The sequence below is a fragment of the Pseudophryne corroboree genome, chromosome 5 (assembly GCF_028390025.1).
Source record: "Pseudophryne corroboree isolate aPseCor3 chromosome 5, aPseCor3.hap2, whole genome shotgun sequence".
Taxonomy (NCBI): Eukaryota; Metazoa; Chordata; class Amphibia; order Anura; family Myobatrachidae; genus Pseudophryne; species Pseudophryne corroboree.
In genome coordinates this window covers 751,828,571-751,972,749 of record NC_086448.1, presented here as the reverse complement: position 1 = coordinate 751,972,749, position 144,179 = coordinate 751,828,571, and the positions used below count along the sequence as shown (strand labels likewise).

At 47.9% G+C, this 144,179-nt stretch overlaps 1 protein-coding gene and 1 long non-coding RNA gene across 4 annotated transcripts; one reads left to right on the top strand and one right to left on the bottom strand.

Annotated features, from left to right (window-relative positions):
- Positions 1-62,086: 62,086 nt before the first annotated feature.
- LOC134929412 (uncharacterized) lies at positions 62,087-64,314 on the bottom strand. Its single transcript, XR_010178548.1, has 3 exons — positions 64,077-64,314; positions 62,364-62,513; positions 62,087-62,254 (listed from the first exon to the last, which is right to left on the bottom strand). It is a non-coding gene; the product is annotated as an uncharacterized LOC134929412 (long non-coding RNA).
- A 14,836-nt stretch (positions 64,315-79,150) lies between these two features.
- On the top strand, positions 79,151-139,578 carry MTDH (metadherin). Of its 3 annotated transcripts, XM_063924154.1 has the most exons (13): positions 79,152-79,718; positions 84,304-84,408; positions 86,883-86,964; positions 87,080-87,238; positions 87,501-87,719; positions 88,067-88,156; positions 89,183-89,281; positions 89,396-89,452; positions 103,469-103,593; positions 115,673-115,792; positions 116,266-116,376; positions 117,781-117,928; positions 137,728-139,578. In XM_063924154.1, the coding sequence occupies exons 1-13, from the start codon at positions 79,362-79,364 to the stop codon at positions 137,796-137,798; spliced, it is 1,743 nt and encodes a 580-aa protein (XP_063780224.1). In that variant the 5' UTR covers positions 79,152-79,361; the 3' UTR covers positions 137,799-139,578. The 3 variants fall into 3 exon arrangements, with proteins under 3 accessions (XP_063780227.1, XP_063780224.1, XP_063780225.1); XM_063924157.1 differs by lacking the exon at positions 116,266-116,376 and having other exon boundaries at positions 79,151-79,718; XM_063924155.1 differs by lacking the exon at positions 89,396-89,452 and having other exon boundaries at positions 79,154-79,718.
- Positions 139,579-144,179: the final 4,601 nt, after the last annotated feature.

Below are 144,179 nucleotides of genomic sequence, written 5' to 3'. Positions count from 1 at the left end.
AATAATATTGTGAGGTGTTCAGAATAGACTGAAAATGAGTGGAAATTATGGTTATTGAGGTTAATAATACTATGGGATCAAAATGACCCCCAAATTCTATGATTTAAGCTGTTTTTTGAAAAAAACACCCGAATCCAAAACACACCCGAATCCGACAAAAAATTTCCGGTGAGGTTTTGCCAAAACGCGTCCGAACCCAAAACACGGCCACGGAACCGAACCCAAAACCAAAACACAAAACCCGAAAAATTTCCGGTGCACATCACTAGTTATTACAGGTTGAGCTAGTGTGAGACAGTGCACCTGCATCTATTTCCCTCTGTACTGCTGTATAAATCCAGTGATACTGCCGTATAAGTCCAGTGGTACTGCCGTATAAGTCCAGTGGTGCTGTCCTGTGCTGTATATTATTTACTCCAAATAAAGGGGTTATTAATATTTAATCCAAATATTTTTTACAGGGTTTGCCCTGTGTGGTGTAGAGGTACTGTCTCCTTTGCTGCATTTTGTTATATAACTCCAGAAAAATAATGGAGAACAAAAATTTGGAGGATAAAATAGGGAAAGATCAAGAACCACTACCTCCTACTACTGCTGCTGCTGCCGCTGCTGTTGTTTCTGCTGGGAGTCGATCATCATCCCAGAGGGGAAGTCGGAAGACCACTTGTACTACTTCAACTAAGCAAATGACTGTCCAACAGTCCTTTGCGAGGAAGATGAAATATGACAGCAGTCATCCTATTGCAAAGCGGATAACTGAGGCTTTGACAGCTATATTGGTGTTAGACGTGCGTCCGGTATCTGTCATTAGTGCAGTGGGACTGTAGTGCCACTCCTAGATGGGCCAGGTGTTTGTGTCGCTTAGCTTAGTCATACAGCTACCTCATTGAACCTCTTTTACTTCTTTGCATGATGTGCTGTTTGGGGACTATTTTTTTTTAAGTGCCATCCTGTCTGCCATTGCAGTGCCACTCCTAGATGGGCCAGATGTTTGTGCCACAAACTTGTGTCGCTTAGCTTAGTCATACAGCTACCTCATTGCACCTCTTTTACTTCTTTGCATGTTGTGCTGTTTGGGGACTATTTTTTTTAAGTGCCATCCTGTCTGCCATTGCAGTGCCACTCCTAGATGGACCAGGTGTTTGTGCCGCACACTTGTGTCGCTTAGCTTAGTCATACAGCTACCTTATTGGACCTCTTTTACTTCTTTGCATGATGTGCTGTTTGGGGATTATTATTTTTTTTTAAGTGCCATCCTGTCTGACACTGCAGTGCCCCTCCTAGATGGGCCAGATGTTTGTGCGGCATCTGGCCCACACTTGTGTCGCTTAACTTAGTCATGCAGCTACCTCATTGCACCTTTTTTACTTCTTTGCATGATGTGCTGTTTGGGGACTATTTTTTTTTTTAAGTGCCATCCTGTCAGATAGCTTAGTCATACAACGACCTCGGTGCAACTTTTAGGCCTAAAAAGAATATTGTGAACTGTTCAGAATAGACTGGAAATTATTGGAAATAAATGTTATTGAGGTTAATAATACCGTAGGATCAAAATTACCCCCAAATTCTGTGATTTTAGCTATTTTTATGTTTTTTTCAAAAATTATCCAGATCCAAAACCAACACCAAAACTCGAAAGGGTGGTGTTGGCAAAACCTATCCAGATCCAAAACAAGAGCGGGGATCCAGATCCAAAACCAAAACACGAAAAAAGTGTCCGCCGCACATCTCTAGAATAAACATATTTCCTAACATGAAAACATGATATGGGGTTAGATTTTCCTGCAGTAAAATCTCTGATGGGATGCAGTTAAGTTCTCGAACGATGGGATCCCGGCAGTCGATATACCAGCGTCGGAATCCCAAAGGACGTCCCAAGCCCGGCATCGAAATACCGCCGGCGCTTGGGATATCGGTATCAAAATACCGACAGCCGGAACCCTGATCGCCCTGCTGCGGGGGGGCTTTGTTAGGTATAGACATGAGAAGGAGGGTTAGGGTGCAGGGCCGGGAAGGTTAGGGTTGGGTAACGGGGGGGGGGGGGGGGGGTTAGGTTTAGACACTTAGAAGTTAGGGTTAGGTTAGGGTGCAGGGACAGGAAAGGTATGGTTAGGTATTGAGGAGGGAGGGTTAGGGACTTCATCGGGATATCATACTGAACCCTCTCTGATAGATGCTACACCACCATTGGCGTTTCTATAATGGGTTCAGTGTGTGCTGTGCACACGGGCCCCTGAGTCCAGGGGGGGCCCACACTGCACCCATATCTCCTATACTTACCTTTCTGGAGTCCATTGCTGACCGTGTGTGAGCCCCCTTTTCTCCCGTAGTCGTCGCGCCGCTGTTACCGCTCTGACCACTAGAGACTCTGGCACAGTGCCAGAGTCTAAAGCGCATGCGCAGGACTCCAAAAAAATGGCGCGGCGGACATTTTTCGGAGTCCTGCGCATGCTCTGTAGGCTCTGGCACTGTGCCAGAGTTTACAGCGCTGAGAGTACTAGCAGCGGTGTGACGGCTACGGGAGATGAGGGAACCCACACACGGTGGCTGCACGCGGGTCCCCTCCTCTCTAGAGACGCCCCTGTACACCACACTTGTAACACACACCTCGTGATAGTGCAGACCCACACACTTTTCATACTTTAGGAAAAAACAATGTATTTGGCTTCTTGTTCATTTGTTTTTTTCTCAGCCCCTCTATTTTAACAGTGACTGAAGACTTTTACATACAGCTGCTGCACCGCGGTATTACCACAGCCCAGTCCATGAAATACAGTACTTGGCACTTTACCAGCTTATCACTTTCAATACTTTTAAAATATTACCATACCTCTCAACTGTCATGATTTTGGCGGGACAGTCCCGCTTTTCACAGTCTGTCCCGCTTTCCAACCCGTGGGTCGCAGTGTCCCGTGGGTGGGGGGTAGTTGGGAGATCCCCCCCCCCCCCCCCCCGTCACTTGCTGCTCTGAGCAGAGCAGTGGTGAATAGATGCTGTGCGCATGCGCACAGCATCTATTCGAGGCAGAGAGGGACAGGGGGCATGACCAGCAGCTCTTTTAGCGCTGTAATGATAAAAACAGGGACGGGGCCTGCGATCGAGGCACTTGCCGTGAGGCCACGCCCCCCTAATTTCGATGGCGCGCGATGGTGTCCCTCCCTGGTCCACACCACAGTTGGGAAGTATGTTTTACTGTAGATTTCGCTGTAGCAAAACAGAGAACATTTTACTGCAGCTGAATAGTTTATTCTGTTGAGTCTCAGGTGACAAAATGTCAGCTAGGTTTAACTTTGTATTAAGGACATAATAAGAGAGGGGGCCTGTGTGCAGTCTCTGCCCGGAGCCCCCTCCTCTCCTGCAGGCAGCGACATTCAGCTACAGTGCTGTATATTAGGAGGTCCACAGGTCTTCGGGAAAATGGCTGCCACACAGTTACTTTTCCTACTGCGCATGCATAAAATGCTGGGTAAATTTCTGCCATGCCATTTTACTGGTGATTTGTGCAGTGCTGCTGCCACCAACACGGGACTCTGGAGAGGTAAGTAAAATGGGTGCAGGGTGTGCGGTTTGGGACCCCATGGACCCAGGGGCCCATGTGCACTGCTCACACTGGGGGTAATTCAGAGTTGATCGCGCAGCAAATTTGTTAGCTAATGGGCAAAACCATGTGCACTGCAGGGGAGGCAGATATAACATGTGCAGCAGGGCCGGATTAACAATGGGGCTGATGGAGCTGCAGCTCCAAGCCCACCCTGAAAAATAGGCCCACGAAATCTGCAAATGTCTTTGCTGCTGTAAACAGGAATTTTTTCTTCCTGCTACGGCAGCCTGCAGCGCACCCTAGGGCCCGCCCCCTCCGGCATCACCAACACCGGACCCCCCTCACCCCCCAGCCGCAGCGTCGAGCAGTGGCACATGATAAATCAAGGTTTTTTTCATGTTCGCCTCCCACGGCCGTAGCTCCGCCCCCTCGCGGCATTAGGCCACGCCCCCTCGCGGCATTATGCCCGCGATCTGCTAGCCTGTTGGTAAGTGAGTCCCGCTGCTGACAGGTATTCCAATGTCAGGAAGGGAGATGAAGACATTTTTTTTTATCCCTAACTGAAGGAGCTTCATCACCAGGCTTCCCGGCAAAAGCCCTGGAGCCAGAACAGGAAATCTATTGATCAGCATTGCAAATGAATTGTGGCTCTGTACTTGCATCCTCCTTCTCCCAAGGAGAGAACCGGTGGGCTGATTGGTGTGTGTGGCCGCCTGTCATCTGTGGCCCCGCCTACCCCACCCACGCGTCACTAACTTAATGTACGTTGCCTTGTGCGCTGCGGCCGCCGGCCGCTAACAGGTGAAGAGGTCCCGCCCCCACACCACCCGGCTGTCAGGAAGAGGTCTGCACGCCGAACTCCGCTGATGTAATCGCGCGTACCTCGGAGGAAGAGACGGTGCGGCTGCAGTGGATCCAGCAGGATTGGTGAGTATGAGTCTTCTCTAATCTCTCTGACCTCTGCCTACAAACAAAGTGCTCTTGTGATAGAGCAGTACTATCACTCCCCTCCCCCCCTTACTCCCCCCTCCCCCCGCACACCCCACTTACGTCACCCCCCACCCGCGGTGTACTGTGAGTAACAGATGTTGCTGGGCGATGTAATATGAGTATCGGCTAACACTGGGCTTTGTAATGTAAGTAATACACGTCGCTGTGCGGTGTAATGTGAGTAATGGACACCTCTGTGCGGTACAATGTGAGGAATGGATGCCTCTGTGCGGTATAATGTGAGGAATGGACGCCTCTGTGCGGTACAATGTGAGTAATGGACGCCTCTGTGCGGTGTAATGTGAGTAATGGACGCCTCTGTGCGGTACAATGTGAGTAATGGACGCCTCTGTGCGGTGTAATGTGAGGAATGGATGCCTCTGCGCGGTGTAATGTGAGTAACGGATGTTGAAGGGCGCTGTAATGTGACGCTACTGTGCTCTGTAATGTGAATAACGGATGCCTCTGTGCGGTGTAATGTGAGCTAGGGACGCCGCTGGGCGTTGTATTGTGAGTAACGGATGCCGCTGGGCAGTGTAATGTGAATAACAGATGCCACTGTGCGTTGTATTGTGAGTAACGGACGTCGCTGGGCGGTGTAATGTGAGTAACGAATGCTGCTGGGTGACATAATGTGCATAAAGGATGCCGCAGTGCACTGTAATGTGAACAATGGATGCCGCAGTGCAGTGTAATGGGAATAAAGGATGCCGCTGTGGGGTGTAATGTGATGCCGCTGTACACTGTAATGTAAATAATGTGATGCTGCTGTGCGGTGTAATGTGAGTAACGGACGCTGTCGTGCGCATAATGTGTACAATGGGTGCCTCTGTGCAGTGTAATGGGAATAACGGATGCCTCTGTGGGGTGTAATGTGACGCCGCTGTACGCTGTATTGTGAATAATGGACGCTGCTGTGCAGTGTAATATGTATAATGGACAGTGCCGGGTGGTGTAATGTGAATAACAGATGCCACTGTGCGTTGTAATGTGACTAACGGACATCGCTGGGCGGTGTAACGTGAGTAACAAATGCTGCTGGGTGACGTAATGTGCATAAAGGATGCCACAGTGCGTTGTAATGTGACAGTGCTGTGCGGTGTAATGTGAACAACGGATTCCGCTGTGCGGTTTAATGTAAGTAACGATCGTCGCTGGGAGCTGTCATAAATAAATCTATCTACACACAGAGATGGGAGAGATGTACTAAGCCTTGAAAAGTGATAAATTTCACGGTGATAAAGTACAAGCCAATCAGCTTCTGGGTGGTATTCAGTATACCGGTTGTTGGGATCCCGGCGCACAGTATACCGGCGACGGAATCCCAACACCCGGCATACCGACACCTTTTCTCCCTCTTGGAGGTCCACGACACCCCCGGAGGGGCTCATTTGCGCTCACCCCACTGTCGGCAAGCCAGCAGTCGGGATCCCGGCGCCGGTATGCTGGCCGCCGGGGACTCGGCCGCCGGCAACTCATACTACACCCCAGCTCCTAACTGCCATGTTACAGGCTGGGATTGAGAAATGACAGTTAGGAGCTGGTTGCTTGGTACTTTATCACCGTGAAATTTATCACTTTTCAAGGCTTAGTACATCTGGCCCAAATAATTATCCAGTAAAGGAGCGCAGCACACCACACTCATTTCTTTTACTTAAAACCACTCAGGGTTAAATAAAAGCCGCTGAGGTTACCATACCACAAACAGTCTGAGACCTCCCGCAATCAGCGCCAGGTGAACTGGAGCTATTGGTTACAAGGGGCTACATAATCTGAATGTGACCACACAGACTGATCCTTCCTAGCAGACCTTGGTCAAGCGGTTACACTCTGATTAGAACAGCCCTATTATGTATATGCTTCATTTAAGCAAAGAGGTGAAGGAGATTGAAGTGGATAAAGGAAGGTGGGTAGCTATGCCCTCCTTGGTGCTAGTTGCACCTCACGGCACAGACCACACCCCCATATTAGTAGTCACACCCCCTGCGGCAGCCCACAATAGGCCCTTTATAAATTTCAGTTCCAGGCCCAACAGGACCTTAATCTGGCACTGATGTGCAGAGAGAGTTAGATTTGGGTGGGTTATATTGTTTCTGTGCAGGGTAAATACTGGCTGCTTTATTTTTACACTGCAATTTAGATTTCAGTTTGAACACACCCCACCCAAATCTAACTCTCTCTGCACATGTTATATCTGCCTCCCCTGCAGTGCGCATGGGGGGTCATTCCGACCTAATCGCACGCTAGGATTTTTTGCTGCACTGTGATCAGGTCACAACTGCACATGCGTATGCACCGCAATGCGCAGGCATGTCGTACGAGTACCAAGTGGATTTAACGAAGAATCCATTCGCACAGCCGATCACAAGGAGATTGACAGTCCGTTTGGACTTTGTGGGTGTCAACTGATTGTTTTCTGGGAGTGTTTGGAAAAATGCAGGCATGTCCAATTGTTTGCAGGGCGGGTGTCTGACGTCAATTACGGGCCAGAACAGGCTGAAGTGATCGCAGCGGCTGAGTAAGTTCAGAGCTACTCAGAAACTGCCCAAAACTTTTTTGTACTGCTCGGCTGCACATGCGTTCGCACACTTGTAAAGCAAACATACACTCCCCTAGAGGCCGCGACTATCTGATCGCAGCGCTGCAAAAAATAGCTAGCGAGCGATGAACTCGGAACTCAGACCTGGGGGTATATTTACTAAAATTTCGTGTTTGTCCGATTTGTGTTTTTTTTCCTAAGTCCCAACACGGGAATTTACCAAGCACAAATCTCGGCAGTGTTGGTGCAATTTGTAATGGTTTTCACGGCTAAGTTCAGAAATACGAATGAATAGACCATCGGCCAAACGCAGCTGTTTGTTCATACAACACGGTAATTTACTATTAATTCGTATTTGGGTGTTAGTCTCTGAATGCTCAAGTGCGGGTGTATTTTTTTGCGATTCGTTAAAAAAAGCAGCAAAAAAATAGACCTGCTTTTTCCAGGCGAGTTTGGATAATCATGCACGGATCAGTGAGATCTGTGCATGGTTATCTATGGGAAAGGGTCTGTTTAGTGTAAAAACTGAAAAAAAAATTGCGTGGGGTCCCCCCTCCTAAGCATAACCAGCCTCGGGCTCTTTGAGCCGGTCCTGGTTGTAAAAATACAGGGGGAAAATTGACAGCGGATCCCCCATATTTTAACAACCAGCACCGGGCTCTGAGCCTGGTCCTGGTGTAAAAAATACGGGGGACAAAAGACGTAGGGGTCCCCCGTATTTTTCACACCAGCACCGGGCTCCACTAGTCAGAGAGATAATGCCACAGCCGGGGGACACTTTTATATTGGTCCCTGCGGCCCTGGCATTAAATCACCAACTAGTCACCCCTGGCCGGGGTACCCTGGAAGAGTAGGGACCCCTTAAATCAAGGGGTCCTCCCTCCATCCACCCAAGGGCCAGGGGTGAAGCCCGAGGCTGTCCCCCCCCCCATCCAAGGGCAGCGGATGGGGGGCTGATAGCCATAGTGTAAAAAAAAGAATATTGTTTTTTGTAGCAGAACTACAAGTCCCAGCAAGTCTCCCCCGCAAGCTGGTACTACAAAAAAAAATACCCAAATAAAAACAAAACACACACACCGTGATAGTACAATTTTATTACATACATGCACACTTACATTCATACATACTTACCTATGTTGACACGAAGAGTCGGTCCTCTTCTCCAGTAGAATCCAGGGGTACCTGTAAATAAAAATTATACTCACAAAAAATCCTGTGTAGATCGGTTCTCTTCTGTTTGTAATCCACGTACTTGGCAAAATAAGAAAATGGGTTACCTGGACCACGCACTGAAAGGGGATCCATGTTTACACATGGATCCCCTTTCCCCGACTGGCGGGACCCCCCGTGACTGCTGTCAAAAAGGGTCACTTCAGCCAATCAGGGAACGCCAAGTCATGGCACTCTTTTGATTGGGTGCGCGCCTGAACTGTCAGTCAGGCTGCGCACTGAAGATACAATGTAGCGCATAGGCGCTCCATTGTATCCAATGGTGGGAACTTTGCGGTCTGCGGTAGAACGCAAGGTTAAGTGGGGCCAACCACAAGAGTGACCCCACTTAACCTCGCGGTCAGTTATGCCCCCCTGTAGCTGTGCCTACAGTAGTATTGCCCCCAGTACTGTGCCCCCTGTAGAGCTGTGCCCCCAGTAGTATTGCCCCCAGTACTGTGCCCCCTGTAGAGTTGTGCCCCCTAGTTGCGCCGTTTACAAAAAATAAATAAAAATAAATTAATACTCACAATCCCCGCTCCTGCTTCCCGACCGCTGCTGCCCTCCATCTCCAGCCACCGGCGCCACTCCTCTGATCTATGGGAGAGACGTCATGACGTCTCTTCCATAGCACCGCATAGACACTAGAGGTCAATTATGACCTATAGCGTCTATGTGCCGCTCCCACAATGCAGTACGGTGCGCGATGACTTCATCGTGCACCGCACAGCACCGTGCATCTAAACAGCACCGGGCGGCACAAGTAGCGGATCTTGCCATGGCAGCGGTGCCCTCCGGAAGACGGCGCCCCGGGCAAAAATCCTGCTTGCCCGTAGCAAGATCCGCTACTGTCAGAGTTGGACACAAGAGGGATGGGTGCTGTATCTTCGACTACAGATCTAAGAACATATGCTAACACCAAAGGAGCCGCCTTCTGTAAAAATATGCCCACTGCCGGCTTCTCAGATCCTCTGCCTCTGTCCAAAGACGCACCATCGGATCAACCTTGAGAACACTGCACGGACCATCGGACATGAGAGCAAGCCTATCTCCGCCACAACTAAGCTGCTGAGGCCAGGAAATATGCGTCGGAAAATGAAGTCACTGGCTTTGGCACACCCCAAAGAGGAGACAACACATCTCCTTTTTATCTAACACTCTCCGTCCTTGTCCGAAATGCAGGCAGCCTGTCAATCAGGCTGCATTTAGAGCTGCACTGCAACCACCATAGCAAGACAATCATGGCACTGGCACAGTGTCATCTGCGACCGAATCAGTATAGCGTCTACCTCTAAATCAGGCCGCTTCTCTGCAGACTACTATACATCACCTCTCTTGGCTGTCATAAAAGCACTTTCCTCAGGGCTCCCTCCACACTTCCTGGTTCCTGCAGATCACATACTGCCTTCATACTAGACTAGGGATGGCCATTGGATAGCGGTGGTGATGTCACCGTTGCAACATGCATTGCAAAAGCTTGTAGCCATTGCAAGATAACCATCAATGGTTTAACCTTTGATGTATGTGCTGCATCTGCACAGTTGATGGTGGAAACTCGCACATGCACAAAGGTGCTCTCCTATGCACACAGCTTCCAGGTGGCCACAGCTGAATGAAACTAATGCAGCCATCGGAAAGAGGAATGCGATGGTTTGCACAATCTCGAGCCTGGCATCGAACTGAAAAATCATTTCAGTCAAGCTGGGAACAACAATGGTTGAGAACCATCACCTTCCGACATCCATCCATCTAGACTAGACCTTCTTCTCAGGCAGATTCCAGTACATTGGGACAGATCTCTGACCTGTCTCCAACTGGTACTCTGACTTGTTTGACCATGTGCCAATCTGTACTGGGCTTGTGTGGTCACACTCCCTTTCACTCTTATGAGTGCAACATCCTAGACGCCAAGGCAATTTGATGGAAAATTGCAGTTCTTGCAAATTCGGAAGCTATTACATTTCACCCAAGGGGCCTGATTTTCAGTTGTGAGTGTGTGAAAGAAAATAGCCTAAATTGAGTCAAGAAACCAACGTAAACTCAAAACTAACATTAAACAAAATGAGCTTAGATGTTCAGACCTACATATAGGGGGGTCATTCCGAGTTGTTCGCTCGATGCCGATTTTCGCAACGGAGCGATGAAGGCAAAAATGCGCATGCGCATGGTTCGCAGTGCGCATGCTGTAAGTATTTTAGCACAAAACTTAGTAAATTTACTCACGTCCGAACGAAGAAATTTCATCGTTGAAGTGATCGGAGTGTGATTGACAGGAAGTGGGTGTTTCTGGGCGGAAACTGGACGTTTTCTGGGAGTGTGAGGAAAAACGCAGGCGTGTCATGGAAAAACGCAGGCGTGTCAGGGAAAAACGCGGGAGTGTCTGGAGAAACGGGGGAGTGGCTGGCCGAACGCTGGGCGTGTGTGTGTGACGTCAAACCAGGAACGAAACGCCTGAGCTGATCGCAATCTGTGAGTAGGTCTGGAGCTACTCAGAAACTGCTAAGAATTTTCTATTCGCAATTCTGCTAATCTTTCATTCGCTATTCTGCTAAGCTAAGATACACTCCCAGAGGGCGGCGGCCTAGCATGTGCAATGCTGCTAAAATCTGCTAGCGAGCGAACAACTCGGAATGACCCCCATAGTCTAATCAAGTTTTAAATATATTTGATCAACAAATAGAAATACAGGTACATGACAATGCTGGCAAGGGCACAACGAATAGTGGCAGACCTCCAAGAGATGAATCCAGTAAGAATAATAACCCAAAGTCATCCAGAGTTTATTGTTCTCCAGACTTTGTGTGTAACCAGGCTTTACATGTACATGCTTTCTAATAAATCCTAGAGCTGGGATGTTTGGTCAAACCGTTTTTCATGTGGTTTGATAAGCATCTTGCAAACTGCAATTTATTAACGTCATAACCGCATATCTAACTGCATTATTTCAAACCACTAGATGCAAACTACAATGCTGATTATGAGACCTAGGGCTAAATTTACTGAGAATAGTTTTTGACTTCTAAACCAAATTGCTGAAAACCAACAGCAGTTTACAGAGTCTAAATACAGATTTTAATAACCCATCGTATCCTGAGTGTTCATTCCAAAGCACTGGCGATAAACATTGTATGTTTTCTATGTAAAACTCTGTTAGCTTGCCCCCTTTACAATAGACACCGCTGTGAATTCACCGTCAATCTGAAGCGGATTCAAAGCACTGAACGGATCATACTGATTTGTGCAGACTTTGTTGAGTATAACAAAGCTCTGGACCTCCCAGCCAGCCTGGCCAGGTATGGGAAAATAGGGAGGGGGGAGACAGCATGGGTTTCCCTCTAGTTTGTAATAACCAGCACTGGGCTGAATCAGCCGGGGTCTGACGCTACAGCAGGGGGACACACAGCATGGGGTCCCCCTGCCATAAAGGCATCCAGCCCCAAACTCGTCAGTCCAGGGCTGTTATTCCAAAAATAAAACAGGTTCTCCCCTTCCGAGGAACCACCAGCCCTACTGTCCCCACACACCTGGTGGAAATGGGTGCAGGGTTAATGGTTAAAAAACTAGCCCACTGGCACAACTGTACATGGAAAAAGAACGTTAATATTTTATTTTAAAAAATAAAATAAAAATTCATACTTACAGATGTAGCCATGCAATACCGCTTGCTGCATGGTGTGCCAGGCTGCAACTATTCGCAGCCGGCACTCGCTCCATGAATGCAACATGCCACATCGCAGTAAGATGAGCATGGCTACATCTGTACCATAGATATGCTACTCTTCAGTCCAAATATGTATCCAGTCTTGGTAAAAATCATGACTGGGACATAGCTATTCCAGGATATACTTTATTTAGGAAGGACAGAATGGGAAGGAGGAGGGGTAGCAATGTATGTAATAATAAGCATAAATACTACCTTAATAGAAAGAATTGAATAAAAAACTGAGGCCCTTTGGGTGACCATAGAAACAGGAGAGAAGTCTATTCTTCGTATTGGGGTGATATACAGGCCACCAGGTCAGGAAGAGGAACTGGACAAGAACCTATTGCAAGACATAACTTAAATGGCAATAAAAGGAGTTGTAATAATCATGGGAGACTTTAATCTTCTTGATGTAAACTTGGAGGTGTCTGTTGCTAGTTCCACTAGAAGAACATTTTGAATTCCTTGCAGGGAGCATCATTCCGCCAATTATTGAGGGAGTCCACTCGGAAAGACGCAATATTAGACTTACTACTTACAAATGGAGACAGAATATCTGATGTAAAAGTGGGTGAAAACCTGGGATCCAGTGATCATCAAGCAGTATGGTTCAGCATAAAGACAGAGACTAACTTATCCCTTACAAAAACAAAGGTGTTCGATTTTAGGAAGGCTGAATGGAGGAACTTGGAAGGAGTGCAGAAGAGGTGGGACACATGAAAAAGTGCAATATTAAAGGCAACAGACCTTTGTATCAAAAGTGTTAGGAAAAATACAAGGAAAAGGAACCCAGAGCGGTTTGCGAAAGAAGTAGCAAGTATTTTGAAAGCAAAAAAGATGGCTTTTAGGAAATATAAGCAGACACAAAATAATCAGAAAGAAAAGAAAAAAAGATCTGCGCTTATGTATGTTTTTCAGGCAGCTCAATAGTAAATGGCATTGATTAGGTATATAGGGGATCATTCCGAGTTGATCGCTAGCTGCATTCGTTCGCTGTGCAGCGATGAGGCAAAAAATCGGGACTTCTGCGCATGAGTATGCGGCGCAATGCACACGCGCATCGTACAATTGCAATGAACTATGTAGTTTCAAACATGGTCTAGCGAAGCTTTTCAGTCGCACTGCTGGCCGCAGAGTGATTGACAGGAAGAGGGCGTTTCTGGGTGTCAACTGACCGTTTTCAGGGAGTGTTCGTAAAAACGCAGGCGTGCCAGGAAAAATGCAGTCGTGGGTGGGTGAACACAGGGCGTGTTCGTGACGTCAAAATAGGAACTGAATAGTCTGAAGTGATCGCAAGTGCTGAGTAGGTATTGAGCTACTCTAAAACTGCACAAAAAAAGTTTGCCGCTGCTCTGTGATCCTTTCGTTCGCACTTCTGCTAAGCTAAAATACACTCCCAGTGAGAGGCGGCATAGCGTTTGCACGGCTGCTAAAAACTGCTAGCGAGAAAACAACTCGGAATGACCACCATAATGAGCACTAGTTGTGACATATATAAAAATTAAATAAAAAATAAGAATAAAATTAGATGTAGAACAATATAAAATGTGGCACCTGTTGAAAAAGATTTTTTGGTTAGTTAGTAAAAAGTTTACAGCTCCTATGAGGAAAATGTAGTGGATAGTGAATGAAGTTCTTATTGTGCAAAGTTCGTTTGCCCTTACTTTTCCTATCTCTACTCTTTACTGAAAAGACTGAAATTGGATCAAACCGAGGAATTAAACCTTTTTAGCACATGGTTACCACCTGTTTTAACATTTCCGTCCAGGACTTCCGGTTTGAACAATAACGGGTTTTTTTTTAGCATAAACATGCACCATCTTCAGTGACCTAGTCATCCCTGACAAAGTACGCTAGTTGCATGAAACGCATTGGAAACTACACAAGTGGAAGCGTTATCATCTGACAACGCCATTGCACCCGTTATTGCCGCTTGCCGCCCGCCGAAGTGACGTCATCAGCTGGAGACCACTGCTGCTTGACGCAGCGGCAGCACCACATGCAGCGCGAGCATGACATGCCAGTCAGACCCGGACTGCACACCGGACTCATCTACGGATCCTCACTTTGCAAAGAGTAGAGGCAGGAAAAGCAAGGGCAAACGAACTGCACAATAATAAGAATTTACTTACCGATAATTCTATTTCTCGTAGTCCGTAGTGGATGCTGGGGACTCCGTAAGGACCATGGGGAATAGCGGCTCCGCAGGAGACTGGGCACATCTAAAGAAAGCTTTAGGACTATCTGGTGTGCACTGGCTCCTCCCCCTATGACCCTCCTCCAAGCCTCAGTTAGGATACTGTGCCCGGACGAGCGTACACAATAAGGAAGGATTCATGAATCCCGGGTAAGACTCATACCAGCCACACCAATCACACTGTACAACTTGTGATCTGAACCCAGTTAACAGCATGATAACAGAGGAGCCTCTAGAAAAGATGGCTCACTACAGCAATAACCCGATTTTTTGGTAACAATAACTATGTCTCAGTATTGCAGACAATCCGCACTTGGGATGGGCGCCCAGCATCCACTACGGACTACGAGAAATAGAATTATCGGTAAGTAAATTCTTATTTTCTCTAACGTCCTAAGTGGATGCTGGGGACTCCGTAAGGACCATGGGGATTATACCAAAGCTCCCAAACGGGCAGGAGAGTGCGGATGACTCTGCAGCACCAAATGAGAGAACTCCAGGTCCTCCTCAGCCAGGGTATCAATTTTGTAGAATTTTACAAACGTATTTGCTCCTGACCAAGTAGCTGCTCGGCAAAGTTGTAAAGCCGAGACCCCTCGGGCAGCCGCCCAAGATGAGCCCACCTTCCTTGTGGAGTGGGTATTTACAGATTTTTGGCTGTGGCAGGCCTGCCACAGAATGTGCAAGCTGAATTGTACTACAAATCCAACGAGCAATAGTCTGCTTAGAAGCAGGAGCACCCAGCTTGTTGGGTGCATACAGGATAAACAGCGAGTCAGTTTTCCTGACTCCAGCCGTCCTGGAAACATATATTTTCAGGGCCCTGACAACGTCTAGCAACTTGGAGTCCTCCAAGTCCCTAGTAGCCACAGGCACCACAATAGGTTGGTTCAGGTGAAACGCTGAAACCACCTTAGGGAGAAACTGAGGACGAGTCCTCAATTCCGCCCTGTCCGAATGGAAAATCAGATAAGGGCTTTTACAGGATAAAGCCGCCAATTCTGACACGCGCCTGGCCCAGGCCAGGGCCAACAGCATGACCACTTTCCATGTGAGATATTTTAACTCCACAGATTTAAGTGGTTCAAACCAATGTGACTTTTGGAACCCAAAAACTACATTGAGATCCCAAAGTGCCACTGAAGGCACAAAAGGAGGCTGTATATGCAGTAACCCTTTTACAAACGTCTGAACTTCAGGGACTGAAGCTAGTTCTTTTTGGAAGAAAATTGACAGGGCCGAAATTTTATCCTTAATGGACCCCAATTTCAGGCCCATAGACACTCCTGTTTGCAGGAAATGTAGGAATCGACCCAGTTGAATTTCCTCCGTCGGGCCTTACTGGCCTCGCACCACGCAACATATTTTCGCCAAATGCGGTGATAATGTTTTGCGGTTAAATCCTTCCTGGCTTTGATCATGATAGGGATGACTTCATCCGGAATGCCTTTTTTCCTTCAGGATCCGGCGTTCAACCGCCATGCCGTCAAACGCAGCCGCGGTAAGTCTTGGAACAGACAGGGTCCTTGCTGGAGCAGGTCCCTTCTTAGAGGTAGAGGCCACTGATCCTCCGTGAGCATCTCTTGAAGTTCCGGTTACCAAGTCCTTCTTGGCCAATCCGGAGCCACAAATATAGTGCTTAGTCCTCTCCATCTTATCAATCTCAGTACCTTGGGTATGAGAGGCAGAGGAGGGAACACATACACTGACTGGTACACCCACGGTGTTACCAGAGCGTCTACAGTTATTGCCTGAGGGTCCCTTGACCTGGCGCAATACCTGTCGAGTTTTTCCCAACGGTTTATAATCATGTGGAAGACTTCTGGGTGAAGTCTCCACTCTCCCGGGTGGAGGTCGTGCTGAGGAAGTCTGCTTCCCAGTTGTCCACTCCCGGAATGAATACTGCTGACAGTGCTATCACATGATTTTCCGCCCAGCGAAGAATCCTTGCAGCTTCTGCCATTGCCCTCCTGCTTCTTGTGCCACCCTGTCTGTTTACGTGGGTGACTGCCGTGATGTTGTCCAACTGGATCAACACCGGCTGACCTTGAAGCAGAGGTCTTGCTAAGCTTAGAGCATTGTAAATGGCCCTTAGCTTCAGGATATTTATGTGAAGTGATGTCTCCAGGCTTGACCATAAGCCCTGGATATTCCTTCCCTGTGTGACTGCTCCCCAGCCTCGCAGGCTGGCATCCGTGGTCATCAGGACCCAGTCCTGAATGCCGAATCTGCGGCCCTCTAGAAGATGAGCACTCTGCAACCACCACAGGAGGGACACCCTTGTCCTTGGTGACAGGGTTATCCGCTGATGCATCTGAAGATGCGACCCGGACCATTTGTCCAGCAGGTCCCACTGGAAAGTTCTTGCGTGGAATCTGCCGAATGGGATTGCTTCGTAGGAAGCCACCATTTTACCCAGAACCCTTGTGTACTGAGACTTGGCTCGGTTTTAGGAGGTTCCTGACTAGCTCGGATAACTCCCTGGCTTTCTCCTCCGGGAGAAACACCTTTTTCTGGACTGTGTCCAGGATCATCCCTAGGAACAGAAGACAAGTCGTCGGAACCAGCTGCGATTTTGGAATATTGAGAATCCAATCGTGCTGCCGCAACACTACCTGAGATAGTGCTACACCGACCTCCAACTGTTCCCTGGATCTTACCCTTATCAGGGAATCGTCCAAGTAAGGGATAACTAAAATTTCCTTCCTTCGAAGGAATATCATCATTTCGGCCATTACCTTGGTAAAGACCCGGGGTGCCGTGGACCATCCATACGGCAGCGTCTGAACTGATAGTGACAGTTCTGTACCATAAACCTGAGGTACCCTTGGTGAGAAGGGTAAATTTTGACATGAAGGTAAGCATCCTTGATGTCCCGAGACATCATGTAGTCCCCTTCTTCCAGGTTCGCAATCACTGCTCTGAGTGACTCAATCTTGAATTTGAACCTCTGTATGTAAGTGTTCAAAGATTTTAGATTTAGAATCGGTCTCACCGAGCCGTCCGGCTTCGGTACCACAACAGTGTGGAATAATACCCCGTACCCTGTTGCAGGAGGGGTACCTTGATTATCACCTGCTGGGAATACAGCTTGTGAATGGCTTCCAAAACTGTCTCCCTGTCAGAAGGAGACATCGGTAAAGCCGACTTTAGGAAACGGCGAGGGGGAGACGTCTCGAATTCTAATTTGTACCCCTGAGATATCACCTGAAGGATCCAGGGGTCTACTTGCGAGTGAGCCCACTGCGCGCTGAAATTCATTGAGACGGGCCCCCCACCGTGCCTGATTCTGCTTGTAAAGCCCCAGCGTCATACTGAGGGCTTGGCAGAGGCGGGAGAGGGTTTCTGTTCCTGGGAACTGGCTGATTTCTGCAGCCTTTTTCCTCTCCCTCTGTCACGGGGCAGAAATGAGGAACCTTTTGCCCGCTTGTCCACGAAAAGACTGCGCCTGATAATACGGCGTCTTCTCATGTTGAGAGGCGACCTGGGGTACAAACGTGGATTTCCCAGCTGTTGCCGTGGCCACCAGGACTGAAAGACCGACCCCAAATAACTCCTCCCCTTAATAAGGCAATACTTCCAAATGCCGTTTGGAATACGCATCACCTGACCACTGACGTGTCCATAACCCTCTACTGGTAGAAATGGACAACGCACTTAAACTTGATGCCAGTCGGCAAATATTCCGCTGTGCATCACGCATATATAGAAATGCATCTTTTAAATGCTCTATAGGCAAAAATATACTGTCCCTATCTAGGGTATCAATATTTTCAGTCAGGGAATCCGACCACGCCAAGCCAGCACTGCACATCCAGGCTGAGGCGATTGCTGGTCGCAGTATAACACCAGTATGTGTGTAAATACATTTTAGGATACCCTCCTGCTTTCTATCAGCAGGATCCTTCTATATCTGCCATCTGAGGTAACGGGCGCTTTAGAGCCCCTGACGGCCGATGAGACGTCTGGACAGGCACAAGCTGAGTAGCCGGCTGTCTCATGTCAACCACTGTCTTTTATACAGAGCTGACACTGTCACGTATTCCTTCCAACAGTTCATCCACTCAGGTGTCGACCCCCTAGGGGGTGACATCACTATTACAGGCAATCTGCTCCGTCTCCACATCATTTTTCTCCTCATACATGTCGACACAAACGTACCGACCTACAGCACACACACAGGGAATGCTCTGATAGAGGACAGGACCCCACTAGCCCTTTGGGGAGACAGAGGGAGAGTTTGCCAGCACACACCAGAGCGCTATATATATACAGGGATAACCTTATATAAGTGTTTTTCCCTTTATAGCTGCTGTATGTTTAATACTGCGCGTAATTTAGTGCCCCCCCTCTCTTTTTTAACCCTTTCTGTAGTGTAGTGACTGCAGGGGAGAGACAGGGAGCTTCCCTCCAACGGAGCTGTGAGGGAAAATGGCGCCAGTGTGCTGAGGAGATAGGCTCCGCCCCCTTGTCGGCGGCCTTATCTCCCGTTTTTCTATGTATTCTGGCAGGGGTTAAATGCATCCATATAGCCCAGGAGCTATATGTGATGCATTTTTTTGCCATCCAAGGTGTTTTTTATTGCGTCTCAGGGCGCCCCCCCCAGCGCCCTGCACCCTCAGTGACCGGAGTGTGAAGTGTGCTGAGAGCAATGGCGCACAGCTGCAGTGCTGTGCGCTACCTTGTTGAAGACAGGACGTCTTCTGCCGCCGATTTTCCGGACCTCTTCTGCCTTCTGGCTCTGTAAGGGGGCCGGCGGCGCGGCTCCGGGACCCATCCAGGCTGGGCCTGTGATCGTCCCTCTGGAGCTAATGTCCAGTAGCCTAAGAAGTAGAGATGAGCGGATTCGGTTTTACTCGGTTTTACTCGGTTCTCAAAACCGAATCTTATTGGCTCACGGATGTCACGTGTTTTGGATAGCCAATAAGATTCGGTTTTGAGAACCGAGTAAAACCGAGTAAAACCGAATCCGCTCATCTCTACAAGTAAGAAGCCCAATCCACTCTGCACGCAGGTGAGTTCGCTTCTTCTCCCCTTAGTCCCTCGATGCAGTGAGCCTGTTGCCAGCAGGTCTCACTGAAATTAAAAAACCTAAACTAAAACTTTCACTAAGAAGCTCAGGAGAGCCCCTAGTGTGCACCCTTCTCGTTCGGGCACAGAGATCTAACTGAGGCTTGGAGGAGGGTCATAGGGGGAGGAGCCAGTGCACACCAGATAGTCCTAAAGCTTTCTTTAGATGTGCCCAGTCTCCTGCGGAGCCGCTATTCCCCATGGTCCTTACGGAGTCCCCAGCATCCACTTAGGACGTTAGAGAAAAGAACTTCATTAACTATCCACTACTTTCTCCTCAAAGGAGCTGCAAACTTTTTACTAACCAAAAATCTTTTTCAACAGGTGCCACGTTTTATATTGTTCTACATCTAATTTTATTCTTATTTATATATATATATATATATATATATATATATATGCAACAACTAGCGCTCATTATATACTTAATCAGACACAAAATAATGAAGACAAGGAGATATATCTTGTTAGAAGGAGACTAAGAAGGTAATGATGTGCAAAGGCACAAGCTGAGGAGAAAATGGCCCAGTCAGTGGGTAAAGGAGGCAAAACTTTTCTTAGGTATGTAAGCAAAAGGAGAAAAACAAAAGGTAGAATAATAAGACTAAAGACAGAGACTGGGAGTCTTGTTGAGGGAGACAATATAATAGCGGATCATCTTTATTTTTGCTCAGTATTCACTACTGAAAGAGAGGGGAAGGGGCCACAGTTAAGTTGCAGGGATATTCAGAAAAATGAAACCAGTACATTTACAGAAGAGAAGGTCCTAACAGAACTCTCCAAAAAAAAAAGAAAGTGGATAAATCAATGGGGCCAGATGAGATACATCCAAGGATACTAAAAGAGCTTAAAAAGGTGCTAGTCGCACCATTAACAGAATTATTCAACCAGTCACTAGCTACAGGAGTAATTTCAGAGGACTAGAAAAGAGCAAACGTAGTCCCACTGCACAAAAGTGGAAGCAAGGAAGAGACAAGCAACTACCGACCAGCTAGTCTTACATCAGTAGTAGGGAAATTGATGGAACCACACTTAAAAGAAAGAGTTGCAGATTATCTCAAATCCAGCAATTTACATGAGCCCAAACAGCATGGATTCATGGGGGGAGATCATGTCAAACAAACCTTATTGACTTTTTTGACTGTGTGACTAAAGTAATAGATAAAGGTGGAGCCATAGATATAGCTTATCTAGACTTTAGTACGGCTTTTGACACTGTCCCACATCGCAGACTGCTAAATAAACTCGAAAGCTTGGGATTGGATACTAAGATGGTTGAATGGATAAGATATTGTGTTACAAGCCACTAGCGGCGTGTTTGTGTTACTACACTGCAGCAGCTAGATTCCTGCATGCATCCCTGTGTTCAGCCTCAGCTGCTGTATAATTAGCAGTTTTCCTCTGTGTATCTAGCTGTCCAAGTGCATTGTATCTCCTCATCAGGAGGCTTGGTTTCTCTGGCTGTTCTGATTGGGAGTGTGTCTCCTTTTATTGCCCAGCTTGCCCTTTACCCGACGCTGGTTATAGGTTCAAGTTCCTGTTTGTACCTGGTCCTCGTCCTGTGGTTGTGATGTGAATTGAGTCTTGAATTGAGTCTGTGCAGTTAGTGCTGTCTGCTCCAGTTGCCAAGATTGCTATCGCTGTACATAGTGAAATCCTGCTCTGAAGCCGGTCTCAGTCTCAGTGTCTCTGGATCTCTGCTCCCGTTCAGAGGGTTCTGTTCCAGTTCCATTTCCAGGCTTCTTCTGAATCCACATCAGAAAGTTTAAGCTAGGTCCTGGGATTTTGCATTAGCTATTTTCAGAGTCTGAGTTACCGCTTGTATTTGATTATTTATATCATCCTGTGTATTGTTGCATTTATTATCCATTGCTATTTAGTTGCTTATATCATCCTGTGCATTGTTGCATTTATAATTAATTGATATTCAGTAGCTTATATCATCCTGTGCTCTGTTGCATTCATATACAGTTTATAATAAGATTTTACTCACCGGTAAATCTATTTCTCGTAGTCCGTAGTGGATGCTGGGGACTCCGTAAGGACCATGGGGATTAGTGGCTCCGCAGGAGACTGGGCACAACTAAAGAAAGCTTTAGGACTACCTGGTGTGCACTGGCTCCTCCCACTAAGACCCTCCTCCAGACCTCAGTTAGGATACTGTGCACGGAAGAGCTGACACAATAAGGAAGGATTTTGAATCCCGGGTAAGACTCATACCAGCCACACCAATCACACCATATAACTCGTGATACTATACCCAGTTAACAGTATGATAACAACTGAGCCTCTCAACAGATGGCTCAACAATAACCCTTTAGTTAGGCAATAACTATATACAAGTATTGCAGACAATCCGCACTTGGGATGGGCGCCCAGCATCCACTACGGACTACGAGAAATAGATTTACCGGTGAGTAAAATCTTATTTTCTCTAACGTCCTAAGTGGATGCTGGGGACTCCGTAAGGACCATGGGGATTATACCAAAGCTCCCAAACGGGCGGGAGAGTGCAGATGACTCTGCAGCACCGAATGAGCAAACTCTAGGTCCTCCCCAGCCATGGTATCAAACTTGTAGACTCTTGCAAGAGTGTTTGAAACCGACCAAGTAACAGCTCGGCAAATTTGTAAAGCCGAGACCCCTCGGGCAGCCGCCCAAGAAGAGCCCACTTTCTTCGTGGAATGGGCTTTCACAGATTTAGGGTGCGGCAGTCCAGCCGCAGAATGTGCAAGTTGAATCGTGCTACAGATCCAGCGAGCAATAGTCTGCTTAGAAGCAGGAGCACCCCGCTTGTTGGGTGCATACAGGATAAATAGCGAGTCAGTTTTCCTGACTCCAGCCGTCCTGGAAACATATACTTTTCAGGGCCCTGACTACGTCCAGAAACTTGGAATCCTCCAAGTCCCAAGTAGCCGCAGGCACCACAATAGGCTGGTTCACATGAAAAACTGCTACCACCTTAGGAAGGAATTGGGAACGAGTCCTCAATTCCGCCTTATCCATATAAAATACAGATAAGGGCTTTTGCATGACAAAGCCGCCAATTCTGATACACGCCTGGCCGACGCCAAGGCCCACAGCATGACCACTTTCCACGTGAGGTATTGTAGCTCCACGGATTTAAGTGGCTCAACTCAATGCGACTTCAGGAAATCCAACACTACGTTGAGATCCCACGGTGCCACTGGAGGCACAAACGGGGGCTGACTATGCAGCACTCCCTTAACAAAAGTCTGAACTTCAGGCAGTGAAGCCAGTTCTATTTTGGAAGAAAATCGATAGAGCCGAAATCTGGACCTTAATGGAACCCAATTTTAGGCCCATAGTCACCTCTGACTTGTAGGAAGTGCAGAAATCGACCTAGCTGAAATTCCTCCTTTGGGGCCTTACTGGCCTCACAGCACGCAACATATTTCCGCCATATGCGGTGATAATGGTTTGCATTCACTTCTTTCCTTTAAATAGCGTAGGGATAACTTCATCCGGAATGCCCTTTTCCTTCAGGATCCGGCGTTCAACCGCCATGCCGTCAAACGCAGCCACGGTACGTCTTGGAACAGACAGGCCCCCTGCTGCAGCAGGTCCTGTCTAAGCGGCAGAGGCCATGGGTCCTCTGAGATCATTTTTTGGAGTTCTGGGTACCAAGCTCTTCTTGGCCACCCGGAACAATGAGTATAGTTCTTACTCCTCTCCTTCTTATTATTCTCATTACCCTGGGTATGAGAGGCAGAGAAGGGAACACATACACCGACTGGTACACCCACGGTGTTACCAGAGCGTCCACAGCTATCGCCTGAGGGTCCCTTGACCTGGCGCAATATCTTTGTAGCTTTTTGTTGAGGCCGGACGCCATCCTGTCCACCTGTGGCCTTTCCCAACGGTGTACAATCATTTGGAAGACTTCTGGATGAAGTCCCCACTCTCCCGGGTGGAGGTCGTGTCTGCTGAGAAAGTCTGCTTCTCAGTTGTCCATTCCGGGAATGAACACTGCTGACAGTGCTAACACATGATTTTCCGCCCATCGGAGAATCCTTGTGGCTTCTGCCATCGCCATCCTGCTTCTTGTGCCGCCCTGTCGGTTTACATGAGCGACCGCCGTGATGTTGTCTGACTGGATCAGCACCGGCCGGTGTTGAAGCAGGGTCTAGCCTGACTTAGGGCATTGTAAATGGCCCATAGTTCCAGAACATTTATGTGTAGGGAAGTTTCCTGACTTTTCCATATGCCTTGGAAGTTTCTTCCCTGTGTGACTGCCCCCCAGCCTTGAAGGCTGGCATCCGTGGTCACCAGGACCCAGTCCTGTATGCCGAATCTGCGGCCCCCTAGAAGATGAGCACTCTGCAGTCACCACCACAGCGACACCCTGGCCCTTGGAGACAGGGTTATCCGCCGATGCATCTGAGGATGCGACCCGGACCACTTGTCCAACAGATCCCACTGGAAGATCCTTGCATGGGACCTGGCGAATGGAATTTCTTCGTAAGAAGCTACCATCTTTCCCAAGGCTCGCGTGCATTGATGCACCAACACCTGTATTTGTATTAGGAGGTCTCCGTCTAGAGACGCCAACTCCTTGGACTTCTCCTCCGGGAGAAACCCTTTTTATCCTGTTCTGTGTCCAGAAACATACCCAGAAACAGTAGACGCGTCGTAGGAACCAGCTGCGACTTTGGAATATTCAGAATCCAGCCGTGCTGTTGTAGCACTTCCCGAGATAGTGCTATTCCGACGAACAACTGCTCCCTGGACCTCGCCTTTATAAGGAGATCGTCCAAGTACGGGATAAGTACTTCGGCCATTACCTTGGTAAATACCCTCGGTGCCGGGGACAGACCAACGGCAACGTCTGGAATTGGTAATGACAATCCTGTACCACAATTTTGAGGTACACCTGGTGAAGAGGGTAAATAGGGACATGCAGGTAAGCATCCTTGATGTCCAGTGATATCCTGAAATTTTCCAGGCTTGCAATAATCGCCCTGAGCGATTCCATTTTGAACTTGAACCTTCGTATATAAGTGTTCAAGGATTTCAATTTTAGAATGGGTCTCACCGAACTGTCTGGTTTCGGTACCACAACATTTTGGAATAGTAACCCCGGCCTTGTTGAAGGAGGGGTACCTTGATTTCACCTGCTGGAAGTACAGCTTGTGAATTGCCGCCAGTACTACCTTTCTCCGAGGGCAGCAGGCAAGGCTGATGTGAGACAACGGCGAGGGGGAGTCACCTCGAACCCCAGTCTGTATCCCTGTGATACTACTTGCAGAACCTAGGGATCCACCTGTGGGCAAGCCCACTGGTCCCTGCAGTTCCCGAGACGCGCCCCCACCGCACCTATCTCCACCTGTGGAGCCCCAGCGTCATGCGGTGGACTCAGAGGAAGCGAGGGAAGATATTTGATCCTGGGAACTGGCTGACTGGTGCAGCTTTTTCCTTCTTCCCTTGTCTCTGTGCAGAAAGGAAGCGCCTTTGACCCGCTTGCTTTTCTGAAGCCGAAAGGACTGTACCTGAAAATACGGTGCTTTCTTAGGCTTTTGTGAGGAAACCTGAGGTAAAAATTTTTCTTCCCAGCTGTTGCTGTGGATACGAGGTCCCAGAGACCATCCCCAAACAATTCCTCACCCTTATAAGGCAGAATCTCCATGTGCCTTTTAAAGGCAGCATCACCTGTCCACTGCCGGGTTTCTAATACCCTCCTGGCAGAATGGACATTGCATTAATTCTGGATGCCAGCCGGCAAATATCCCTCTGTGCATCCTTTATATATAAGACAACGTCTTAAATATGCTCAATGTTAGCAAAATATTATCCCTGTCTTAGCGTATTAATATTATCTGACAGGGTATCAGACCACGCTGCAGCAGCACTATTTATGCTGAGGCAACTGCAGGTTTCAGTATATAACCTGAGTGTGTAAATACAGACTTCAGGATCGCCTCCTGCTTTTTATCAGCAGGTTCCTTCAAGGTGGCCGTATCCTAAGACGGCAGTGCCACCTTTTGACAAACGTGTGAGCGCCTTATCCACCCTAAAGGATATCTCCCAACGTGACCTATCCGGGAAAGGGTACGCCATCAGTAACTTTTTAGAAATTACCAGGTTCTTATCGGGGGAAACCACGCTTCTTTACACACTTCATTCAATCATCTGATGGGGGAACAAAACACTGGCTGCTTTTTCTCCCCAAAAATAAAACCCCTTTTATGTGGTACTTGGGTTCATGTCAGAAAATGCGTAACACATTTTTCATTGCCGAGATCATGTAACGGATGTTCCTAGTGGATTGTGTATATGTCTCAACCTCGTCGACACTGGAGTCAGACTCCGTGTCGACATCTGTGTTTGCCATCTGAGGTAACGGGCGTTTTTTGAGCCCCTGATGGCCTTTGAGACGCCTGGGCAGGCGCGGGCTGAGAAGCCGGCTGTCCCACAGCTGTTACGTCATCCAGCCTTTTATGTAAGGAGTTGACACTGTCGGTTAATACCTTCCACCTATCCATCCACTCTGGTGTCGGCCCCACAGGGGGCGACATCCCATTTATCGGCCTCTGCTCCGCCTCCACGTAACCTTCCTCATCCAACATGTCGACACAGCCGTACCGACACACCGCACATACACAGGGAATGCTCTGACTGAGGACAGGACCCCACAAAGTCCTTTGGGGAGACCGAGAGAGAGAGTATGCCAGCACACACCAGAGCGCTATATAATGCAGGGTTTAACACTTGACTATAACTGAGTGATTTTTCCCCAAATAGCTGCTTGTATACATATATTGCGCCTAAATTTAGTGCCACCCCCCCTCTCTTTTTAACCCTTTGAGCCTGAAAACTACAGGGGAGAGCCTGGGGAGCTGTCTTCCAGCTGCACTGTGAAGAGAAAATGGCGCCAGTGTGCTGAGGGAGAAGCCCCGCCCCTTTTTCGGCGGACTTTCTCCCGCTTTTTCTGGAATACTGGCAGGGGTAATTTTACATCTATATAGCCTCTAGGACTATATATGATGTAGATTTGCCAGCCAAGGTGTCATATATTGCCCTCAGGGTGCCCCCCCCCCAGCGCCCTGCACCCATCAGTGACCGGAGTGTGAGGTGTACATGAGGAGCAATGGCGCACAGCTGCAGTGCTGTGCGCTACCTTGGTGAAGACCAAAGTCTTCTGCCGCCGATTTTCCGGACTCTTCATGCTTCTGGCTCTGTAAGGGGGACGGCGGCGCGGCTCCGGGAACGAACACCAAGGTCGGGTCCTGCGGTCGATCCCTCCTGGAGCTAATGGTGTCCAGTAGCCTAAGAAGCCCAAACTACCACCTATTAGGTAGGTTCGTTTCTTCTCCCCTTAGTCCCTCGCTGCAGTGAGTCTGTTGCCAGCAGATCTCACTGTAAAATAAAAAACCTAAATATACTTTCTTTCTAGGAGCTCAGGAGAGCCCCTAGTGTGCATCCAGCTCAGCCGGGCACAAGAATCTAACTGAGGTCTGGAGGAGGGTCTTAGTGGGAGGAGCCAGTGCACACCAGGTAGTCCTAAAGCTTTCTTTAGTTGTGCCCAGTCTCCTGCGGAGCCGCTAATCCCCATGGTCCTTACTGAGTCCCCAGCATCCACTTAGGACGTTAGAGAAATTTAGTTGCTTATACCACCTTGTGCATTGTTGCATTCGCAAACATTCAATTGCTTATTTCAGTTTGTACTTGGTGCAGCTTGATCCAGTATTATCTGTTCTACTTCTCATCCAGTGAGCTTCTCTCTAGTTTCTATTTTTGCCCTTGCTCAGCCTCCTATAGTCGCCTTATCCTTCTATAAGACCTGGGGGCATCTGAGTACTGGGTGGACCTAATTCACCCAGGAAAAGTGGCTGCTATAGGTGAAGTCTAGTATTGCAGGAGGCTAGAACACTGCTGGGTAAGCGTAACATCTTGGTTGCAGGATAAAAAAGAGAGTTGTAGTAAATTGGGTGCATTCACAGGAGGGGAATGTTACCAGTGGAGTACCCCAGGGATCTGTACTTGTACCAGTGCTTTTTAATATCTTTATTGGTGACAATGTAAATGGCATTAAAGGGAAAGTATGCCTTTTTGCAGATGACACAAAGGAATGCAACAGGGTAGACACACACGGAGGGGTAAAACAAATGATTGAGGATCTAGGTAGAGTAGAGGAATGGTCAAGAGTGTGGTAATTACAGTTTAGTGCCAAAAAATGCAAAATCATGCGCTTGGGTCTCAAAAAGCTAAAGGCTAAATATAGTATTAATGCCACTATACTGGAAACTACTGAGGAGGAAAGGAATCTAGGAATCACTATTTCAGGTGACTTAAAGGCACGTAAACAATGTAACAAAGCGAAGAGGAAGGCTAGTCAGATGCTTGGTTGCTAGTGATGAGCACCGGAAATTTTTCGGGTTTTGTGTTTTGGTTTTGGGTTCGGTTCCGCGGCCGTGTTTTGGGTTCGAACGCGTTTTGGCAAAACCTCACCGAATTTTTTTTGTCGGATTCAGGTGTGTTTTGGATTCGGGTGTTTTTTTCAAAAAAACCCTAAAAAACAGCTTAAATCATAGAATTTGGGGTTCATTTTGATCCCAAAGTATTATTAACCTCAATAACCATAATTTCCACTCATTTTCAGTCTATTCTGAACACCTCACACCTCACAATATTATTTTTAGTCCTAAAATTTGCACCGAGGTCGCTGGATGGCTAAGCTAAGCGACCCAAGTGGCCGACACAAACACCTGGCCCATCTAGGAGTGGCACTGCAGTGTCACGCAGGATGGCCCTTCCAAAAAACACTCCCCAAACAGCACATGACGCAAAGAAAAAAAGAGGCGCAATGAGGTAGCTGTGTGAGTAAGCTAAGCGACCCTAGTGGCCGACACAAACACCTGGCCCATCTAGGAGTGGCACTGCAGTGTCACGCAGGATGGCCCTTCCAAAAAACACTCCCCAAACAGCACATGACGCAAAGAAAAAAAGAGGCGCAATGAGGTAGCTGTGTGAGTAAGCTAAGCGACCCTAGTGGCCGACACAAACACCTGGCCCATCTAGGAGTGGCACTGCAGTGTCACGCAGGATGGCCCTTCCAAAAAACACTCCCCAAACAGCACATGACGCAAAGAAAAAAAGAGGCGCAATGAGGTAGCTGTGTGAGTAAGCTAAGCGACCCTAGTGGCCGACACAAACACCTGGCCCATCTAGGAGTGGCACTGCAGTGTCACGCAGGATGGCCCTTCCAAAAAACACCCCCCAAACAGCACATGACGCAAAGAAAAATGAAAGAAAAAAGAGGTGCAAGATGGAATTGTCCTTGGGCCCTCCCACCCACCCTTATGTTGTATAAACAGGACATGCACACTTTAACCAACCCATCATTTCAGTGACAGGGTCTGCCACACGACTGTGACTGAAATGACGGGTTGGTTTGGACCCCCACCAAAAAAGAAGCAATTAATCTCTCCTTGCACAAACTGGCTCTACAGAGGCAAGATGTCCACCTCATCATCATCCTCCGATATATCACCGTGTACATCCCCCTCCTCACAGATTATCAATTCGTCCCCACTGGAATCCACCATCTCAGCTCCCTGTGTACTTTGTGGAGGCAATTGCTGCTGGTCAATGTCTCCACGGAGGAATTGATTATAATTCATTTTAATGAACATCATCTTCTCCACATTTTCTGGATGTAACCTCGTACGCCGATTGCTGACAAGGTGAGCGGCGGCACTAAACACTCTTTCGGAGTACACACTTGTGGGAGGGCAACTTAGGTAGAATAAAGCCAGTTTGTGCAAGGGCCTCCAAATTGCCTCTTTTTCCTGCCAGTATAAGTACGGACTGTCTGACGTGCCTACTTGGATGCGGTCACTCATATAATCCTCCACCATTCTTTCAATGGGGAGAGAATCATATGCAGTGACAGTAGACGACATGTCCGTAATCATTGGCAGGTCCTTCAGTCCGGACCAGATGTCAGCATCAGCAGTCGCTCCAGACTGCCCTGCATCACCGCCAGCGGGTGGGCTCGGAATTCTGAGCCTTTTCCTCGCACCCCCAGTTGCGGGAGAATGTGAAGGAGGAGATGTTGACAGGTCGCGTTCCGCTTGACTTGACAATTTTGTCACCAGCAGTTCTTTGAACCCCAGCAGACTTGTGTCTGCCGGAAAGAGAGATCCAAGGTAGGTTTTAAATCTAGGATCGAGCACGGTGGCCAAAATGTAGTGCTCTGATTTCAACAGATTGACCACCCGTGAATCCTTGTTAAGCGAATTAAGGGCTCCATCCACAAGTCCCACATGCCTAGCGGAATCGCTCTGTGTTAGCTCCTCCTTCAATGTCTCCAGCTTCTTCTGCAAAAGCCTGATGAGGGGAATGACCTGACACAGGCTGGCAGTGTCTGAACTGACTTCACGTGTGGCAAGTTCAAAAGGTTGCAGAACCTTGCACAACGTTGAAATCATTCTCCACTGCGCTTGAGACAGGTGCATTCCACCTCCTATATCGTGCTCAGTTGTATAGGCTTGAATGGCCTTTTGCTGCTCCTCCAACCTCTGAAGCATATAGAGGGTTGAATTCCACCTCGTTACCACTTCTTGCTTCAGATGATGGCAGGGCAGGTTCAGGCGTTTTTAGTGGTGCTCCAGTCTTCTGTACGTGGTGCCTGTACGCCGAAAGTGTCCCGCAATTCTTCTGGCCACCGACAGCATCTCTTGCACGCCCCTCTCGTTTTTTAAATAATTCTGCACCACCAAATTCAAGGTATGTGCAAAACATGGGACGTGCTGGAATTTGCCCAGATTTAATGCACACACAATATTGCTGGCGTTGTCCGATGCCACAAATCCACAGGAGAGTCCAATTGGGGTAAGCCATTCTGCGATGATCTTCCTCAGTTGCCGTAAGAGGTTTTTAGCTGTGTGCGTATTCTGGAAAGCGGTGATACAAAGCGTAGCCTGCCTAGGAAAGAGTTGGCGTTTGCGAGATGCTGCTACTGGTGCCGCCGCTGCTGTTCTTGCGGCGGGAGTCCATACATCTACCCAGTGGGCTGTCACAGTCATATAGTCCTGAGTCTGCCCTGCTCCACTTGTCCACATGTCCGTGGTTAAGTGGACATTGGGTACAACTGCATTTTTTAGGACACTGGTGAGTCTTTTTCTGAGGTCTGTGTACATTTTCGGTATCGCCTGCCTAGAGAAATGGAACCTAGATGGTATTTGGTACCGGTGACACAGTACCTCCAACAAGTCTCTAGTTGCCTCTGCAGTAATGATGGATACCGGAACCACGTTTCTCACCGCCCAGGATGCCAAGGCCTCAGTTATCCGCTTTGCAGCAGGATGACTGCTGTGATATTTCATCTTCCTCGCAAAGGACTGTTGGACAGTCAATTGCTTGGTGGAAGTAGTAAAAGTGGTCTTACGAGTACGACTTCCCCTCTGGGATGACCATCGACTCCCAGCAGCAACAACAGCAGCGCCAGCAGCAGTAGGCGTTACACGCAAGGATGCATCGGAGGAATCCCAGGCAGGAGAGGACTCGTCAGAATTGCCAGTGACATGGCCTGCAGGACTATTGGCATTCCTGGGGAAGGAGGAAATTGACACTGAGGGAGTTGGTGGGGTGGTTTGCGTGAGCTTGGTTACAAGAGGAAGGGATTTACTGGTCAGTGGACTGCTTCCGCTGTCGCCCAAAGTTTTTGAACTTGTCACTGACTTATGATGAATGCGCTGCAGGTGACGTATAAGGGAGGATGTTCCGAGGTGGTTAACGTCCTTACCCCTACTTATTACAGGTTGACAAAGGCAACACACGGCTTGACAAATGTTGTCCGCATTTCTGTTGAAATACTTCCACACCAAAGAGCTGATTTTTTTTGTTATTTTCACCAGGCATGTCAATGGCCCTATTCCTCCCACGGACAACAGGTGTCTCCTCGGGTGCCTGACTTAAACAAACCACCTCACCATCAGAATCCTCCTGGTCAATTTCCTCCCCAGCACCAGCAACACCCATATCCTCCTCATCCTGGTGTACTTCAACACTGACATCTTCAATCTGACTATCAGGAACTGGACTGCGCGTGCTCCTTCCAGCACTTGCAGGGGGCATGCAAATGGTGGAAGGCGCATGCTCTTCACGTCCAGTGTTGGGAAGGTCAGGCATCGCAAACGACACAATTGGACTCTCCTTGTGGATTTGTGATTTCGAAGAACGCACAGTTCTTTGCTGTGCTTTTGCCAGCTTGAGTCTTTTAATTTTTCTAGCGAGAGGCTGAGTGCTTCCATCCTCATGTGAAGCTGAACCACTAGCCATGAACATAGGCCAGGGCCTCAGCCGTTCCTTGCCACTCCGTGTGGTAAATGGCATATTGGCAAGTTTACGCTTCTCCTCCGACAATTTTATTTTAGATTTTTGAGTCCTTTTTTTACTGATATTTGTTGTTTTGGATTTTACATGCTCTGTACTATGACATTGGGCATCGGCCTTGGCAGACGACGTTGCTGGCATTTCATCGTCTCGGCCATGACTAGTGGCAGCAGCTTCAGCACGAGGTGGAAGTCGATCTTGATCTTTCCCTATTTTTGGAACCTCAACATTTTTGTTCTCCATATTTTAATAGGCACAACTAAAAGGCACCTCAGGTAAACAATGGAGATGGATGGATACTAGTATACTTATGGATTGACGAGCGACTGCCGACACAGAGGTAGCTACAGCCGTGGACTACCGTACTGCGTCTGCTGCTAATATAGACTGGATGATAATGATATAAAAAATATATATATATATCACTACTGCAGCCGGACAGGTATATATTATATAATGACGGACCTGCTGGACACTGTCAGCTCAGCACTGCAGACTCCTAAAGTAAGCTACTAGTAGTATCAAGAAGATAGAAAAAAAAAAAAAACACCACAGGTAGGTGGTATACAATTATGGATGGACTAGCGACTGCCGACACAGAGGTAGCTACAGCCGTGGACTACCGTACTGCGTCTGCTGCTAATATAGACTGGATGATAATGAGATATAAAATATATATATATCACTACTGCAGCCGGACAGGTATATATTATATAATGACGGACCTGCTGGACACTGTCAGCTCAGCACTGCAGACTCCTAAAGTAAGCTACTAGTATCAAGAAGATAGAAAAAAAAAAAAAACACCACGGGTAGGTGGTATACAATTATGGATGGACGAGCGACTGCCGACACAGAGGTAGCTACAGCCGTGGACTACCGTACTGCGTCTGCTGCTAATATAGACTGGATGATAATGATATAAAATATATATATATATATCACTACTGCAGCCGGACAGGTATATATTATATAATGACGGACCTGCTGGACACTGTCAGCTCAGCACTGCAGACTCCTAAAGTAAGCTTCTAGTAGTATCAAGAAGATAGAAAAAAAAAAACACCACAGGTAGGTGGTATACAATTATGGATGGACTAGCGACTGCCGACACAGAGGTAGCTACAGCCGTGGACTACCGTACTGCGTCTGCTGCTAATATAGACTGGATGATAATGATATAAAAAATATATATATATATCACTACTGCAGCCGGACAGGTATATATTATATAATGACGGACCTGCTGGACACTGTCAGCTCAGCACTGCAGACTCCTAAAGTAAGCTACTAGTAGTATCAAGAAGATAGAAAAAAAAAAACACCACAGGTAGGTGGTATACAATTATGGATGGACTAGCGACTGCCGACACAGAGGTAGCTACAGCCGTGGACTACCGTACTGCGTCTGCTGCTAATATAGACTGGATGATAATGAGATATAAAATATATATATATCACTACTGCAGCCGGACAGGTATATATTATATAATGACGGACCTGCTGGACACTGTCAGCTCAGCACTGCAGACTCCTAAAGTAAGCTACTAGTATCAAGAAGATAGAAAAAAAAAAAAACACCACGGGTAGGTGGTATACAATTATGGATGGACGAGCGACTGCCGACACAGAGGTAGCTACAGCCGTGGACTACCGTACTGCGTCTGCTGCTAATATAGACTGGATGATAATGATATAAAAAATATATATATATCACTACTGCAGCCGGACAGGTATATATTATATAATGACGGACCTGCTGGACACTGTCAGCTCAGCACTGCAGACTCCTAAAGTAAGCTTCTAGTAGTATCAAGAAGATAGAAAAAAAAAAACACCACAGGTAGGTGGTATACAATTATGGATGGACTAGCGACTGCCGACACAGAGGTAGCTACAGCCGTGGACTACCGTACTGCGTCTGCTGCTAATATAGACTGGATGATAATGATATAAAAAATATATATATATATCACTACTGCAGCCGGACAGGTATATATTATATAATGACGGACCTGCTGGACACTGTCAGCTCAGCACTGCAGACTCCTAAAGTAAGCTACTAGTAGTATCAAGAAGATAGAAAAAAAAAAAACACCACAGGTAGGTGGTATACAATTATGGATGGACTAGCGACTGCCGACACAGAGGTAGCTACAGCCGTGGACTACCGTACTGCGTCTGCTGCTAATATAGACTGGATGATAATGAGATATAAAATATATATATATCACTACTGCAGCCGGACAGGTATATATTATATAATGACGGACCTGCTGGACACTGTCAGCTCAGCACTGCAGACTCCTAAAGTAAGCTACTAGTATCAAGAAGATAAAAAAAAAAAACACCACGGGTAGGTGGTATACAATTATGGATGGACGAGCGACTGCCGACACAGAGGTAGCTACAGCCGTGGACTACCGTACTGCGTCTGCTGCAGTGCTAATATAGACTGGATGATAATGATATAAAAAATATATATATATATCACTACTGCAGCCGGACAGGTATATATTATATAATGACGGACCTGCTGGACACTGTCAGCAGAATGCGTTTATAGAATAAAAACACCACACGACGAGTGTTTAACTTTTTCAGGCAGACAATCACAATATACTGGTGGTCAGTGGTCACTGGTCAGTCACACTGGCACTGGCAGTGGCACTCTGGCAGCAAAAGTGTGCACTGTTAAAATATGTACTCCTGCTATAACTGCTCCCCAGTCTCCCCCACAATTAAGCTGTGTGAGCAGTGAGCACTCAGCACAGTCAGATATACAGTATTACATAGATGATGCAGCACACTGAGGGCACACTGAGGCTGAGCACAGATATGGTATGTGACTGTGTCACACTGTGTATCGTTTTTTTTCAGGCAGAGAACGGATTAATTAAACTGGTGGTCACTGGTCACACTATCAGCAAGTAGTACTCCGTCCTAATATGCTCCCCAAAATTAGTAAATCAAGTGTCTCTACTCTCTACTACTACTCTCTAGTCTACTCTAAACGGAGAGGACGCCAGCCACGTCCTCTCCCTATCAATCTCAATGCACGTGTGAAAATGGCGGCGACGCGCGGCTCCTTATATAGAATCCGAGTCTCGCGATAGAATACGAGCCTCGCGAGAATCCGACAGCGGGATGATGACGTTCGGGCGCGCTCGGGTTAGCCGAGCAAGGCGGGAAGATCCGAGTCTGCCTCGGACCCGTGTAAAAAGCGTGAAGTTCGGGGGGGTTCGGTTTCCGAGAAACCGAACCCGCTCATCACTATTGGTTGCATGGGAAGAGGACTCAGCAGCAGAAAGAAAGAAGTAATAATGCCACTGTATAGATCATTGGTACGGCCTTGGATAGAATACTGCATTCAATTCCGGAGGTCATATCTTCAGAGGGATATTAATACATTAGAGACTGTACAAAGAAGGGCAACTAAAATGGTGCATGGCCTACATCACAAAACATACCCAGAAAGACTAAAAAATCTCAATATGTATAGTTTGGAGCTGGAGCAGAGGGACATGATAGAAACTTTCAAATATATCAAGGGTTTTAACAAAGTCTAGGAGGGAAACATTCTTCAAATGAAGAGAAGAATTAGAACACGAGGACATGCACTGAAAGTGGAGGGAGGGAGGTTCAGGGGAAATTTGAGGAAAAATTACTTCACAGAAAGAGTAGTGAACAAGTGGAATAGCCTCCCATCAGAGGTGGTAGAAGCTAAGACAGTAGAGCAATTTAAACATGCATGGGATACACATAAGGATATCCTTACAAAGAAATAAGGATCAAATAAGGTTTGAGGTAAAAATACGGTAAAAAAAAAAGGGGCAGACTAGATGGGCCAGATTTTTCTTATCTGCCTTTCACATTCAAAAACAATGTTTTTATGTGTCTATGTAAAATTAAAAAAATGAGTGGATAACACCAGACAGGCACTGCACACTGTGTGCAGTGTCAACGCAAAATGATATGTCACTCGTGGACACTGCCATAGGAATGAATAGGGAAGCGCTGATTGGCTGCAAGCATGGGAACGGTTACTATGGCACTATGCTTTGGGGTTATGGAGGCCAATCCACCGGCGGTATCCTGGCCTAAAAATTGCCGAAATTCAATCTCGGGATTAGCCAGCGTCCTTTTTTTTTTTTTAATACCAGGCAGCGTTGGGCCTCTTCTGCAGGCTCAGATGCTGCCCAGCTCCCTCTGCCCCCGGCTGTGCACACTGCGCAGCGCGACATGATGTCAGAGTTCACGCTGCGCAGCCTGCCAGCCGCCTGGACCTCACTGCCCACAGCAAGTGAACCCTCCCCCCGCCCGTCCAGAGGATAAATGATCTGGGGTGGGGGATAAATTGAAAAAATTTAATCTAAACACAACAAACCAATCCCGGGTATCCTGGGAAGCCTGTGATTTATCATTTTTCAATCCCGATTCCTGGGATTGAAAAAAGGCCCTGGATTGGCTTCCCTATTTGGGAGCTATAGGTTGCCAATATGTTGATTTGAGGTCACCTCACAAAAGCAAGAATGCTAAGGCTGAGTCCCACTCAGCCTCAGCTCTGCAGGGATTCAGGTGAAGAAAAATACACTGACTGCCACTATATGCCAGAGAGGGTCGGGGTAAGAGGTAGCAGAACTGTGATGCATTGCGTTAGTGGAGATATGGAACTGAGGTTCACAGTATATCTCCCCAAGCCTCCAATTTTTGTTGGAGAAATTATGGAGCAATAGGCACATTTGTATACATAAGGTGGAACTGATCATTCATCTCTATTTTGAAGTAACACATTAGGCCAGTGCTTCCCAAACTCTGCCATTACAGTCCGGATTTTAAGGATATTGGGGGCAATTCACAGTTGATCGCAGCAACAAGTGTTTTAGCAGTTGGCCATAACCATGTGCACTGCAGAGGGGGGGGGGGGGGGGGCAGGTATAACATGTGCATAGAGAGTTAGATTTGGGTGTGGTGTGTTCAAGCTGAATTCTAAATTGCAGTGTAAAAATAAAGCAGTCAATATTTACCCTGCACAGAAACAAAGTAACCCACCCAAACCTAACTCTCTCTGCACATGTTATATCTGCCCCCCCTGCTGTGCACATGGTTTTGCCCAACTGCTAAGAAATTTGCTGCTGCGGACAACTCTGAATTACCTCCATTGATATTTTATTCCAGATGGTTAAATCAAATTGACTGAGGAACTATTTAATTCACCTGTGCACAAGTATGGATATAAACATACATGTAATATTGTACTGTATGCAATATATGTAATGGCTTACCTGGGGATCAGCAGTGCCGCTGTGTTTCGCTGAGTCTCCGCTGCAGCTAACCCCACCCCCTACCCAATGCAATGTATGCTCTGCCCAAGGCCCTCATTCCGAGTTGTTCGCTCTGTAATTTTCTTCGCATCGCAGCGATTTTCCGCTAATTGCGCATGCGCAATGTTCGCACTGCGACTGCGCTAAGTAAATTTGCTAAGAAGTTTGGTATTTTACTCACGGCATTACAAGGTTTTTTCTTCGTTCTGGTGATCGTAATGTGATTGACAGGAAGTGGGTGTTTCTTGGCGGAAACTTGCCGTTTTATGGGAGTGTGTGAAAAAACACTGCCGTTTCTGGGAAAAACGCGGGAGTGGCTGCAGAAACGGGGGAGTGCCTGGGCGAACGCTGGGTGTGTTTGTGACGTCAAACCAGGAACGAAGCTGACTGAACTGATCGCAGTGGCAGAGTAAGTGTCGAGCTACTCAGAAACTGCTTAGAAATTTCTAATCGCAATTTTGAGAACTTTCGTTCGCAATTTTGCTAAACTAAGATACACTCCCAGTAGGCGGCGGCTTAGCGTGTGCAATGCTGCTAAAAGCAGCTTGCGAGCGAACTCGGAATGAGGGCCCATGGGTAGCAGCCGCCACTGCTCATATTGCTGTAATAAATAATGAAAGTTTCTCTTACGTCCTAGAGGATGCTGGGGTCCATATTAGTACCATGGGGTATAGACGGGTCCACCAGGAGCCATTGGCACTTTAAGAGTTTAATAGTTTGGGCTGGATCCTCCCTCTATGCCCCTCTCACCAGACTCAGTTTAGAAACTGTGCCCGGAGGAGCCGGTCACAGCTAGGGGAGCTCTACAGAGTTCTCTTAGAAAAAGTTTTTTTCTTTGTTTTTCAGAGTTTGAAATTTTACAGGGAGGCTGCTGGCGACAGCCTCCCTGCAGCGAGGGACTGAGGGGGGAAAGCAGTGTCCGCCCTGCGGGGTCTTGAGCCACTGCACCCGCTGACTGGACATTGAGCTCCAGAGGGGAACGCTCACCCCGGGAGCCAGCCGCCACCCCCTCAGGGAGCTGAAGTGTGGCGAGTGAGTCACTGTTCCCCCTTGCAAGCGGGGGGCCAGTGTGAAGAGGGCGGCTAGAGGGTAGGAGCACGGTCTTAACCGCGCTCCTGGAAGGCTCAGCGGTACTGAGGTGCGGCACTGGGAGGGGCGCCCTGGGCCAGCTCCGGATCCTATACTGACCAAAACAAGCCTGTTGGGGTCTGTGGATCCAGGCCAGCACAAAATCCTCCGGCCAGTATAATCTTCAAAGAGCGGGAAGCCAGCGCCATTGAGGGGGCGGAGCTTCTCCTCAGATGGACCCAGCAGCATTCAGCGCCATTTTCCTGCCTGCAGCTCACTGCCAGTGGATGCACAGGTCCCTCCAGAACGACTCCAGCTATCTGTATGGTACCAGGGGGTTGTAGAAGGGAGGGGAGGCTGTGTAAAGGCTGTGTCACCTATTAAGGGACACAGTCAGCGCGGGTTTAGGGTCTACCTATACTCTAATAGCGCTGTGTGTGGGTTGGCTCCAACCTCTGTGTCTCTCTGCCATTCTTGGGGGGGGGGGGGGGGAACTCTGTCTGCCCAGTACCCTGTGTGTTTGTGGGGTGTTTGGGGTGTGTGTGACAACATGTCTAGGGACAATGGGGGTCATTCCGAGTTGTTCGCTCGCAAGCTGCTTTTAGCAGCTTTGCACACGCTAAGCCGCCGCCTACTGGGAGTGAATCTTAGCTTATCAAAATTGCGAACGAAAGATTCGCAATATTGCGATAAGACATCTCTGTGCAGTTTCTGAGTAACTCGAGACTTACTCGGCATCTGCGATCAGTTCAATGCTTGTCGTTCCTGGTTTGACGTCACAAACACACCCAGCGTTCGCCCAGACACTCCTCCGTTTCTCCAGCCACTCCCGCGTTTTTCCCAGAAACTGTAACGTTTTTTCACACACACCCATAAAACGGCCAGTTTCCGCCCAGAAACACCCACTTCCTGTCAATCACATTACGATCACCAGAACGAAGAAAAAACCGTGAGTAAAATTCCTAACTGCATAGCAAATTTACTTGACGCAGTCGCAGTGCGGACATTGCGCATGCGCACTAAGCGGAAAATCGCTGCGATGCGAAGAAATTTACCGAGCGAACAACTCGAAATGACCCCCAATGTTTCATATGCTGCAGAGGATTTGTCTTCCCAGGAAGACTCCATACCATGTAATCAGGATTGCACTGTTTTAGCATAGATCCCAGCTAGAGAGCCAGAATGGTTAGCCTCTCTTAGGGGGACTATCTCTTAGATTTCTGATAGAGTTGCTAGGACGTAGCATGCCACTCAGGTCCTCCAGTCCTCTATGGTTGTATGGTCTGATACTGCCTCCTCAGGGTCCCTTGTGGTACATTCTCAAAAACGTGCGCTTGCTTTGCTGATGCAGGATGACACGGACACCGACTCTGACACTGTAGACGGTGACGGGGATGTGTCGAGGGGGACAGCATCACTTGCTAAGGGGGTGCAGTTGATGATTGAAGCTGGTAGGGATATTTTACATATTTCTGACACAGCTCCTAAGCAGGTGGAGGAGGCCTTTTTTACAGATAATAAGAAGCCCACCCCTCACCTTCCCGGCATCCAAAGAATTCCTGCCTAAGGTTGTATCGGCTTTCCATATCAACCAACCTATTGTGGTGCCAGTGGCTACTGACTCCTCAATTGCTTCAAAGGCCTTGGATGTAGTGAGGACTTTGAAGATTTACGTGCAGAGGACAGCTCGTCATAGGAAAAGTGACTCTCTGTTTGTCCTCTATGATCCCAAGAAAATTGGGTGTCCTGCTTCTAAGCAGTCGATTTCACGATGGATCAGGTTCACTATCCAACATGCTTATTCCACGGCTGGATTGCCGTGTCCAAAATCTGTACAGGCCCACTCTACTCGTAAAGTGGGATCTTCCTGGGCTGCTGCCCAGGGTGTCTCGGCTGTACAACTCTGCCGAGCAGCTACTTGGTCTGGGTCAAACACGTTTGCCAAGTTTTACAAGTTCGATACTTTGGCCTCTGATGACCTCAAGTTTGGTCAAGCAGTGTTGCAGGAGCCTCCGCGCTCTCCCTCCCGTACTGGGAGCTTTGGTACATCCCCATGGTACTAATATGGACCCCAGCATCCTCTATGATGCAAGAGAAAATAAGAATTTACTTACCGATAATTCTATTTCTCGTAGTCCGTAGTGGATGCTGGGGACTCCGTCAGGACCATGGGGAATAGCGGCTCCGCAGGAGACAGGGCACAAAATTAAAAGTTTGACCACTAGGTGGTGTGCACTGGCTCCTCCCCCTATGACCCTCCTCCAAGCCTCAGTTAGGATACTGTGCCCGGACGAGCGTACACAATAAGGAAGGATTTTGAATCCCGGGTAAGACTCATACCAGCCACACCAATCACACTGTACAACTTGAGATCTGAACCCAGTTAACAGCATGATAACAGAGGAGCCTCTGAAAAGATGGCTTCCAACAATAATAACCCGATTTTTGTAACAATAACTATGTACAAGTATTGCAGACAATCCGCACTTGGGATGGGCGCCCAGCATCCACTACGGACTACGAGAAATAGAATTATCGGTAAGTAAATTCTTATTTTCTCTGACGTCCTAAGTGGATGCTGGGGACTCCGTCAGGACCATGGGGATTATACCAAAGCTCCCAAACGGGCGGGAGAGTGCGGATGACTCTGCAGCACCGAATGAGAGAACTCCAGGTCCTCCTTAGCCAGGGTATCAAATTTGTAGAATTTTACAAACGTGTTCTCCCCTGACCACTTAGCTGCTCGGCAGCGTTGTAATGCCGAGACCCCTCGGGCAGCCGCCCAAGGTGAGCCCACCTTCCTTGTGGAGTGGGCATTTACAGATTTTGGCTGTGGCAGGCCTGCCACAGAATGCGCAAGTTGAATTGTGCTACAAATCCAACGAGCAATCGTCTGCTTAGACGCAGGAACACCCAGCTTGTTGGGTGCATACAGTATAAACAGCGAGTCAGCCTTTCTGACTCCAGCCGTCCTTTAAATATATATATATATTTTTAAGGCTCTGACAACGTCGAACAACTTGGAGTCCTCCAAGTCGCTAGAAGCCGCAGGCACCACAATAGGTGTCACAACTGAGGGCCTGAGCTGACGGGAGGCAGCCTCAGTTGTAGGGGCTGAGATGTACCGGAACCTGGGAGGTTGTATCAGACCCCTGGACATGTAAGTAACATGAATAATAACTGCCCGAAGGCGTGACCACGACAACTTAGATAAAAGTCAATGATGTTTATTATGACAACTCCGCATCACAGCAGCAATAAAAGAAAACGTAAAAGTCAGCAAAGAATAAATACAGTTCCTGAGTACTACAGCATGGCAGGAGCCACAGGGCACTGGTAGTGTGAGATAGTTCTTATGATCTTCTAGATGGAAAGTCCTTACCAGGCCCGGCTGTAGCAATGGAGATAACCCAGGATTGTACCAGCTGGTGTTCCAGGAAGAGCTGGGTTGCTGAAGGTAAAACAGCTGCTGTGGATACTGGCTGGAACCAGACTGTTGTTAGCACGGAGTGGATACTGGCTGGAACCAGTTAAATAATAAATGAACTTTGGGAGCGATGAAATGTGAACTGAAATGTAGAACTTGAGAGCGGAGAAATAATAATTCCGGTGGAGAGTGGTAAAGTGTAGAAAGGACACCGGCCCTTTAAGGGAAGCTGTACTCTGCTGGAAGCTGAGGCTGGAAGCAGGTAGTGTTGTAGCTGGAAACAGATGAATCCACAATGGATTGGAGAGTCAGGCTACACCGCAGGTGGAATGCTGGTGCGGGTCTCTATGGTGGAAGTCTTGAGACAGGAGCTGGAACCTGGAAGACAATCATAGAAGAGAGACAAACAGGAACTAGGTTTGACAACCAAAGCACTGACGTCTTCCTTGCTCAGGTACAGCTTACTTATACCTGCAGCAAGGAAGGGGTTGGCTAGGCAACCACGCAAATCAACAACACAGACAGCAGACTGGTGGAAACGATCAGACGACAGAATCCAAGATGGCTGCGCCCATGCAGACACCCGGAGGGAAGCTTGGTTTGTAATCCATGTGGTCTGGGAAACAGCAATGGCGGCGCCGGCCACCGGAGACAGGAGACGCCAGGATGACAGATGCACACTCAACCACGCGGGCACAGCGGAGGCCGCGGCTGATGAAAAGACCACTCTGCATGTGGAAACTCAGGAACAGCGGAATCCGGTCCCGGAACGCCGAGCCCGCCCCAGGAGGCATCTGAAGGGTAAGTAATGGCGTCCAGATACCCGGATCGTGACAGCACCCCCCCCTTTAGGAGTGGCCCCAGGACACTTCTTAGGCTTTAAAGGAAACTTTGCGTGGAAATTTCGGACCAAGGCAGGAGCATGGACGTCAGAGGCATTGGTCCAAGAGCGTTCTTCAGGACCATAGCCCTTCCAGTCAATGAGATACTGAAGTTGACCGTAACGGTGACGTGAGTCCAGGATCTTGGCCACTTCATACTCAACGCCTCGTTGAGTTTGGACTTTCGGAGTTGGTGGAAGTGAGGAATGAAACCGATTCAAGATTAGCGGTTTCAACAGGGAAACATGGAATGTCCTGGGTATTTTTAAGAAGGGAGGTAACTGGAGTCTGTAAGCAACAGGATTGATGACTTGATCAATTTTAAAAGGACCGATGTAGCGAGGTGCAAACTTCATACTGGGAACTCTTAACCTCAAATTCTTCGTGGATAACCATACCCGATCACCCACCTTGAGAGCAGGAACTGCTCGACGCTTCTTATCCGCAAACTTCTTGTACCTGAACGATGCCTTGAGCAGAGCTGATCGTACGCTCTTCCAGATATTGGCAAACTGATGCAAGGTGATATCCACTGCGGGAACAGAAGTTGCTGGAAGCGGTTGGAACTCAGGGACTTTAGGGTGGAATCCAAAGTTGGTGAAGAATGGTGTTGAGGAAGATGAAGAATGATACTGGTTGTTATGACAGAACTCGGCCCAGGGAAGTAATTGAACCCAGTCATCTTGAGAGGAGGACACATAGATGCGGAGGAAGGCCTCCAAGTCCTGATTCACCCTCTCAGTTTGACCATTGGTCTGAGGATGGTAAGCCGTGGAAAACTTTAACTTGACTTGGAGGACTTGACATAAACTTCGCCAGAATTTGGCTGTGAATTGAACTCCTCGATCTGAGATAATTTCTTCTGGAAGACCGTGGAGTCGGAAGATCTCTTGTATGAATACTTGAGCCAACTTGGAAGCTGACGGAAGACCGGTGAGAGGAATGAAGTGTGCCATCTTGGTGAACCGGTCAACTACCACCCAGATGGTATTGAACTTGTTGCACATGGGCAAATCTGTAATAAAATCCATCGACAAATGGGTCCATGGTCGACGGGGAACAGATAGTGGAACCAGTTGCCCCGCAGGCGACTGGCGGGATACTTTATGTTGAGCACACTTTGGGCAAGATGCAATAGACTCCAAAACGTCCTTTTTCAGAGTTGGCCACCAATAGGACCTAGAGATAAACTCCAGGGTTTTTTGGATACCTGTATGTCCGGCAAAACGGGAAGCATGGGCCCAATGCATGAGCTTCTTCCTTAGTGTCGGCTTCACAAAACTTTTCCCTGATGGGGGCGTAGAGTCCATCCCTACCGTGGAGAATGCCAACGGATTTATAATAGGATGCTTGTCTGAAGACTCTGACTCATTTTCTTGCTCCCATGAGCGGGAAAGGGCATCGGCCTTGCGATTCTGAGAGCCCGGACAGAACTGGAGTTTAAAGTCGAACCTGGAAAAGAAAAGTGCCCATCTGGCCTGACGAGGGTTGAGACATTGTGCGCCTTTTAGATATAGAAGGTTCTTGTGGTCTGTAAGGATGGTGATTGAATGAGAAGCTCCCTCCAACAGATATCTCCACTCCTCTAGAGCGAGCTTGATGGCTAGCAACTCCTGGTCGCCAATGGCATAGTTGCGCTCCGCTGGGGAGAACTTCCGTGAGAAGAAACTGCAAGGATGTAAATGACCATCTTTAGCCCTCTGAGATAACACCGCTCCTACTCCAACGGAGGAGGCATCCACCTCTAAGATGAAAGGAGAGTCGATGTCAGGCTGTTTCAGGACAGGTGCAGAGATGAACCTCTGTTTTAAAAGATGAAAAGCTTGCATGGCTTCTTCAGACCACTTGGACGGGTTAGCACCCTTCTTGGTGAAAGCAGTAATAGGCGCCACAATGGTGGAAAAGTCTCGTATAAACTTTCGGTAATAATTGGCGAACCCTAAGAACCTCTGGACCCCTTTGAGGGTTAAGGGTACCGGCCAATTCTGGATTGCTTGTAGTTTCTCAGGATCCATCTCTAGTCCGGAACCGGACACAATGTACCCTAGAAACGGAATGGACTTGACTTCAAAGACGCATTTCTCTAATTTGCAGTAGAGATGATTGACACGGAGACGGGACAGAACCTCCTTTACCCAGAAACGATGTTCCTCTAAATCGTTGGCAAAAATGAGGATATCATCTAGATAGACCACGACATGACGGTATAGAATGTCTCTGAAGATCTCATTGACGAAATGCTGGAAGACAGCTGGAGCATTGCTCAATCCGAAGGGCATGACGAGGTACTCATAATGTCCGTCACGGGTGTTAAATGCGGTCTTCCACTCGTCACCCTCACGGATCCGGATGAGATTGTATGCACCTCTCAGGTCCAGCTTTGTAAAGATGGTAGCTCCGCTAACTCTGTCAAAGAGCTCAGTAATCAGGGGTAAAGGATAGCGGTTCTTGATGGTAATGTCGTTCAAACCTCTGTAGTCGATGCACGGCCGCAGACCACCATCTTTCTTCTTTACAAAAAAGAAGCCTGCGCCGGCTGGAGAAGAAGAAGGTCGAATGAACCCCTTTGCTAGGTTCTCTTTAATGTATTCCTCCATAGAATGTGTCTCGGGGAGAGACAACGGATAAGTTCGGCCTCGAGGTGGAACCTTCCCTGGAACGAGATCAATCGGGCAGTCCCATTCTCTATGAAGAGGAAGGATATCAGCAGAAGCTTTACTGAACACATCCGTGAAATCTTGATATGGAGGAGGTGGAACATCAGACGACCTGGGGGAGGAAGAACAGACAGGCAACACTTTAAACAAACATGTCTTAGTACAGGAGGAACCCCATGCCAGGATTTGCGTAGTCGTCCAATCAATTGTAGGATTGTGAAGACGGAGCCATGGAAGGCCCAGGACCACAGGATGTGTGGCTCTTGGAATCACTAAAAATGAAATAAGTTCGGAATGAAGAACTCCCACTCTCAGACGAACTGGTAGAGTCCTTAGAGAAATAACTGTATCAAAAATTTTACTGCCATCCACAGCAGTTAAGGAAAAGGACGAAGGAAGTCTCTCGGTGGGTAGGGACCACCGTTTAACATAGGCTTCAGTAATAAAGTTCCCAGCTGCTCCGGAATCCAGGAGGGCAATGACGTTCTGATAACGTTGAGCAACTTGAAGCGAGACTGGGAGGTTACAATCTTGAGGAGATGGAGAGGAGATCATTACTCCTAGCCGGCCCTCTCCTTGGCGAGCTAGGATTTGGAGTTTCCCGGACGTTTGGGACAGGCATTAATGGTGTGAGACGGAGCTGCACAATACAGACAGAGAAACTCGGAGAGACGTCTTCGGCGCTCAGCAGGAGTTAAACGGGAACGGCCAATTTGCATGGGTTCATCTGTAGTTGGTGACAGTTGGCGAGGAGGAGGAGTAGAAGATTTTGGAGCAGATGATCTTCCACGCTCAGTTGCTCTCTCTCTGAAACGTAAGTCAACTTTCGTACAAAGTGAGATTAGCTCATCTAACTTGGAGGGTAAGTCTCTGGTAGCTAACTCATCTTTAATACGCTCGGATAAACCATGCCAGAATGCAGCATACAGGGCCTCGTCGTTCCATGCCAGTTCGGATGCCAGGATCTGGAACTGTATAAGATATTGTCCTACAGTACGTGATTCCTGGCGTAAACGGAGAATCTCAGACGAAGCTGAAGTTACCCTGCCTGGCTCATCGAAGATGCGCCTGAATGTTGACACAAATGCAGTGTAAGAAGATAGCAGGGTGTCGGACCTCTCCCATAACGGTGATGCCCAATCAAGGGCTGAGCCACTGAGAAGAGAAATAATGTAGGCAATTTTTGTACGGTCACTGGGAAAATTGCCAGGTTGTAGCTCAAACTGAATCTCACACTGGTTGAGAAATCCCCTGCAGAATCTTGGAGATCCGTCAAATTTTGCTGGCGTTGGAAGATGAAGACGTGGAGCAGAAATGGGTAAGGTGGGTGGGGTTATAGCTGGAGTCACTGTGGTTGACGCACCAGACGCGCCTGATCCACGGAGAGTTGTCTGAATCCCATCCAGCCGAGTAGAGAGATCCTGGAGACAGCGGATGATGTGGCCCTGTGCAGCCTCCTGATGTTCTAGTCGGGCTGCCAGTTCTTGCATCGGCCTGGCCGCTTGATCCTGGTCTCCGGCTGGATTCATTAGGTCAGTGCTTACTGTCACAACTGAGGGCCTGAGCTGACGGGAGGCAGCCTCAGTTGTAGGGGCTGAGATGTACCGGAACCTGGGAGGTTGTATCAGACCCCTGGACATGTAAGTAACATGAATAATAACTGCCCGAAGGCGTGACCACGACAACTTAGATAAAAGTCAATGATGTTTATTATGACAACTCCGCATCACAGCAGCAATAAAAGAAAACGTAAAAGTCAGCAAAGAATAAATACAGTTCCTGAGTACTACAGCATGGCAGGAGCCACAGGGCACTGGTAGTGTGAGATAGTTCTTATGATCTTCTAGATGGAAAGTCCTTACCAGGCCCGGCTGTAGCAATGGAGATAACCCAGGATTGTACCAGCTGGTGTTCCAGGAAGAGCTGGGTTGCTGAAGGTAAAACAGCTGCTGTGGATACTGGCTGGAACCAGACTGTTGTTAGCACGGAGTGGATACTGGCTGGAACCAGTTAAATAATAAATGAACTTTGGGAGCGATGAAATGTGAACTGAAATGTAGAACTTGAGAGCGGAGAAATAATAATTCCGGTGGAGAGTGGTAAAGTGTAGAAAGGACACCGGCCCTTTAAGGGAAGCTGTACTCTGCTGGAAGCTGAGGCTGGAAGCAGGTAGTGTTGTAGCTGGAAACAGATGAATCCACAATGGATTGGAGAGTCAGGCTACACCGCAGGTGGAATGCTGGTGCGGGTCTCTATGGTGGAAGTCTTGAGACAGGAGCTGGAACCTGGAAGACAATCATAGAAGAGAGACAAACAGGAACTAGGTTTGACAACCAAAGCACTGACGTCTTCCTTGCTCAGGTACAGCTTACTTATACCTGCAGCAAGGAAGGGGTTGGCTAGGCAACCACGCAAATCAACAACACAGACAGCAGACTGGTGGAAACGATCAGACGACAGAATCCAAGATGGCTGCGCCCATGCAGACACCCGGAGGGAAGCTTGGTTTGTAATCCATGTGGTCTGGGAAACAGCAATGGCGGCGCCGGCCACCGGAGACAGGAGACGCCAGGCTGACAGATGCACACTCAACCACGCGGGCACAGCGGAGGCCGCGGCTGATGAAAAGACCACTCTGCATGTGGAAACTCAGGAACAGCGGAATCCGGTCCCGGAACGCCGAGCCCGCCCCAGGAGGCATCTGAAGGGTAAGTAATGGCGTCCAGATACCCGGATCGTGACAATAGGTTGGTTAAGGTGAAACGCTGATACCACCTTAGGGAGAAACTGAGGACGCGTCCGCAGTTCTGCCCTGTCCCAATGGAAAATCAGATATGGGCTTTTGTACGATAAAGCCGCCAATTCTTACACTCTCCTGGCCGAAGCCAGGGCCAGTAGCATGGTCACTTTCCATGTAAGATATTTCAAATCCACCGATTTGAGTGGCTCAAACCAATGGGATTTGAGAAATCCCAAAACTACATTGAGATCCCACGGTGCCACTGGAGGCACAACCGGGCTGTATATGTAGTACTCCTTTGACAAAAGCTTGGACTTCAGGAACTGAAGCCAATTCTTTCTGGAAGAAAATCGACAGGGCCGAAATTTGAACCTTAATGGACCCCAGTTTGAGGCCCATAGACAATCCTGTTTGCAGGAAATGTAGGAATCGACCCAGTTGAAATTCCTCCGTCGGAGCCCTCTCCTTCAGGATCCGGCGTTCAACCGCCATGCCGTCAAACGCAGCCGCGGTAAGTCTAGAGGTAGAGTGCACGGATCCTCCGTGCGCATCTCTTGAAGTTCCGGGTACCAAGTCCTTCTTGGCCAATCCGGAGCCACGAGTATCGTTCTTACTCCCCTTCGCCTTATAATTCTCAGTACCTTGGGTATGAGAGGCAGAGGGGGGAACACATACATTGACTGGTACACCCATGGTGTTACCAATGCGTCCCCAGCTATTGCCTGAGGGTCTCTTGACCCGGCGCAATACCTGTCCAGTTTTTTGTTGAGGCGGGCCGCCATCATGTCCACCTTTGGTTTTTCCCAACGGTTCACAATCATGTGGGAGACTTCTGGGTGAAGTCCCCACTCTCCCGGGTGGTGATCGTGTCTGCTGAGGAAGTCTGCTTCCCAGTTGTCCACTCCCGGAATGAACACTGCTGACAGTGCTATCACATGATTTTCTGCCCAGTGAAAAATCCTTGCAGCTTCTGCCATTGCCCTCCTGCTTCTTGTGTCGCCCTGTCTGTTTACGTGGGCGACTGCGGTGGTGTTGTCCTACTGGATCAACACCGGCTGACCCTGAAGCAGAGGTCTTGCCAGGCTTAGAGCATTGTAAATTGCCCTTAGCTCTAGTATATTTATGTGAAGTGAAGTCTCCAGGCTTGACCACACTCCCTGGAAATTTCTTCCCTGTGTGACTGCTCCCCAGCCTCTCAGGCTGGCATTCGTGGTCACCAGGACCCAGTCCTGAATGCCGAATCTGCGGCCCTCCAAAAAGGTGAGCACTCTGCAACCACCACAGAAGAGACCCCCTTGTCCTTGGAGACGGGCTATCCGCTGATGCATCTGAAGATGCGATCCGGACCATTTGTCCAGCAGATCCCACTGAAAGGTTCTTGCGTGGAATCTGCCGAATGGAATCGCTTCGTAAGAAGCCATCATTTACCCAGGACTCTTGTGCATTGATGCACTGACACTTTTCTTGGTTTTAGGAGGTTCCTGACTAGCTCGGATAACTCCCTGGCTTTCTCCTCCGGGAGAAAAACCTTTTTCTGAACTGTGTCCAGAATCATCCCTAGGAACAGCAGACGTGTTGTCGGGATCAGCTGGGATTTTGGAATATTTAGAATCCACCCGTGCTGTTGTAGCACTACTTGGTATAGTGCTACTGCGACCTCTAACTGTTCTCTGGATCTTGCCCTTATCAGGAGAACGTTCAAGTAAGGGATAATTAATACGCCTTTTCTTTGAAGTAGAATCATCATTTCAGCCTTTACCTTGGTAAAGACCCGGGGTGCCGTGGACAATCCAAACGGCAACGTCTGAAACTGATAGTGACAGTTTTGTACCACGAACCTGAGGTACCCTTGGTGTGAAGGGCAAATTGGGACATGGAGGTAAGCATCCTTGATGTCCCAGGACACCATAAAGTCCCCTTCTTCCAGATTCGCTATCACTGCTCTGAGTGATTTCATCTTGAACTTGAACCTTTGTATGTAAGTGTTCAAAAGATTTCAGACTTAGAATAGGTCTCACCGAGCCGTCCGGCTTCGGTACCACAAACAGCGTGGAATAATACCCCTTTCCTTGTTGTAGTAGGGGTACCTTGACTATTACTTGCTGGGAATACAGCTTGTGAATAGCTTACAACACCGTCTCCCTGTCGGAGGGAGATGTTGGTAAAGCAGACTTCAGGAATCTGCGAGGAAGAGACGTCTCGAATTCCAATCTGTACCCCTGTGATACTACCTGCAGGATCCAGGGGTCGACTTGCGAGTGAGCCCACTGCGCGCTGAAATTCTTGAGACGACCCCCCCACCGGACCTGAGTCCGCTTGTAGGGCCCCAGCGACATGCTGAGGACTTTTCAGAAGCGGGGGAAGGCTTCTGCTCCTGGGAAGGAGCTGCTTGCTGCAGTCTCTTACCCTTTCCTTTGCCTCGGGCAGATATGAATGGCCTTTTGCCCGCTTGTTCTTATGAGAACGAAAGGACTGAGGCTGAAAAGACGGTGACCTGAGGTAGGAGGTGACCTGAGGTAAAAAAGGTGGATTTTCCGGCTGTTGCCGTGGCCACCAAGTCCGATAGACCGACCCCAAATAATTCCTCCCCTTTATACGGCAATCTTCCATATGCCGCTTGGAATCCGCATCACCTGACCACTGTCGCGTCCATAAACTTCTTCTGGCAGAAATGGACAGCGCACTTACCCTTGATGCCAGAGTGCCACTATCCCTCTGTGCATCTCGCATATAAAGAAAATGCATCCTTTAAATGCTCTATAGTCAATAAAATATTGTCGCTATTCAGGGTATCAATATTTCCAGTCAGAGATTCCGACCAAACCCCCCCAGCACTGCACATCCATGCTGGGGCGATTGCTGGTCGCAGTATAACATCAGTATGTGTGTATATACTTTTTAGAGTATTTTCCAGCCTCCTATCAGCTGGATCTTTGAGGGCGGCCGTATCAGGAGACGGTAACGCCACTTGTTTTGATAAGCGTGTGAGCGCCTTATCTACCCTAGGGGGTGTTTCCCAGCGCGCCCTAACCTCTGGCGGGAAAGGGTATAATGCCAATAACTTCTTTGAAATTAGCAACTTCCTATCGGGGGTAACCCACGCTTCATCACACACTTCAATCAATTTATCTGATTCAGGAAAAACTACAGGTAGTTTTTTTTTTCACACCCCACATAATACCCATTTTTGTGGTACTTGTAGTATCAGAAATATGTAACGCCTCCTTCATTGCCGTGATTATGTAACGTGTGGCCCTACTGGAAAATACGTTTGTTTCTTCACCGTCGACACTGGAGTCAGTGTCCGTGTCTGTGTCTATGTCGACCGACTGAGGTAATGGGCGTTTTAAAGCCCCTGACGGTGTTTGAGACGCCTGGACAGGTACTAATTGGTTTGCCGGCCGTCTCATATCGTCAACCGACCTTGTAGCGTGTTGACACTATCACGTAATTCCATAAATAAAGCCATCCATTCCGGTGTCGACTCCCTAGGGGGTGACATCCCATTACAGGCAATTGCTCCGCCTCCACTAACATCGTCCTCATACCTGTCGACACACACGTACCGACACACAGCACACACACAGGGAATGCTCTGATAGAGGACAGGACCCCACTAGCCCTTTGGGGAGACAGAGGGAGAGTTTGCCAGCACACACCAAGGCGCTATAATTATACAGGGACAACCTTATAGTAAGTGTTTTCCCTTATAGCAGCTTAATATATATTAATATCGCCAAAATATGCCCCCCCTCTCTGTTTTAACCCTGTTTCTGTAGTGCAGTGCAGGGGAGAGCCTGGGAGCCTTCCCACCAGCGGATCTGTGTGGGAAAAATGGCGCTGTGTGCTGAGGAGATAGGCCCCGCCCCCTTCACGGCGGGCTCTTCTCCCGTTTTTTTCTGTAATCCTGGCAGGGGTTAAATACATCCATATAGCCCAGGGGCTATATGTGATGTATTTTTAGCCAGTAAAGGTAATTACATTGCTGCCCAGGGCGCCCCCCCCCCCAGCGCCCTGCACCCTCAGTGACCGCGGTGTGAAGTGTGCTGAGAGCAATGGCGCACAGCTGCAGTGCTGTGCGCTACCTTAAGAAGACTGGGACGTCTTCAGCCGCCGATTTCTGGACCTCTTCTCTCTTCAGCATCTGTAAGGGGGCCGGCGGCGCGGCTCCGGTGACCCATCCAGGCTGTACCTGTGATCGTCCCTCTGGAGCTAGTGTCCAGTAGCCTAAGAAGCCAATCCATCCTGCACGCAGGTGAGTTCGCTTCTTCTCCCCTTAGTCCCGCGTTGCAGTGAGCCTGTTGCCAGCAGGACTCACTGAAAATAAAAAACCTAACAAACTTTTATTCTAAGCAGCTCTTTAGGAGAGCCACCTAGATTGCACCCTTCTCGGCCGGGCACAAAAACCTAACTGAGGCTTGGAGGAGGGTCATAGGGGGAGGAGCCAGTGCACACCACCTAGTGGTCAAACTTTTAATTTTGTGCCCTGTCTCCTGCGGAGCCGCTATTCCCCATGGTCCTGACGGAGTCCCCAGCATCCACTTAGGACGTCAGAGAAAATAGGATTTTAATTACCTACCGGTAAATCCTTTTCTCGTAGTCCGTAGAGGATGCTGGGCGCCCGCCCAGCACTGCGTCTTCCTGCATTGGTTTCTAGTTCAGTTCTGCCTGGTTCCTAGGTAAGTTCTGTGTTATTTACTGTTTCAGCTGTTGCTGAGTTGTTCCGGCATGTTAGCTGGATTTGCCTGTTGTGTGAGCTGGTATGAATCTCGCCACTATCTGTGTTATTCCTTCTCTCGAAGTATGTTGTCTCCTCGGGCACAGTTTCTAGACTGAGTCTGGTAGGAGGGGCATAAAGGGAGGAGCTAGCCCAGGGCGCCCCTCCCAGTGCCGCACCGCAGTACCGCTGAGCCTTCCAGGAGCGCGGTAAAGACCGTGCTCCTACCCTCTAGCCGCCCTCTTCACACTGGCCCTCCGCTTGCAAGGGGGAACAGTGACTCATTCGCCACACTTCAGCTCCCTGAGGGGGTGGCGGCTGGCTCCCGGGGTGAGCATTCCCCTTGTGGCGGGGTGTTATCGGACCCCTCTGGAGCTCAATGTCCAGTCAGCGGGTGCAGTGGCTCAAGACCCCGCAGGGCGGACACTGCTCCCCCCCCTCAGTCCCTCGCTGCAGGGAGGCTGTCGCCAGCAGCCTCCCTGTAAAACTTCAAACTCTGAAAAACAAAGAAAAAAACTTTTTCTAAGAGATCTCTGTAGAGCTCCCCTAGCTGTGACCGGCTGCTCCGGGCACATTTTATAAACTGAGTCTGGTGAGAGGGGCATAGAGGGAGGAGCCAGCCCACACTATTAAACTCTTAAAGTGCCAATGGCTCCTGGTGGACCCATCTATACCCCATGGTACTAATGTGGACCCCAGCATCCTCTACGGACTACGAGAAAAGGATTTACCGGTAGGTAATTAAAATCCTATTTTTATTACAATTTGCTTTAAATATGCTCTTTAATCGTCCTGCTGCAGTTCCAATTTTGCAATGCACTAACCAACTGTGGGTTCTCTCAAAGACAGGTGTATTTATTTAGAAATTAATTGAAACACTTTAATTGTACACAGGGCCGGTTCTGGGGCTTTGCGCGCCCCGGGCGGCAATGGGGGGCGTGGCTTCGTACAGGGGGCGTGGTCATTTACGCCCCCTGTACAGACTACTGTAGCGCTCTGAAATGTGCCCCCCGCTGCCGCTGGCCGCCCTTTGTGGAGAGGTCCTTTAATGTGCGGTGCGCGATGACGTCATCGTGCACCGCACAGCAAAGGTCCTCTCCACGAAGGGAAACTAGACGCGTAGCTGACACAGCTCCTAAGCAGGTGGAGGAGGCCTTTTTTACAGATAATAAGAAGCCCACCCCTCACCTTCCCGGCATCCAAAGAATTCCTGCCTAAGGTTGTATCGGCTTTCCATATCAACCAACCTATTGTGGTGCCAGTGGCTACTGACTCCTCAATTGCTTCAAAGGCCTTGGATGTACAGCTTACTGCATATGGAGCTGCATAGCCGCAGAGTGGTCAGAGTGCCCATACTGGCCTCAGTCCACTGCTGTAAGTGCCTACAATGGGCCTCAGAACTGGACAATGGAGCAATGGGAAGAAGGTGTCTGGTCTGATGAATCACATTTTCCTTCATATCATGTGGATGGCCAGGTGCTTTGTTTACATGGAAAAAAGATGACTCCACCTCGCAACTTTCAGGACTTAAAGGATCTGCTGCTAACGTCTTGGTGTCAGATACCACAAGATACCTTCAGAAATCTTTTGGAGTCCATGCCTCGATGGGTCAGAGCTGTTTCTTATGGATGATTGATGTGTATTCTTTGTTGCCAATGGAAGTGTTCTTGTTATTGGGTATGCTTCTTATCTACTGTAACAATAACGTAATTGCAATATGTGAAACAAGTTGGGACCAAGTGACACACAGTGGCCAAAGGTCAGCATTTTTATTTTATTTTAACAGATCAGCAGCTTGGCCAAACTTTCTTGTCCTGTTACCATCAGCATCCAACCCTCTACTCTGTTCCAAGAAAAACAACATGTTGGCATGTTATTGAGGGGGAGACTTATTAAACTTCTAAAGAGGATAAATGGAGGAAATGCCAATAGCAACCAAACAGATTCTGGTTATTATTTTATAGAATGCACTAGACAAATGATAGCTGGAATGTGATTGGTTACTACAAGCAACACCTCCACTTGTTCACTCTAGAAGTTTTCATTAATATCTTCCATACTCCATATACCTACCCATGCATAAGACATATGAAAGCTCATGAGCAATTTAGTTTTAGGATGGGTTATTAGCTAACAGAGGTATGTGAAGGCAATATTTTGGTTATATATGGACAGAGGTGTAGCGTGTAGCCACGGTGCCCAGATCACGTGCGTGCTATGGTGCCCCCCCCCCCCCACACACACACAAAAGTGTGCATGTGGGGTTAAATGAAAGGGGTGTCTCCCCATAGCTTCCCCCCGTCCCCTGTATCTCCCCCAAGGATGCCTCCCCCCCTGTGTCTCCCCATGGCTGCCTCCCCCCTGTGCATTTCTATGGCTCCCTACCCACCTGTATCTCCCCAAGGCTGCCTCTCCACCTGTATCTCTCCATGGCTACCTCCCCCTCTGTGTCTCTCCAGCAGCTACACTTACCTCTCCTGCCCTGAGCTCCTTTATTGTGTTGCAGGCGCCGGGGAGAGCATCCATCCCTATGCCTCCTGCAGCGGAGCCGCCGAGCATGGTGACATGCTAATGGCGGTGCAGTCTGTAGCCACTGGAGGGACTGCAGCACCCTTGCCAGAGGCAGGCGTCTGGAGCATGAGCTCCACCGGCGCCGCCCTAGCTACGCCTCTGTATACGGACACATGAGGATATACCGTATAATGGTAGCGGTACACTGGATACATTGCGGCCTGGGGGCTTTCTAGAGGCATGAAAAAGGACATGTGGGTCAGCGGTACATAGTATTTTTTTCATCACACATGCACTTCAAAGGGCTATTACAGAGTTGGTATATGGACATAATTTATGATCCAAAGAATTTGCATGCAAAAACATCCTGATATTCTAGGGTGCCGTGATTCAAAAAAAGTTTGGGAACCACTGGTCTAGGCTGATTGTGGTGAAATCTGCTACAAGCTGTAGGCTGTGCCTGTGACACTACAATAGGCCACTGTAGTGGGCAAAAAAAATACAGCTGGGCTCACCCTCTCATAATGTCAACCAGCCCTACACTGTGCAGCATGGGGCTGTGTTAAGTATTGGAAGAAAATATGGAGCTCTCACCTTAAGCCTGTGATGAAATGTAGATATTAAGGTGGAAGAATTAATACACATATCAGCTGTGTGTATAAACACTTTGGGGCTGATTCTGAGTCAGGGATATCTGCGGCAGCCTACTTACTAAGCTAATGTGAGCATGCCCCTGTCTATACCAAGTATCTGTGCGTCTGCATACAGTTAATAGCATCAGCACTGACACCCACCCACACTGAGTGCAAATGTCCCATCTGACATAGGTGTCCCATCTGCGCCCATGCATTATAAAATCTCTGTACGGGTACAAATGCATGGTTCAGCGTTGGCACCGTCACCGGTCACTTTCACAAGGTATCCGTTCAGATGGTCGACAATGTTAAGGTCAACAATCATTAGGTCGACCACTATTGGTCGACACTGACATGGTCGACGAGGACAAATGGACGACACATGAAAAGGTCGACATGGCTTTTTTAACCATACTTTACCATCCACGTAGACTACGATTGGGAATAGTAACCTGTTCGCTCGCCATGCAAGGGGACGCGGTACACTAATTGGGGTTCCTGGTCATGATACAGAAAAAATGACACCAAAAACAGTTCAAAAATACATGTTAACCTTTTCATGTGTCGACCTTTCATATGTCGACCATTTGCCCATATCGACCATGTCAATGTCGACCAATAGTGGTCGACCTAATGACTGTCGACCTTAACATTGTCGACCATTTATACCGGAACCCTTTCACAACACATGCGCAACTTGAAGATATCTGTGAGATCTGGCTGCACATCCACTTGCATCAGAATCAGGCACTTTCTTTGCACCAGGTACGTTCATCTCAGCGGATCCCTGTATGTACGGATTTGCTACTGTTAATGGGTCAGACCACAGGTTCTCAAACTCGGTCCTCAGGACCCCACACAGTGCACGTTTTGCAGGTAACCCAGCAGGCGCACAGGTGTATTAATTACTCACTGACACATTTTAAGAGGTCCACAGGTAGAGCTAATTATTTCACTTGTGATTCTGTGAGGAGACCTGCAAAACATGCACTGTGTGGGGTCCTGAGGACCGAGTTTGAGAACCTATGGGTCAGACTCACAGCAGCAGCAGCAGCAGCTCTCATGTAATACTTTGTGTTACCTTGTTGAACTATTACAGATACAAAGCAACTGTGTAACCAGGGCCGAAACTAGGATTTTCGGCATGCCCTAAGCATCTGTCATATGGCACACAGCAGCGTGTTCCCCACATGTCCAGTGTGTGCCCCAGATGTGCTTAACTTCTGTCAAATGGCCTCCCCAACAGCATCTTCCACTATGTGCCCCGTTTGTCCCCATACATTGCACAACGTCGCTGCACTGCATCATTACACTACATTCCCCTGTACGCTGCACTACATCACTAAACATCCGCCTATACGCCACACTGCGCTACATCACTACACTACATACCCCTATACACTGCACATTACTACACTATAACCCCCTATACGCTGCACTACATTACTACACTATAACCCCCTATACGCTGCACTACATTACTACACTATAACCCCCTATACGCTGCACTACATTACTACACTATAACCCCCCTATACGCTGCACTACATGACTACACTATAACCCCCTATACGCTGCACTACACGTTCCTCTGCACTGCACTACATACCCTATATACTACACTACATAACTACACTACAGCCCCCATTCCCCACAATAACATCAGAACATCTTACTGACTCCACATAAGCTTACCTTGAGTAAGATGTGTCTTTAATTCTTAGCTCCTCTGTGCTACTAAGGAGCTCCAGATAGAGTTAAATTAGGGCAGCATGGAGTGGGCTCGGTGGATGAAGGGGGGCGGGCCACCTGGTTCACAGCAGCAGCACAAGGGTGGCTGGTCCTGGAGCAGGGACCAGCCACCATATACAAAAGGTCATTTGCAGAGGAGGTAGGGCGCAGCAGAGATTGCATGCACACACTGACACTCTGCTGGCCACCTCCTCTCCTCTGACCGGACCGCCTGCTAGTGACGTGAGCAGGCTGCTGAGAGCTGGGATATCGCCGCGTGCCTGAGCCTTGCTAAGACCGGTGGTGAGTGACATCCGCAGCTGTGAGAAGCAGGCTCGGGAGGCGCGGCTTCACTAGTGCTCCAAGGAGAAGCCGGCGTCTGTGTCACAGCTCCACCCCGGGTCCGCCTCTCACAGCCGCGAGCTCCAAGTTATGTATACCGCTGCTGCTGCCAGGTCTGCCACCTGTTCTCTTGGTCTCTCTGCGCCCCCCAGAATCCTGCGCCCAGGTAACGTGCCCCCCTAGCCCCCCCCCCCTAGTTACGGCCATGGTGTAACTGTTAAACATCTACAACTGGACTTACACTCGGGGATTCAGAATTACAGACCAGTGATCATGTGCGGAATCTTGGCGTTGTCCTGGATGATGGCTTGACACTTAAACATCAGATATCAGCCACAATCAAATCCTCATTCTTTCACCTGAGGAACATAGCCAGAATCAAGCACCTAATTCCCTCAGATGATATGCCAAAAGTCATACATGCATTTGTATCATCTCGATTAGACTACTGTAATGCCCTCTACCTTGGTCTACCAGCAAAAGAATTGCAACGCTTACAGCTGGTGCAAAACACAGCTGCCAGGCTGTTAACCAACCAGCCCCGTTCCAGCCACATAACACCCATCCTCTACTCCCTTCACTGGCTGCCTGTAAGATGGCGAATCCTCTTCAAGATTGGCTTACTGAGTTTCAAAGCATTACATGACCAAGGCCCAAGGTACCTGAAACAGCTTCTGATCCCATACTGCCCCACTCGATTACTGCGATCTGTAGATGAAGGACTTTTAGCAGTACCTAGAATCTACCGTAATTCATCTGGGGGTCGAGCTTTTAGTCATGCGGCTCCGACTCTATGGAACTCACTTCCCAGCACAGTGCGAGAGGCCCCAACTATAGAATCCTTCAAAAGTAGACTCAAGACTTTCCTGTTTACTCAAGCATTTCCATAGTGTCTCTTTTAGTATCTTCATGCTTCTGTATTTTATGAAAAATGTACTTCATTATTTTTCTGTACTATATTATGCTGTGTATCTGTTAAGCGCCTTGAGTCCTATTGGAGAAAGAGCGCTATATAAATAAAATTATTATTATTATTATTATTATTACAATATCTTGTTCATATGGAATTGCACAGCATCAAGGAAGTTTCCTTCTAATTAAAACTCGAATGCAGCTGGAGGCGTCTGTAGGATAGACGCTTCCTGTTTGCATTAGCAAGATCCAAGTGCTGTATCTGAGGATGCAGCCTCAGATCACCATCGCAACCATCGGTCACGATTCCCGAAGGTTACAGGCACTGGCCAGCTTACACTGGCTGGACGTAGGATAAATACACCGGGGCCCAGGAAGTCTGTTTCCGATGACGCAGGCCCAGGACCCATCGCGCCGTCAAAATGGGGGTGACATGTTTGCGGGTGCCGCCCCCAAACGCCAAGGCCAAAAGAGATGACAAGCTCACCTAAATAGGATGTATAGAGAGAGAATAGGAGAGGTCCCAGAACAGAACCTTGGAGGACACCTACTGTCTGGGAAGTGGGGGGGTGGGATGTTAAGAATAGAAGCTTGTTTCTCCACACCATGTATAATAATTACCATCTGTTACAGTGAAACTTCTGTCGAGTTATATGGCCCTTTATCATCAAGTTTTTTTCTGACCTCTTAACCTATTTTACAATATGGATGATACTGACACTGTGCCTGTGTGGAGTTACGGTCAATTCTTCCAATTTTAAGCCATTGGATGACCCACAATCTCTGTTGCTTCCTGAGTCTAACCTGTATGCTCTCAGGACCGGTCTGTGGTTATTACTAACATTACTGTCCTTCACACAGGAGAAAAGGGCTTACTGTACCTCTCAGGTCAAGGACAACTTGTGCCTTAACTTACAGTTCCTTCTCTGCATTATTTTTTTAATAGATGTCTTTCCCTGACATGCTAAGCTTAATTACTGTCACATGAACAGCTGGGCGCATACCTCCCAGCTGTCCAGATTCCAGTGGGACAGTCCAGATATTCAGACACTGTCCTGCCCACGGGCCACAATATCCCGCGGGTGGGGTGGGGGGGAGTTGGGAGAGTCTGTGATCACCGCTGCTCTGCTTTGCAACTAAATATAGGCCGTGTGCATGTGCACTGCATCTAACAGTGCGGGGAGTAAGCCGCGGGCTGCCCAGCTGCTCAGCGAGCGCTGGACATGCCCCCAAAGTGAGAATAACGGGGGTAGGGAAGCACCCCCTTTATCTGAGGCCCTACACCAAGCAGCTATCACTGCTGCTTACATATAGGCAGAAGCGATAACACTAATATAGTGATGCAGCAGGGGGCGTCACACCTCCTACTTGCATTACTGATCTGCGTCCTAGGATGCACTAACAGATCATCTCTGACACCATCGGCCGGCTGCGTAACCCATGGGATCGTGCAAGCCGGCTGCCATATTTGCTACACAGATGCCAGGAAATCTCTGTCCTCTAACAGAGATCCTGCCTCTTCCCTCCCCACAACACCGGCGACGCGCCTCCGTATTAAGAAACTGACAGTCCTCCGTCGTAGACCTGTACTGCACATGTACAGTACAAACATCAGTACTTTGTGGCATGCACTGTAAAGGGATGCGGTCATGTGACCAGCGCTCAGGATCCCGGCGGTCACCATGCCGACGCCAGAATCCTGAACGATCACAATGCTGCACCACGGAATGCCGACACACAGGGGTAAATTTACTAACATTCGTAATTCTCCCGATTTGGTGGGAGAATAATCACGAATGACATCGAAAGTGTAAAACTGCAACTTTTTGAATTTGTTACGACGGATTTACTAAGCTGTCGTATTTGTATTTTTGGTTTTGTCCGATGTCGATGTCATTCGTGGTTTTCTGGTGTAGAATGCGGCCGATTTGGTTGTTTTGCGGCCGTGTTTTTAGTGTATTTTACGACTGCGTCACATGTCTGTTACGGCAGTGATTTTTATTTCGCGGCCGCGTTTTTAGTCCTAAGTTTCGTTTTTGTCACGCGTCCGTGATTGGTTGTATTCGTGATGGCGGAGTGTCTGTGCACATTACTATAAAACCGCCCCAAACACACCGCACCTCGTGGGTTTAGCTAGTGGAGAGGAGAGAGGAAGGTGTATTTGTAGTTGGTGAGTTTGGTGGAGTTTTTGGTGGATTTGGTGAGGAGTTTTGTGATTGTTGATTGCTGTACTGTGTGTGTAAGTAGTCTTGTCATATTTGTAGTATTGTTTTTTCACAGTTTGTAAACTTTTTTGTCCTTGTTTTTTTTATATAGTCTTTTGTCATTGTTTGTGAGTGAGTGAGTGAGCGTGTGTGTTGGCTGTGTGGTGTGTAGTAGTAGTAGTGGAGGAGTGTGTTTTCTGTATTTATTTTTCTGTGTTTTGTGTCGTTTGTCCTCATGTCTGACTCAGAGGTCAGTGTGGTGGAGGAGGTTAGTGAGAGGGAGGCGGTTATTGAGGTGGAGGCTGTTAGTGAGGTGGAGGAGGTGAGTGAGGTGGAGGGGGTTAGTGAGAGGGAGGAGGTTAGTGAGGAGGAGGAGGAGGGGGTGCCTGTTGCTGCATTCTCCAGTGAGAGTGATGGTGCTGTGGCTCCGCAGCCACGCACCACTATCAAGACTGGCAGGAATATTAAGTTCAGCTATGATGAAAACATGGCGTTGGTGCGTGAGCTCATGAAGCACCATCGGCAATTGTTTGGGCAGGATGCTGCCAAGGTGTCCTCCCGCAGGAAGTCTGTCCTGTGGGGGAAAGTAATAGTTGCCGTAAATAGTGAGGGTGTGGTGAGGCGGACTGAGGACACGTGTCGCAAGAGGTTCTATGACATAAAGCGCCGTATCAAGGCCAAGATGGCCAAAGAGGCTAAATCAGCCCGCAAAACCGGGGGTGGACCCCCTTTCCGGGCAACCTATCGGGAGTGGGAGGAGCCTGTGCGGGCACTGATTCCAGCAGAAGTGGTGTCTGCAACTCATGTCCGGGATTCGGACCGACCCACGCAGGATGGTGAGTTTGATAATTAGAAATTATATTTTAAAGTGTGCAAAATGATAATGCTGGAAAAATTAATTTTTAAAAGTATGCATACATTGTTGGTCATGTATTGCAGGCCTATGCACCCTTAAGCTGTTTTTGTGTTTTGAAACTGCATTTCCCATCTTGCCTTGGCTGTAGTTTTTTAAATTTATAATGCAAAATCAGGTGCAGTGCATGCTGGTATGTGTAGTTCCAATAATTAATATGAGATATTGCTTGGACATAGCTGTTGTATCTAATAGCAGCTTGTTCTGATGTTTTTTTTTTTGAATCGATTTGTAAACAAACTTTTAATTTACATTTTGGTTCAAGTTGCAAGTAATCAATCTATGCAATATCTGACACATAATTCATCAATGTTACAGTTTTTTTTTGTGCAACACCATGTACATTTTTATATACATAACAAATTAAGGAATCACGAAGATCTTAAGCAGAAATTAGTTTAATTTACAATACGTACAAGATGGTTACAGTACACTAATGCTTTGCAGTTAGCATTTTTTTACAAAGTATGGTCATAATGTTTTTTCAACTTTTTCAACAGTCCGACAGACCAGCCGGCCAGACAGGCCACAGACAACTCAGGATGATGCTGGGATTGCAGGTAAGAATTCACTGTAGTCACATATTCTGCAAACACATAGAAGTACAAAATATTAATGTTTATATATTCTCATAGGTTCAGCTTCTGTAAGCCGCCCTCCTCTAAGGCGCCCATCACAGGGCTCGGGTCACTTACCCAGGAGGCCAAGTAAGACACGGCGTCTTGTCTCTGAATCTGCGGATCCATCTTCCCCACCCAGGCGGCGCATTTCTGCAGTCTCACCCCAGCCACCACAGGCACTATTGGCGAGTCCACAGAGTGATGAGCCCAGATCACCTCAGTTATCTGGTGAGTCAAAACATAAACTAAACACATAGCAAATAATCTACACAGTACAGTTACTATGATGTGAGTTGTAGTTGAGATTACATGTTTGCCATAACAACCAATGTGATGTTACGTCTTAAATTTTTTAAGGTGCAAATGCAGAATTTTTCAATGTCTTAGTGGTTGCTCTCGCCAACATCAAATTTAAAAATGAACAGACATTTGTAAAAATTTAGGCCACACACGTGCACATAAAAATAACACCACATTACTGACTGAAATAAATCCACCACCACCCCCTCCACACCATTATAGTGTTCACACACCTCCCCTGTCCTGTATGTAGACTGCTTACTTGCTCCGCTCCTCTGGACTATCCAGGTATGCAGTCTATATCCTGGACAGGGGAGGTGACAGAACACTGTAATGCTGTGGAGGGGAGGTAGTTAGGTGAGGATTCCGCAAGTCAGTCTATGTGCACGCCTGTGATGGTATATATGTGTTTGGAAACCAAATAAATTTTAAGTTTAAAAACACAACTCAAAATACAAAAATAATGGAGTATTAGGAATGTAGAAATGTTTAGAACTAGCAAATATATTATTTGTAAAGTAAACAGTGCATGTTGGCCACCCCATACAGAGCCAAGCTTGATGCCCGACGTGGACCAGCAGGGACAAGACCAACAGGCAACATTCACACTGCAACTAACACCTGTTGACCCGAGCCAGCCAATACAGCCGCAGGATATCCCCCAAGCCTCCATGAGTCCACAACTGGTCCAAGCTCCACCCCAGCCACAAATTCCAGATGACTTTTGGTCCAGTTGGACAAGCCAACAGACCCAAAGCAATGCCAGCCTGACCGCACATACCCAACACCTTGCCAGTCTGCCCCATCATCTACCGCGCATTAGTCGCAACTCGGGCAGACTGATTGTCCAAGTAGGCCGAATCGCAACATCTATGGAGCAAATACGGGCAGACAACAACCAAATGCTGGCTCATTTAACGCGCATCATTGATGAGCAACAGCGCCAGCACCAAACACTCATACAACTAATACAGCACAACCAGGTTGTGAATGAATCATTATCCCGGATTGTAGCCAGCCACACTGCAACCAACACACAACTGAATGCCAGCATAAATAATTTAAGCAACAACATATCATTGATGGCAGCACAACAAGTGACCTCCAGCTCTGGAACCACGACCCCTAGCCAAACGCCAGTAACATCCCCTGTTCGGCGATCCTCCCGAGCACGTGCCAGTGAGCCAGCACAAAGCACAGCACCCAGCACACACAAGCGCAAAAAATAATAAAAAAAAAACATTTGTGTAACGCAATAAATAAAAATTTTAGGCAAACACACAACTTCCTGTGTCCGTCTCAAACATTGTAGAAGCTGCTATGTATGTATGTATGTTTTTCTGGGGTAATGAATGACAATGTATTGATAACATAAACTAACTACAATGTACACACCACTATAAACAACAAACAGTAAGTAACAAAACACACAATTGTTTGTATTGCAAAGTGTTTAGTCAAGGATAATTACATCCAACAAAAACTTACCCGAAAAATACCGCTGAATCACTTCTTGCCGTACCTGCCTCCCTACATATGTACTCACACTGTCACCAGATGTTTCTAACTCCTCTGCTTGCTGACTGCTTTCTCCCTCATCATGTGCCAGATGTTGACTTAAACACAGATTATGGAGAAAACAGCAGCAGAACACAATCCTAGTCACCTTTGAGGGACTATACAACAAAAGGCCTGCAGATTTATCCAGACACCGAAACCGTGATTTCAGCACACCAAAACATCTTTCTATCACATTCCGCGTAGCCTTATGTGCATGATTGTAACTGTGTTCAGCAGGACAATCAGGTTGGGACAATGGAGTAAGGAGCCAAGAGTAGCAGCCGTAACCACCATCACCTGAAAAACAGATATAGTCAACATTAGTACATTTGTAAGATTATTCATTACCCAAGTCAAAAATGGAGTTTGTTGTTAAAAGACATACACACAACACATTTTAAACATACCCAGCAGCCAGCCATCAGGCATTTGTCCGTCCTCAAATTTATCGAAGAGCGATGACTGACTGAGGATGAAGGAGTCATGGCAGCCACCAGGGTAACCTGCAACAACACTCATAATTTTTAATTTTGCATCACAGACCACCTGGACATTAGTGGATTGGGCCATATGTCTATTAGTATATATATATTGACGGCCCCTAGGTGATCTCAGCTGAACGTGTGTGCAATCTATGGCCCCCAGCACATTGGGCATGCGAGCAAGCTCATAGAAAGCTTCCCTGACAGCACGCCACTCCGACTCCAGGGTAGGGAAGCAGATTGAGGCCTTAATATGTGGATCCAAGACATCCAAAACCTGAGTGGACATTAAACAATCTAAGGTGAGTGTCATGTTAGGTATTCTATACAATACTGTGTTGTAAGTGCTTACAGAAGCAACACTTAGACATAACCGGCTATGTATTTTTTGACTCACCTGATTCAAATATTTTGAAAAGGTTGGCTGTGAGATACCAATAACGTCGCCTGCCACAGCCTGGAAGCTCCCAGTAGCCATAAAGTGTAACACAGCCAGGAGTTTGTGCAAGCCTGAGACAGAGCGAGAGCGTGCTGTCTCAGGGTCTAGTCCCAGTTTGACAAGGTCATACAGGCGGAAAATGTTGGTTCTATTTAGGCGGAACATCTGTATGACCCTATCATCGGACAATGCGTTTAAGTTTAAACGACCCCTAAAAAAACGTGGCTGGCGCAGCCTCCGCGGTACCTGGACAACCTGCTGACCATGTTCACTTACCTGGCCCTGATTTCTGGAAGCCTCATGGAGCAGTCTAAGGTATCCCACAGCAAACAGAAAGTCATTGGCACACACCACAGCCGCCATTTCAGAGTGAGAGAATTTCAAAATGTGCCTGGAACACTTTTATAGGGCCAAACATTCAGGTGTGAGTAATGGATAATTGAGTACACATGTAAACACGCTTTTCAAAAGCAGGTGCGTTTTTTTTAGGACTTTTTTACGATTTGTATTTTTTCACGGCCGCAAATGCATTTTCACGGCAGACATTACAATTACGAATGGTTAGTAAATGACCGAGATTCATATCTAAACAGGCGTATTTTGACCGATGGTGTATTCATTCGTAATTTTTTACAACTACTTCCAAAAAAATACGAATGCCCTCATCTCTGCCGTGATTTGAGTTTAGTAAATTACCGAGATGACACTTTGATGAAAAAACGGCATCTCGGTCAAAATTGGGAGATTAGTAAATATACCCCACAGGGTCTATTCCCACTACGATACCTACGGAGTGCAAATAGAACCTATGGCGACCCCGCTGCGTGACACGAGCCCGCAAAAGGCTCCCACCCGGCATTCTGCTGCCGCGATCCCGCGGTTGGTATGTTGACCGTCGGGATACCGGGCACCGGCATACCATTACCAGACCACCGTAAATACTTTGGGATCTGAATGAGGCCCATGGTCAGATTCTCTAAATTGCCCACACACTACACACTATTGGGAACTTTTGGCTAGACTGACCAATCATATAATCAAAGGATTGTTTGTGGCACGCTTACCTACTGACAGCTCTGGGGACAGCGATAGTCACTTACTGTACTTCATTGAGCCCACCCTCATTATGACAAAATGCTGAATTTCCGTGGGGAGGGGACGGGGCTAGAATGATCCAATTTGCATAATATTAGCCCCGCCTCATCCCCACGGCCACTGTTCTCTTCCCATCCTGCCCACTTCACTAGGAGAACGGCCTGTAGCTGTGATTTTCCGTTTCATTGATGAAACGATCATGCCTACACACTATGCCACAAGTTCTCCAACTCTTTCCTCAGGACCCCACGCAGTTCATGTTTTCCAGGTCACCTGTGGAATTTTAAAATTATACATTTGGTGATACACAGTGCACCTGCAGACCTCCCAACATGACCCTCTCCAGGAGGGACACAATGCTCTGCTTCTGGACTTCCCTCTTAAGTTATAATTGTCCTCGCTTGTGCTGAAACGCCTTTCTTCTCCATTAGCCTGTTCAACACAGGTGCCGGCAATCATAAATTAAGAGAAAATCCAGGAGCAGAGCATTTTGTCCCTCCTGGAGAGAGTCATGTTGGGAGGTATGCACCTGCTAGGTGACCTGGAAAACATAAATGGTGTGGTGTCCTGAGGACTGAGTTTGAGAACTACTGCACTATACATCAGGCCATTATTGGCAAATCGGTGCAATAACCGTATAGTACATAGCTAGCGCAAGTGCAAAAACCGATGTGTCCACTTGTAAAAAAAACAGAACTTGCTGCACTATATACGAAACTGTTAATAAATAATAATAAGAATTTACTCACCGGTAATTCTATTTCTCGTAGTCCGTAGTGGATGCTGGGAACTCCGTAAGGACCATGGGGAATAGACGGGCTCCGCAAGAGACTGGGCACTCTAAGAAAGAATTAGGACTACTGGTGTGCACTGGCTCCTCCCTCTATGCCCCTCCTCCAGACCTCAGTTAGGGAAACTGTGCCCGGAAGAGCTGACACAATAAGGAAAGGATTTGGAATCCCGGGTAAGACTCATACCAGCCACACCAATCACACCGTACAACTCGTGATACTATACCCAGTTAACAGTATGAATAACAACTGAGCCTCACGAACAGATGGCTCATAACAATAACCCTTTAGTTAGGCAATAACTATATACAAGTATTGCAGACAATCCGCACTTGGGATGGGCGCCCAGCATCCACTACGGACTACGAGAAATAGAATTACCGGTGAGTAAATTCTTATTTTCTCTGACGTCCTAGTGGATGCTGGGAACTCCGTAAGGACCATGGGGATTATACCAAAGCTCCCAAACGGGCGGGAGAGTGCGGATGACTCTGCAGCACCGAATGAGCAAACTCAAGGTCCTCCTCAGCCAGGGTATCAAACTTGTAGAATTTTGCAAACGTGTTTGAACCCGACCAAGTAGCAGCTCGGCAAAGTTGTAAAGCCGAGACCCCTCGGGCAGCCGCCCAAGAAGAGCCCACCTTCCTCGTGGAATGGGCTTTGACTGATTTAGGATGCGGCAGTCCAGCCGCAGAATGTGCAAGTTGAATCGTGGAGCAGATCCAGCAAGCAATAGTCTGCTTAGAAGCAGGAGCACCCAACTTGTTGGGTGCATGCAGGATAAACAGCGAGTCAGTCTTTCTGACTCTAGCCGTCCTGGAAACATAGATTTTCAGGGCCCGGACTACGTCCAGCAACTTGGAAGCCTCCAAGTCCCGAGTAGCCGCAGGCACCACAATAGGTTGGTTCAAATGAAACGCTGATACCACCTTAGGGAGGAATTGGGGACGCGTCCTCAATTCTGCTCTGTCCATATGGAAGATCAGATAGGGGCTTTTACAGGACAAAGCCGCCAATTCTGACACCCGCCTAGCCGAAGCCAAGGCCAAAAGCATGACCACTTTCCACGTGAGATATTTTAATTCCACGGTCTGAAGTGGCTCAAACCAATGTGATTTTAGGAAATCCAACACAACGTTGAGATCCCAAGGTGCCACTGGGGACACAAAAGGGGGCTGAATATGCAGCACTCCCTTAACAAACGTCTGAACTTCAGGCAGTGAAGCCAATTCTTTTTGAAAGAAAATAGACAGGGCCGAAATCTGGACTTTAATGGATCCCAATTTTAGGCCCATAGTCACTCCTGACTGTAGGAAGTGCAGAAATCGACCCAGCTGAAATTCTTCTGTGGGGGCCTTCATAGCCTCACACCAAGCAACATATTTTCGCCATATGCGGTGATAATGCTTTGCTGTCACATCTTTCCTAGCTTTTATCAGCGTAGGAATGACTTCAACCGGAATGCCCTTTTCCATCAGGATCCGGCGTTCAACCGCCATGCCGTCAAACGCAGCCGCGGTAAGTCTTGGAACAGACAGGGCCCCTGCTGTAACAGGTCCTGTCTGAGAGGCAGAGGTCAAGGGTCCTCTGAGATCATTTCTTGCAGTTCCGGGTACCAAGTCCTTCTTGGCCAATCCGGAACGATGAGTATAGTTCTTACTCCTCTCTTTCTTATTATCCTCAGCACCTTTGGTATGAGTGGAAGAGGAGGGAACACATAAACCAACTGGTACACCCACGGTGTCATTAGAACGTCCACAGCTATCGCCTGAGGGTCCCTTGACCTGGAGCAATATCTTTTTAGCTTTTTGTTTAGGCGGGACGCCATCATGTCCACCTGTGGCCTTTCCCAACGGTTTACAATCAGTTGGAAGACTTCTGGATGATGTCCCCACTCTCCCGGGTGGAGGTCGTGCCTGCTGAGGAAGTCTGCTTCCCAGTTGTCCACTCCCGGAATGAACACTGCTGACAGTGCTATCACGTGATTTTCCGCCCATCGGAGAATCCTTGTGGCTTCTGCCATCGCCATCCTGCTTCTTGTGCCGCCCTGTCGGTTTACATGGGCGACCGCCGTGATGTTGTCTGACTGAATCAGCACCGGCTGGTTTTGAAGCAGGGGCCTTGCCTGACTTAGGGCATTGTAAATGGCCCTTAGTTCCAGAATATTTATGTGTAGGGAAGCCTCCTGACTCGACCATTGTCCTTGGAAGTTTCTTCCCTGAGTGACTGCCCCCCAACCTCGGAGGTTTGCATCCGTGGTCACCAGGACCCAGTCCTGTATGCCGAATCTGCGGCCCTCTAGAAGATGAGCACTCTGCAGCCACCACAGCAGAGACACCCTGGCCTTCTGGGACAGGGTGATCAGCCGATGCATCTGAAGATGCGATCCGGACCACTTGTCCAACAGATCCCACTGAAAGATCCGTGCATGGAACCTGCCGAATGGAATTGCCTCGTAAGAAGCTACCATCTTTCCCAGGACTCGCGTGCAGTGATGCACCGACACCTGTTTTGGTTTCAGGAGGTCTCTGACCAGAGATGACAACTCCTTGGCCTTCTCCTCCGGGAGAAACACCTTCTTCTGTTCTGTGTCCAGAATCATACCCAGGAACAGCAGACGCGTCGTAGGAACCAGCTGCGACTTTGGAATATTCAGAATCCAGCCGTGCTGTTGAAGCACTTCCTGAGATAGTGCTACTCCGACCAACAACTGTTCCCTGGACCTCGCCTTTATAAGGAGATCGTCCAAGTATGGGATAATTATAACTCCCTTCTTTCGAAGGAGTATCATCATTTCGGCCATTACCTTGGTAAATACCCTCGGTGCCGTGGACAGACCAAACGGCAACGTCTGGAATTGGTAATGGCAGTCTTGTACCACAAACCGGAGGTACACCTGGTGAGGTGGGTAAATGGGGACATGCAGGTACGCATCCTTGATGTCCAGTGATACCATGTAATCCCCTTCTTCCAGGCTTGCAATAACCGCCCTGAGCGATTCCATTTTGAACTTGAACCTTCTTATATAAGTGTTCAAGGATTTTAAATTTCGAATGGGTCTCACCGAACCGTCTGGTTTTGGTAACACAAACATTGTGGAATAGTAACCCCGTCCCTGTTGAAGGAGGGGAACTTTTATTATCACCTGCTGGAGGAACAGCTTGTGAATTGCCGCCAGCACTACCTCCCTGTCCGGGGGAGTAGCTGGCAAGGCTGATTTGAGGTAACGGCGAGGGGGAGACGTCTCGAATTCCAGCTTGTATCCCTGAGATACCACTTGTAGAACCCAGAGATCCACTTGTGAGCGAACCCACCGGTCGCTGAAGTTCCGGAGACGGGCCCCCACCGCACCTGGCTCCACCAGTGGAGTCCCAGCGTCATGCGGTGGATTTAGTGGAAGCAGGGGAGGATTTTTGTTCTTGGGAACTGGCTGTATGGTGCAGCTTTTTCCCTCTACCCCTGCCTCTGGGCAGAAAGGACGTGCCTTTAACCCGCTTGCCTTTCTGGGGCCGAAAGGACTGTACCTGATAATACGGTGCTTTCTTTGGCTGTGAGGGAACCTGGGGTAAAAATGTCGACTTCCCAGCTGTCGCTGTGGAAACGAGGTCCGAGAGACCATCCCCAAACAATTCCTCACCCTTGTAAGGCAAAACCTCCATGTGCCTTTTAGAATCCGCATCACCTGTCCACTGCCTAGTCCATAATACTCTCCTGGCAGAAATGGACATTGCATTTATTCTAGATGCCAGCCGGCAAATATCCCTCTGTGCATCTCTCATGTATAAGACTACGTCTTTAATATGCTCTGTGGTTAGCAATATAGTGTTCCTGTCAAGGGAATCAATATTATCAGACAGGGAATCAGACCACGCTGCTGCAGCACTGCACATCCATGCTGAAGCAATAGCAGGTCTCAGTATAGTACCTGAGTGTGTATATACAGACTTCAGGATAGCCTCCTGCTTTCTATCCGCAGGCTCCTTTTTTTTTTTTTTTTTCAAATGTATTTATTGAATTTAACATATTTAACAGACAATATACATCATCGACAGAATAGACTGATACATTCAAAAATAGTTTAGTGCTACATACTAAAGTTTCACAGTATATTCTCGTACGAAAATAGTGGATTTCTGTGAAGGTGGGTCAATTGCAGTGACTTTAAGAGTCACCCCATAATAAATTATTGTAGTATATAACTTGTGCAGGGTAATCCAACTTTAAGCACTTAGGTGTTTCTGACAGTCGATAAATATCCTTACAACTACATACTAGAATTTTCAACAGGGGGGGGGGGGGGGGGTGTTAACATGGGAAGGAGGGAAACTGGGGGAGAGAGAGAGGGGGGGGGGAGGGTGAAAAGTGGAAATTAGGGGGTAAAGCCAGAGAGCATACACTTCAGTTCGTATAGGAGCAATGCACCTGGTCAGTGGACAGAGGCATAAACATAACCGGAACCAAGCTGGGCCTCCAAGACCACAGTCATCTTATAGGATCGGTCATCTTGATATTGTTTAGTATAGGTCTTAAAAATATTATAAGGACATTTAAAGACATTATATCGACACATATAGGGTTTCAAGTATTTTTCCCCCTCCTCCTTTTTTATATCTTCATTCTGGTAGCGCGCCCTATCTCAACCTCCACCCGGTTCCTCCACATCATCTCTGTATATTTTCTATGTAGGGACCCCATTTCTTGTTGAACCTTTCTGTACCATTTCTAGAGTCTGAGAGAACATCATATTTGTCATAAGCTATGTATTTATTGAGTAGATTCGTCAGCTCTCTCAGAGATGGAGACTTTCTTTTGATCCATGAGTTCAGTATTATCTTTTTTGCTACTGTGACTATCACAGACAGTATGGGCACAAGTCTCCTCCCCTGAGTCCCAAGGTCCCACACATCAAAATTCGCGAATAATAGCGGGAGGGGGTTGAGCGTCAGACATGTATGGAAGGTTGTGTTTATAAAAAACATGACCTTATTCCAATATTTCTTTATGTATCCGCAGGTCCAAAAGTTGTGTAGGAGCGTCGCAGAAGACGCTCTGCATTTTGGGCATCTACCATCCTCTTCCGGCACGAAATTACTGCGTCTGCTCTGGGAGATATACGCTCTATGGACAGTTTTCACATGGACCTCCTGGAGCACCGAAGAGTGCACCATCTTTAACACTGAGTGATAGTACTTCACTATTGTACCGTCCTGTGGTAATGAGGGGATGTCTTTTACCCATGAGTCCGTGATTTGCGTCAAAGTATATTCTTTATGGCGTTCTAATAAAGCTAGATACGTGAATTTTGGTTTGTATTTTTTAAGTTTACATTTGCTAAAAATTTGTTTCAGTTTGTCTGTGGAAGTGTGGGGAGTGAAGCTGATTGGGAGGGATGAGACATAGTGTAGTAATTGCGCGTAGGCGAAGTAGCCTGAGTTGGCTAGGCCATAAGTGTTCTGTAGCTGGTCGAAGGGGCGAACCTTCCCTCCAGGATCAAACACTTGGGAAACTGCCTTTAGGCCTTTTTGTCGAAAGCGGTGGAAAGCTGCATTTTCAATTCCAGGACTGAATAGGGGGTTACCCCATATTGGTAACCATTGAGACCACAATGGGTCATGACCCAGAGATGTGTTTACATAATGCCAAGCCGAGTGGGCTTCTTTGAGAAAGATATTCTGGTATATGCTCTTATCTATTGCAGTTTTAGGGATATGTAGTAGGGCCCCTGGGGATAAAGGTGCAAACATTGCACATTCTATCTCATAATTTGTGTATTGTTTTTGTTCTAGCAGCCAATCCATGGCATATCGAAAGTGAATAGCATAGGAGTACATTGTTAAATCTGGGAAACTCAGCCCCCCCTCCTTCTTTGGCAGACATCATTTTTTGAGGGAAATTTTTGGTTTCTTAGATTGCCAGACAAACTTCGAGCACATTTTATTAATTAATTTTATATCCGTGACAGTGAGTTTAATGGGTAAAAGTTGCATTATGTAGGTTAGTCTCGGGAGTAATATTGATTTAATTACTTCCACCCTGCCTAGTAGGGATAGTGGGAGCTCAAGCCAATGTTTCAGGGATTTTTCTAGATTAGATATGGCCGGTGTGAAGTTAAGTTTGTAGAGATTTGGGAGAGAATTTGGAATTTGCACTCCTAGGTATTTTATGTGTGAGCTGGCTATTTTGATAGATTGCATACCATCTTTTTGGGGTAAAATCGGGGCGGGGCCTCTCAGCATCAGCAATTCGGATTTGTGGATATTAATTTTATATCCCGAAAAGGAGCTAAAGTCTGAGATGATCGACAAGGCCGTTGGGATGGAGTGTTATGGGTGTGAGAGAAGTAATAACATGTCATCCGCGAACAATGATACACGGAGGTCTACGGGGCCTATTGGGATACCTTGATAATGTGGGGATTGGCGGAGGGCTAGAGCCAGGGGTTCCAGTGCGAGTGCAAAGAGTAGTGGAGATAGGGGGCAGCCTTGTCTGGTGCCCCTCCGGATGGGAAATGGGTCGGATAGAGCCCCATTACAGAGAATATTGGAAGCCGAATCGTGGTATAGCGTTTGAATGATCTGGACAAATCGCTCCGGGAAACCAAATCTGTGGAGGGAATAAAATAGGTGCCCCCAGTGCACCATGTCAAAGGCCTTTTCCGCATCTAAAGAAAGTATTGCTGTGTTAGAGTTTGACATGGCGCACTGGGAAGCACTCACCGCCGCTAGGACCTTTCTGATATTGGTCACTGGATTTCTCCTGTGAATGAAGCCTGTCTGATCACTGTGTATTAGGTCCGGTAGAAAAGGCTTTAACCTACCAGCCAGAATCTTCATCAGAATTTTATAGTCTAGGTTAAGGAGCGATATTGGGCGATAGGAGCCAGGATCTGAAAGATCCCTGCCTGGTTTTGGTAGTACTCTCAAGAGAGCCCTATTAAAATATGGAGGGATGTTACCTGAGAGTAGAATTGCATTGTAAACTGAGGTTAATATAGGGATGATTTTATTAGCGAGGAGCAGATAGTAATCTGCTGTAAGGCCATCTGGACCCGGTGCCTTACCACGTTTAAGACTGGATATCCCTTCTCTCACCTCTTGTTGGGTTATTTCCGCTATTAATGCCATTCCCCCATCGACTGGCATTGTGGGCAGTATGAGGTTATCCCAGAACCGGGACTCCTGCAATTTGTCTGGGTTGGGCGCAGCGTATAGTGTTTGATAGAAATCACGTAGAACTTGTGTTATTTGTGTGTTTTCGGTGGTCAATTTGCCATTTGGGAGTTTCAGAGGATGGATCACTGATGTGGGGCGTGAGCCTTGTAGTAGATTCGATAGGAGCCTACTTGATTTGTTCCCAAATTTGTGGAATCTAAAATCTCGGGAGAATGAGTAGGACATCTCCATTTTAGTAAATATTTTCTCATGTGCTGTTTTTGCTGCTAGATAAGAGGCCTTATGTGAGGGAGTAGGGTTGTTTGTAAAGGCTATGAATGTCTGAGTGAGAAGGTCGTGGGATTCCATATATTGTTTAGTCATCTGTTTTTTGAGTGTGGATGATCTGGATATAATTTCTCCTCTAATAGTGGCTTTGGATGCCTGCCAAAATAAGACTGGGTCTGATATTTTAGCTTCTACATTATTATTTTCATAATCAGTCCAAGCCTCTATAACTGCTTGTTTGAGTCTGGTTGACGTCGCCAAATTAGAGGGACATCTCCAGTTTATATAACTACCCTTGTCGCAGGAGATCGCAATCTGCGCCCACACTACCGCATGCTATGAGAGATGTATTGGCTCCATTTCAGAAATGGAAGCCTTTGGTATTAGGTTGGCTGAGATAAGAATATAATCTATGCGAGATAAGGTGTGTTTGGCTGCTGACAAGCAGGAGAAATTTTTATCTGTGGGATGTAAAAGACGCCAGATATCCACAAGCTGTAGTTGTCGCGCCAGGTCTGGGATCCCCAGAGCGGGAGGTCTACGTCTCTTAGGACGTTGTATCTGTCTGTCTAAGAGGGGGTGAGCGACTAGATTGAAGTCTCCGCCCAGAAGAACATTATGGTGTGTTTTCGGTGTAAGGATAGTCATAATATGGGTAAAGAAGGTCTGGTCATATACATTGGGTGCATATACATTCATACAGTAAAATTGTTGTTTTTCAACCATGAGTTGACATGCGACATATCTCCCTTTCGGGTCTACAATAATATCTGACACTTCAGTTTGGAATTTGCGTCTTATTAATATTGCTACACCTCTAGCCTTTGAGGTATATGATGCTGCAGCTAGAACCTTCCATCCCAGTAAATTTAACTTTGGGATTTCAGAGGGGACTAGGTGAGTCTCCTGCAAATATACTAGGTCTAATCGTAATTTGTTAAGGTAAATTAAGATGCGTTTCCTTTTCTGGGGTGAATTGATGCCACCCACATTCCAGCTTCCCAATTTTAACGTCTGTGACATCCTAAAGGATACAGTTGTAGTAAGAGGTCACTGAGGACCTCTGCTGGTTGGCTACACCCACTGAACAATTTAGTCTAGTCCACGTCAATGTGGTAGGCTCATCAGGCTGTACTGTGGGGGATTGGGGATGGAAGGTGGAACAGGGGATAAACAGTATAGGGGTAAATTGACAACAAAACAACATATAATTTGCCCTAGGTAGGGCACAAACCATTCCTTGACTTCCGTGAACCATTATCACATTTCTATATAATAAGGGGCGATAGATGTCAGGCTCCTGGGCCGACACACCTCACTTGAGCATGGACTTTATGGGTTCTGCAACCTATATAGATTAGATTAGGTTAATGCCGTAAAGAAGAAATTACAAATGCTCAAAAGTAGGGCCATATAGGGCCCATATTGTATCTATGGGTATCATAGTATGAGTATCAGCTATATGGTGGAACCAACATCACCTAATAGGTCAATCACAGTCTGCCAATTCAGGCGTGGACTTAAACTGAGCTCCCGCAGCATATTCCTCCAGGTAGGCTTTTGCATCTGCCGGGTTTAAGAAATCGGTAAACGAGGCACCATCGTATATACGTAGGCGAGCTGGGTATAAAAGTGCAAACTTGCATCCGTCCTGCACCAGCTGTGAACAAATGGGGGCAAAGTCCTTTCTTGCTTTGGACAGTTCGGCCGAAAAGTCTTGGAAAATGAGAATTTTTACACCATTCCAGGATAGATTTCTGTATCTACGAGAAGCTGTCCAGAGTAATTCTTTATGCAGGTAATTTAGGCTTTTAAAGACAACGGCTCGGGGTCTCGCATTTTCATGGTGTCGTGGCGGGCCAATTCTGTGCGCGCGTTCAATTATTAAATCTTGGCACCTGTCGGCAACCTTGAGTAGTGTCGGTAAAGTGATGCGTATAAAATCAAATAATTCTTGACCTTTTACTGTCTCAGGGAGGCCTACGATCCTTAAGTTTTGCCTGCGTGAACGATTCTCCAAGTCTTGTACTTTATTATGTAGTTGGTGTATTTCAGTAGCTTGCGTGGCGACTTGTTTTTTTAATGTACTAACGTCAGCAAACGTTTCCCCCATCTGGTGTTCAGTTTTTTGTACCCTTTGAGTCAGCATTGTCAGTTTCTGGTTTATCTGTGCAGTTTGTGCTTTTAAAAGCGGGTCTATTGCTAGACGCACCGCTTGCACCATTTCCCCATATGTGACCGGGTGATCCATGTGCGGTATCACCCTGTTGGAGTCTGATGTCGGGGAGTCTGGGGGGGAGTCTGCATCAGAGGGGACATTTACCTCTTGTCCCGTGTTGCGCACATGCTGCTGCTGCGGAGTGGACGAGCGGCCCGCTGTGCCCGATGCGGCGTCCGGCGCCATCTTGGATTCCGCGTGGCGCCGCTCCTTCTCCTTCGCGTTGCGCTTCTTTGTGGACGGCATAGAGGTGAGGTACTTGTCCATGTAGCGGACACCTTCCCTCAACTATCCTGGGTGGCTGGCAGAGATCTGGAGGCTAAATAGCCGTGAAATCGGTGGTGAGGCGTCCCGGTCAGCGGAGCTGTATAGTTCAGCAGCCGTCCATGCTGCTGCCGGAACCGGAAGTCCCCCGCAGGCTCCTTTAAGGCGGCCGTATCCTGAGACGGTTGTGCCACCTTTTTTGACAAGCGTGTGAGCGCTTTATCCACCCTCGGGGATGTCTCCCAACGTACCCTGTCCTCTGGCGGGAAAGGGTACGCCATTAGTAACTTTTTAGAAATCACTAATTTTTTATCAGGGGATGCCCACGCTTCTTCACACACTTCATTTAACTTATCTGAAGGGAGAAAAACCACCGGTTGCTTTTTCTCCCCAAACATAATACCCTTTTAAGTGGTACCTGGGTTAATGTCAGAAATGTGCAACACATTTTTCATTGCCGTAATCATGCAACGGATAGCCTTAGTGGAATGTACATTAGTCTCGTCGTCGTCGACACTGGAGTCAGACTCCGTGTCTGCCATCTGAGGTAGCGGGCGTTTTTGAGCCCCTGATGGCCTTTGAGACGCCTGGGCAGGCACGGGCTGAGAAGCCGGCTGTCCCACAGCTGTTATGTCATCAAACCTTTTATGTAAGGAGTTGACACTGTCGGTTAATACCTTCCACATATCCATCCACTCTGGTGTCGACCCCGCAGGGGGTGACATCACATTTATCGGCACCTGCTCCGCCTCCACATAAGCCTCCTCATCAAACATGTCGACACAGCCGTACCGACAAACCGCACACACACAGGGAATGCTCTAACTGAGGACAGGACCCCACAAAGTCCTTTGGGGAGACAGAGAGAGAGTATGCCAGCACACACCACAGCGCTATATAACACAGGGATTTACACTACACAAAGTGATTTTCCCTATAGCAGCTATAATACACAGTATTGCGCCTAAATTTAGTGCCCCCCCTCTCTTTTTTACCCTATTGAGCCTGGAAACTGCAGGGGAGAGCCCGGGGAGCTGTCTTCCAGCGGAACTGTGAAGAGAAAATGGCGCCAGTGTGCTGAGGGAGATAGCCCCGCCCCTTCCACGGCGGACTTCTCCCGCTCTTTTATTAATATTATGGCAGGGGATTTTTACACATATATAGTTTGTTAGACTATATTATGTGTTTTTTTGCCATTTTTAAGGTAATCTAATTGCAGCCCAGGGCGCCCCCCCCCCCAGCGCCCTGCACCCATCAGTGACCGGAGTATGTGGTGTGCATGGGGAGCAATGGCGCACAGCTGCAGTGCTGTGCGCTACCTTAATGAAGACCGGAGTATTCAGCCGCCGATTTTCTCCTCGGAATCTTCCGTCTTCTGGCTCTGCAAGGGGGACGGCGGCGCTGCTCCGGGACCGGACGACCGAGGCTGGGCCTGTGTTCGATCCCTCTGGAGCTAATGGTGTCCAGTAGCCTAGAAGCACAAGCTAGCTGCAAGCAGGTAGGTTTGCTTCTCTCCCCTAAGTCCCTCGTAGCAGTGAGTCTGTTGCCAGCAGATCTCACTGAAAATAAAAAACCTAATAAATACTTTCTTTACTAAGAGCTCAGGAGAGCCCCTAGTGTGCAACCAGCTCGAGCCGGGCACAGATTCTAACTGAGGTCTGGAGGAGGGGCATAGAGGGAGGAGCCAGTGCACACCAGTAGTCCTAATTCTTTCTTAGAGTGCCCAGTCTCCTGCGGAGCCCGTCTATTCCCCATGGTCCTTACGGAGTTCCCAGCATCCACTAGGACGTCAGAGAAAAATGTGTTACGAAAACTTTTGAGCTGCACTGCACATAGTGATACAAACCAAAGGGTGACAGCCAGAGCTGCAACATGAAGAATAATTGCAGGTGCACACACTCAGTTCAACCAGTCCCACTGTCCGCTGCTGTTGGTTTCAATAAAGCTTATAGAAATAAAAAAGTAAGCAACGTTGTCCATGCATTGAGCAACACTGAGTCATACACACTCCCTCCTGCACATGCGCAGAAACCGGTATTCTAAAATGCCTGCCGTGCGTGCCGAGGCGGCCATATTCAGTACTGGCAAAACACCTGAGTTGCCCTAAACTGGAAAGCCCGCGTCAGGGCCCTCTGATTGAGGTAACACTGCCGTGGCCGCGCTTCCTCCTGACGAGCAGTCACACTGGTCCCTGTTTGGGCCCTGTTTGCGCCTCAGAGCACAATGACACGTCTCAGAGAAGCTCGGCCACGTCAGCAACTGCTGGCCGAAGAGGGTCACGTGACGCGGCCCCCTCCCAGCTCGCAGCAAAATGGCGTCCCCCCCGGCCGGAGTGATGACGTTGCTATGCTAGGCCTGGGCGGAGCCGGGACGCCGCTTAGTGGTGCTTTCCCCTAGCCGTCCCTCCTGTCTCACTCTCCGTTGCTGCTGACTCGCACTGCGGCCGGCGCTCCCGGCAGGGGAAGGAGGCCTGCTCACAGACACCATGGGCTCCAGCTGGCAGGAGGCGGCGGCCCAGCAGGCCGAGGAGGTGTCTGCCCGGCTGAGGCAGCTGCTGACCACGGGGCTGGGCCTCCTCCGTACGGAGCTGGGCCTAGAGTTGGGCCTGCAGCCCCAGAAGTATCCGTCCTGGGTGTTCCTCGCAGTGCCGGCCTCCCTGGCTGTCCTCCTGCTGCTGCTGCTCTGCGCCGCGGGCCGGGGTTCCCCCAGCAAGAAGCGGGTGGCGCAGCCGGAGAGGGAGCCGGCCGACGCCCACACCAAGGCCCCTGTGCCCGTCAAGGCGCCTGCTAAGGTGGAAGAGGCCAAGAAGAAAAGCAAGAAGAAGCCCCCTGAGAAGGCCAAGGTGAGGGGGCGATGGGGGAGGGACAGGCCTGACACCTCATTACTCCTGTCTGCAGATCAGAGGGGCCCAGTGCTGCCTATCTGCCCTCCCATTCTGTATCTGACCATCCATATACTGTTCCTATATAACCTGCCCTCACATGCTATGTCCATATATATATCTGCCCATCCGTATACTGTTCCTATATAACCAGTGAGTGTGGTGACAGGGATTCTGGGCGTTGTTCCCAGTGGTGGTCTGTCAGAGCTTGGGGACAATGGTAGGAGGGTGGTGCTGAGGCTGTCAGCCGCAGGGGGTTTCTATGGTGGGCTATCGTGGAAAAATATCCCATTGGTGCAATATATACTAAGCCTTGCAGAGAGATAAAGTACCAGTCAGTTGGCTCCTGTCATGTTACAGGATGTGTTTAATAAATGACTGGCGCTGATTGGCTGGTACTTTATCTCTCTCCAAGGCTCATAGACCCCTAGGTAGCATCTGTTTAATTAAGTAAGCTATTATCTTGAGCTGCTGTGGCCAAAAGCTACTTTTGATGAGCATTTATGCTATTGCGAATGTCTATGGATTGGGTGGCTGTATATGTGTATAGATATATATTATATTTCTGCATAGAGGCAAATGGCTGTCACCTTATATTTTCTAGAATGCTTTTTATGCACCTCAAGGGGGTACACTGCTTCCTGGCATCACTATTAGCAGATAGTAATTGTTCATAGCGTCTGGTCTAGAAGGGTTAATGGCTGCCTTAGTGTTCATGGTAAAAAGAGAAGGGGGTTATGATGGCTCAAAGGTCAGTGACGGGGTGCCTCTGACCTAGCAGTGACCCCACCTCGCTCCCTTACAATATGGGCCACAGACAGTTGGTTTTTATTTGAATACCTTGTTAGTAGGTACATTCTGATTGTTACATTTATAGCAGGCTGAAGAAGGCTTACTCTTGCTGCCTGTCTCCTGAGATTCACTTAACTGGCTACAGGTCTATATAACGTTTTGCCCAGGGCTACTTTAAGCTGGCTAATAAGGTTTAACGCAGAAAAAATGGTACGTATGTGCCCTCTGCTCCTTCACCCCTAGATTCCCTGCCTTAAATATACCACAGATGCAGAGTTGGCATTCCTGCACTCATCCTGCATTTAGAAACTTGTTCCCAGCCCTGTGAAGTATTTAACACCATCCAGTGATTGACAGTTGCCTCTAATGTTAAGTTATTATTTAGGGGGTTTTGAAAATAAAAAATAATAAATCTTTTTAAGGTAACCAGATAAATTGTCTCGGAGAACTGAGCAGTAAGACTTCTGAAATGCTTCATGTACAGGAGGGCTTTGTAAATATACTTAATGATATACTGAAAACCAGCAATATTGCAGTCTCATCCACAAAGTTCAAAACCTGCCAGTGTCTGACTGGGACACAAAGGGACACCAGGGAAATGCAGTGTTGGGGGCCCACTGAAAAATTGACAAGCCCGCCTGCCCCGCAGAACACATTTTGTTGTACTCTCAAAGAGACCTCAAAGTACCATGAGCCATGGACTTGGGGAATGTAGCTAATACAGACATCGTATGGACCACGGGCGGACAGGGCAGGCACATGGGGCCACGGGCGGACAGGGCAGGCACATGGGGCCACGGGCGGACAGGGCAGGCACATGGGGCCACGGGCGGACAGGGCAGGCACATGGGGCCACGGGCGGACAGGGCAGGCACATGAGCCCACGGGCGGACAGGGCGGGGCCACGGGCGGGCAGGGCAGGCACATGGGCCCACGGGCGGGCAGGGCAGGCACATGGGCCCACGGGCAGGGCATGGGCCACGGGCAGGCACCTGGGGCATGGAAACATCTAGCCCCTTAGCACTTTTGTTTGCTGTGCTGTTACAATGGTCACTGCAGTGCTGACAGCTGGATTGATTCCTGTGCAGCAGAGGAGAGGGAGGCCTAAAGGGAAGGACAGCCAAAGCTGCTCTACATTCTGGACTCCTCCTGTTGCCTGTGGGAGTAGGAGCCGAGGTCCGTGACAGCAAGGGGTCCTGAACCTGCCTCTACTGACTGAAAGGAGAGGGAAGGGAGCCCCCCCCCCTTACTGATAAGTACGCCCCACTCTAAATGAGTGTGGCTGGACATCAGTAGGGCCCACCAGAGGAATTACCTGGCTCCCTAGCAGCCCAGTCTGAGCCTGAAACCTGTATTCAACAGAAACGAATGGCCTGAAACGCTGTCATTGCACCATAGCTGTCTTGGCAGTGAATGCATGACTGCTTATGAATCCTGTGCAGGAGCTGGCATTCTTACCTTTGACTGGCATGTTATAGATAAATGTTATAAACACAACAAATTATGTTTGATCAAAGTCTTGCTGATTTACACAGAAAACGTTTTCTTACTCCAGAGCGTTGAGACCTGTACAGTCCTTGCCTCGACCTATAGTCCTAACATTCCCACTGCTTACTAACCTAATTGTGGAAGTCCATCCTGCAAACTCTATTCTACAATGGGAGTTATTTCCTCCGTTACATCTGTACAAGTCACACTTTAAAATAAATAACAAAGCGCTTCTATTATTGTAGCGTTAAAGCTGATCTGTAAAACATCTTTGTATTTGACAGAATGTGAATATCAGAATAAGCTTTGTTGTGACATGATGCCCCCGTACATGGGGTTTGGAGAGATGTTACTGACTGTATTTATCGTTCTTTAAAATAAAAAAGCTGCTGCGCTGATAAACCTGAAATAATTTAGCCAGTGTGTTTAAAATAAATAAGTAAAATGACATATGTAGGGTGGAATTTAATTGTTTTGCATGCCAGCTGTCACTCCAGGATACCCGTCAGAGCAATTCAGTTGTTTCTCCGTTTGAGCGTGATCATTGCGGCCAGCATCAGCATTTCAACTCGCAACCTCCTGAGGTGGCGATCTGAAATGAGCTAGTGTCCCATTTGCCCACCCAAATGGCACATTTTGCATCACGCTTAGTTTAGCTGCTTTGGGGTGTATTAAGTTCAAGTCTGATTTCCCGACTTGTCGGGTAAACAGGAGTTTAAGGTCGAATCCAGATTTGACCTATTCAATCAAACTCCCATTAATCCGATAAATCAGAAAATGCGATTTGTCGGAAAGCACGTGGATCGGCAAATTAGCTTACTATTAGTTTTGTCGGATTCGTGGCCATATCCGACAGGTTTTAGCCCAGTTTCCGACAATGTCAATCCAACTTTAAAAAAAGTCGGATTGGCATTGTCGGGAACAGCCAAATCGCTGCTAATTGAATACTGAAATGTCAGATCCTTTCCGTTGGCAATAAGGCACGAAAATTAAAGGGTGCCCATAACAATCGAATGTAATATTGGGCTCCCATAACAATCGGTGTAATAAGGCACGAAAGTTAAAGAGCGCCCATAACAATCGAATTGCAATATCGGGCGCCCATTAATTAGCACGACTAAATATCACTTGATTTCTGCCCCAAGATACTAAAATGTCACCTTCCATATATGTAATCATCTGTGAAACGATTTACATTTTTTACACACTGAATAAATAATTTCGGTTTTATCAGTTCATTTAATTTAATAATGTTTGTTTTGTTATGAGGTTGGCATTACCTCTCTTCAGCAGCTGCAGATTTATACCTGTATATCTAAGAGACTAATCAGATGCTGAGTGATACGTTTCCTTTTTTTTTTTTATTCATTTTGAAGCCACATTAGCCAATGAATAAGATTAAATCCCCAATCTCATTCTGAGAGGCCTGCAGACTCCTTGCATGATGTGATTGACAGCTCATTTCAGCCCTCCATTGCTGCAAATCGCAGGAGATTTGTGCTAATCATGTTCCAGACGCTAAAGTGGAGCTTTGCATTATTATATACACTCTTCACGCATTCAAAACACGCACATTAGTAGCTACAGAATTTACATTTGGCTAAATGGTGCACGTGAGATTCTCATCTGATGTATTATCCGTCTCAATTACACACGGAGGCCGTTTCCCTTTTTCATTTCGTATGTCTGTGATGGAACCTGACGCTCAGTGTAGGAAGCTTTGCTACAACGTGACTACGTACGTTCTCATGGATCATTAGACGCCTAGGACATCTGTCATATATTAGTTATTGGGAACAGTGCGGCTGTATGAAAATCTGGTTCCATAAAGGAAACCGTCCCTGAAATTTAGACATAGAAACTTCTGAAACAAATGAGGGCTTTCAGTGGAAACCTATTTATTTCAGATGCCATGCAGTGAGTTTGGGCTTTTTAAATTCCCATATTTTGCAATGTAGGTCACATTCCCATGCTGGCGAAAGTAACTTTACGACATGTCTAAAAATTCCATATTGCCCCCTGCAGTCCTTGTTTATTAAGTATGAACCTTAGTTCCACGTAATCACCCGTTCCATATGCTCGTGATCACTTTATACATAATAAATAATATCATTTGGAAATACTGACATTTGTTTTAACTTATTAAACAGAGGTGAAAGTTTAGTCTAGTTTCGTCTTCTATCACTTTTCCAAATGTATTTTATAAACCTGAAGCTTGCACATCTGGGATAAGAAATTGGTTCTCTAATTCCATTTTTTGTTCCAGCTTAATGGTCGCCCTGTAAAGGTGTCTGAGGAAGAGTCGCCGACTACGGTTAAGAAGGACAGTCCAAAGCCGCTGCTGCTTGATGCTGAGAAGAAGAATGAGAAGGTGACTTATTTATGTATATGTGCTTCAGAATGAATCCTTTGAATTACTGCAGCTCTCCTTCATTTTATTCTGCACTAAATATTGCTGGATGGAAGATAAGGGTCCTTTAAGGTCTCGAAATGAGCAAATCTGTGCATTCTGTATGCCCGCTGCATCGGACTCTCTGGTGCAAACAGAATTAGCATGTATTTACACATCCATATAGCTGGCTTGGCAGTATTTGCTGTTATAAACTAGATTTGTTCTACATTTGACTGTATCCTTTGGAGTGTAATGGGTTTTTACTGATCACACAGAAAGTAATGTTGATACAAGTTGCCTATGGTTTTTCTAAATTGAAAAAATGAATATAATAGATGCTTCCACTATCCTTTTCAGGGTTTAATTAAGTTATTTACATAGTGCTCACACATGCCGTAGTGCAGGGGTGGCCAACCAGTCAAAGGCAAAGAGCCAGAAAAGGTCTGTAGTGAAGGGCAAGAGCCACTATCATGCGCGCACCCAAAAATGGGGGCGTGGCCTAGTTTTCACAAAGCCACACCCCATTTTAGTGCGCGCACCTTTCGGTATGACATTTGTAGGAGTATGACCTTGTGTCATAACACCGTTTTTAGTCATATTGTACAGTGCCACATACATATAATGCCCAAGTACAGTGCCACATACATATAAAAATGCCAATAAATGGGTGCCCCCACAGGGCCAGATACATATACCCCCCCTCCACAGTGCCAGATACACATATGTACACACAGTGCCAGATACATATATGCCCCCAGTGCCAGATACATATATGCCCCCAGTGCCAGATACACATGCCCCCACAGAACTAGATACACTTGCCCCCACAGTGCCAGCTATGCCCCCAGCGCAGATACACTTGCCCCCACTGTGCCAGCTATGCCCCCAGCGCAGATACACTTGCCCCCACAGTGCCAGCTATGCCCCCAGCGCAGATACACTTGCCCCCACAGTGCCAGCTATGCCCCCAGCGCAGATACACTTGCCCCCACAGTGCCAGCTATGCCCCCAGCGCAGATACACTTGCCCCCACAGTGCCATCTATGCCCCCAGCGCAGATACACTTGCCCCCACAGTGGCTCCCAAATACAAAGCGCAATAAAAGCAGTATAAAATAAAATTAGACATTGTGGTGAAGGCAAAGCAGGCAGGATAAGCCACACTTGGAGAATACAGTAGAATAAACATCCTAATATCGATAACTATGATGGTGACTTGAACACATTGCAGACTTGACTTTTTTCCTGTTTTTCCATTGCCTGTTTTTTATAGTATAATTACATAAGTGGGATCCCTAGTGACTTTTTCATATTTGGTTAGGTCTTTATACAGAGTGCGTGGCATTTGTATAACAGCTGTACGGGAAGACCATTTACTCTTTGTCTGTTTTCTGAGTAACATGTTGGTATACAAAGATAAGGGAAATATTAGGGCAAAATGGTAACATTTCCGAAAACAAATATCATGTCACTTATTTTTATTATTGCATCGTAAAAATACTTCAATATTATGACTTACTTATTTATACCCCTTTCACACCGCACAGATAACCCGGTATCGACCCGGCATATTGCTGGGTCGACACGGGTCAGTGTGCGGTGTGAAAGCGCCATGGTCGAAATCCTGGGTCTCCTGACCCGGTAATTTAAACCCGGGAATAAAGCAGTGTTATTACCAGGTGGAATACCAGGTCAGTGGCAGCGTAAACGGGATGACCTGGGACCCGTTCACTAGATAGGGACAGGCGGCGCGGAGATGAGCTCATCTCCCAGCGCTGCCTCCGCTGATGGCTCCGTCCCCCGCCGCAATATGCAACTGGCCCGGCATATTGCCAGGTCGGTTAGCCTACTGTTGGGGTCCAATGCCAGATCCCATCCGGGAAGGACCCGTTTCCAATTTCCGGGAGGGATCCGGCATTGGCGGTGTGAAAGGGGTATTATATGCTTAGGATGACTCAATAGTTGTGTTTTCAAGTGTAAAAACATTTCAGGTTTTAACACAAAAATGCAATGTTTGGTTACTAGCAGGACCCATCTGTACCAACCTAGCTTTCTCCATCACAGGCTCAGCCATAGAATGGACAGGGAGGTCATGTCCTCCGAGCATGTATTTAGTCACTGTGTCTAGTTTGTGTGCTGCTAGTGGACAGTGCATAGTAAAATGGCAAAGCCTTTCTCTCCCGTGACACACAGCATACAGCCTCATGTAGTACAGGATCTGTATACTGGCAGTCTGTTGGTAAAATGTGTCCTGGATTCAGTTCATTATCTGACTATTGATATATCTAGAAATGGTTAGTGTGGTTAATGGAATTTCTCAGGCAACAAAGGGTTTTACCACACTTACCACAATATAGAAAATCATGCCCCACTCTGTTGTCTGCCAGCATTGGCGGCACCTAAAGGTTTTTCTTTTCCTATTTTTTTTTTATTATTATTTATTTATTTTTTTAGATCAAGAAGACTAAAAAGAAACCAAAGTCTGATGCAAAACAAACACAGTCACCCAACCAAGATAAGAAGGAAGCAGAAGAAGGTAAGCCTTAACTTGCGTGACTGTTCTATCCACTATAATGTAGCACAAGTGAAAGTAAAATACGTGATCTTCATACAGTAGGATGACCTATTTACATTCTGCATTTATTGGTCAGGAAACTGGGAAACTAAAATCAGCAACAAAGAAAAAAGACAACAGCGCAGACGTGACAAAGGAGCGGACTCTGACGTAATCCTCTCCGAGTCTACCATGTCGCTGGGTGACGCATTCACTCTGGCATCATCCCATTCTGCAAACGTCCGAAAATCTAAAGGTATGTTCCTCCAAAATGAGTGATATATCAAACATTCAAAAATGTTTCTCACGTAATCTAAAGTGGCATTGGTGCTGTAGGTTACAGCAGCATTTATCGGCCGGTAGCGGTACTTACACAATATATTGGCAGAAGCGGGCAGGGCTCGGTTCTCCTCATCCAGTGTGATCCGTTGTATAATACATTTTGCACATTTGTGTCTTCCTGTTTTATATTGGCAGCGAATTAATTTGATTTTTTAATGCTAATGTAAATTCTCCAGGTCCCAGTGAAGTTTCCGCTGTGAATGGAAGCGGTTGGAATGAGAAGCCTGCAAAAGCCGTTTCCCCCCAGCTGGTAGAAGAAAAGTGGGTGCTCGCTACCACGTCAGCTGGAAAGAAGAAAGCAGAGCCTCCGTGCACTTGGAATCAGGGTTCTGCGGACACCAATGGAAAGGTCTGGAGCGCACCATGGAGTGAGCGCTCAATCTTCCCAGGAATAGGTAATACATTGCAAATCTAAATAGAAAACTGAATCTGAGTAAGTGGCGTTAGGTGCAGTGCAGCTTTCAGAACAGAACGTAGCAACATCGGCCTGTTAGCGCCGTCAGACTAATGTAATAGGTGGAAATGTGAACAGCCAGACATTGTGACTGAATTGCATCGCCTCCTGAATATTTGTATTGATGTTATTACAATGAAAGCTTAGGGAATGCCAGCCTCCTTCTTTTTCTCAGATATGTCATTGCATACTTTTATTTACTTTATTGTTAGTTATTTAGTGCCAGCATGTTCTGTTTTGCTTTACAATTGGGACCACACAATAATTCTGAATGGTCTTCTATTTTAGCTCCATGGTCAACCGTCGAAGCCAGGATAAACTCATCAGAACAGAGGCCACCACCATTTTCCAGCATTGGATTGAACAGTGCTGTGTCTGGTATGTGTGATAATCTTGTACCTAGATGTAATGGGTTCACTACGGCTGGCCGGCGGTCGGGCTCCCGGCGACCAGCATCCCGGCGCCGGGAGCCCGACCGCCGGCTTACTGACAGCTTGGCGAGCGCAAATGAGCCCCTTGCGGGCTCGCTGCGCTCGCCACGCTACGGGCATGGTGGCGCGCTACGCGCGCCACACTATTTTATTCTCCCTCTATGGGGGTCGTGGACCCCCACGAGGGAAAATAAGTGTCGGTATGCCGGCTGTCGGGCTCCCGGCGCCAGTATACTGAGCGCCGGGAGCCCGACCGCCGGCAAACAGAAGACCACCCGATGTAATATGGTCTCTGCTAGAAACCTAACACATTACTCAGAACCGTGCTAATTCAGGAGATACGGGGGTGTCATAGCTGGGTCTTCGAGATATTAATGTAGCCGTGGTAGCAATTTCTGCTTTTAACAAATTTATCTTGACCAGTCCTTAGTTTTATATGCACCTTTTGTGACTATAGACTTACTAAGCTATAATTTCCAAAGACAGTGGCTAGAAAGGGAAGCAGTCAGGATCCCGGTTGTCGGGAACTCGGCAGTCAGAATCCAGACAGCAGGATTCCGACACTAGTCCGAATGCCGACAACCGGGATCCCGAACGAGCAAATACGCGCTGCCGGGGGGAGGTTAGGTTAAGGCTGCGCCCCGGGGAGGGTTGTTACGGGTAGGGTTGGGCACCCCCCTCGGAGGGTTAGGGTTAGGCTATGGGTGGGGAGGTAGGTTTAGGCACCTCCAGTGGATGGTTAGGCACAAAGGGGGAGGTTAGGGATAAGCTGCGAATAGGGAGGTTTAGGGGAGTGGGGAGGGGGTAGAACACCCTTTACTCACTCCTGTTGGTATTTTCAAATTCTGTAGCCCAGCATCGGTATTTTTCAAACGCCGGGATACCGCACGCTGGGATCTCATACTGATCCCGCTAGAAAATGTGACTTATGGGGTATTATTGTGTAACCTTGATTGACATTTCTTTTATTCAGCTGCCACCAGTGAGCCCGTTCCTCAGCCAAGTGCGTCAGATAGCCAGTGGGAAGCAGCGCCTACCGAGCCCAGCGTTGATGATGAGTGGTCTGGTCTAAGTATGTACACTGAATTTATAGACTTATTTTAACTAACATTTATTTATATTTATTCTTTTCCCTACTTTATTTTTCTCTGTAGCTGAACCTGATTTTCTGTTTTCTTTGATTTAGTATATGTAGAAACTCCAGGCTCCAACCAGGACAAATATATGCATAAATCTAACAGAAGTACGTGTTACATTTTTATCAGCGCCAGAACATACTGTCTCAAGGGATGTGTTTGTAGCTGTGGATTAAAGTTATGCAGGAGAATTTGGCAAGGGTTTTCATTTTGGTAAAGAATATTACAACTCGTGGTAGAACACTACTCGGCTAAAGCAATACTGCAGGCAGTCCCAACCTAGATCCTCAAGGCACACTAATACCCCTTTTACACCGCACAAATAACCCGGTATCGACCCAGTATATTGCCAGGTCGACACAGGTCGCTGTGCGGTGTGAAAGGGTCACTCCAGAAATCCCGGGTCACCTGACCTGGTAATTCAACCCGAGAATAAAGAAGGGTTATTACCGGGTCAGGTGCAGTGTGAACGGTTTACGACCCGGGACCCGTTCACTGCATAGTGAAAGGCGGCACAAAGATGATCGCATCTCCCAGCGCCGCCTCCACACCCGCCCACAATGACGCAGCAGTTCCCGCCTCCGATGGCAATCCGACCTGGCACACTGCCAGTGTTAGGGTCCAATGCCGGGTTGCACCCGGGAAGGACCCGTTTCCTATTCCCAGGTGCAACCCGGCATTTGCGATCTACAAGCGGTATCACAGTGCAGGTTTTAGTGATATCCAGGCTGCAGCACAGTTGTTTAAATCAAAATAACTGAGGCACTTAAGTCACCTGTGCTCAAGCATGGATATCACTAAAACCTTGACTGTTAAGTTGCATACACCCGGTGAGATTCGGGCTAACCTCGATTCTCACTGTGCTATAGGGACTAGGTCGGTATCGCAAGCACATAATGACTGCTTGCGATACTGATTATGTGCGATTTTTGCTAAGTGTCAATTTTGACTCTCTTCTACAAGAGAGACTGCAGGCAAGTAAATTTTGACTATCTAGGTTTGCAATGCCGACCGCGCATCGGGATCTGCACTAACTTTTCTCTGACGTCCTAGTGGATGCTGGGGACTCCGTAAGGACCATGGGGAATAGCGGCTCCGCAGGAGACTGGGCACAAAAGTAAAGCTTTAGAACTACCTGGTGTGCACTGGCTCCTCCCCCTATGACCCTCCTCCAAGCCTCAGTTAGATTTTTGTGCCCGAACGAGAAGGGTGCACATTAGGTGGCTCTCCTGAGCTGCTTAGTGAAAAGTTTAGTTTTAGGTTTTTTATGTTCAGTGAGACCTGCTGGCAACAGGCTCACTGCATCGAGGGACTAAGGGGAGAAGAAGCGAACTCACCTGCGTGCAGAGTGGATTGGGCTTCTTAGGCTACTGGACATTAGCTCCAGAGGGACCGATCACAGGCCCAGCCATGGATGGGTCCCAGAGCCGCGCCGCCGGCCCCCTTACAGAGCCAGAAGACAGAAGAGGTCCGGAAAATCGGCGGCAGAAGACGTCCTGTCTTCAACAAGGTAGCGCACAGCACTGCAGCTGTGCGCCATTGCTCTCAGCACACTTCACACTCCGGTCACTGAGGGTGCAGGGCGCTGGGGGGGGGGGCGCCCTGAGACGCAATAAAAACACCTTGGATGGCAAAAAATGCATCACATATAGCTCCTGGGCTATATGGATGAATTTAACCCCTGCCAGAATACACAGAAAAACGGGAGATAGGCTCCGCCCCCTTCTCCGCGGCCTTATCTCCTCAGCACACTGGCGCCATTTTCCCTCACAGCTCCGTTGGAGGGAAGCTCCCTGGCTCTCCCCTGCAGTCACTACACTACAGAAAGGGTTAAAAAAGAGAGGGGGGCACTAATTACGCGCAGTATTAAAAATACAGCAGCTATAAGGGGAAAAACACTTATATAAGGTTATCCCTGTATATATATATAGCGCTCTGGTGTGTGCTGGCAAACTCTCCCTCTGTCTCCCCAAAGGGCTAGTGGGGTCCTGTCCTCTATCAGAGCATTCCCTGTGTGTGTGCTGTGTGTCGGTACGTTGGTGTCGACATGTATGAGGAGAAAAATGATGTGGAGACGGAGCAGATTGCCTGTAATAGTGATGTCACCCCCTAGGGGGTCGACACCTGAGTAGATGAACTGTTGGAAGGAATTACGTGACAGTGTCAGCTCTGTATAAAAGACAGTGGTTGACATGAGACAGCCGGCTACTCAGCTTGTGCCTGTCCAGACGTCTCATAGGCCGTCAGGGGCTCTAAAGCGCCCGTTACCTCAGATGGCAGATATGGACGCCGACACGGATACTGACTCCAGTGTCGACGGTGAAGAGACAAATGTGACTTCCAGTAGGGCCACACGTTACATGATTGAGGCAATGAAAAATGTTTTGCACATTTCTGATAATACGAGTACCACCAAAAAAGGGTATTATGTTCGGTGAGGAAAAACTACCTGTAGTTTCTCTATCGTCCTAGTGGATGCTGGGGTTCCTGAAAGGACCATGGGGAATAGCGGCTCCGCAGGAGACAGGGCACAAAAAGTAAAGCTTTTCCGATCAGGTGGTGTGCACTGGCTCCTCCCCCTATGACCCTCCTCCAGACTCCAGTTAGATTTTTGTGCCCGGCCGAGAAGGGTGCAATCTAGGTGGCTCTCCTAAAGAGCTGCTTAGAGAAAGTTTAGCTAGGTTTTTTATGTTACAGTGATTCCTGCTGGCAACAGGATCACTGCAGCGAGGGAAACTCACCTGCGTGCAGGATGGATTGGCTTCTTGGCTACTGGACATCAAGCTCCAGAGGGACGATCACAGGTACAGCCTGGATGGTCACCGGAGCCGCGCCGCCGGCCCCCTTGCAGATGCTGAAGACAGAAGAGGTCCAGAATCGGCGGCTGAAGACTCCTGCAGTCTTCTAAAGGTAGCGCACAGCACTGCAGCTGTGCGCCATTTTCCTCTCAGCACACTTCACACGGCAGTCACTGAGGGTGCAGGGCGCTGGGAGGGGGGCGCCCTGGGAGGCAAATGAGTACCTATAAAGGCTAAAAATACCTCACATATAGCCCTAGAGGCTATATGGAGATATTTAACCCCTGCCTGATTTCTCAAAATAGCGGGAGACGAGCCCGCCGGAAAAGGGGCGGGGCCTATCTCCTCAGCACACGGCGCCATTTCCTCTCACAGCTCCGCTGGTCAGGACGGCTCCCAGGTCTCTCCCCTGCACTGCACTACAGAAACAGGGTAAAACAGAGAGGGGGGGCAAATTTATGGCGATATTTTTATATAACAAAGCAGCTATAGGGGAGCACTTATTATAAGGCTATCCCTGATATATATATAGCGCTTTTGGTGTGTGCTGGCAAACTCTCCCTCTGTCTCCCCAAAGGGCTAGTGGGTCCTGTCTTCATTAGGAGCATTCCCTGTGTGTCTGCTGTGTGTCGGTACGTGTGTGTCGACATGTATGAGGACGATATTGGTGTGGAGGCGGAGCAATTGCCAAATATGGGGATGTCACCTCCTAGGGGGTCGACACCAGAATGGATGCCTTTATTTATGGAACTACGGGATAGTGTCAACACGCTAAAGCAGTCGTTTGACGACATGAGACGGCCGGACAATCAATTAGTGCCTGTCCAGGCGACTCAAACACCGTCAGGGGCTGTGAAACGCCCTTTGCCTCAGTCGGTCGACACAGACCCAGACACAGGCGATGACTCCAGTGGTGACGGTGACGAATCAACCGTATTTTCCAGTAGGGCCACACGTTATATGATTTTGGCAATGAAGGAGGCGTTACATTTAGCTGATACTACAGGTACCACTAAACAGGGTATTATGTGGGGTATGAAAAAACTACCTATAGTTTTTCCTGAATCAGAAGAACTAAATGACGTGTGTAATGAAGCGTGGGTTGCCCCTGATAAAAAGCTGATAATTTCAAAGAAATTATTGGCATTATACCCTTTCCCGCCAGAGGTTAGGGAGCGCTGGGAAACACCTCCTAGGGTGGACAAGGCGCTAACACGCTTATCTAAACAAGTGGCGTTACCCTCTCCTGAGACGGCCGCACTTAAAGATCCATCAGATAGGAGGATGGAAAATATCCAAAAAAGTATATACACACATGCAGGTGTTATGCTACGACCAGCTGTAGCAACTGCCTGGATGGGCAGTGCGGGGGTAGTTTGGTCAGAATCCCTGATTGAAAATATTGATACCCTGGACAGGGACAATATTTTACTGTCGTTAGAACAAATAAAGGATGCATTTCTTTATATGCGTGATGCACAGAGGGATATATGCACACTGGCATCACGGGTAAGTGCTATGTCCATTTCGGCCAGAAGAGCTTTATGGACGCGACAGTGGACAGGCGATGCGGATTCAAAACGGCATATGGAAGTTTTGCCGTATAAGGGGGAGGAGTTATTTGGAGTCGGTCTATCAGATTTGGTGGCCACGGCTACAGCCGGGAAATCCACCTTTCTACCTCAAGTCACTCCCCAACAGAAAAAGGCACCGACTTTTCAACCGCAGCCCTTTCGTTCCTTTAAAAATAAGAGAGCAAAGGGCTATTCATATTTGCCACGAGGCAAAGGTCGAGGGAAGAGACAGCAACACGCAGCTCCTTCCCAGGATCAGAAGCCCTCCCCGGCTTCTACAAAAGCCTCAGCATGACGCTGGGGCTTCTCAAGCGGACTCGGGGACGGTGGGCGGTCGTCTCAAAAATTACAGCGCGCAGTGGGCTCACTCGCAAGTAGATCCCTGGATCCTGCAGATAATATCTCAGGGATACAGGTTGGAATTAGAGACAGATCCACCTCGCCGTTTCCTGAGGTCTGCTTTACCAACGTCCCCCTCCGAAAGGGAGACGGTGTTGGAAGCCATTCACAAGCTGTACTCTCAGCAGGTGATAGTCAAGGTACCTCTTCTGCAACAAGGGAAGGGGTATTATTCCACTCTTTTTGTGGTACCGAAGCCGGATGGCTCGGTAAGGCCTATTCTAAATCTGAAGTCCTTGAACCTGTACATAAAGAAGTTCAAGTTCAAAATGGAGTCACTCAGAGCAGTGATAGCGAACCTGGAAGAGGGGGACTTTATGGTATCCTTGGACATCAAGGATGCGTATCTCCACGTTCCAATTTACCCCTCACACCAGGGGTACCTCAGGTTCGTTGTACAAAACTGTCACTATCAGTTTCAGACGCTGCCGTTCGGATTGTCCACGGCACCTCGGATCTTTACAAAGGTAATGGCCGAGATGATGATTCTTCTTCGAAGAAAAGGCGTATTAATTATCCCATACTTGGACGATCTCCTAATAAGGGCGAGGTCCAGAGAACAGCTAGAGATGGGATTAGCACTGTCTCAAGAAGTGCTAAAACAGCACGGGTGGATTCTGAATATTCCAAAATCCCAGTTAATGCCGACAACTCGTCTACTGTTCCTAGGGATGATTCTGGACACGGTTCAGAAAAAGGTTTTTCTCCCGGAGGAAAAAGCCAAGGAGTTATCCGAGCTTGTCAGGAACCTCCTAAAACCAGGAAAGGTGTCTGTACATCAATGCACAAGAGTCCTGGGAAAAATGGTGGCTTCTTACGAAGCGATTCCATTCGGCAGATTCCACGCAAGAATTTTCCAAAGGGATCTGTTGGACAAATGGTCAGGGTCGCATCTTCAGATGCACCTACGGATAACCCTGTCTCCAAGGACAAGGGTGTCTCTTCTGTGGTGGTTGCAGAGTGCTCATCTATTGGAGGGCCGCAGATTCGGCATACAGGATTGGATCCTGGTGACCACGGACGCCAGCCTGAGAGGCTGGGGAGCAGTCACACAAGGAAGAAACTTCCAGGGAGTATGGACGAGCCTGGAAACGTCTCTTCACATAAACATTCTGGAACTAAGAGCAATATACAATGCTCTAAACCAGGCAGAACCTCTGCTTCAGGGAAAACCGGTATTGATCCAGTCGGACAACATCACGGCAGTCGCCCATGTGAACAGACAGGGCGGCACAAGAAGCAGGAGGGCAATGGCAGAAGCTGCAAGGATTCTTCGCTGGGCAGAGAATCATGTGATAGCACTGTCAGCAGTGTTCATCCCGGGAGTGGACAACTGGGAAGCAGACTTCCTCAGCAGACACGATCTTCACCCGGGAGAGTGGGGACTTCATCCAGAAGTCTTCCACATGCTGGTAACCCGTTGGGAAAGACCAATGGTGGACATGATGGCGTCTCGCCTCAACAAAAAACTGGACAGGTATTGCGCCAGGTCAAGAGATCCGCAGGCAATAGCTGTGGACGCGCTGGTAACGCCTTGGGTGTACCAGTCGGTGTATGTGTTTCCTCCTCTGCCTCTCATACCAAAAGTATTGAGAATTATACGGCAAAGAGGCGTAAGAACGATACTAGTGGTTCCGGATTGGCCAAGGAGGACTTGGTACCCGGAACTTCAAGAGATGATCACGGAAGATCCGTGGCCTCTACCTCTAAGGAGGGACTTGCTTCAGCAGGGTCCCTGTCTGTTTCAAGACTTACCGCGGCTGCGTTTGACGGCATGGCGGTTGAACGCCGGATCCTAAAGGAAAGAGGCATGCCGGAAGAAGTCATTCCTACTTTGATTAAAGCAAGGAAGGAAGTAACCGTGCAACATTATCACCGAATTTGGCGAAAATATGTTGCGTGGTGCGAAGATCGGAGTGCTCCGACGGAGGAATTTCAACTGGGTCGATTCCTACATTTCCTGCAATCAGGATTGTCAATGGGTCTCAAATTGGGATCTATTAAGGTTCAAATTTCGGCCCTGTCGATTTTCTTTCAAAAAGAATTGGCTTCAGTCCCTGAAGTCCAGACCTTTGTTAAGGGAGTGCTGCATATACAGCCTCCTGTGGTGCCTCCAGTGGCACCGTGGGATCTAAATGTGGTTTTGGACTTCCTAAAATCTCATTGGTTTGAACCACTAAAAAAGGTGGATTTGAAATATCTCACATGGAAAGTGACCATGCTTCTAGCCCTGGCTTCTGCCAGGAGAGTGTCAGAATTGGCAGCTTTATCTTACAAAAGCCCATATCTGATTTTCCATTCGGACAGGGCAGAACTGCGGACTCGTCCGCATTTTCTCCCTAAGGTGGTGTCAGCATTTCATCTGAACCAGCCTATTGTAGTGCCTGCGGCTACAAGTGACTTGGAGGACTCCAAGTTACTGGACGTTGTCAGAGCATTAAAAATATATATTGCAAGGACAGCTGGAGTCAGAAAATCTGACTCGTTGTTTATATTGTATGCACCCAACAAGATGGGTGCTCCTGCGTCTAAGCAGACGATTGCTCGTTGGATCTGTAGCACAATCCAACTTGCACATTCTGTGGCAGGCTTGCCACAGCCTAAATCTGTAAAGGCCCACTCCACAAGGAAGGTGGGCTCATCTTGGGCGGCTGCCCGAGGGGTCTCGGCATTACAACTTTGCCGAGCAGCTACGTGGTCAGGGGAGAACACGTTTGTAAAATTTTACAAATTTGATACTCTGGCTAAGGAGGACCTGGAGTTTTCTCATTCGGTGCTGCAGAGTCATCCGCACTCTCCCGCCCGTTTGGGAGCTTTGGTATAATCCCCATGGTCCTTTCAGGAACCCCAGCATCCACTAGGACGATAGAGAAAATAAGATTTTACTTACCGATAAATCTATTTCTCGGAGTCCGTAGTGGATGCTGGGCGCCCATCCCAAGTGCGGATTATCTGCATAAATTGTACATAGTTATTGTTAACTAATTCGGGTTATTGTTGAAGGAAGCCATCTTTCAGAGGCTCCGCTGTTATCATACTGTTAACTGGGTTTAGATCACAAGTTGTACGGTGTGATTGGTGTGGCTGGTATGAGTCTTACCCGGGATTCAAAATCCTCCCTTATTGTGTACGCTCGTCCGGGCACAGTACCTAACTGGAGTCTGGAGGAGGGTCATAGGGGGAGGAGCCAGTGCACACCACCTGATCGGAAAAGCTTTACTTTTTGTGCCCTGTCTCCTGCGGAGCCGCTATTCCCCATGGTCCTTTCAGGAACCCCAGCATCCACTACGGACTCCGAGAAATAGATTTATCGGTAAGTAAAATCTTATTTTTCCTGAATCTGAGAAATTAAATGAGGTGTGTGATGATGCGTGGGTTTCCCCCGATAACAACTGATAATTTCTAAAATGTTATTGGCATTATATCCTTTCCCGCCAGAGGTTAGGGTGCGTTGGGAAACACCCCCTAGGGTGGATAAAGCGCTCACACGCTTGTAAGAACAAGGGCTCTACCCTCTCCTGAGATGGCCGCCCTTAAGGATCCTGCTGATAGAAAGCAGGAGGGTATCCTAAAATGTATTTACACACATACTGGTGTTATACTGCGACCAGCAATCGCCTCAGCCTGGATGTGCAGTGCTGGGTTGGCGTGGTCGGATTCCCTGACTGAAAATATTGATACCCTAGATAGGGACAGTATATTATTGCCTATAGAGCATTTAAAAGGTGCATTTCTATATATGCGTGATGCACAGCGGAATATTTGCCGACTGGCATCAAGTCTAAGTGCGTTGTCCATTTCTGCCAGTAGAGGGTTATGGACACGACAGTGGTCAGGTGATGCGGATTCCAAACGGCATTTGGAAGTATTGCCTTATTAAGGGGAGGAGTTATTTGGGGTCGGTCTTTCAGACCTGGTAGCCACGGCAACAGCTGGGAAATCCACGTTTGTACCCCAGGTCGCCTCTCAACATAAGAAGACGCCGTATTATCAGGCGCAGTCCTTTCGTGGGCAAGCGGGCAAAAGGTTCCTCATTTCTGCCCCGTGACAGAGGGAGAGGAAAAAGGCTGCAGAAATCAGCCAGTTCCCAGGAACAGAAGCCCTCTCCCGCCTCTGCCAAGCCCTCAGTATGACGCTGGGGCTTTGCAAGCAGAATCAGGCATGGTGGGGGCCCGTCTCAATGAATTTCAGCGCGCAGTGGGCTCACTCGCAATTAGACCCCTGGATCCTTCAGGTGATATCTCAGGGGTACAAATTGGAAATCGAGACGTCTCCCCCTCGCCGTTTCCTAAAGTCGGCTTTACCGATGTCTCCCTCTGACAGGGAGGCAGTTTTGGAAGCCATTCACAAGCTGTATTCCCAGCAGGTGATAATCAAGGTACCCCTCCTGCAACAGGGTACGGGGTATTATTCCACACTGTTGTGGTACCGAAGCCGGACGGCTCGGTGAGACCGATTCTAAATCTAAAATCTTGAACACTTACGGAGGTTCAAATTCAAGATTGAGTCACTCAGAGCAGTGATTGCGAACCTGGAAGAAGGGGACTACATGATGTCTCGGGACATCAAGGATGCTTACCTTCATGTCCCAATTTACCCTTCTCACCAAGGGTACCTCAGGTTTGTGGTACAGAACTGTCACTATCCGTTTCAGACGCTGCCGTATGGATGGTCCACGGCACCCCGGGTCTTTACCAAGGTAATGGCCGAAATGATGATACTCTTTCGAAGGAAGGGAATTTTAGTTATCCCTTACTTGGACGATTCCCTGATAAGGGTAAGATCCAGGGAACAGTTGGAGGTCGGTGTAGCACTACCTCAGGTAGTGTTGCGGCAGCACGATTGGATTCTCAATATTCCAAAATCGCAGCCGATTCCGACGACTCGTCTTCTGTTCCTAGGGATGATCCTGGACACAGTCCAGAAAAAGGTGTTTCTCCCGGAGGAGAAAGTCAGGGAGTTATCCGAGCTAGTCGGGAACCTCCTATAACCGAGCCAAGTCTCAGTACATCAATGAAAGGGTTCTGGGAAAAATGGTGGCTTCCTACGAAGCAATCCCATTCGGCAGATTCCACGCAAGAACTTTCCAGTGGGACCTGCTGGACAAATGGTCCGGGTCGCATCTTCAGATGCATCAGCGGATAACCCTGTCACCAAGCACAAGGGTGTCTCTCCTGTGGTGGTTGCAGAGTGCTCATCTTCTAGAGGGCCGCAGATTCGACATTCAGGACTGGGTCCTGGTGACCACGGATGCGAGGCTGGGGAGCAGTCACACAGGGAAGGAATTTCCAGAGCTTATGGTCAAGCCTGGAGACATCACTTCACATAAATATCCTGAAGCTAAGGGCCATTTACAATGCTCTAAGCTCAGCAAGACCTCTGCTTCAAGGTCACCCGGAGTTGATCCATTCGGACAACATCACGGCAGTCACCCACGTAAACAGACAGGGTGACACAAGAAGCAGGAGGGCAAGGCAGAAGCTGCAAGGATTCTTCGCTGGGCGGAAAATCATGTGATAGCACTGTCAGCAGTATTCATTCCGGGAGTGGACAACTGGGAAGCAGACTTCCTCAACAGACACGACCCCCACCCGGGAGAGTGGGGACTTCACCCAGAAGTCTTCCACATGTTTATAAAACTCGACAAGTATTGCGCCAGGTCAAGGGACCCTCAGGCAATAGCTGTAGACGCTCTGGTAACACAGTGGGTGTACCAGTCAGTGTATGTGTTCCCTCTGCCTCTCATACCCAAGGTACTGAGAATTATAAGATGGAGAGGAGTAAGCACTATATTCGTGGCTCCGGATTGGCCAAGAAGGACTTGGTAACCGGAACTTCAAGAGATGCTCACGGAGGATCCGTGGCCTCTACCTCTAAGAAGGGACCTGCTCCAGCAAGGACCCTGTCTGTTCCAAGACTTACCGCGGCTGCGTTTGACGGCATGGCGGTTGAACGCCGGATCCTGAAGGAGAAAGGCATTCCGGATGAAGTCATTCCTATCCTGATCAAAGCCAGGAAAGATATAACCGCAAAACATTATCACCGCATTTGGCGAAAAATATGTTGCGTGGTGCGAGGCCAGTAAGGCCCCGACGGAGGAATTTTCAACTAGGTCGATTCCTACATTTCCTGCAAACAGGAGTGTCTATGGGCCTGAAATGGGGGTCCATTAAGGTTCAAATTTCGGCCCTGTCAATTTTCTTCCAAAAAGAACTAGCTTCAGTCCCTGAAGTTCAGACGTTTGTGAAAGGGGTACTGTATGTACAGCCTCCTTTTGTGCCTCCAGTGGCACCTTGGTATCTAAATGTAGTTTTTGGGTTCCAAAAGTCACATTGGTTTGAACCACTTAAATATGTGGAGTTAAAATATCTCACATGGAAAGTGGTCATGCTGTTGGCCCTGGCCTGGGCCAGGTGTGTGTCAGAATTGGCGGCTTTATCCTGTAAAAGCCCTCATCTGATTTTCCATTCGGACAGGGCGGAATTGAGGACTTGTCCTCAGTTTCTCCCTAAGGTGGTTTTCAGCGTTTCACCTGAATCAACCTATTGTGGTGCCTGCGGCTACTAGGGACTTGGAGGACTCCAAGTTGCTAGACGTTGTCAGGGCCCTGGAAATATAGGTTTCCAGGACGGCTGGAGTCAGAAAATCTGACTCGTTGTTTATTCTGTATGCACCCAACAAGCTGGGTGCTCCTGCTTCTAAGCAGACTATTGCTCGTTGGATTTGTAGTACAATTCAGCTTGCACATTCTGTGGCAGGCCTGCCACAGCCAAAATCTGCAAAAGCCCATTCCACAAGGAAGGTGGGCTCATCTTGGGCGGCTGCCCGAGGGGTCTCGGCTTTACAACTTTGCCGAGCAGCTACTTGGTCAGGAGAAAATACGTTTGTAAAATTCTACAAATTTGATACCCTGGCTGAGGAGGACCTGGAGTTCTCTCATTTGGTGCTGCAGAGTCATCCGCACTCTCCCGCCCGTTTGGGAGCTTTGGTATAATCCCCATGGTCCTTACGGAGTCCCCAGCATCCACTAGGACGTCAGAGAAAATAAGAATTTACTTACCGATAATTCTATTTCTCGTAGTCCGTAGTGGATGCTGGGCGCCCATCCCAAGTGCGGATTGTCTGCAATACTGGTACATAGTTATTGTTACCAAAAAATCGGGTTATTGCTGTAGTGAGCCATCTTTTCTAGAGGCTCCTCTGTTATCATGCTGTTAACTGGGTTTAGATCACAAGTTATATGGTGTGATTGGTGTGGCTGGTATGAGTCTTACCCGGGATTCAAAATCCTTCCTTATTGTGTACGCTCGTCCGGGCACAGTATCCTAACTGAGGCTTGGAGGAGGGTCATAGGGGGAGGAGCCAGTGCACACCAGGTAGTTCTAAAGCTTTACTTTTGTGCCCAGTCTCCTGCGGAGCCGCTATTCCCCATGGTCCTTACGGAGTCCCCAGCATCCACTACGGACTACGAGAAATAGAATTATCGGTAAGTAAATTCTTATTTTCTCACGATTTTTGACTATATAGTCAAAATCGTAAGAAAATCTCAGTGTGTACACACTATGGTGGCCAATCCTGGGAACAGGATCCCGGGATTTAGGGCCAAAAACGGCCGGGATTGGAAGGTCCAATCCCGGGGATTGAGGGATCAGCGTTGATCGTCCACAGGACGCTCAGACGCTGCCCGGCTTCCTCCTTCCAGCTCCCCCGGCGCAGCATGAGGTCACGCTGCGCCGTCAGCACTGAGGGAGTGCAGGAGGATATCCCCGCCCGCCTGCGGTATACGGTTAGTAATGTGGGGCGAGGGGGCGGCCACACACTTAAAAGCGGGATTGGCCATTTTTCAGTCCCGATACCCGGGATTGAAAAAATGGCCCGGGATTGGCTTCCCTAGTACACACCATTAGTGTGCCTTAATGTACCTTGAGGACCGAGGTTGGGAATGCCTGCTATACTATATTGTCCCCTCCCACTAACGAGTAGAACCAAATGTGTCTGGAACTCAGGATCCTTTATTTTGAGCTACATTAAACTGTTGTGTGATTTGTAAAGACAAATTGAATCTACAAGTGAGTGAAGTATAGAATGGCCACAGAATAAACACGTTTCAGGCTTGTCCTGAAATTTGAAAACTTTATTGTATGTAGACGTCGCCTGCACAGAGGGACAACATAAACTTCAGCGATGTCTGCCTCTGGATCTGGTGTACTCTGGCCTTTTCCTGTCCTGGTCATTACAAGGGAAAGTCACATTCCTTGCATTTCATATTGGCGTGATGGGACACGAATGCATAAAGTATATACTAGTACATTGTGTCAAACGGGAAGCTGTTTATGAGCTGGAAGTAGATAATGACAAGCCTCATTGTTTCACCTAGAAGTGAAAAGGCATAACCTACAATGTAATACAATATTGCACTTTGGCAGATTTAAATGATCTGTGTTGAAAGTACAATACCAATAGCCTAACATTTGGGGAATTACCATTGCCACAACCGCTGTATACAGAGAGTTGATGAGAATATAACATACAATATATGACATGGTTTCCCAAACTGTCTTCAAGGACCAAAGATATCCATGTTTAATCACAGATGGTTAAATCAAACTGACTGGGGTACTTAAGTCGACCCATGCTTATGCGTGGGTATCCTTTAAAACCTGGGCTGTTGGGTGCCTTGAGAAACACTACAATATGGTGATCACACGTGAGCAGATATGAAATTTAAGATCTAAATGATAAATTATTACTGATATTTTCTTAGTAATTGTGTATAAAACAAAATCCAAGTAATAACATATTAAGGTCCTGATGCCATAAATATTTGATAATTAATTCTGTATGACAGATTTAAAATGAAAGTAGTTTTTTGTGATTTTACTTAAATAATCTTGATGGTTTTTAAATTTGGCTTATAAACACTTATTGTCAATACATTAAATATGAAGTTTTTAACCCTGTTACTTTCACATGTGTCTAATGTAAACATTGTGATGACTGTATAAAAAAAAAACCAAAATCTTGTAACAGGCCTTTACCTAGTTTCTATCACGGTGCCAGTAAGGATGCCTGCAGTGCTCACCACTGAGCAGTATTTTGCCTTCTCTTGTCAATCTAACAACATATGATAGTCTCAATACTATGGCTTTGGCACATATTTAGATGATGGATCCTGCATTATACCAAGATTTCTAGAGGGAGCTGTTACCACGGAACCCACTAAAAGATTAGTTTATATTTATAAGAAAGCAGCAGCAGAGGTTTCACATGTGCTATACCAAGAAACCGAAGATAAAATTGTTATCCTTTCCATGACTGGGACAGTTGATTAGCTTGTCTTTAATGTCTGCAGATGGCCTCAATTCAGGTGACCTCAGTTCTGACTGGAATGCACCGGCAGAGGAGTGGGGAAACTATGGGGAAGAGGAACCAGAGTCTGCTCCACAGATTGAGGAACTTGAACAAGAAGTCCCAAAGGTAACTAAATAATCCTTTATTTGTTAGTGGTTGAAAAACCTGTGAAATAATGCTCAGTGAGACAAATGACAAGGGCTGTACTAGTGTCGCGGCAAAATAATTTCTCTATCGTCCTAGTGGATGCTGGGGTTCCTGAAAGGACCATGGGGAATAGCGGCTCCGCAGGAGACAGGGCACAAAAAGTAAAGCTTTAGGATCAGGTGGTGTGCACTGGCTCCTCCCCCTATGACCCTCCTCCAAGCCTCAGTTAGATTTTTGTGCCCGGCCGAGAAGGGTGCAATCTAGGTGGCTCTCCTAAAGAGCTGCTTAGAAAAGTTTAGCTTAGGTTTTTTATTTTACAGTGAGTCCTGCTGGCAACAGGATCACTGCAACGAGGGACTTAGGGGAGAAGAAGTGAACTCACCTGCGTGCAGGATGGATTGGCTTCTTGGCTACTGGACATTAGCTCCAGAGGGACGATCACAGGTACAGCCTGGATGGTCACCGGAGCCTCGCCGCCGGCCCCCTTGCAGATGCTGAAACGAGAAGAGGTCCAGAATCGGCGGCAGAAGACTCCTCAGTCTTCTAAAGGTAGCGCACAGCACTGCAGCTGTGCGCCATTTTCCTCTCAGCACACTTCACACGGCAGTCACTGAGGGTGCAGGGCGCTGGGAGGGGGGCGCCCTGGGAGGCAAATGAAAACCTAATTTGGCTAAAAATACCTCACATATAGCCTCCGGAGGCTATATGGAGATATTTAACCCCTGCCAGAATCCGTTAAGAGCGGGAGACGAGGCCGCCGAAAAAGGGGCGGGGCCTATCTCCTCAGCACACAGCGCCATTTTCCCTCACAGAAAGGCTGGAGGGAAGGCTCCCAGGCTCTCCCCTGCACTGCACTACAGAAACAGGGTTAAAACAGAGAGGGGGGGCACTAATTTGGCGTTAGAAATATATAAAAAAGATGCTATAAGGGAAAACACTTATATAAGGTTGTCCCTATATAATTATAGCGTTTTGGTGTGTGCTGGCAAACTCTCCCTCTGTCTCTCCAAAGGGCTAGTGGGTCCTGTCCTCTATCAGAGCATTCCCTGTGTGTGTGCTGTGTGTCGGTACGTGTGTGTCGACATGTATGAGGACGATGTTGGTGAGGAGGCGGAGCAATTGCCTGTAATGGTGATGTCACTCTCTAGGGAGTCGACACCGGAATGGATGGCTTATTTAGGGAATTACGTGATAATGTCAACACGCGGCAAGGTCGGTTGACGACATGAGACGGCCGACAAACAATTAGTACCGGTCCAGACGTCTCAAAAACACCGTCAGGGGTTTTTGAAACGCCCGTTTACTTTAGTCGGTCGACACAGACACAGACAGGGACACTAAATCCAGTGTCGACGGTGAATAAACAAACGTATTCCTTATTAGGGCCACACGTTAAGGGCAATGAAGGAGGTGTTACATATTTCTGATACTACAAGTACCACAAAAGAGGGTATTATGTGGGATGTGAAAAAACTACCGTAGTTTTTCCTGAATCAGATAAATTAAATGAAGTGTGTGATGATGCGTGGGTTCCCCCCGATAGAAAATATGGGCGGTATACCCTTTCCCGCCAGAAGTTAGGGCGCGTTGGGAAACACCCCTTAGGGTGGATAAGGCGCTCACACGCTTATCAGAACAAGTGGCGGTACCGTCTATAGATAGGGCCGTCCTCAAGGAGCCAGCTGACAGGAGGCTGGAAAATATCATAAAAAGTATATACACACATACTGGTGTTATACTGCGACCAGCGATCGCCTCAGCCTGGATGTGCAGAGCTGGGGTGGCTTGGTCGGATTCCCTGACTAAAAATATTGATACCCTTGACAGGGACAGTATTTTATTGACTATAGAGCATTTAAAGGATGCATTTCTATATATGCGAGATGCACAGAGGGATATTTGCACTCTGGCATCAAGAGTAAGTGCGATGTCCATATCTGCCAGAAGATGTTTATGGACACGACAGTGGTCAGGTGATGCAGATTCCAAACGGCACAAAGGTGTATTGCCGTATAAAGGAAGAGGAGTTATTTGGGGTCGGTCCATCGGACCTGGTGGCCACGGCAACTGCTGGAAAATCCACCGTTTTTTACCCTAAGTCACATCTCTGCAGAAAAAGACACCGTCTTTTCAGCTTCAGTCCTTTCGTCCCTATAAGAGTCATATCTGCCCAGGGATAGAGGAAAGGGAAGAAGACTGCAGCAGGCAGCCCATTCCCAGGAACAGAAGCGTTCCACCGCTTCTGACAAGCTCTCAGCATGACGCTGAGACCGTACAGGACCCCTGGATCCTACAAGTAGTATCCCAGGGGTACAGATTGGAATGTCGAGACGTTTCCCCTGCGCAGGCTCCTGAAGTCTGCTTTACCAAGGTCTCCCTCCGACAAGGAGGCAGTATGGGAAAAAATTCACGAGCTGTATTCCCAGCAGGTGATAATTAAATTACCCCTCCTACAACAAGAAAAGGGGTATTATTCCACACTATATTGTGGTACTGAAGCTAGAAGGCTAGGTGAGACCTATTCTAAATCTAAAAAAATTTGAACACTTACAAAGGTTCAAATCAAGATGGAGTCACTCAGAGCAGTGATAACGAACCGGGAAGAAGGGGACTATATGGTGTCCCGAGACATCAGGGATGCTTACCTCCATGTCCCAAATTTGCCCTTATCACTAAGGGTACCTCAGGTTCGTGGTACAGAACTGTCACTATCAGTTTCAGACGCTGCCGTTTGGATTGTCCACGGCACCCCGGGTCTTTACCAAGGTAATGGCCGAAAGGATGGTTCTTCTTCGAAGAAAAGGCGTCTTAATTATCCCTTACTTGGACGATCTCCTGAGAAGGGCAAAGTCCAGGGAACAGTTGGAGGTCGGAGTAGCACTATCTCGGATACTGTTACAACAGCAGGGGTGGATTCTAAATATTCCAAAATCGCAGCTGATCCCGACAACAAGTCTCCTGTGCTTAGGGATGATTCTGGACACAGTCCAGAAAAAGGTGTTTCTCCCGGAAGAGAGAGCCAGGGAGTTATCCGAGCTAGTCAGGAACCTCCTAAAATCAGTGCATCATTGCACAAGGGCCATGGTAAAAAAATGGTGACTTCCTTCGAAGCAATTCCAGTCGGCAGATTTCATGCAAGAACTTTTCAGTGGGATCTGCTGGACAAATGGTCCGGATCGCATCTTCAGATGCATCAGCGGATAACCCTATATCCAAGGACAAGGGTGTCTCTCCTGTGGTGGTTACAGAGTGCTCATCTTCTAGAGGGCCGCAGATTCGACATTCAGTTTTGGATTTTGGTGACCACGGAGGCCAGCCCGAGAGGCTGGGGAGCAGTCACACAAGGAAAAAATTTCCAGGGAGTGTGATCAAGTCTGGAGACTTTTCTCCACATAAATATAGATAAGGGTAAATTTATAGTGCTCTAAGCTTAGCAGGACCTCTGCTTCAGGGTCAGCCGGTATTGATCCAGTGGGATAAAACATCACGGCAGTCGCCCACGTAAATAGACAGGGCGGCACAAGAAGCAGGAGGGCAGTGGCAAAAACTGCAAGGACTTTTCGCTGGGCGGAAAATCATGTGATAGCACTGTCAGCAGTGTTTCATTCCGGGAATGGAAACTGGGAAGCAGACTTCCTCAGTAGGCACGACCTCCACCCGGCAGAGTGGGAACTTCATGGGGAAGTTTTCCACATGATTGTAAACCGTTGGGAATTACCAAAGGTGGACATGATGGCGTCCCGTCTGAACAAACAACGGGACAGGTATTGCGCCAGGTTAAGAGACCCTCAGGCAATAGCTGTGGACGTTCTGGTAACACCGTGGGTGTACCAGTCGGTGTATGTGTTCCATCCTCTGCTTTTCATACCTAAGGTACTGAGAATTATAAGACGTAGAGGAGTAAGAACTATACTCATGGCTCCGGATTGGCCAAGAAGGACTTGGTACCCGGAACTTCAAGAGATGCTCACAGAGGACTTATGGCCTCTGCCGCTAAGAAGGGACTTGTTTCAGCAAGTACCATGTCTGTTCCAAGACTTACCGCGGCTGCGTTTGACGGCATGGCGGTGGAACGCCGGATCCTAAGGGAAAAGGCATTCAGGAAGAGGTCATTCCTACCCTGGTCAAAGCCAGAAAGGAGGTGACCGCACAACATTATCACCACATGTGGCGAGGGTGTGTTGCGTGGTGTGAGGCCAGGAAGGCCCCACGAAGAAATTTCAACTCGGTCGATTCCTGCATTTCCTGCAAACAGGAGTGTCTATGGGCCTCAAATTGGGGTCCATTAAGGTTCAAATTTCGGCCCTGTCGATTTTTCTTCCAGAAAGAATTGGCTTCAGTTCCTGAAGTCCAGAAGTTTGTCAAGGGAGTATTGCATATACAACCCCCTTTTGTGCCTCCAGTGGCACTGTGGGATCTCAACGTAGTTCTGGGATTCCTCAAAACACATTGGTTTAAAACCAGTCAAATCTGTGGATTTGAAGCATCTCACATGAAAAGTGAACATGCTCTTGGACCTGGCCTGGACCAGGCGAGTGTCAAATTGGTGGTTTTTTTTTTTCTCAAAAAAGCCCATATCGGTTTGTCCATTCGGACAGGGCAGAGCTGCGGACTTGTCCCCAGTTCTCTCCCTAAGGTGGTGTCAGTGTTTCACCTGAACCAGCTTATTGTGGTGTCTTGCGCCTACTAGGGACTTGGAGGACTCCAAGTTGCTAGATGTGGTCAGGGCCCTGAAAATATAGGTTCCAGGACGGCTGGAGTCAGGAAAACTGACTTGCTGTTATCCTGTATGCACCCAACAAACTGGGTGCTCTTGCTTTTAAGCAGACTTTTGCTAGTTGGATGTGTAATACAATTCAGCTTGCACATTCTGTGGCAGGCCTGCCACAGCCAAAATATGTAAATGCCCATTCCACAAGGAAGGTGGGCTCATCTTGGGCGGCTGCCCGAGGGGTCTCTGCTTTACAACTTTGCCGAGCGGCTATTTAGTCAGGGGCAAACACGTTTGTAAAATCCTACAAATTTGATACCCTGGCTAAGGAGGACCTGGAGTTCTCTCATTCGGTGCTGCAGAGTCATCCGCACTCTCCCGCCCGTTTGGGAGCTTTGGTATCTTCCCCATGGTCCTTTCAGGAACCCCAGCATCCACTAGGACGATAGAGAAAATAAGAATTTACTTACCGATAATTCTATTTCTCGGAGTCCGTAGTGGATGCTGGGCGCCCATCCCAAGTGCGGATTATCTGCATTACTTGTACATAGTTACAAAAATCGGGTTATTATTGTTGTGAGCCATCTTTTCAGAGGCTCCGCTGTTATCATACTGTTAACTGGGTTCAGATCACAGGTTGTACAGTGTGATTGGTGTGGCTGGTATGAGTCTTACCCGGGATTCATAAATCCTTCCTTATTGTGTACGCTCGTCCGGGCACAGTACCTAACTGAGGCTTGGAGGAGGGTCATAGGGGGAGGAGCCAGTGCACACCACCTGATTCTAAAGCTTTACTTTTTGTGCCCTGTCTCCTGCGGAGCCGCTATTCCCCATGGTCCTTTCAGGAACCCCAGCATCCACTACGGACTCCGAGAAATAGAATTATCGGTAAGTAAATTCTTATTTTTTGGGGGGAAACCGTTCTAGCTGTACAACTGTATTCCGATATATATCCTTTTGGGAATAAGTTTACTTGGCCATATCTAAAAGCTATGGATAAATTTACAATCTCTACTTGAATATCTTGGGTCTCTACATGTCCAGAACCTTGATCATATCAGAACCCAACTATCTCCCCTCCAATCCATTGCTTAGTCCGGTGTTCTCTCTTCTCTTCTCTTCTCTTCTCTTTTTTCTCTTCTCTTCTCTTATCTCCTGCCTTGACTCCTGCAGCCTATTTCTATATGGCTGACTGACCCTGTCTGTCCTAGGTGCCATAGTGAGACTGATCTTTTCCTCTGTGCCATATCTATTTCACCACATTATCAATCTCTAGGCTCTCGCAATCCCCTTAGGATCCTTGTGTGGCTCCTCACCTTCAAAACCCTTCACCCACAGCTCCCCTCATAGTCATGATACCCTCCCTCTTATATCCGGTTCTGACCTACGCCATACTCCTCTGCAATAACCACTTTCAGGACTTTTCTGGTCTACTCCATACTGCACCTGCCTCAGCTCTCCAGAACTTCATTATTACAAACGAGCAAAACCCACCTTTTTCATTATATACTCTCTTCCCCGCAACCAGCTGATACTATAATTTCTCTAACGTCCTAGTGGATGCTGGGAACTCCGTAAGGACCATGGGGAATAGCGGGCTCCGAAGGAGGCTGGGCACTCTAGAAAGATCTTAGACTACCTGGTGTGCACTGGCTCCTCCCACCATGACCCTCCTCCAAGCCTCAGTTAGATTTCGTGCCCGGCCGAGGTTGGATGCACACTAGGGGCTCTCCTGAGCTCTTAGAAAGTTATAGTCTTAGAATTTGTTCTTTTCAGTGAGACCTGCTGGCAACAGGCTCACTGCAGCGAGGGACTAAGGGGAGAAGAAGCGAACTCGCCTGCTTGCAGCCGGATTGGGCTTCTTAGGCTACTGGACACCATTAGCTCCAGAGGGATCGACCGCAGGCCCAGCCTTGATGTTCGGTCCCGGAGCCGCGCCGCCGTCCCCCTTACAGAGCCAGAAGCAAGAAGATGGTCCGGAAAATCGGCGGCATGAAGACTCAGTCTTCACCAAGGTAGCGCACAGCACTGCAGCTGTGCGCCATTGCTCCTCTCACACACTTCATACTCCGGTCACTGAGGGTGCAGGGCGCTGGGGGGGGGGCGCCCTGAGGCAGCAATAAAAACACCTTGGCTGGCAAAAATACCTCAATATATAGCCCCAGGGGCTATATATGAGGTAAATACCCCTGCCAGAAGTCCATAAAAAACGGGAGAATAGGCCGCGAAAAAGGGGCGGAGCCTATCTCCTCAGCACACTGGCGCCATTTTCCCTCACAGCTCCGTTGGAGGGAAGCTCCCTGGCTCTCCCCTGCAGTCTACAAGGGTTAAAAAAAAAGAGAGAGGGGGCACTAAATTTAGGCGCAGTATACATTACATATATAGATATAAAGCTATAGGGGACATAACTCAGTTAGTCCCTGCAGTATATAGCGCTCTGGTGTGTGCTGGCATACTCTCACTCTGTCCCCCCAAAGGGCTTTTGTGGGTCCTGTCCTCGTTTAGAGCATTCCCTGTGTGTCTGCGGTGTGTCGGTACGGCTGTGTCGACATGTTGAATGAGGAGGCTTATATGGTGACGGAACAGAGGCCGATATATGTGATGTCGCCCCCTGTGGGGCCGACACCAGAGTGGATAGAGAGGTAAAAGGTATTAACCGACAGTGTCGACTCCTTACATAAAAGGGTGGATGACGTAACAGCTGTGGGACAGCCGGCTTCGCAGCCCGCGCCTGCCCAGGCGTCTCAAAGGCCATCAGGGGCTCAAAAACGCCCGCTCTCTCAGATGGCAGACACAGATGTCGACACGGAGTCTGACTCCAGTGTCGACAAGGTGGAGACATATACACAATCCAATCCGTGACTTGATCCCGGCAATAAAAAATGTGTTATACATTTCTGACTTTAACCTCTATAAATGGGTTTTAGGTTTGGGGAGAAAAAACAGGCAGTGTTTTGTTCCCCCATCAGATGAATAAATGAAGTGTGTGAAAAGCGTGGGTTCCCCCGTTAAGAAACTGGTAATTTATAAAAAGTTACTGATGGCGTACCCTTTCCCGCCAGGAGGATAAGTTACGCTGGGAGATATCCCCTAGGGTGGATAAGGCGCTCACACGTTTGTCAAAAAAGGTGGCACTGCCGTCTTAGGATACGGCCACTTTAATAGGTACCTGTTGATAAAAAAAACAGGAGGCTATCCTGAAGTCTGTATTTACACACTCAGGTACTAGACTGAGACCTGCAGATAGTGCTGCTGCAGCGTGGTTGGTGACCCTGTCAAACAGGGATAATAGTTGGCAAACATAAAAACATATTAAAGACGTTGTCTTATATATGGGGGATGCACAGAGGGATATTTTGCCGGCTGGCATCCAAAATAAATGTAATGTCCATTCCGTCAGGAGGGTATTAGAGACCTGTCACTGGACAGGTGATGCTGACTTAAAAAGCGCATAGAGAGCCTTATAAGAGTGAGGAATTATTTGGGGATGGTCTCTGGGACCTCGTATCCACAGCAACTGCTGGGAAGAAATAATTTTACCTCAGGTTTCCTCACAGAAAAAGGTACAGTCCTTTCGGCTTCAGAAAAGCAAGCGGGTCAAATGGCGCTTCCTTTCTGTACAGAGACAAGGGTAGAGGGAAAAAGCTGCACCAGTCAGCCTGTTCCCAGAATCAAGATTCTTCCCCCGCCTCCTGTGAGTACACACCATGACGCGGGTGCTCCACAGGTGTAGCCAGGTACGGTGGGGGGCCGCCTCAAAAATTTCAGCAATTAGTGGGCTCGCTCACAGGTGGATCCCTGTTTCTTCCAAGTAGTATTTCAGGGGTACAAGCTGGAATTAGAGATGTCTCCCCCCAGCCGTTTCCTAAAATATGCCTTGCTGACAACTCCCTCAAGCAGGGAGGCTGTGCTAGAGGCAATTAATAAGCGGTATTCCCAGCAGGTAATACTCAAGGTGCCCCTACTTCAACAAGGACGGGGTTACTATTCCACACGGGTTGGGGTACCGAAACCGCATGGTTCGGTGTGACCCATTTTATATTTAAAATCCTTGAACATAAAAAAATTCAAGTTCAAGATGGAATCGCTCAGGGCGGTTATTGCAAGCCTGGACGAGGGGGATTACATGGTATCCCGGGACATCAAGGATGCTTACCTGCATGTCCCCATTTACCATCCTCGCCAGGAGTACCTCAGATTTGTGGTACAGGATTACCATTACCAAGTCCAGACACTGCCGTTTGGACTGTACATGGCACCGAGGGTGTTTTATCAAGGTAATGGCCGAAATGATGATACTCCTTCAAAAAAAAGGGAGTTGTAATTATCCCGTAATTGGACAATCTCGTTATAAGGGCGAGGTCCAAGGAGCAGTTGGTAGTCGGGGTAGCACTATTTTGGAAAGTGCTACAACAGCATAGGTGGATTCTAAACAGTCCAAAGTCACAGCTGGTTCCTATGACACGTCTACTGTTCCTGGGGATGGTTCTGGACATAAACCAGAAATAGTGTTTCTCCCGGAGGAGAAAGCCAAGGAGTTGTCATCTCTAGTCAGAGACCTCCTGAAACCAAAATAGGTAGCGGTGCATCATTGCACGCGAGTCCTGGGAAAAATGGTAGCTTCTTACGAAGCAATCCCATTAGGCAGGTTCCATACAAGAACTTTTCAGAGGGACCTGTTGGACAAGTGGTCCGGATCGCATCTTCCGATGCATAGGCCGATAACCCTGTCTCCAAGGACCAGGGTATCTCTACTGTGGTGGCTGCAGAGTGCCCATCTTCAAGAGGGCCGCAGGTTCGGCATACAGGACTAGGTCCTAGTGACCATGGATTCCAGCCTTTGAGGCTGGGGGGCAGTCACATAGGGAAGAAACTTCCAGGGACTTTGGTCAAGTCAGGTTATTTCCCTACACATAAATATTCTGGATCTGAGGGCCATTTACAATGCCCTGAGGCCAGCAAGGCCTCTGCTTCAAAACCAGCCGGTACTGATCCAATCAGACAACATCACGGCAGTCGCCCATGTAATCAACAGGGCGGCACAAAAAGCAGGATGGCGATGGCAGAAGCCACAAGGATTCTCCGATAGGCGGAAAATCATGTGTTAGCACTGTCAGCAGTGTTCATTCCCGGAGTGGACAACTGGGAAGCAGATCTTCTCAACAGACACGACCTCCACCCGGGAGAATGGGGACTTCCTCCAGAAGTCTTCCAATAGGATTGTACACCATTGGGAAAGGCCACAGGTGGACATGATGGCGTCCCGCCTTAACAAAAAGCTATAAAAGATATTGCTTCAGGTCAAGGGACCCTCAGGCGATAGCTATGGACGCTCTGGTAACACCGTGGGTGTACCAGTCGGTTTAGGTGTTCTCCCCTCTGCCTCTCATACCAAAGGTACTGAGAATAATAAGAAGGCGAGGAGTAAGAACGATACTCGTGGATGGCCAAGAAGAGCTTGGTACCCAGAACTTCAAGAATTTATATCAGAGGACCCATGGCCTCTGCCACTCAGTCAGGACCTGCGGCAGCAGGGGCCCTGTCTGTTCCAAGACTTACCGCGGCTGCGTTTGACGGCATGGCGGTTGAACGCCGGATTCTGAAGGAAAAGGGTATTCCGGAGGAAGTAATTCCTACGCTTACTAAAGCCAGGAAAGAGGTTACAGCAACTCATTATCACCGCATATGGCGAAAATATGTTGCATGGTGTGAGGCCGAAAGGGCCCCAACAGAGGAATTTCAACTAGGTCGATTTCTGCATTTCCTGCAAGCAGGAGTGACTATGGGCCTTAAATTGGGTTCCATTAAGGTACAGATCTCGGCTCTGTCGATTTTCTTTCAAAAAAGAACTAGCTTCAGTACCTGAAGTTCAGACATTTATAAAAGGAGTGCTGCATAGTCAGCCCCCGTTTGTGCCTCCTGTGGCACCTTGGGATCTCAACGTGGTGTTGAGTTTTCTTAAAATCACTTTGGTTTGAACCACTAAAAACCGTGGATCTGAAATATCTCACATGGAAGGTGGTTATGTTATTGGCCTTGGCTTCTGCCAGGCGAGTATCAGAATTGGCGGCTTTGTCTTGTAAAAGCCCTTATTTGATTTTCCATATGGATAGGGCAGAATTGAGGACTCGTCCCCAGTTTCTCCCTAAGGTGGTGTCAGCGTTTCACCTGAACCAGCCTATTGTGGTGCCTGCGGCTACTAAGGATTTGGAGGATTCCAAGTTGCTAGACGTTGTCAGGGCCCTGAAAATATATGTTTCCAGGACGGCTGGAGTCAGAAAATCTGACTCGCTGTTTATCCTATATGCACCCAACAAGCTGGGTGCTCCTGCTTCTAAGCAGACTATTGCTCGTTGGATTTGTAGTACAATTCAGCTTGCACATACTGTGGCAGGCCTGCCACAGCCAAAATCTGTCAATGCCCATTCCACAAGGAAGGTGGGCTCATCTTGGGCGGCTGCCCGAGGGGTCTCGGCTTTACAACTTTGCCGAGCAGCTACTTGGTCAGGGGCAAACACGTTTGCAAAATTCTACAAATTTGATACCCTGGCTGAGGAGGACCTGGAGTTCTCTCATTCGGTGCTGCAGAGTCATCCGCACTCTCCCGCCCGTTTGGGAGCTTTGGTATAATCCCCATGGTCCTTACGGAGTTCCCAGCATCCACTAGGACGTTAGAGAAAATAAGAATTTACTCACCGGTAATTCTATTTCTCGTAGTCCGTAGTGGATGCTGGGCGCCCATCCCAAGTGCGGTTTATCTGCATTACTTGTACATAGTTATTGTTAACTAAATCGGGTTATTGTTGAGCCATCTGTTGAGAGGCTCTATTGTTTCATACTGTTAACTGTGTTTCATATCACGAGTTGTACGGTGTGATTGGTGTGGCTGGTATGAGTCTTACCCGGGATTCAAAATCCTTCCTTATTGTGTACGCTCGTCCGGGCACAGTACCTAACTGAGGCTTGGAGGAGGGTCATGGTGGGAGGAGCCAGTGCACACCAGGTAGTCTAAGATCTTTCTAGAGTGCCCAGCCTCCTTCGGAGCCCGCTATTCCCCATGGTCCTTACGGAGTTCCCAGCATCCACTACGGACTACGAGAAATAGAATTACCGGTGAGTAAATTCTTATTTTATTTTCAGAGTGCCAGCACTGTACAGGAAATGTTTTATATTAATAGTACTCTTTGGTATTATCAGCTACGGTCCCAATCTGTAGTTTGTTAGCTCTTCTGAGGGGGGCCCTCTGTCACATCTGCAACGTCTTTGTTATATGGCTGTAGCATTAAGAGAGTCTTAATAATCAGTCCTAGTAAGCTAAAGTGCTCTTCATTGCTAAATGTTGTTCAGGTTTCTGACGATGAGAAAGAGAGAGAAGAAGGTGCTGGCCAAGGTTCAGTCGGCAGCAAAACCAAGAAGAAGAAGAAAAAGAAGAAGAAGCAGGGAGAAGAGTCTGGCTCTCCCACACAGGTACGTGCCTCCTGCACAGACTCTGTTTACTAGGGCTAAAGTTATAATAAAAGCTGTACACTGAAAGGTAATTTTGGTCATGTGCTCACACTGTAACACCATTAATGCATATGGTAGTACTTGTAGTCTCACTATAGACCACCTTGGGTGATGTGTCCTGTACATTGACCATACTGTTCCTGTGGTACATTGATGGCACAGTATGTTCTCCCACACTTCATCTTTTAATTAGATGCCAAGTATGTGTTTGTTTGTTTTTAATGAAAGTGGTTTTTTTTTTGTTTTTTTAGTGTTTACTAGAATACTTAAATGAAAATGATGACCCAAGTCTGTAGAATCAGTTTGTTGAAGGATTAGTTTGTCACATTGGCACTTAAGCGTTCTAATGACAGCTATCTATACTTGGCCTAATCAGTCTGTTGTGTTGTTGGTAAACTTTATTATTGCCAATTAGTTGGGTTTTTCTCTCTCAGGAAGCAGAAGGCACTAGGAACGCTGTGGATAATTATAGAGAGGACTTTGCCACAGCTCCTCCACCTCCAGTAAATAACACAGTATTTGGAAAAAGTAATGAATTGAAAGAGGTATGTTAATTTTACTGACTAATGCAATAATCTATATTTAGCTTACAATTCTCATCAGTGGCTATTGATATCTGAAAAAATGCAAAGTTAATTCTCTCCCCATTTTGGCCAGAAGAGTAACCAAATGTCTGTCTGTTCTCGACAATCTTTTGGCATCAGATTGTGCTTGGCTGTTGTATCAACCACTGATTTTGCAACGGTTTTGGCTGGCATGATGTGCTAGGGCTAGAGAGAAGCAAATTGATTTTGTAAATGGCGATTAGGTCAATATTTTATGGTGGCTGGCCCTTTAGAGATAATGGAAGAAGTCCCTTATCTCACCACCATAATCTCCGTGCTGGACCTGACCAACAAGTACAGTAAATAAAAACTTGTTTCATAGTGTGTCATTTAAAAATGACCGCCAGCCAATCACAAGAGCTTTCCCACCTGACGTCTATTTATTGGATGCTGGTTTGTTAGAGGTGGAGAGTGTGCCTGCAAAAGCCTCCTAATATTATCTCACTCTTTTTCTCTTAAACTGTGACCACCATGTGAAATCAGAGCAAACAGTTGATTTTGTTGTAGGATTTCAGCAAAGTTCAGTGTTTCTGTGATTTGTTGGTTGCAGGGACTTCTGGTTCCACAGATTTCTTAGGACTGCTGATTGGTCTGAAATACTAATTTATGTAATAGCAGTGTGCTGGAATAAAGCACTCCCCATCCCTGACCAATTTAACACATTTTGGTTTTATCTGCATATTATTGTTTGTGCCATTAGCTCTGCATTCACAGAGGTGAGTTGCGGGACAGGTACAGTATTCTATAGCGAACACCTGTATGAACGCTGACTGCTCTGCTAAGGTTGCTAAGTGATGGGTAGGTGTGTCTCATCATACCCCCCCCTGCTGTACTTCCCCAGAGTGATACACATACTGGACATCACTAAGGCCCCTTTTTCCCTACAAATAGCACAGCAACATTTTCCATTGTGCTGTATGATTAGTAAACATTACATGCTGTATTCAGCCAAAACAAAGGGGGGGTTGTTGCTTAGCTAATTGGTACATATGTCTTTGAGGTTGTTACCCTTGTTGGCATTTATCAGGAATCTCGGTAAATACGTTGCATGTGGCTATGTGTCATTTTGTTAAGGTAAAAGTTGAATGCAGTATATGGTCTGCCAGAATGGGTGTATAACTCCGTTGCTGGCTTTTATGTGTGCATACATGTATGTATGTGTATTACATATCTATTTAAAAGTGAATACTTTGGTCACCCGGATGTTGCACTGTATATAATCTTCTCTGTTTTGTTCAGAGATTACATGGTTTTACATTTGCAGCTAGCATTTTGTTTTAACTTTGAGTCGGTATAATAGTGTTCTGGCATCGGGGCTAACAGTCTTTTTTGTTCTGGCCACAGGCTGTGCAGGAAACACCTCATCATACTGTATTTATCGAGTCCCCTGTATCTGTGATGCAAAACATCTCTGAGAAGAGTCCTTCCCAAGTGCAGCAGCCAAAAGAGGCCAGTACTTCTGTCCCTAAGCAGAACAGCGTGCCATCGCAAGGTATTGTGCTTTCAATATTCCTTTTTGTTCTTTTTTTCTTTGTGTGTAAAGTTGATCTTAAATCGCAGCAATGCTTTCTGTTTTTGAGAAGATTAAATAGGTTGATAAGAGTTGCCGAATTCAAAACCCAGTTAAAGCCTTAATTGTGTGTGGAGTATTGCTGCCAATATCAAAAGCCGTGTGAATGTCTATTAAGGCCTCTGATAGATTCTTCACCCACCCTGGTTTGCAGTTAGTTATTAACCTGGAGAAGGCATAAGGAAGTGATAAACCAGTGATAAATGCAAGGTGATAAACACACCAGCCAATCAGCTCCCATATGGAAATTAACAGTTAGGAGCTGATTGGCTGGTGCACTGTTGGATCTTCAACTGGCTAAAATTCGCCTTGGCTCTGTCTCATATTTGGGATCCTAACTGGATTCCAGTGTCCAGTGTCGGCAGTTCCTTCCCTTGGTCAGGCTGTGGTCCTTACAAACCAAAATTCCCTAATTTTTAGGTCCATGTTGAGTCACTTTGCAATCAATGCATGCAGATCCTGGGCTCTGTAGTCTCCACCTTTTGACATGGTAGTATATGCTAAGCTTCACTCCTGTCCTCTGCAAATGGAAATTCGGACTTGCAGGAACAAGTCCCATCTGCACCTCGGGTCACAGATGATCGTTCTGTCTCGAGAGGTTTGTCACTTATGGTGGCTGCCCTTTTGGATCGAGAGAGGTTTGTCACCCCTTATAGTGGCTGCCCCTTAGGGATCCTGCTCCCCACCCGTGCAAGTTTTCCTGTAAAGGGGAAGTGTTGGGGAAGGGGGTTTGATCAGCAGCCTGGGCTCTGTAGTCTCCACCTTTTGACATTGTGCCCTGCTTCACTCCCATTCTCTACAAATGGAAATTCTTTTGCGTTCACATTCTTCAGTGGGTTGAGTTCCCTCTTCCAGTTTTGTCAGCAGTCTACATTCCTGGGGTCTAAAATTGGTAAGCGGACTTCCTTATCCGCCAGGACATCTATTCGGGCAAGTGGGCCCTGCACTCAGACGTCTTGCCAGCTTCTGGTCCTATGCTGGGGCTTGCTGGACATCGACATGATGGCGTCTCCGCACAACCACAAGCTGCCACGGTATTGCTCCTGCACCTGGGATCCCAAAGCTCTCCTTGTGGACAACCCTAATGGTTCTCTGGACTTTTCTCTGACGTCCTAGTGGATGCTGGGGACTCCGTAAGGACCATGGGGAATAGAGGCTCCGCAGGAGACTGGGCACAAAAGTAAAAGCTTTAGGACTACCTGGTGTGCACTGGCTCCTCCCCCTATGACCCTCCTCCAAGCCTCAGTTAGATTTTTGTGCCCGAACGAGAAGGGTGCACACTAGGTGGCTCTCCTGAGCTGCTTAGTGAAAAAGTTTAAGTTAGGTTTTTTATTTTGAGTGAGTCCTGCTGGCAACAGGCTCACTGCATCGAGGGACTAAGGGGAGAAGAAGTGAACTCACCTGCGTGCAGAGTGGATTGGGCTTCTTAGGCTACTGGACATTAGCTCCAGAGGGACCGATCACAGGCCCAGCCATGGATGGGTCCCAGAGCCGCGCCGCCGGCCCCCTTACAGAGCCAGAAGACAGAAGAGGTCCGGAAAATCGGCGGCAGAAGACGTCCTGTCTTCAACAAGGTAGCGCACAGCACTGCAGCTGTGCGCCATTGCTCTCAGCACACTTCACACTCCGGTCACTGAGGGTGCAGGGCGCTGGGGGGGGGGCGCCCTGAGACGCAATAGAAACACCTTGGATGGCAAAAAATGCATCACATATAGCTCCTGGGCTATATGGATGAATTTAACCCCTGCCAGAATACACACAAAAACGGGAGATAAGGCCGCCGATAAGGGGGCGGAGCCTATCTCCTCAGCACACTGGCGCCATTTTCTCTCACAGCTCAGTTGGAGGGAAGCTCCCTGGCTCTCCCCTGCAGTCACTACACTACACTACAGAAAGGGTTAAAAAAGAGAGGGGGGCACTAATTACGCGCAGTATTAAAAATACAGCAGCTATAAGGGGAAAAACACTTATATAAGGTTATCCCTGTATGTATGTGTATATATATATATATATATATATATATATATATATATATATATATATATATATATATATATATATATATATATATATATATATATATATATATATATATATATATATATATATATATATATATATATATAGCGCTCTGGTGTGTGCTGGCATACTCTCCCTCTGTCTCCCCAAAGGGCTAGTGGGGTCCTGTCCTCTATCAGAGCATTCCCTGTGTGTGTGCTGTGTCAGTACGTTTGTGTCGACATGTATGAGGAGAAAAATGATGTGGAGACGGAGCAGATTGCCTGTAATAGTGATGTCACCCCCTAGGGGGTCGACACCTGAGTGGATGAACTGTTGGAAGGAATTACGTGACAGTGTCAGCTCTGTATAAAAGACAGTGGTTGACATGAGACAGCCGGCTACTCAGCTTGTGCCTGTCCAGACGTCTCATAGGCCGTCAGGGGCTCTAAAGCGCCCGTTACCTCAGATGGCAGATATAGATGCCGACACGGATACTGACTCCAGTGTCGACGGTGAAGAGACAAATGTGACTTCCAGTAGGGCCACACGTTACATGATTGAGGCAATGAAAAATGTTTTACACATTTCTGATAATACGAGTACCACCAAAAAGGGGTATTATGTTCGGTGAGGAAAAACTACCTGTAGTTTTCCTGAATCTGAGAAATTAAATGAGGTGTGTGATGAAGCGTGGGTTTCCCCCGATAACAACTGATAATTTCTAAAATGTTATTGGCATTATATCCTTTCCCGCCAGAGGTTAGGGTGCGTTGGGAAACACCCCCTAGGGTGGATAAAGCGCTCACACGCTTTTAAGAACAAGGGCTCTACCCTCTCCTGAGATGGCCGCCCTTAAGGATCCTGCTGATAGAAAGCAGGAGGGTATCCTAAAATGTATTTACACACATACTGGTGTTATACTGCGACCAGCAATCGCCTCAGCCTGGATGTGCAGTGCTGGGTTGGCGTGGTCGGATTCCCTGACTGAAAATATTGATACCCTAGATAGGGACAGTATATTATTGCCTATAGAGCATTTAAAAGATGCATTTCTATATATGCGTGATGCACAGCGGAATATTTGCCGACTGGCATCAAGTCTAAGTGCGTTGTCCATTTCTGCCAGTAGAGGGTTATGGACACGACAGTGGTCAGGTGATGCGGATTCCAAACGGCATTTGGAAGTATTACCTTATTAAGGGGAGGAGTTATTTGGGGTCGGTCTTTCAGACCTGGTGGCCACGGCAACAGCTGGGAAATCCACGTTTGTACCCCAGGTCGCCTCTCAACATAAGAAGACGCCGTATTATCAGGCGCAGTCCTTTCGTGGGCAAGCGGGCAAAAAGTTTCCTCTTTTCTGCCCCGTGACAGAGGGAGAGGAAAATAGGCTGCAGAAATCAGCCAGTTCCCAGGAACAGAAGCCCTCTCCCGCCTCTGCCAAGCCCTTAGTATGACGCTGGGGCTTTACAAGCAGAATCAGGCACGGTGGAGGCCCGTCTCAATGAATTTCAGCGCGCAGTGGGCTCACTCGCAAGTAGACCCCTGGATCCTTCAGGTGATATCTCAGGGGTACAAATTGGAATTCGAGACGTCTCCCCCTCGCCGTTTTCCTAAAGTCGGCTTTACCGACGTCTCCCTCTGACAGGGAGGCTGTTTTGGAAGCCATTCACAAGCTGTATTCCCAGCAGGTGATAATCAAGGTACCCCTCCTGCAACAGGGAACGGGGTATTATTCCACACTGTTGTGGTACCGAAGCCGGACGGCTCGGTGAGACCGATTCTAAATCAAAAATCTTTGAACACTTACATACGGAGGTTCAAATTCAAGTTGGAGTCACTCAGAGCAGTGATTGCGAACCTGGAAGAAGGGGACTACATGATGTCTCGGGACATCAAGGATGCTTACCTTCATGTCCCAATTTACCCTTCTCACCAAGGGTACCTCAGGTTTGTGGTACAGAACTGTCACTATCGGTTTCAGACGCTGCCGTTTGGATGGTCCACGGCACCCCGGGTCTTTACCAAGGTAACGGCCGAAATGATGATACTCCTTCGAGGGAAGGGAGTTTTAGTTATCCCTTACTTGGATGATCTCCTGATAAGGGTAAGATCCAGAGAACAGTTGGAGGTCGGTGTAGCACTATCTCAGGTAGTGTTGCGGCAGCACGGTTGGATTCTCAATATTCCAAAATCGCAGCTGGTTCCGACGACTCGTCTTCTGTTCCTAGGGATGATCCTGGACACAGTCCAGAAAAAGGTGTTTCTCCCGGAGGAGAAAGCCAGGGAGTTATCCGAGCTAGTCGGGAACCTCCTAAAACCGAGCCAAGTCTCAGTGCATCAATGCACAAGGGTTCTGGGAAAAATGGTGGCTTCCTACGAAGCAATCCCATTCGGCAGATTCCACGCAAGAACTTTCCAGTGGGACCTGCTGGACAAATGGTCCGGGTCGCATCTTCAGATGCATCAGCGGATAACCCTGTCACCAAGGACAAGGGTGTCCCTCCTGTGGTGGTTGCAGAGTGCTCATCTTCTAGAGGGCCGCAGATTCGGCATTCAGGACTGGGTCCTGGTGACCACGGATGCCAGCCTGCGAGGCTGCGGAGCAGTCACACAGGGAAGGAATTTCCAGGGCTTATGGTCAAGCCTGGAGACATCACTTCACATAAATATCCTGAAGCTAAGGGCCATTTACAATGCTCTAAGCTTAGCAAGACCTCTGCTTCAAGGTCAGCCGGTGTTGATCCAGTCGGACAACATCACAGCAGTCACCCACGTAAACAGACAGGGTGGCACAAGAAGCAGGAGGGCAATGGCAGAAGCTGCAAGGATTCTTTGCTGGGCGGAAAATCATGTGATAGCACTGTCAGCAGTGTTCATTCCGGGAATGGACAACTGGGAAGCAGACTTCCTCAGCAGATCAGGCAATAGCTGTAGACGCTCTGGTAACACCGTGGGTGTACCGGTCAGTGTATGTGTTCCATCCTCTGCCTCTCATACACAAGGTACTGAGAATTATAAGATGGAGAGGAGTAAGCACTATATTTGTGACTCCGGATTGGCCAAGAAGGACTTGGTAACCGGAACTTCAAGAGATGCTCACGGAGGATCCGTGGCCTCTACCTCTAAGAAGGGACCTGCTCCAGCAAGGACCCTGTCTGTTCCAAGACTTACCGCGGCTGCGTTTGACGGCATGGCGGTTAAACGCCGGATCCTGAAGGAAAAAGGCATTCCGGATGAAGTCATCCCTATCCTGATCAAAGCCAGGAAGGATGTAACCGCAAAACATTATCACCGCATTTGGCGAAAATATGTTGCGTGGTGCGAGGCCAGTAAGGCCGACGGAGCAATTTCAACTGGGTCGATTCCTACATTTCCTGCAAACAGGAGTGTCTATGGGCCTGAAATTGGGGTCCATTAAGGTTCAAATTTCGGCCCTGTCAATTTTCTTCCAAAAAGAACTAGCTTCAGTCCCTGAAGTTCAGACGTTTGTAAAAGGGGTACTGTATATACAGCCTCCTTTTGTGCCTCCAGTGGCACCTTGGGATCTCAATGTAGTTTTTGGGTTCCAAAAGTCACATTGGTTTGAACCACTTAAATCTGTGGAGTTAAAATATCTCACATGGAAGGTGGTCATGCTGTTGGCCCTGGCCTGGGCCAGGCGCGTGTCAGAATTGGCGGCTTTATCCTGTAAAAGCCCTTATCTGATTTTCCATTCGGACAGGGCGGAATTGAGGACTCATCCTCAGTTTCTCCCTAAGGTGGTTTCAGCGTTTCACCTGAACCAACCTATGGTGGTGCCTGCGGCTACTAGGGACTTGGAGGACTCCAAGTTGCTAGACGTTGTCAGGGCCCTGAAAATATGTTTCCAGGACGGCTGGAGTCAGAAAATCTGACTCGCTGTTTATCCTGTATGCACCCAACAAGCTGGGTGCTCCTGCTTCTAAGCAGACTATTGCTCGTTGGATTTGTAGTACAATTCAGCTTGCACATTCTGTGGCAGGCCTGCCACAGCCAAAAATCTGTAAATGCCCACTCCACAAGGGAGGTGGGCTCATCTTGGGCGGCTGCCCGAAGGGTCTCGGCTTTACAACTTTGCCGAGCAGCTACTTGGTCAGGAGCAAATTTGTTTGTAAAATTCTACAAATTTGATATCCTGGCTGAGGAGGACCTGGAGTTCTCTCATTTGGTGCTGCAGAGTCATCCGCACTCTCCCGCCCGTTTGGGAGCTTTGGTATAATCCCCATGGTCCTTACGGAGTTCCCAGCATCCACTAGGACGTCAGAGAAAATAAGAATTTACTTACCGATAATTCTATTTCTCGTAGTCCGTAGTGGATGCTGGGCGCCCATCCCAAGTGCGGATTGTCTGCAATACTGGTACATAGTTATTGTTACCAAAAAATCGGGTTATTGCTGTAGTGAGCCATCTTTTCTAGAGGCTCCTCTGTTATCATGCTGTTAATTGGGTTTAGATCACAAGTTATATGGTGTGATTGGTGTGGCTGGTATGAGTCTTACCCGGGATTCAAAATCCTTCCTTATTGTGTACGCTCGTCCGGGCACAGTATCCTAACTGAGGCTTGGAGGAGGGTCATAGGGGGAGGAGCCAGTGCACACCAGGTAGTACTAAAGCTTTTACTTTTGTGCCCAGTCTCCTGCGGAGCCTCTATTCCCCATGGTCCTTACGGAGTCCCCAGCATCCACTACGGACTACGAGAAATAGAATTATCGGTAAGTAAATTCTTATTTTCCCATCATGTACATCTTTCCTCCAAGCTCACTGACTCTGAATTCTCTGCATGTTGTAGGAAGGCACAGTGATGCTAGTGGCTCCAGATTGGCCGTGACGGGCTTGTTATGCAGATTTTCTCTAGCGTCCTAGTGGATGCTGGGGACTCCGTAAGGACCATGGGGAATAGACGGGCTCCGCAGGAGACTGGGCACTCTAAGAAAGATTTAGTACTACTGGTGTGCACTGGCTCCTCCCTCTATGCCCCTCCTCCAGACCTCAGTTAGAATCTGTGCCCGGACAGAGCTGGGTGCATTTTAGTGAGCTCTCCTGAGCTTGCTAATAAGAAAGTATTTTAGTTAGGTTTTTTATTTTCAGAGAGCTTCTGCTGGCAACAGGCTCTCTGCTACGTGGGACTGAGGGGAGAGAAGCAAACCTACTAACTGCGGCTAGGTTGCGCTTCTTAGGCTACTGGACACCATTAGCTCCAGAGGGATCGAACACAGGAACCTAACCTTGGTCGTCCGTTCCCGGAGCCGCGCCGCCGTCCCCCTCGCAGAGCCAGAAGACAGAAGCCGGCGGGTTGAAGAAAGAAGACGTCAAAATCGGCGGCAGAAGACTCCTGTCTTCATATGAGGTAGCGCACAGCACTGCAGCTGTGCGCCATTGCTCCCACACTAACCCACACATTCCGGTCACTGTAGGGTGCAGGGCACAGGGGGGGGCGCCCTGGGCAGCAATTCAGTACCTCCTGGCAAAAGCAGCATATATACAGTTGGACACTGTAATATGCATGAGCCCCCGCCATTATTTTTACACAAAATCGCGGGACAGAAGCCCGCCGCTGAGGGGGCGGGGCCTTCTTCCTCAGCACTCACCAGCGCCATTTTCTCTCCACAGCTCTGCTGAGAGGAAGCTCCCCAGGCTCTCACCTGCAGAAGCACGATAGAGAGGGTGAAAAAGAGAGGGGGGGCACATAAATTTGGCGTAAAAACAATATATACAGCAGCTACTGGGTTAACACTAAGTTACTGTGTGATTCCTGGGTCATATAGCGCTGGGGTGTGTGCTGGCATACTCTCTCTCTGTTTCTCCAAAGGGCCTTGTGGGGGAACTGTCTTCAAATAGAGCATCCCCTGTGTGTGTGTGTGTGTGTGGTGTCGGTACGTGTTTTGACATGTCTGAGGTAAAAGGCTCCCCTAAGGAGGAGATAGAGCAAATATGTGTGTGAGAGGGTGTCTCCGTCGACAACGCCGACACCTGTTTGGATATGTAAGTGCTAAGGTGAATTTTTTGCACAAAAGATTAGAGAACAGACAGGAAATCTACCCATGTCTGTCCCTATGTCACAGAGACCTTCAGAGTCTCACAATGCTCACTATCCAAAATAATAAACACTGATATCGACACGGAGTTTGACTCCAGTGTCGACTACGATAATGCAAAGTTACAGCCAATATGGCAGAAAGGTATTCAATATATGAGTATTGTAATAAAAGATGATTTGCATATCACTGATGACTCATTTGTCCCTGACACAAGGGTACACATGTTAAGGGGAAGAAAGCTGAGGTAAATTTCCCTCCTCTCATGAGGAAAAAGAGCGGGAATCTCCAGACAAGAGACTGCAGCTTCCCACAAAATTCTCAGGTAGTATCCTTTCCCCACTAGGGCCAGGATGTGATGGGAATCTTCCCCTAGGGTGTCACGTTTGCCCAGAAGGTAGCACTAGCTATTCTCCGGGATCCTGCAGATGGCGTGCACATTCTGGTACACTACTCAGACCGGCGATTGTGTCGGCATGGGTTTATAGTGCTGTGGCAGCGTGGACAGGTACCTTATCAGCAGAGATTGAGACCCTAGTATGCATATAGATATATATATGTATGTGTATATATATGTATGTGTGTATATGTATATATATATGTATATATATATATATATATATATATATTAAAGATGCTGTCTTAAGAGATATGTATATATAAAACATGCCCAAAGAGACATGAGTATACTGGGTCCTAGAGTCAAAGCTATGTCGATTTCTGCTTGACGTGTCTTGTAGAATATGCAGTGGACAGATGATGCCGACTTAAGAGGCATATGGAAGGCTGAGGATTGTGTGGAGACGGGTTCTCGGACCTGGTCTCCACAGCTATAGCTGGTAATTCTGATATTTTGCCTTATATTCCTGCACAGCCTAGGAAAGCACGACCTTATCAAATGCAGCCTTTCGAATAAAGAAACAAGAAAGTCCGAGGTGCGTCCTTTCTTGCCAGAGGCGGGGGCAGAGGAAAGAAGCTGTACAACACAGCTAGTTACCAGGAACAGAAGTCCTCCCCGGCCTCTACAAAAATCCACCGCATGTCGCTGGGGCTCCACAGGCGGAGCTGGGCCCGGTGGGGGCACGCCTTCGTAAATTCAGCCACAAGTGGGTTCACTCCCTGTTAGATCTCTGGGCAATAGATATTGTGTCTCAGGGATACAAGCTGGACTTTGAGAAGATGCCCCCTCACCGACGGCCCTGCCGGCTTCCCCCCACGAGAGGGAAACAGTGTTAACTGCAATTCACAAATTGTAGCTTCAACAGGTAGTGGTCAAGGTACCCCTCCTTCAACAAGGAGGGGGTTATTATTCGACCATGTTGTAGTCCCGAAACCAGACTGTTCGGTCGGACCCATATTGAATTTAAAATCCCTGAACATATACCTGAAAAGGTTCAAGTTCAAGATGGAATCGCTAAGAGCGGTCATTGCAAGCCTGAAAGGGGGAGATTTTATGGTGACTCGGGACATAAAGGATGCATACCTTCATGTCCCCATTTATCCACCTCATCAGGCGTACCTCAGAATTGCGGTACGGGATTGTCATTACCAATTTCAGACGTTGCCGTTTGGTCTTTCCACGGCCTTGAGAATATTCACCAAGGTAATGGCGGAAATGATGGTGCTCCTGCGGAAGCAAGGTGTCACTATTATCACGTACTTGGACGATCTCATAAAAGCGAGATCAAGAGAGCAGTTGCTGAACAGCGTATCACTTTCTCTGGAAGTGTAACGGCAACACAGCTGGATTCTATATATTCCAAAGTCGCAGTTGGTTCTTAAAGCTCATCTGCCTCTCCTAGGCATGATCCTAGACACAGACCAGAAAAGGGTTTATCTCCCGATAGAGAGAGCTCAGGAGCTTGTGACACTGGTCAGGAATCTATTAAAACCAAAACAGGGGTCAGTGCATCACTGCACTCGAGTCCTGGGAAGGAGGGTGGCATCATAAGAGGCCATTCCCTTTGGCAGGTTCCATACGAGGACCTTCCAATGGGACTTACTGGACAAGTGGTCCGGATCACATCTTCAGATGCATCGGTTAATCACCCTATCCCCCAGAGCAAGGGTGTCTCTCCTGTGGTGGCTGCAGAGTGCTCATCTTCTCGAAGGTCGCAGATTCGGCATTCAGGACTGGGTCCTGGTGACCACGGATGCAAGCCACCGAGGGTGGGGGGGCAGTCACACAGGAAAGAAATTTCCAAGGGCTGTGGTCAAGGCAGGAGACTTGCCTTCACATCATTATCCTGGAACTGAGGGCCATATACAACGCCCTAAGTCAAGCGGAGACCCTGCTTCGCGACCAACCGGTTCTGATTCAGTCAGACAATATCACCGCAGTGGCTCATGTAAACCGCCAAGGCGGCACAAGGAGCAGGGTGGCGATGGTAGAAGCCACCAGAATTCTTCGCTGGGCGGAGAATCACGTAAGAGCACTGTCAGCAGTGTTCATTCCGGGAGTGGACAACTGGGAAGCATACTTCCTCAGCAGGAACGACCTCCACCCGGGAGAGTGGGGACTTCATCAAGAAGTCTTCGCGCAGATTGTAGGTCGGTGGGAACTGCCACAGGTGGGCATGATGGCATCCCGCCTCAACAAAAATCTACAGAGGTATTGCGCCAGGTCAAGAGACTCTCAGGCGATAGCTGTAGACGCACTGGTGACACCGTGGATGTTCCAGTCGGTTTATGTATTTCCTCCTTTTCCTCTCTTACCCAAGGTGCTGAGAATCATAAGGAAAAGAGGAGTGAGAACAATACTCATTGTTCCGGATTGGCCAAAAAGGACTTGGTATCCAGAGCTGCAAGAAATGCTCACAGAGGACCCATGGCCTCTGCCTCTAGGGCAGGATCTGTTGCAGCAGGGACCTTGTATGTTCCAAGACTTACCGCAGCTGCATTTGACGGCATGGCGGTTGGACGCCGGATCCTAGTAGAAAAGAGGGATTCCGGATGAGGTTATTCCTACGCTGATAAGGGCTAGGAAGGACGTGACGGCTAAACATTATCACCGTATACGGCGAAAATATGTTGCTGGGTGTGAGGCCAGGAATGCCTCTACAGAGGAATTCCAGCTGGGCCGTTTCCTTCACTTCCTACAGTCGGGAGTGACTTTGGGCCTAGAATTGGGGTCCATTAAGGTCCAGATTTCGGCCCTATCCATTTTCTTTCATAAAAAAAAAACAAAACTAGCTTCTCTACTGAAGTTCAGACGTTTTTAAAGGGAGTGCTGCATATTCAGCCCCCTTTTTGTGCCACCAGTGGCACCTTGGGATCTTAACGTGGTGTTGAGTTTCCTGAAATCTCACTGGTTTGAGCCGCTTAAGACCGTGGAGTTAAAATATCTCACGTGGAAAGTGGTCAAGAATTGGCGGCTTTGTCATGTAAAAGCCCCTATCTGGTTTTCCATATGGACAGGGCAGAATTAGGGACTCGTCCGCAATTTCTGCCAAAGGTGGTGTCATCTTTTCATTTGAACCAACCTATTGTGGTGTCTGCGGCTACTCGTGACTTGGAGGATTCCAAGTTACTAGATGTAGTCAGGGCTTTGAAGATTTTTGTAGCCAGAACGGCTGGAGTCAGGAAACCTGATTCGCTGTTTATCCTGTATGCATCCAACAAGCTGGGTGCTCCTGCTTCAAAGCAAACTATTGCTCGCTGGATCTGTAACACAATTCAGCAGGCTCATTCTGCGGCTGGCTTGCCGCCTCCAAAATCAGTAAAAGCCCATTCCACAAAGAAGGTGGGCTCTTCTTGGGCGGCTGCCCGAGGGGTCTCGGCATTACAGCTTTGCCGAGCAGCTACTTGGTCGGGTTCAAACACTTTTGCAAAGTTCTACAAGTTTGATACCCTGGCTGAGGAGGACCTTGTGTTTGCTCATTCGGTGCTGCAGAGTCATTCGCACTCTCCCGCCCGTTTGGGAGCTTTGGTATAATCCCCATGGTCCTTACGGAGTCCCCAGCATCCACTAGGACGTTAGAGAAAATAAGATTTTACTCACCGGTAAATCTATTTCTCGTAGTCCGTAGTGGATGCTGGGCGCCCGTCCCAAGTGCGGACTTCTTCTGCAATACTTGTATATAGTTATTGCCTAAATAAGGGTTATGTTATGGTTGCATCAGGTTTGTCTGATGCTCTGTTGTTGTTCATACTGTTGACTGGGTATGTTATCAAGTTATACGGCGTGATTGGTGTGGCTGGTATGAGTCTTACCCTGGATTCCAAAATCCTTTCCTTATAATGTCAGCTCTTCCGGGCACAGTTTCCTTAACAGGTCTGGAGGAGGGGCATAGAGGGAGGAGCCAGTGCACACCAGTAGTACTAAATCTTTCTTAGAGTGCCCAGTCTCCTGCGGAGCCCGTCTATTCCCCATGGTCCTTACGGAGTCCCCAGCATCGACTACGGACTACGAGAAATAGATTTACCGGTGAGTAAAATCTTATTTTCTAGGCCTCTCCATTGATGCTCCTCTTGTGTCTTCCTCTATGGTTGTATCTTCTGTCTCAGGGCCCGTGCTTCCATTCTTGATCTGGCCTGTCTTGATTTGACGGGTGGCTCTTGAGACCTCCGTTCTAAGAGCTAATGGTTCTCACGGTCGGTCTTTCATACCATGCTTAATGCCTGGAAGCCATCTTCTGCCTGAATTTGTCACAGTATTTGGAGGACCTACTTTAGCTGGTGTCCGGCTCAAGGCTTCAACCCCGGATCATTCTGACTCTTGCGAGTCCTGTCTTGCAGGTGGGTCTGTATTTGAGCCTCTGCCTTTCCTCATTAAAAGTACTGGTTTCAGCCATTTCTGTCCTATTCCACCGGCAGATTGCAATGTTGCCTGATGTACAGACTTTTTGCAGGGTGTCCTCCATGTACATCCTCTGTATATTCCCCCAGGAGCTCCGTGGAACTTATCTTTGGTTCTTTAGTCGTTCCTTTTTGAGCCTTTGGACATGGTAGACATCCGCTGGCTTACATGGAAAACAATATTCCTCTAAGCCGTTGCATCAGCCTGTAGAGTCTCTGACTTGACTGCATTGTCTTGTCACCTTTTTATTTTTCATTTGAACTGGTCTGTTATTAGGATGCAATTGGGCTACCTCCCTAAGATACTTTTCAGATTTCACGTCAACCAGGAGATTGTGGTCCCTTCTTTCTAAGTAGCGTATTCCTCGCCGGAGGAGTCCTACTGGGATGTCGTGCGGGCCTTCCAAATTACAGTGCACAAACATTAAAAATGGATCCTCTTTGTCCTGTAAGACCTTCACAAACTGAGCTGGCCAGCTGCTAAGCAGACTTTGGCAAGTTGGCTCCATTTGTCTAACCACCAAGCTTTATTCTGCAGTGGACATTCCTGTCCCTGCTGTGGTGACATTGCATTCCACCTGGTCAGTGGGGACTTCTTGGGTAGCATGGCGTGGCGCCTCAGCGGAGCAGCTTTGTAAAGTAGACACTTTGTTCTCTGCCCATAAATTCATCAGGGTCTATTCCTTTGACCCCTTGCCTCCACAGAGGTGGCCTTTGGGTGTAATGAAAAGGACTTAACACGCAAGTACATATATATATTTCTCTATCGTCCTAGTGGATGCTGGGGTTCCTGAAAGGACCATGGGGAATAGCGGCTCCGCAGGAGACAGGGCACAAAAAGTAAAGCTTTCCGATCAGGTGGTGTGCACTGGCTCCTCCCCCTATGACCCTCCTCCAAGCCTCAGTTAGATTTTTGTGCCCGGCCGAGAAGGGTGCAATCTAGGTGGCTCTCCTAAAGAGCTGCTTAGAGAAAGTTTAGCTTAGGTTTTTTATTTTACAGTGAGTCCTGCTGGCAACAGGATCACTGCAACGAGGGACTTAGGGGAGAAGAAGTGAACTCACCTGCGTGCAGGATGGATTGGCTTCTTGGCTACTGGACATCAGCTCCAGAGGGACGATCACAGGTACAGCCTGGATGGTCACCGGAGCCTCGCCGCCGGCCCCCTTGCAGATGCTGAAACATGAAGAGGTCCAGAATCGGCGGCAGAAGACTCCTCAGTCTTCTAAAGGTAGCGCACAGCACTGCAGCTGTGCGCCATTTTCCTCTCAGCACACTTCACACGGCAGTCACTGAGGGTGCAGGGCGCTGGGAGGGGAGCGCCCTGGGAGGCAAATGAAAACCTATTTGGCTAAAAAATACCTCACATATAGCCTCCGGGGGCTATATGGAGATATTTAACCCCTGCCAGAATACACTAAAGAGCGGGAGACGAGCCCGCCGAAAAAGGGGCGGGGCCTATCTCCTCAGCACACAGCGCCATTTTCCTTACACAGCTCCGCTGGTCAGGACGGCTCCCAGGTCTCTCCCCTGCACTGCACTACAGAAACAGGGTAAAACAAGAGAGGGGGGGCAAAATAGTGGCAAAAATTATATTATAAAAGCAGCTATACAGGGAGCACTTATTATAAGGCTATCCCTGTCATATATAGCGCTTTTGGTGTGTGCTGGCAAACTCTCCCTCTGTCTCCCCAAAGGGCTAGTGGGGTCCTGTCTTCGTTAAGAGCATTCCCTGTGTGTCTGCTGTGTGTCGGTACGTGTGTGTCGACATGTATGAGGACGATATTGGTGTGGAGGCGGAGCAATTGCCAAATATGGGGATGTCACCTCCTAGGGGGTCGACACCAGAATGGATGCCTTTATTTATGGAATTACGGGATAGTGTCAACACGCTAAAGCAGTCGTTTGACGACATGAGACGGCCGGACAATCAGTTAGTGCCTGTCCAGGCGCCTCAAACACCGTCAGGGGCTGTAAAACGCCCTTTGCCTCAGTCGGTCGACACAGACCCAGACACAGGCACTGATTCCAGTGGCGACGGTGACGAATCAACCGTATTTTCCAGTAGGGCCACACGTTATATGATTTTGGCAATGAAGGAGGCGTTACATTTAGCTGATACTACAGGTACCACTAAACAGGGTATTACGTGGGGTGTGAAAAAACTACCTATAGTTTTTCCTGAATCAGAAGAACTAAATGATGTATGTGATGAAGCGTGGGTTGCCCCCGATAAAAAGATGCTAATTTCAAAGAAGTTATTGGCTTTATACCCTTTCCCGCCAGAGGTTAGGGCGCGCTGGGAAACACCTCCTAGGGTGGACAAGGCGCTCACACGCTTATCTAAACAAGTGGCGTTACCCTCTCCTGAGACGGCCGCACTTAAAGATCCAGCAGATAGGAGGATGGAAAACATCCAAAAAAGTATATACACACATACAGGTGTTATACTACGACCAGCTATAGCGACAGCCTGGATGTGCAGTGCTGGAGTAGCTTGGTCAGAGTCCCTGATTGAAAATATTGATACCCTGGATAGGGACAATGTTTTACTGTCTTTAGAGCAAATAAAGGATGCATTTCTTTATATGCGTGATGCACAGAGGGATATCTGCACACTGGCATCACGGGTAAGTGCTATGTCCATTTCGGCCAGAAGAAGTTTATGGACGCGACAGTGGTCAGGCGATGCGGACTCAAAACGGCATATGGAAGTTTTGCCGTATAAAGGGGAGGAGTTATTTGGAGTCGGTCTATCAGATTTGGTGGCCACGGCTACAGCCGGGAAATCCACCTTTTTACCTCAAGCTACTCCCCAACAGAAAAAGACACCGACTTTTCAACCGCAGCCCTTTCGTTCCTTTAAAAACAAGAGAGCAAAGGGATATTCATATCTGCCACGAGGCAGAGGAAGGGGGAAGAGACACCAACAGGCAGCTCCTTCCCAGGAACAGAAGCCCTCCCCCGCTTCTACAAAAGCCTCAGCATGACGCTGGGGCTTCTCAAGCGGACTCGGGGGCGGTGGGCGGTCGTCTCAAGAATTTCAGCGCGCAGTGGGCTCACTCGCAGGTAGATCCCTGGATCCTGCAGATAATATCTCAGGGGTACAGGTTGGAACTAGAGACAGATCCGCCTCGCCGTTTCCTGAAGTCTGCTTTACCAACGTCCCCCTCCGAAAGGGTGACGGTTTTGGAAGCCATTCACAAGCTGTACTCTCAGCAGGTGATAGTCAAGGTACCTCTTCTACAACAGGGAAAGGGGTATTATTCCACTCTATTTGTGGTACCGAAGCCGGACGGCTCGGTAAGACCTATTCTAAATCTGAAGTCCTTGAACCTGTACATAAAGAAGTTCAAGTTCAAAATGGAGTCACTCAGAGCAGTGATAGCGAACCTGGAAGAAGGGGACTTTATGGTGTCCTTGGACATCAAGGATGCGTACCTCCACGTTCCAATTTACCCCTCACACCAGGGGTACCTCAGGTTCGTTGTACAAAACTGTCACTATCAGTTTCAGACGCTGCCGTTCGGATTGTCCACGGCACCTCGGGTCTTTACAAAGGTAATGGCCGAGATGATGATTCTTCTTCGAAGAAAAGGCGTATTAATTATCCCATACTTGGACGATCTCCTTATAAGGGCAAGGTCCAGAGAACAGCTAGAGATGGGATTAGCACTGTCTCAAGAAGTGCTAAAACAGCACGGCTGGATTCTGAATATTCCAAAATCCCAGTTAATGCCGACAACTCGTCTGCTGTTCCTAGGGATGATTCTGGACACGGTTCAGAAAAAGGGTTTTCTCCCGGAGGAAAAAGCCAAGGAGTTATCCGAGCTTGTCAGGAACCTCCTAAAACCAGGAAAGGTGTCTGTACATCAATGCACAAGAGTCCTGGGAAAAATGGTGGCTTCTTACGAAGCAATTCCATTCGGCAGATTCCATGCACAAATTTTTCAGAGGGATCTGTTGGACAAATGGTCAGGGTCGCATCTTCAGATGCACCAGCGGATAACCCTGTCTCCAAGGACAAGGGTATCTCTTCTGTGGTGGTTGCAGAGTGCTCATCTCTTGGAGGGCCGCAGATTCGGCATACAGGATTGGATCCTGGTGACCACGGACGCCAGCCTGAGAGGCTGGGGAGCAGTCACACAAGGAAGAAACTTCCAGGGAGTGTGGACGAGCCTGGAAACGTCTCTTCACATAAACATTCTGGAACTAAGAGCAATCTACAATGCTCTAAGCCAAAAACCGGTGTTGATCCAGTCGGACAACATCACGGCAGTCGCCCATGTAAACAGACAGGGCGGCACAAGAAGCAGGAGTGCAATGGCAGAAGCTGCAAGGATTCTTCGCTGGGCAGAGAATCATGTGATAGCACTGTCAGCAGTGTTCATCCCGGGAGTGGACAACTGGGAAGCAGACTTCCTCAGCAGACACGACCTTCACCCGGGAGAGTGGGGACTTCATCCAGAAGTCTTCCACATGCTGGTAACCCATTGGGAAAGACCAATGGTGGACATGATGGCGTCTCGCCTCAACAAAAAACTGGACAGGTATTGCGCCAGGTCACCTCTGCCTCTCATACCAAAAGTATTGAGAATTATACGGCAAAGAGGCGTAAGAACGATACTAGTGGTTCCGGATTGGCCAAGAAGGACTTGGTACCCGGAACTTCAAGAGATGATCACGGAAGATCCGTGGCCTCTACCTCTAAGGAGGGACTTGCTTCAGCAGGGTCCCTGTCTGTTTCAAGACTTACCGCGGCTGCGTTTGACGGCATGGCGGTTGAACACCGGATCCTAAAGGAAAAAGGCATGCCGGAAGAAGTCATTCCTACTTTGATTAAAGCAAGGAAGGAAGTAACCGTGCAACACTATCACCGCATTTGGCGAAGATATGTTGCGTGGTGCGAGGATCGGAGTGCTCCGACGGAGGAATTTCAACTGGGTCGATTCCTACATTTCCTGCAATCAGGATTGTCTATGGGTCTCAAATTGGGATCTATTAAGGTTCAAATTTCGGCCCTGTCGATTTTCTTTCAAAAAGAATTGGCTTCAGTTCCTGAAGTCCAGACTTTTGTTAAGGGAGTGCTGCATATACAGCCTCCTGTGGTGCCTCCTGTGGCACCATGGGATCTCAATGTGGTTTTGGAATTTCTAAAATCTCATTGGTTTGAACCACTAAAAAAGGTGGATTTAAAATATCTCACATGGAAAGTGACCATGTTACTAGCCCTGGCTTCGGCCAGGAGAGTGTCAGAACTGGCAGCTTTATCTTACAAAAGCCCATATCTGATTTTCCATTCGGACAGGGCAGAACTGCGGACTCGTCCGCATTTTCTCCCTAAGGTGGTGTCAGCATTTCATCTGAGCCAGCCTATTGTAGTGCCTGCGGCTACAAGTGACTTGGAGGACTCCAAGTTACTGGACGTTGTCAGAGCATTAAAAATATATATTGCAAGGACAGCTGGAGTCAGAAAATCTGACTCGTTGTTTATATTGTATGCACCCAACAAGATGGGTGCTCCTGCGTCTAAGCAGACGATTGCTCGTTGGATCTGTAGCACAATCCAACTTGCACATTCTGTGGCAGGCCTGCCACAGCCTAAATCTGTTAAGGCCCACTCCACAAGGAAGGTGGGCTCATCTTGGGCGGCTGCCCGAGGGGTCTCGGCATTACAACTTTGCCGAGCAGCTACGTGGTCAGGGGAGAACACGTTTGTAAAATTTTACAAATTTGATACTCTGGCTAAGGAGGACCTGGAGTTCTCTCATTCGGTGCTGCAGAGTCATCCGCACTCTCCCGCCCGTTTGGGAGCTTTGGTATAATCCCCATGGTCCTTTCAGGAACCCCAGCATCCACTAGGACGATAGAGAAAATAAGAATTTACTTACCGATAATTCTATTTCTCGGAGTCCGTAGTGGATGCTGGGCGCCCATCCCAAGTGCGGATTATCTGCAATAATTGTACATAGTTATTGTTAACTAATTCGGGTTATTGTTTAGGAAGCCATCTTTCAGAGGCTCCTCTGTTATCATACTGTTAACTGGGTTTTGATCACAAGTTGTACGGTGTGATTGGTGTGGCTGGTATGAGTCTTACCCGGGATTCAAAATTCCTCCCTTATTGTGTACGCTCGTCCGGGCACAGTACCTAACTGAGGCTTGGAGGAGGGTCATAGGGGGAGGAGCCAGTGCACACCACCTGATCGGAAAGCTTTACTTTTTGTGCCCTGTCTCCTGCGGAGCCGCTATTCCCCATGGTCCTTTCAGGAACCCCAGCATCCACTACGGACTCCGAGAAATAGAATTATCGGTAAGTAAATTCTTATTTTTTTCTCTATAATGCAAAAGAGGGATAATGGCTACAATCTGGTTTCTGTGCGCACAACTACCATGTTTTAGAAGCTTCAGTAAATCTACCCCGTGAGAAGTTTGCACATCCATACTTGGTCTTCAGTTTTTTGTGTAATGCAGCTCTAATATCTCTAGCTTTTGAAGACGCCAGATGGCTTTTTGTTTAAAGCACAGATTTGAGGGCCTGGATATTTGCTCTGTGAATTGAGGACCTTTCTCAAAGGTTTCTACTGTTTTATTGGTGCAGTAAAAGTTACCTGCTTTTGGAGGAGTTATCTTGGGTTGTTCCACACCACAGCTTGTGGTTATGTATATAGGCCAGATAATTGGAGATCCATTTGCATAGTTTAGGAACAAAGGGAGATTTTGAGCATTGTGAACCCCCCCTATAGACTCTTTAACGTGCTGGCCTCCTAACGCTGTAATCTTTATAGTTATTTGTTTGCTCCTTTTTATAGTGTTGACATTTGTTTCATTAAGAACTTCCTATGTCCTAACAAAGCTAAAATGTCTTTCAGCTAAGTCCGAAGAAAGCTGGGAATCCCCAAAACAAGTGAAAAAGAAGAAAAAGGCCAGGCGGGAAACGTGATTTACTTTCGTCACTGGAACACATGTTCAGGCACTCTTTAAGATTATGCTGTTTATGCAATAATTTGTGAACATGTACAGAATTTTATAAAGAGAAGTCTGCGTTTTTAATAAAACTGCTGCCAACATGACCTCCCTGAAACCGGAGGGAAAAACAAATAGGAACTCGGGATTCATAGAGTAGAAGATGCAGCGGTGGAGAAGCTGAAGATCATGTATTTGCCAACTGAGAACTGTAATTTGCTATAGAAAAGACTAATTCCTGATTTTACAAAATGGTAACCTGTTTACATTCATATTGTGCCCTACCTGAGCGATGCGAGAATGGAACATGCAAGGGTGATTCTGTGAAATAATAGTTCTGCCATCTCATTGACGCCTCCTATCTTACTGTCATTTTAGAATCAATGGCTATTGTTATACGGTAAAATCGTCCTATCCCCAGTGTCATGAACAGTGCAAAAAGTATCATCGGATGCGCATGAGCCTTTAAGCACGGACGGGGAGACTGAATTGTGATCTGATGAATGTATGAACCATTGTTATGTACTCTATATTTTATTTTGCTTAACTAGCCTTGTCATCTTCGTTTTTCTGTTAGCTTTAGCATTTTAATGTGTGAATTTGTGTTCACTTTCTCCCTATCCGATCATGTCCCAAAAAACCATAATTCTTGCACTCTAATAACCATAGTTTGGTTAACAATCATGATTCGGGATGTGGCTGTAGAAACAAAGCAGTCTCCGTTCAGATCGACCATTAATAAGCAAGGCAGACCTTTTTTTTTTTTTTTTGTTTCATCTGCCGGCGTGAACGCTACTGGATTATTTGGGTGGGCATGGCGGCTCCAGACAGCTTTAATTGACGTTGTCAAGACCTCCAGTAATCAGGAATGTTTTTTTACTGCCTTAACCTGTAGTATTTAGATTTCATGAGCGGAATTAGTGTTTTTATAATAAAAATAAATAAATAAATAAACACAAAATACATCTGTAGTTCTAAAAACAAAATCCAAATTTTTTTCCGCCAGCTTTAGACTATTAATTTTGGAAGATGTGTGGGTTTTATCAGCATTTTACAGGCAATGTAATGACATTTTATTAAACTTACAGCTAACTTTGTATCTATACATTGTGCATGGTAAGTTGGACTTTGTAAATAGCCTTACCAAATGATCTCACTAGAGAACCATAGACAAAAAAAGGTAATAGAACGTTCCTTTTGATTCTTGAAAATACAATGTAGAAATAAACTTTAGAACAGTTGTAGCCAATGGTACCGATCCAACAGCTTGGTAGAAACCTAATTTATAAGACTCTAGCATAGTAAGCCTCCATCACTTCTGAAAGAGTCTGTTAATATGATTTGTTTTCTGAATGGTTGACGCATTCAAATATGGAGTGTAGAATAAAAGGAGCCTTCTCTAAGGTGGACCTATTACTGACACACACAGCTGGACACTTTGACTTCTGACCCAACATTCATCAGAATGCTCCTTTATGAACTCAGTGGCGTAAGATGAGAAATGTCTCGTACCTGGTGGTGATAATAGCCAGTCCACATTGTGTGTTGGCAATGTACAATTTTTGTTGTTGTTGTGGGATGGGGGCGATTATGATAAACTATTAAGCAATTTTTTACACAGATGTATTAAGAAAAAAAAATGCAATTGAGAAAATCCCAGTTTCAGAAACATGTCATAAGTTTACATGTTGATAACATTTTGTTTAATTCAGTGATATTTCTAAGTTGATTTTGTTTAAATAAATCTTGCAAATTCAGCAAGTGTCTTTGTTTGTGCAGCGCATGTGGGTTTGTAGTTTCAGAACTATAGCACAAATACACTTGCTTGTGTATACCCCTCTGGATGAAACATTTCATGTGTGTGTAAAAGCGTGTACACACGCTGAGATATTTTCTTACGATTTTTGACTATGTAGTCAAAATCGTAAGAAATGTTAGTGCAGATCGCAAGGTAAAAGTCACCTTGCGATGCCGATGCACGGTCGGCACCGCAAGCCTAGATAGACTGTGCAGGCAAGTAAATTTTGACTATCTCGTAGAAAAGTTAGTCAAAATTGACAGTTAGCCAAAATCGCACATAGTCAGTGTCGCAAGCACAGTCATTATGTGCTTGCAATACCGACCTAGCCCCTGTCGCATAGTGAGAATCTGGGTTAGCCCGAATCTCATCGTGTGTATGCACCTTTCTCTGACGTCCTAGTGGATGCTGGGAACTCCGTAAGGACCATGGGTAATAGCGGCTCCGCAGGAGACTGGGCACAAAAGTAAAGCTTTAGGACTACCTGGTGTGCACTGGCTCCTCCCCCTATGACCCTCCTCCAAGCCTCAGTTAGATTTTTGTGCCCGGCCGAGAAGGGTGCACATTAGGGGCTCTCCTGAGCTTCTTAGTGAAAGTTTAGTTTTAGGTTTTTTATTTTCAGTGAGACCTGCTGGCAACAGGCTCACTGCATCGAGGGACTAAGGGGAGAAGAAGTGAACTCACCTGCGTGCAGAGTGGATTGGGCTTCTTAGGCTACTGGACACCATTAGCTCCAGAGGGACCGAACACAGGCCCAGCCTCGGAGCTCGGTCCCAGAGCCGCGCCGCCGGCCCCCTTACAGAGCCAGAAGCAAGAAAAGGTCCGGAAAAAGCGGCGGCAGAAGACATCAGTCTTCAACAAGGTAGCGCACAGCACTGCAGCTGTGCGCCATTGTTACTCAGGCACACTTCACACTCCGGTCACTGAGGGTGCAGGGCGCTAGGGGGGGGGCGCCCTGAGCAGCAATGTAAAACACCTTGGCTGGCATAAATACACCACATATAACCCCCAGGGCTATATGGATGTATTTTAACCCCTGCCAGAACTCACCAAAAAGCGGGAGAAAAGGCCGCCGAGAAGGTGGCGGAGCCTATCTCCTCAGCACACGGGCGCCATTTTCCATCACAGCTCCGCTGGAAGGACGTCTCCCTGACTCTCCCCTGCAGTCCTGCACTACAGAAAAGGGTAAAAAAGAGAGGGGGGCACTAATTTGGCGCAGTTTAATACTAACAGCAGCTATAAAGGGAAAAGCACATTTATAGTGGTATTCCTGTCTATATATAGCGCTCTGGTGTGTGCTGGCATACTCTCCCTCTGTCTCCCCAAAGGGCTAGTGGGGTCCTGTCCTCTATCAGAGCATTCCCTGTGTGTGTGCGGTGTGTCGGTACGATTGTGTCGACATGTTTGAGGAGGAAAATGAGATGGAGGCGGAGCAATTGCCTATTATACAGTTGTCACCCCCTAGGGAGTCGACACCTGAGTGGATGAGCTTATGGAAGGAATTGCGTGACAGTGTCAGCTCTTTAAGACAGACAGTTGACGACATGAGACAGCCGGCTACTCAGCTTGTGCCTGTCCAGGGGTCTCAAACGCCATCAGGGGCTTTAAAACGCCCGTTACCTCAAATGGCAGACACACACGGATACTGACTCCAGTGTCGATGATGAGGAGACAAACGTGACTTCCACTAGGGCCACACGTTACATGATTGAAGCAATGAAAAATGTATTGCATATCTCTGATAATACAAGTACCACTAAAAAGGGTATTATGTTTGGTGAGAAAAAACTGCCTGTAGTTTTTCCTGTATCCGAGGAATTAAATGAAGTGTGTGATGAGGCGTGGGTTTCCCCCGATAAAAAACTGATAATTCCTAAAAGGTTATTGGCATCGTACCCTTTCCCGCCAGAAGATAGGGCACGTTGGGAAACACCCCCTAGGGTGGATAAAGCGCTCACACGCTTGTCTAAACAGGTAGCACTACCCTCTCCTGATACGGCCGCCCTAAAGGAACCTGCCGATAGAAAGCTGGAGAATATCCTAAAATGTATATACTCTCACACGGGTGTTATACTGCGACCAGCAATCGCCTCAGCCTGGATGTGCAGTGCGGGCCTGGGGTGGTCGGATTCCCTGACTGAAAATATTGATACCCTAGATAGGGACAGTATATTACGGACTATAGAGCATTTGAAGGATGCATTTCTATATATACGTGATGCACAGAGGGATATCTGCCAACTGGCATCAAGCGTTAGCGCGCTGTCCATTTCTGCAAGAAGAGGTTTATGGATGCGGCAGTGGTCAGGTGATGCGGATTCTAAAAGGCACATGGAAGTATTGCCTTATAAGGGGGAGGAGTTATTTGGGGTAGGTCTATCAGACCTGGTAGCCACGGCAACTGCTGGAAAATCCACATTTTTACCCCAGGTAGCTTCTCAACCTAAGAAGACGCCGTATTATCAGGCGCAGTCCTTTCGGCCACATAAGGGCAAGCGGGCAAAAGGCGCCTCATTTCTGCCCCGTGGCAGAGGGAGAGGAAAAAGGCTGCATCAAACAGCCAGTTCCCAGGAACAAAAGCCCTCTCCCGCCTCCGCAAAGTCCTCAGCATGACGCTGGGGCTTTACAAGCGGACTCAGGCACGGTGGGGGCCCGTCTCAAGAAGTTCAGTGCGCAGTGGGCCCACTCGCAAGTGGACCCCTGGATCCTTCAGGTGGTATCTCAGGGGTACAAATTGAAATTCGAGACGTCTCCCCCCTCGCCGTTTTCTAAAGTCTGCTTTACCGACGTCTCCCTCAGACAGGGAGGCAGTATTGGAAGCCATTCACAAGCTGTATTCCCAGCAGGTGATAATCAAGGTACCCCTCCTACAACAGGGAAAGGGGTACTATTCCACACTATTTGTGGTACCGAAGCCGGACGGCTCGGTGAGACCAATTTTAAACCTAAAATCCTTGAACACTTACATACAAAGGTTCAAATTCAAGATGGAGTCACTCAGAGCAGTGATTGCAAACCTGGAAGAAGGGGACTATATGGTGTCTCTGGACATCAAAGATGCTTACCTACATGTCCCAATTTACCCTTCTCACCAAGGGTACCTCAGGTTTGTGGTACAGAACTGTCACTATCCGTTTCAAACGCTGCCGTTTGGATTGTCCACGGCACCCCGGGTCTTTACCAAGGTAATGGCCGAAATGATGATACTCCTTCGAAGGAAGGAAGTTTTAGTTATCCCTTACTTGGACGATCTCCTGATAAGGGCAAGATCCAGGGAACAGTTGGAAGTCGGAGTAGCACTATCTCAGATAGTGCTGCGCCAGCACGGTTGGATTCTCAATATTCCAAAATCGCAGCTGATCCCGATGACACGACTTCTATTCCTAGGGATGATCCTGGACACAGTCCAGAAAAAGGTGTTTCTCCCGGAGGAGAAAGCCAGGGAGTTATCCGAACTAGTCAGAAATCTCCTAAAACCAGGCCAAGTCTCAGTGCATCAATGCACAAGGGTCCTGGGAAAGATGGTGGCTTCTTACGAAGCAATCCCATTCGGCAGATTCCACGCAAGAACCTTCCAGTGGGATCTGCTAGACAAATGGTCCGGGTCGCATCTTCAGATGCATCGGCGGATAAACAAGGGTGTCTCTCCTGTGGTGGTTGCAGAGTGCTCATCTTCTAGAGGGCCGCAGATTCGGCATTCAGGACTGGGTCCTGGTGACCACGGATGCCAGCCTGAGAGGCTGGGGAGCAGTCGCACAGGGAAAAAATTTCCAGGGCTTGTGGTCAAGCCTGGAGACATCACTTCACATAAATATCCTGGAGCTAAGGGCCATCTACAATGCTCTATGCCTAGCAAGACCTCTGCTTCAAGGTCAGCCGGTGCTGATCCAGTCAGACAACATCACGGCAGTCGCCCACGTAAACAGACAGGGCGCCACAAGAAGCAGGAGGGCAATGACAGAAGTTGCAAGGATTCTTCGCTGGGCGGAAAATCATGTGATAGCACTGTCAGCAGTGTTCATTCCGGGTGTGGACAACTGGGAAGCAGACTTCCTCAGCAGACACGACCTCCACCCGGGGGAGTGGGGACTTCACCCAGAAGTCTTCCACATGATTGTGAACCGTTGGGAAAAACCAAAGGTGGACATGATGGCGTCCCGCCTCAACAAAAAACTAGACAGGTATTGCGCCAGGTCAAGGGACCCTCAGGCAATAGCTGTGGACGCTCTGGTAACACCGTGGGTGTACCAGTCAGTGTATGTGTTCCCTCCTCTGCCTCTCATACCCAAGGTACTGAGAATCATAAGAAGGAGAGGAGTAAGGACTATACTCGTGGCTCCGGATTGGCCAAGAAGGACTTGGTACCCGGAACTTCAAGAGATGCTCACAGAGGACCCGTGGCCTCTACCTCTAAGGGTCCCTGCTGGAGCAGGTCCTTTCTGTCTGTTCCAAGACTTACCGCGGCTGCGCTTGACGGCATGGCGGTTGAACGCCGGATCCTGAAGGAAAAAGGCATTCCGGATGAAGTCATCCCTACCCTGATCAGCCAGGAAGGATGTA

Bases quoted from the DNA above. Each gene is read 5' to 3' on its own strand.
- MTDH (XM_063924154.1), top strand. From the start codon at position 79,362: ATGGGCTCCAGCTGGCAGGAGGCGGCGGCCCAGCAGGCCGAGGAGGTG. The intron at 87,239-87,500 runs GTATGTTCCTCC...TAAATTCTCCAG, and splicing joins AAACGTCCGAAAATCTAAAG to GTCCCAGTGAAGTTTCCGCT. The intron at 89,453-103,468 runs GTACGTGTTACA...TAATGTCTGCAG, and splicing joins TATGCATAAATCTAACAGAA to ATGGCCTCAATTCAGGTGAC.